Source organism: Arachis stenosperma, chromosome 10, assembly GCF_014773155.1.
Source record: "Arachis stenosperma cultivar V10309 chromosome 10, arast.V10309.gnm1.PFL2, whole genome shotgun sequence".
Classification (NCBI taxonomy): domain Eukaryota; kingdom Viridiplantae; phylum Streptophyta; class Magnoliopsida; order Fabales; family Fabaceae; genus Arachis; species Arachis stenosperma.
Window position 1 is genome coordinate 22,691,072 of NC_080386.1, and position 144,179 is coordinate 22,835,250.

Here is a 144,179-nt window from a genome sequence, read left to right on the forward strand (position 1 = left end):
AAATCAACAGAATTAGTAGAAAGGGAACCTGTTTCTTCCTTAAATGAAGTTTCAAATTCGTCCTCAGAAAGGATTAACCGACGCCGAGCCTACCTTATACGTGAGATAGTTCTTTCAATTTCAGGATCAAATACGGGTAGGCTCGGATCAGGTAGCGAACGCGTCATTCAATGAAAGAAACATACAGCTCATGGTAATAAAATAAAATAAAGTGCAAATAAAAAAAATCCAACCAATAAATTAGCACACTGTTGCAACTCCCCGGGAACGGCACCAAAAATTGACATGGCGGAAAATCACAGATTAAAAGTGTATAAAGAAAACAGCGTTGCAAGTATAGCTCTTAACCAATGAAGATTCCGCGTATCATTTTAAAAGAGTTGTCACAAAATTTAGAAATAAAAATACTGGGAGTATGAGTCCCAGGTCGTCTCCCAACGAGTTGCAGAGAGAATGCTAATTTATTAATCAAGGGTTTTCAAGAGAGTTGAGTTGAATAATGAGCAATTAAATAGTTGTAAATTAAAAACTAAGAATGATTATTAATATTCTAAGTAAAAGGCCTTGACTGAGGGAATGATCAATTGGAAGTTCTATCCTTGTTGGGATCTCTTAGGTGTAGTATCAAAAAGGTTGTTGTTTTCACTTAGTCAACCCTTACTAAATAAAGGAAAGTCAAGTGATTGAGCTAACTCTTATTCACAAATCATAGTCCTCTCCCTTGGGAAGGTCTAGCATTAGTAAATACAGAACTAGCCAACAACTTCCAGTTTAATCTTCACTTAAGCCTTCCAACTCAAGTGTCTCCTTTTAATCAACCCCCATGTCAAGTAGGGAATCTATTCCATGGTCATGAATATAATACTCAGAAAAATATAAGAAGAAGACATAATAAATTAAATAAAATAGAGACTGAAATTTAATTAAAAATAAAAGTAATCCTCTGTATCAACAATCCATGAAAATAATCCAATTACCACTTTAAACAATAATTAAGAATATGGAATAAATAAAAGAGCAAGTAAGGAAACAAACTAGAATAGTATCTTCAACGGAGATGATGACTCTTCAATCTCCAAAGCAAAAAGCAATAAACTATGAATGTAAAGAGAACCTAGAGGAAGAGTAGTTCCTCTCTAGATTCAGATCTAAAATCCTAAAACTATCCTAATGAGAATGTGTTGATGTTGTGTGTTGAGTCTCTGCATATTCTCTAGCTTTATTCTGTGTTTCTGGGCTGAAAATTGGGTTAAAACGCGGCCCAAAATCGCCCCCAGCATTTTTTGTTATTTCTGCAGATCACGCATGTCACGCGTACGCGTCGGTCACGCGTGCACGTCATTCGGCGATTTTCCTTGTCGCACGTCCGCGTCGTCCACGCGTGCACGTCATTCTTGCAGACTCCAATCCGCGCGTATGCGTCAGGCACGCGCAAGCGTTGCTGCAATTTTCTCCATTCCGCGCGCTCGCGTGAGCCATGCGCGCGCGTCGATGCTCGCTGTTCATCTCCTTAGTTTCTTGTGTTCCTTCCATTTTTTGCATGCTTCCTCTCCATTCTCTAAGTCATTCCTACCCTGTAAATCCTGAAACACTTAACACACGGATCACGGCATCGAATGGTATAAAGGAGAATTGAAATACACAAATTAAAGATCTCTAGGAAGCAAGTTTTCAACCATAAAACAAACTTAGGAAGGGATTGTAATATCATGCAGTTCATATGAATAAGTGGGTAAAGACTTGATAAAACCACTCAATTAAACACAAGATAAACCATAAAATAGTGGTTTATCACCGGTTCAACAGGAGGCACCCTCACAGACATAGGCGACCCAGGAGACCCAACAGCCTCCCGAGGAGCCAGTGACCCAGTCTGAGCCCCAGCCGCAGCCAGATGCAACAGTTGACCCCCATTCCGAGCCTGAGCACTAGCATCGAGGACGATGCTTGATTTTAAGTGTGGGAAGGTCACCGTCGTTACCGCCGGTGGATTTGGTGAACATTTTGGACACTATCACTAGGTATCTTATTTTGCTTTATTTTGCACTTTTTTGGGATTGTTGTATATATTTGTTATTTTGGATTCTTTCATACTTTTATCTTAGTTGTTGCACTCTTTTACTTTAGTTATCGCACTCTGCACCTTAGATTGGATACATTGCATCTTTGAGTCGGATTTTCTTTTGAGATTATGGTTGTGATTAGAAAAATGCTTTGAACTGTTGAAAACTTAGTTAAACCCTTTGTACATAAACGAATTTATTTTGATTGGGAAAAGGGACTCACTAAGAATTTTTAGAATTTCTTAATCATAATATTGCATTAATAAGTTTAGTCAAAATGATGAAATTTTCCCAAGGATTTATCTATAGGGCACCACCCCAATTGATTGGAAAATTTTTGTTGAACTTGCTTGAATTCATACTTTGTGAAGCATGTATTGAGCTAGGAACACAAGCTTGTGAGGTTTGAGCCTATTGATATGGTTACATCTTATAACCACTTATTTTTCTTCTTGTGTATTATTATTCTCGTCCTATGATTGTGACCCTTGGTTTGCATAAATTCTATATGTCTACTTATTCCTTGTATTAATGCATTTATATTATTGAGGCCATTGTTTCATTAGCTCACTTACCCAAATAGCCTACCTTTTATCAACCTTTGTTAACCAATTTTGAGCCTACGCTTAACCCAATTGTTCTTTATTTTAGCACATTACAAGCCTAAAGCGGAAAATAATAAATGTCCTTTATTTGGATCTTTAATTGACTTAGGCTAGTGAGTGTATTTATTATTCAAGTTTGGGGAGACTTGGGAACATTGGTTGGAATAAAAGGGTGTTTTGTATTTTTATATTTGGAAATTGGGTGCACACTCATGTATTGATTAAATGTATAGACCTTGTGTATTGATGTTCTTGTATGTAGCTTGAAAGAAAAAAAATGAGAAAAACAAAATAAAAAAGGGAAAAAAATAGATGTGAAAAAAGAAAAAAATATATAGAAAAAGAAAGAAAAGAAGAAAAAGAAAAGCAATAAAAGGGGACAAAATGCCCCAAAGTGAAGCTCAATAAAAGATTGATGCATAGGTGTTGTGAATTGAAAAGAAAATACATGAGTATGTGAAAAAGTGAAAAATGGGTAGTTAAGTTAGCTTTGAATTTGTATAGGTCATTATATAGGTTAGGTGGGAAAGTCTAGGTTAATCAAAGATTCAAATTCTAGTCCACTTAACCATATGTGATCCTACCTTGACCATAGCCCCGTTACAACCTTGAAAAAGACCTCATGATATTTGTATGGATGCATTGAGTGATTGTTGATTATTAGATGAGGGACAAATTTTGGAAAGCATGATTAGGGGAGAATTGAGCGGATCAACCCTTAAACACCGAGCAACTAGAGTGATACACATCCGGTGAGGGTTCGATTGCTCAATTACATGTATTCACCACTATCATCTACATTCTTGCAAGTTTGTAAACCTTTTTGATAGTCCAATGCAATTGTGGGTTGAATTTGATGCTTATTGCTCTAAGCCTTTGTGCTTGCATATATTCCCTTCAGAGTTGATTTATTTTGACCAAGCATTTGCATTCATATAAGATAGTTGCATTTAGATAATTTTGCATATAGTTTAGTTGCATTGAATAAATGCCATTCCCCTTGTTCCATTCTTGTTTTAGCATGAGGACATGCTAAGGTTTAAGTGTGGGGAGGTTGATAAACCGCATTTTTAGGGTTTATCTTGTGTTGAATTTATAGCATTTTAGTAACCTTCCCTCACATTTATTCAATGAATTAGCATAGTTTTGTGATTGTCTCCTTATTTGTTCTTAGATGTGAAAACATGCTTTTTAGACCTTTAACTTAATGATTTTAATCTCTCCTTGATTCTATTAAATGCCTTGATGTGTTTGCTAATGGTTTCATATTGAATAGGGCTAGGAATGAATCAAAGGAGTGAAGAAGAAAGCATGCAAAGAGGAGAAATCATGAAAAAAACCAAAGATTTGGAAAACGCCCTCGGCGCACATGCGCACCGTACGCTCCCGAGCAGATTGAGGAAATCCCCATGGAGGCGCACGCGCACTGTGCGCGTCCGTGCCGAAGGCCGTACGTGACTCCTTTAGTAGAACTCGTCCCTGGCAATTTTGGAGGGTTTCCAACCCCATTTAGAGCTAAGTTTTTGGCGGGAAAAGATAAGATGAATTAAGGATTGAAGGGGAAGGAATCATTCATTATCTTTCTATCAGTAATTACACGGAGATCTAGTTTTAGTTTTAGTTCTTAGAGAGAGAAGCTCTCACTTCTCTCTAAAAATTAGGATTAGGATTAGGTTTAATTCTTCCTTAGATCTAGGTTTAATTCTTACTTTGATTCACTTTTTCTCTATCAATTCTTGCTCCTCTACTCTTTCTATATCTAGTTTTGTGCTTTAATTCTTGTAATTCTTTTACTTTGTTGTGGATCTACTTTTGTTCTTTTGTTTCTCTTTTAATGCAATTTGAGGTAATTCATGATAATTGTGATTTCCTTGATTGTTATTGTTAATTCTTTACATTTGATTGTTGATAGATTCTATTCTTGTTGTGACTTTACTATGCTTTTCTGTTGTGCCCTCCAAGTGTTTGGTGAAATGCTTGGAAGGATTTTAGAGTAGAATTTTGTGTTCTTGGCTTAGGAAGGTAACTTAGGATTTCTTGAGTTACTAATGTTCAAGTGATTGATGATTGATAGCCATTAACCCTAGTTCTCACTAATTCAATTGGTGGAAAGCTAGGATTTATGGACTTGGATTGATATAGATCACTTGACTTTCCTTTACCATTAGTTAGAGGATGATTTAGTGGGATTGATCCTTTCAATTATCATATTGTGGTTAGTGATTAGGATAGAGATCCTTGACCACCAACCCTTGCCAAGACCTTTTTGTCATTTGATTTCCTTTACCATTTACTTTTCATGTTTCTCATCCAAAACCCCAAAAACATACCTCATAACCAATAACAAGACACTTTATTGTAATTCTTAGGGAGAATGACCCGAGGTTCCAGTACTTCGGTTTATAGATTTTAGGGGTTTGTTACTTGTGACAAACAAATTTTTGTATGAAAGGATTGTTGTTGGTTTGGAAGCTATACTTTACAACGAGATTTCATTAGTGAAATTCTAAACCGTCAAAAATCCATTCATCAGTATGCCGGGATCCCAAATCTTGTTTCTATACCAGCCTTTAAGTTGATCATCATTGTTCCAACTGGGTGGCAAGTAATCTGAATTCCGAATGAAGTACCAAACTCTTCTCTTAGATCTGACCAATTGATCACTAGTCCAACCCTTGCATCTAGCTCTTGGAGTCTCCACCTTGATGAGTCTTGATTTGCAACTCCAGTCACTAAATATCCTTCTCTTACGCTTCATTCCATAGAGCCTCCTAAGTTGACCATCCCTTTCAAGAATACCATACTCAAGTGGGAGAATAAAGCTAATAGAGATAAATTTTACTCACTCAAATGAAGGGGTAGATGGCAACCTAGGTAGAGAAGTCTCCAATATTCTTGACAAAGCATATTCAACTCCTGTCCATCCTTTTTGAAGGACTTCCACCTTTTGAAAAGATTCTTCACTTTCAAGCTCTTCCTCACCGGATTCATCCAAATCTTCTCCGTCACTCAAATCATAAATACGAGGTTGAGAGAAATCTACCTCAATGTTGCGTTCAATTTTATCAGAAGAAGGTTCTTCTGACTCAAGGATTTCACTTGTGGATGCCAATTCATCACTAGGAGGACTTGATTCATGATCATCATCACCAATAAAACTTGCTTCTTGATCTATTCCATCCAATCCTTCATAGGGAATATGATGTGGAGGTTGTGCACTAGCCTCCTCAACATCAATTTCAAGCTTCTTGGAGGAATACTCTACAACTCTAGATTCCCATGGAGGTTCAGCATCTTCTAAGTCTTCAACCACTTCTTCCTCTTCGATAATTATGGCTTCCTCCAATTGTTCTAGTACAAAATCACATTCCCCATTTCCCACCAGAGTTTCTAATCTCTCCTTCATGCTACGCTCCCCACTTGATTCTCCATATGTAGCCATGGGGTTCCTTGAGTGTTGAAGCGTAGAGAAGCTAAATTATCTACTACTTCAGTCAAGGTAGCTATGAACTCTAGTGTCGTACTTTACATCTCTCTTTGCTCTTGAAGAAGAACACCAAGAGTGTCATCCATTGGAGATTGGGGTTGATATGAGGGTTCATTACTTAGGAGGAAAGGTTCATGATAGGAGGGTAGTTCATAATGATACAAATGTAGCGGTTCAACACTCTCCATCTTTTCCATTTGTTGCACAACACACTCATCCGTGGAAATGCTTTGTTCATTGCATGAGTCCCATGGGTCAAACTTTTGATGGATAATTGCTTAAAGTTGATCCATTGCTTCCTTGAGATGATCCTCTGACTCTTGTTCTGCTTGGCTAACATAATTAGGATCATATTGCTCTTGGGTTGATGGATATGGACATTCCCCTATGGAGGGTTGTGGTGGAAAAGAAAATTCATCTTGTGGCTGAAAATTTCCATACATTGGAGGTGGTGTATATTGAGGTGTTGGTTCTTGGGGGTAGTTGGGTTGGAATTGTGGTGGTTCTATGTATGGCTCGTATGGCCCATAAGGCTTTTGGTATGGTAGGTAAGGATTAGGGTCATATGGGGGTGTTTGGTAACATGGGGCTTGTGAGTACGGTGGTTCAAAACTATGTTGAGGAGGGGTTTATAAGTATATTGTGGTGAGTGTTGATTGTCACGAAGAGGTCCACCATAACCATTGTCTTGATATGCATCATAGAATGGTTGTTGATAGTACATTGGAAGCGGTTGTTGCCAAGAGGGTTGATCAAATCCTTGTGGCTCCTCCCATCTTTGATTGTCCCATCCTTGATCCAAGCCTTCATTGTAATCTCCACTTCCTACAATGTAATTGTAACCAAACTCATAGTCAAAGGGGTGAGAATTCATGGTAATAAAAGAAAATAAAAACAAAAACTAATAAGAAATAATGAAAATAAACTCCTAGACTAGAAACAACTAACAAAGAAATAAAAAGACAAAAATATTCACAATATTCACAATAACAAATAATAAGACACACATTTGCAAGTCCCCGGTAACGGCGCCAAAAATTTGATGGAGAAAAAATGTCGGTAGAGATTTTCACAAAAATAAGTGCACTGTAAGTATAGTTCTAAACCGACAATTAAACCTCAATCAAAATTTAAATTGTTTGTCAGTTAAGCAAACCCAATAAAATTAATCGAAGTATTTAAACCTCGAGTCGTCTCTCAAGGAATTGCAGGGAAGTGTAGTTTATTATTGGTTATGAGATTGTATCTTTTGGGTTTTGAGTTTAATAAACAAGGAATATAAATAACAAGAAAATAAATTAGTAACTAAGAAAGCTCTTAGCAAGGATTGATAATTAGAAGTTCTATCCTCATTATTATTGTCAATTGTAATGGTAAATGCGAGTTGCCTTCACTTAGTTAACCTTTAACCAATGGAGGAAGGTCAAGTGCATACAATTAACTTGAGTTCACCAGTCCTAGTCAACTCAAAGTGAGAGACTAGCTTTGATGAAGTTCAAGCTAACCGGCAATCTTCAATTACCAATCAACAAATGAGTTTTGATAGCTCAAGAGTCTTTAATTGATTAATCCAAGTTAAGAACATAACAATATAATTTAAAACTCAACCAAGCATTTTATCAAACACTTGGAAGGCATAAAATAAAAGCATAGAAAACTAACAAGGAAAATAAATCTAAACAACCAATTGCAAGCATCAATGACTAACAATTAAAGAGAGCAACAATAAACATAGAAAACATAAATTGCATTAGAAGAAATCAAATATAACAATAGCTCATAAACATGAAAATGGGGAAAAAGGGAGGAAGATGAACTAAAGTGCTTGAACAAATTAAAGTAAGAGAAAACTAAATTAAAGTAAAATTGAACCTGAACCTAAGGAGAAATTGAAAGAGAAATCCTAAAACTTCTCTAGAAAACTACATCTAAAACCTAAAAATTATTTGAATGAATGTTGAATGAGAAGTGAATGAATGATTCCCCCATTCTGCAGCCTCTAATCTATGTTTACGGGCTTGGAACTGGGCCAAGACCAGCCCAGAAATCGCCCCCAACATTTTTTGATATCTGCAGCACGTGACGCTTTGTCACGCATACGCATTGTTGAATCAAAAACCTGGTCACGCGTACGCATCGCTTGTCTTCTGTGCCAGTCACGCATACACATCATATCACGCGTGTGCATCGTCTAACTGCAAGGCAACTATGGCAAATTGCATATCATTTTGAAGTCCCGGATGTTAGCTTTCCAACGCAACTAGAACTGCCTCATTCGAACCTCTGTAACTCAAGTTATGATCGATTTAGTACGAAGAGGTCAGGATTGACAACTTAGCAATTTCTTCAATTTCTTGTGTTCCTTCTACTTTTAAACACCCACCTGGGTAGTAGCCGCAGTAGTGGTTATTCCACTGGCTCTGGGTTAAGCGGGTAGTAGTAAGGGGGTTGTAGCTCAAACCCACTTCCTCTGCATGGGTGTTTCAGTCCATGGTTAGCTACCAGGACGTGTCGAGTTAGTTATATAACCAACAGATGATATCATCAGCCGTAAGACAGGCATGCATCATGTGCATATGTTTGATTTGCTTGTTTGTGCATTGTCTTGGCTTGCTAAATCGTTTATTCATGTTAATGGCTAACTGCCTACTTATTATATATGCTTGACTTCTCTGCTTGTTTGTCTGTGATTTCACCAGAGTAGGAGAATTGGAGGAAAGGCGGAGAATTGAGGGTTTTAGATAGTATTTGGTTAAGTTTAGGAATCCTTAGAAAACCACCGAATTTATGGTTGCTGTTTTAGTCCTTTAAGTTTTATAATCTGAGTGTCAACGTTCTAGGATTGCCTCTGGTATTCCCAGGACCTTATATCTTATGTGGGTGACACCTTTACCATGTTGAGAATCTTCAGTTCTCATCCCATACTATGTTATTATTTTTCAAATGCAGCTCGAGAGGCACCTCGGTAGGCGTCTAGAGCTTCTGCAGCGAAATGGATTCATTTTGGGGTTTTACTTTTAGTCTTTTGCTATATGTGTATAGACTCTCCTCATATATATACTTGTGTTATTTTGTACCTCTTAGAGATTTATGGAGAATTAGAGTTTTATAAATGTATTTTGGACTTTGGGTTATGTATGTATGTATGTATATATATATATATATATATATATATATATATATATATATATATATATATATATATATATATATATATATATATATTCTCTATAAATATTCTCTGGCCAGCCTTAGTTTCGCAGGCTGAGTTAAGGGCTTGTTATTTTGTATTCTTGACCCTCTATTCCTACTTTATGTTTAATCATACTTGTGAACTTTAGTTTTCTTTGCACGCAAGTAATCTTGTTTTCGGAACTAACGTTGTGCTTTTAATTTTGCGATTTTTCTTTACCCATTATTCAAGGCTCCTAGTATACTACATTCTTTCGACTATTATATAGATTTATATTTTAGTTTTAGAGGTCGTAATACCACACCACCTCTATTTTATGGCTTAAGCGTAAAGTTCTGTGTGGTAGGGTGTTACAGTTGCTGCATTTTTTCTTTTCCTCCTTTTAATTGAGGTTCATTTGGATCCATAAATGAATTGTATGTGTTTTTGTTGATGATTGAGTCTTTTTTATTACTTGTTCAAAATTCAAATAATCTCAATTTATTTGTGTGTTAATTGAGGTTTACCTGATGCTGTTGATAAGTATTTACTAAATTTTTTATTCTTTAAGTAATTTCGGTTCATTTCTTAGTTTAATTGAGGTTCATTTGGATCTAAGAATGAATTGGATGTATTTTTGTTGATGATTGAGTCTTTTTGACTACTTGTTCAAAACTGAACTAATTTCAGTTTATTTGTGAATTAATTGAGATGCACTTGATGCTGCTATTAAGTATTGACCAAGTTTTTTATCCATTAAGTAATTTCGGTTCATTTCTTAGTTTATTTGAGGTTCATTTAGATCTAGAAATGAATTCGATGTGTTTTTATTGATGATTGAGTCTTTTTAACTGCTTATTCAAAACTGAACTAATTGAATAAAATGGAGTGAAATATAATGCAATTGAATAAAGTGATAATAAATAATTTTATTTTTCTTTACTAAAAAACTTGGTCAATACTTATCAGTAACATCAAGTGAACCTCAATTAGCACACAAATGAATCAAAATTAGTTCAGATTTGAACAAACAATTAAAAAAGACTTAATCATTAACAAAAACGCATCGAATTCATTTTTGAATCCAAATAAATCGAAATTACTTAAAGAATAAAAAATTTGGTCAATATTTATTAGCAGCATCAAGTGAATCTCAATTAATACACAAATGAACCGAAATAAACTAAGAAATAAACCGAAATTATTTAATAATGGCATCAGAGAAAGTCAGAACTAATAAAAATGCTAGTAAAATGTTGGTGTTATTGGTGATGACGATAACAGAAAAAGAAAAGAAAAAGAAGAATACGCAATATTGGCGGAGAAAAAGAAGGGAAGAAGAAGAACATGCGTGTGCGAATTTGGAAGAAGAAGAAGAAGAAGAAGAAGAAGAAGAAGAAGAAGAAGAAGAAGAAGAAGAAGAAAATAGAGAAGAAGAAGGAAAAGGAAACGGATAATGAGAAGGAGACGTGTAATTTAAAAAGTTGTTATAACAACTTAGTTAGACTTAATTAAGTATTTTGTTTGGATATGAAGCTTTATTCTATTGAAATTTCATGGTAGTTTTCTAACTAAATTTGGGTAATCGGTCGATCACTAAAGCACAATTTTAAATTTTTTTGGCTTTTCATTACTTCCCACCAAAAATATAATAATATTCAATTAAAAACAAAGGCTCAGGATTCGGTGGTCTCAGAATCTTTGGACCACTTAATGGTCCTATTAGAAAAAATGTTTTTAGAGTTTTTTTAACAATTGCTACATAGTCCTTGAACTAATTTTAATTACAAATTAACCCCATATATTTTATTTAATTATAAAATCTGTTTTTTATTTTATAAATTATTATTTTATCAATTATCTATTATATTTATTAATAATCAAATACAAAAACAACAACGAATTATATCCTCTATTGATCCTAATAAAGCTTTTGGCCATTTCAATCGATTAAAATATTAAATTTGATCTCGTGACGTTCGTCCATGGCTTCCAAATCGTGTTTCCTTGAAATTCAATCGATTGGTTTATCAAAACAATCGATTGAATTGTAACTCAATTGATTGAATTACAATGTATCACAAAACAATCGATTGAAAGTTGTAAGGTAGAATGGTTTTCACTTAAACCAATCGATTGTTTATACTTTCCAATCGAATGAATGCCCAAAAACAATCGATTGTTTTTGTTACTCAATCGATTGAATTCACGAAAACAACATGAATTTGCCAAATACAATCGATTGGAAAGTGATGACATTGAAGTTTTAGCCAAATTCAATCGATTGGTAATGTAATCCAATCGATTGGAAGGTGATGAAGTTGAATTTTTTGCCAACTTCAATCGATTGGTAATGCTACCCAATCGATTGAAATGTGTCCTGCGCCTATTTCAATCTTGTTATCTTTTTAGAAATTATCTTATTATTCATCTATCTTATCTTTAAAATTCTATCTTCAATTTTTGCTGTTTTATTTTGATGTAGATAAACTAATCTTATCTTTTCCTTAATATTAACATTATAAATTGGTGAATAATCCATCACTAATTATTCAATCCCACCATTGAAATCGTGTATCATTTTCTTTGATTATAAAAAATTTAATTGTTTTTCTTTGGAACATCCATCTACTCAATATCCATTTTTTATTTTTTATCCGTCTATTTAATTTTCACTATTTCTTCATCGTTAATCACCGTTGCAGTAATCAGCAAAGGTCAATCAAGTTTTTTATTGTAGTGTTCAAAAAATAAACCATCGTTTTGATTACAAAATCGAGGCCAGTGAATAGAATCTCTAATTTTGCAATTATTCGTTTCGATACTTTATTCGTGAAATTGATTGTGTAAGGAAAAAATATTTTTTTATCTTTTATTAATTCACAAAAATTGAGAAATACTAAAAAGTAAATAGATGTTATTATTTTTTATTATTAATTAATTAACTAGTAATCAGGGATGGACCTAGAGGGGGCAAGTAGTGGCCTGGACACCCCCAAAATTTTAAGAAACTATACTTATCTATAACAATTTATATTAGGAATACGGAGGGTTTGGTGTCGAATATTTTTTTCCTATTTTACCCCTATGTTTATAATCTAAAACAACATACTCAATCACGTACTCACGTTCTGTAAATTTTGCATTAACCCATGACAGAATGATGTAACTGCTCGTTAAGATATTCTTATTGGATGTAAATTATTGTTACAAATATTTTTATTAAGATATGTTTTGAATGAATAAAAGTAGAATAGTTCAATAAGGATTAATTTTTTAAAAAAAATAAATTTACACTAATAAATTTTCTCTTCAAATTATTAACGTACTTTTCTAATATACTCTAAGTACCTACACAATATATAATATCAATTAGCGTTCAAATTTAAGTTCCAATATTGTTATTAACGAGAGAGGTTTATTAATTTTTAAAAAAAATTTACACACAATAAGTTTTGTATCAATATATCATGATTTATTTTAAAAATAATATTTATTCATATAAGTTATAGAGTGTCTTGAAAAATCATATTTAAATAATTTTTTATTTTTGAATTATTTTATATTTTTAGATTGAAAACTTTGTATTTTTTTATTCAAGCTTTATTTTTATATTTTATTTTAATTGTCTTATTCAAAACTATTAATATGAATTTTTATTTTGTAAGATAAATAAAAAGATGAGATTTTTTTAATAAATTAAATTATTGAAAAACTTACTTATTATAAAAGAAGTTAAGTATATTTCTTGATTATATGATGACATATAATTCACTTTTGAATGTAATCAAAATAAATATAAATTTATTCAATTTTTTAAAATTTACATTAATTATTAAAATTATAACATAATGAATGTACTCCTATACAAATTTATTCTTATTTTTATGATTTATTTTAATTTTGTTAAACAAAAAAGTTTAAATATTATTTACTTTTAATTGGGTAGTATTACCAATCGATTGAAGTTGGCAAAAAATTCAACTTCATCACCTTCCAATCGATTGGATTACACTACCAATCGATTGAATTTGGCTAAAACTTCAATGTCATCACTTTCCAATCGATTGTATTTGGCAAATTCATGTTGTTTTCGTGAATTCAATCGATTGAGTAACAAAAATAATCGATTGTTTTTGGGCATTCATTCGATTGGAAAGTATAAACAATCGATTGGTTTAAGTAAAAACCATTCTACCTTACAATTTTCAATCGATTGTTTTGTGATACACTGTAATTCAATCGATTGAGTTACAATTCAATCAATTGTTTTGATAAACCAATCGATTGAATTTCAAGAAAACACGATTTGGAAGCCATGGACGAACGTCACGAGATCAAATTTAATATTTTAATCGATTGGAATGGCCAAAAGCTTTATTAGGATCAATAGAGGATATAATTGGTTGTTGTTTTTGTATTTGATTATTAATAAATATAATAGATAATTGATAAAATAATAATTTATAAAATAAAAAACAATTTTTATAATTAAATAAAATATATGGGATTAATTTGTAATTAAAATTAGTTCAAGAACTATGTAGCAATTATTAAAAAAACTCTAAAAATATATTTTCTAATGGGACCATTAAGTGGTCCAAAGGTTCTGGAACCACCGAATCCTGAGCCAAAAACAAACTCTATAACAATGATGGACTTTTGTTAGAGCAGCTTGCGAAACTCTCATTCATCTTTTGCCGACTACATTAACCAATGGTTGGAATGTGAATCATACTCATGGGTTTCGGAAAGATAATAGTTGCACAAATGAATAGACAATGGCGGAGTTTAGTTGAGATAGGGGCATAGTCTTCTAAATTTTTGTTAAGAAAATTAGCAGTATTCTTTTAAAAAATAAAAAATAATTTAGTTTGTTCAAATACTTTACTATAACTTAAAATACCAAAGTTTAATTTTAGTTTTAAACATTCAAAACATGTTAGATTTAGACTGAATTGAGTATATTCGCATTTCACAGCTCTCTATTTAATAAGCAACACTCCCTCTACTTTCGAGTTCAAATACAAAAGATTAGGTATTTTTTATTTATGTAATTTAATATTATTTATATTTTACTGTTTATTTAATTTAATTTTTTATATAATAAAAAATATAAAAATATTCAATAAATATTGATATTATTGTATTTGTATAAATTGATAAAAAATCTAATAAATATTATAAATTTTAATATTTGTCTTTCTAATTTCTTTTTTACATATTTTACAGGATATAAATTCAAATTTTATATAAAATAATCGTGAAAAATCAAAGAATTGATGCATTTTTTAAGAGGAAGGCTAATATTTAAGAAGGAGAATATTTAACTTTTACAATATCAACATCTGTAGATAGTTCTTCTACTTTAATGAATCACAAAGAAAGTGAGATACAACCTTCAAAAGTTTAAAGAGTTGTATCTGATGAGTTTGACTTTAATTCTTTGAAAAACGGCTTCAAATTTGGTAATATCACCCGAATCAGAGAGATGGGGTTAGACGAACTTATCTTCAATAGAGTCCATATCGAAAACATCTTGACAATTATCTTCTATCTAGCCCCCAAAATTTTATTTCAGGTTTTGCTAGGAATAGATAAATTTAGACACCACTAGTTTTTTTTATTTAGTTATTTATGATTATTTTATAGGGTTATTTCACTTCTCTTTCCCTAAAGTAATTTATGTGTAATTTATTTCTTTGGATTTTTGCCATGTTTGCTAATAAAGAAAGAAAATTCATGCTTAAATTTAAAAGAGACCATTTTTATTTCTTATTTTACATGCAAAAAATTTTTGACAAGGAAAGTTTACCGTTAATGAAGTGTTAAATCAAGTGACAATATAGTTTATAGTGTTTAAAAATGTTTTGGAATTCAACTTACAAGGGGAGTCCCACAGAATCATGAAACACAACATAGATGAACAAATGAACTCTAAGACATCTATGGCTTTTTCTTTTAATTTTGCACTCTCTGCCTTTTTCCGCTCTATGGCTTTTTCATACAAACCTCACTCTTTGCCTTTTTCCATGAGACTCAAGACATGAAAAAATTAAACAGAAAAATTACAAAACAGAAAACATTGAAGGAGAAGAAAATCTGTAAGCTTAGGTAGCTATGAGACTTCTGTGCCTTGCACTCTCACTTTCTTTCCTTAAATCAAACCATGACTGTTCACCCCTTTTATAGAGAAGTGAAGCCTTCACAGTTGAAACACAAAACCGAGCTTAGCTTTTTTTCCTTCAAAACAAAACTGGTTCGGCCACGGAGAGAGAAGAGGAAACTCATGCAAAACCCAACATGCAAGTACCTCTAGTTCTTCCTTGGTCATCACTCTTCATCAATCCGAGGGCTCCATCCTTGGCTTGCTCTCCAAGATGGATTTCTGGCCCTTGATGCTTCATGATGATGATGTCTTCATCTGCTCTAATTTCTGCCTCTTCCATCACTTCGCCACTCTAGCTACTTCTTGTGGTGGTTGAGCAGAATCAGAGTCAAGCCATCCTCCAAAGATCTTCCTTGCTGGCCGAATCTTCATCACCCATTTTTGGTATGAAGAAGCCAAGATCTCATCACCATATCTTACCATTCATGGTTGATGATCTTAGCCACTACATTTTTATATTTTCTTGCCTTCAACATGATGGTCTTTAGACTTGCTTTCCCTTCCTTTTGGTAGCTTAATGTAGCTTCCATGGTTGCTGTGACATGACCGAAGGAAGAAGAAAGAAAGATTAGAGAGAGAAGAAAGAAGATATTCAATGGATTTGATCAAATAATTAATGTAGCAAAGAGAAGGAATAAAAGTGCACTCAAGTTTCCTACTTTCCTTTACTGAGAGGCGTGTAGAATCATTAAAGCCATCAAATCAATTTCTCTCTCTCACTTATGTTTCCAATGCTTAGCATATTAAATTTGAAATCCATCCCAAAGTGAGAAATGGAATCCGTTGGAAGCTTGTAACATGTTTAAAGGAATGGATTTTAGTTAAAGAAATGCATTGCGCCCATTTCCTTATGATTTCGGACCAAGCATGCAAGATGAATTGGGCTTATGATCATGTTTGAATTCTGGCCCAATAACATCACAACAATTCAGCCATACATCTTTGAATATTTTTGAATCAATGCTGAATTGAGAAATAAATTCACACTTGGGCTTGCAACATTTTATTTCATTTTCGGCCCATATTAAAAACCTGCATCACAAAATTATTAATTAACATATGTTAAATGAAAATTAAATTAATAATTTTGTAATTAATTATTTTAATAATGTTTGTTCATCATCAAAATTAAATTAGAGTTTTCCAAACTCATCAATCTCCCCCTTGATGACAAACATTATTAAAATTGAAATGGAAAGAAATTTAAAGATTGAGTAAAGAATACTCCCTTTGAATTTGAATTTCTCCCCCTTTCTAACTGTCACATGGCTCCCCCTTAATGTATGCTTATTTTACCAAGGGAAGCATTAACCTGTAACAATTTTGAAATCAAGCTTGAAGTAACAATGTTATTCAACATATTAATTTTGAAATGTTGAATGCTTGATTTATGAGCAGAGTTTGGTGATATACAAAACTCATTTGTTATCAATAAATTGATTATCTGCTAAAAGCTTTACACACATCAACTGAGCACAAAACAATGTTGTTCCAAAATTTCAATTATTTTCCAGTCAAAATATCAGAGCCATATTATTCAAGTAAGGAAAATATTTTTGAATCACACATGATCAAAACATGGCAGCTATTAGATATCACAGTTTAAAGGAACTGCCAAAAATAAGTTTTCAAACCAACATGTTTACCAAGATGAATAAGCATATTCCTATTTCAATAAAAGCATTTTCATCAAGATAAATGAACATCCAGGCATTTATATAATCAAAATAATATATTTGTCAAACAACATCATAAACTACTAAATGCCAAATGCATTTTCAGCAACAGTAACCATAGTGAAACAAATGCACTATCAACATGCATTCTTTAAACAAGGGTGATCATAAATTTTCAATTGAAAATTTCGTCCCCTGTTTCAGCAGATCCTTCCCTGTTTCATTAGTTTCAATTTCAATAGTTTCAATTTCAATTTTGGAAACTAATTTTCCTCCCCCTTTTGTCATCAAGGGGTACCTACACAAAATATGAAAAACACAACAAAATATCCATAATAAAATAACAAGAGTGTATCAAAGTATCATAGAGCAGTGAGTATCAAGTCATGCTCATACAAAAAACAGATTGAGCCTAATGGAGCCAATATCAAATAAAGGTAAAGAAACAGTCATTAGTCATCAGAAAGATTGAACTCTGAATCGGAATCATCTTCGCAATCCCCTGTTCCCATTTCATCATCAAAGCTCTTAATCATGAAGCCAACCCTTTCATGACATTTCTTCCAAGCCCTTTCCTGTTCATATTCCAATTTCCGGGCAGTCTTGTGGGATTTGAACATCAATTTGGACATGTTGCGTAACTCATTGAGAACCTCCCGGATTGATGCAGTGACATTTGAGGTTTCAGGACGGCTCTCCAGATCGCTGAGAGATGGTTCAGAGTGAGCAGACCGCTTTCCTTTCTTGCCCGAAACTCCTCCTCCTTTAATCATTGAAACCTTGTTCTCAACAGATTCATTAGACAAATCAACCTTAAAATACTCAAATATACATGTGAGGAACATGCCATATGGAAGATTAGTCTTTTTAGTACTTTTCACTGCTTCCCACATATGACGTATCATAATGTAAGCAAATAAAATTTGGGAAGAAGTAATGAGAGCAAATAAGATAATTGAATCAGAAACTGTTACTCTATGGTGAGAACTGCCTTGTAGAGTGAGAATGTGAGTGATGATACGGTGCAACAGAGAGTTCTCAGGGCCGAGTGCTCGATGAGTTGAGATTAGTCCATCCAAACCAAAGAGATTTGCACATATGTGTTGCAAGACTGTTTGCTGTGCAATGCCAACTTGATCATCCCACTTATGAATCATGTAAACTTTTGGCCCTTCATCTTCATACCCAAGGACAGCGCCTATGGTTTGAGGATTGAAGGTCATGTAAACACGCTTGACGTAAGAGTGGATTGAGCCATCAATCAAGCGCATGTTTGCATAGAACTCCCGGACCAGCCCCGGGTAAACAAATTTCTGAATGTGAATCAGTGGAGTCCACTTCAGAGCATCAAACATGGAAGAAAAGTTGATTCCTTTGGTGGCCAATTTTTCAAAATTTACCAAGTAAGAGAGGCAAAGAGGACGTTTCAGCAAAACATCCTTGTGAAATTCATAGAAAGCACATGAATAGAACCGAGAGGGATCAAAGTGGGAGTGATTTTTGTGAAATTTGTTTTTGAACTCTAGTGACTCCAAATTTGCAGGTTCTCTTGTATCATGCAATACAAAGCTTTTCTGCCTTTTCTGAGAGCTTTTTGTATGTGGAGTAGATCTTTTCGACGGTGATGAAGGTGGCGAGGTATGTGATTCCTCTTCATCTTCTTGAACACTGGATTGCTTGTTCTTTCCAGTCTTGCCTCTCCCTGAAGTTTTATGTGCAATAACCTTGCGGTGCATGGTTTCGGTCCTTTTAGAAGGAGGTGAATGAGTAGAAGAGGAGGTAGAATGAAGATGGATATGTGTATGAGTTTGAGGTGATGAAAAAGGTGGGTTTTTTGGAATAGGGGTTCGGCCACTTCTCTTAAGTGCCGCTTTCTTTTTCATGGTAGGATGAATGGAGAAGTTGAATATGAAGGGGTGAGAGTGCCGAAAGAGAGTGAGGAGGGAAGGAGGTTAGTGGTGCAATAAATGTGGATTGGAGAGAGATGATGGGGAAGTTAATGACCATAATGGTGCGGTTATTAACCAAAGGGTTTTGAAAAAGGTGGTTTCCTAGAATCAAGGGATTAGATGGAGAGAGGGATTTGATTTGACAATAACCACTTCCAATAAGATTTAAAATGACAAACAAAAAGATTTTGATCATCATAAAATGAGGGATCAATAAAAAAGTCAAGGTGGGGTCAAATAAGATTTTGTGGGGCCCATGAGAAGCAAAGTCTGCGCAGCCTCCCCCTTAATCATAGCTCCTCTAGCATGCCTTAATTTTATCTCGTCCATTCCTACGAGATAAAACTGGACAGAATCAGACATTCACAAATTTTCAACATGGCTTAAATCAAACATTCCCAAGCTTTTCCTTAACAAACAGAATCTATCTTCACAGAGGGGTTTTGTAAAAATATCAGCAAGTTGTTCTTCAGATTTTAGAAATTGAATATCAATAGTACCCTTTTGCACATGTTCTCTAATAAAATGATATTTGATTTCAATGTGCTTTGTTCTTGAGTGCAGAACAGGATTTTTTGAAATATTTATTGCACTCATGTTATCACAAAATAAGGGTATACTATTGATCTTTAATTTGTAATCTTCCAATTGAGTTTTTAACCAAATTAATTGTGAACAGCAAGCAGATGCAGATATATATTCAGCTTCAGCTGTGGATAGAGCCACTGTGGCTTGTTTCTTGCTTGACCACATGTTGAGTGAGCTTCCAAGGAAGCAACACATGCTGGAGGTGCTCCTTCTATCCACTCTATCTCCTGCATAATCTGCATCACAAAACCCTACTGCACAAAAATCATTAGATTTTGGATACCATAAACCATAATCACATGTTCCCTTAATGTATCTAATGATGCACTTAACAGCCAAAAGATGGGATTCTTTTGGGTGAGATTGAAATCTTGAACATACACCCACACTTTGAACAATATCCGGTCTAGAGGATGTAAGATACATTAGTGAACCAATCATTCCCCTATACCGTGTCTCATCCACTTCTAGGCCATCATCATCCTTTTCAAGTTTAGTGTTAGGATGCATTGGTGTTCCCATTGGTTTGGAATTTTCTAAGCCAAATTTCTTTATCAATTCTTTTGCATACTTGCCTTGGTGAATAAAGGTACCACTAGGAGTTTGTTTAATTTGGAGGCCAAGAAAGAAAGTTAGCTCTCCCATTAAACTCATTTCAAACTCACTAGTCATGAGTTTTCCAAACTCTTCACACAAGGACTCATTGGCCGATCCAAACACAATATCATCCACATAAATTTGAACAAGAAGGATGTCATCATTAGAAACTTTAATGAACAAAGTAGTGTCGGTGGTTCCCCTTTGAAAATGATTTTCTAATAGGAAGGCACTAAGCCTTTCATACCAAGCTCTTGGAGCTTGCCTAAGGCCATAAAGGGCCTTTGAGAGTTTAAAAACATGATTTGGAAAATCTTTATGTTCAAAACCGGGGGGTTGAGCCACATACACTTCTCTATCAATAAAGCCATTAAGGAAAGCACATTTGACATCCATTTGAAATATTTTGAAACCTTTATGGGCAGCATAGGCAAGAAGCAACCTAATTGCTTCCATTCTAGCTACTGGAGCAAAAGACTCATCAAAATCTATTCCCTCTTCTTGATCGTAAACTTGGGCCACTAATCTAGCCTTGTTACGAATAACTTGTCCATCTTCACCAAGTTTATTTTTGAATACCCACTTAGTACCCGTTACCTTCTTACCATCCGGATGAGGTACTAATGTCCAAACCTCATTCTTGTCAAATTGAACAAGCTCCTCTTGCATGGCCTTCACCCATGATGGATCTTCAAGAGCTTGTTTGACATTGTTGGGCTCCATTTGTGACAAGAGAGCAAAGTTGCTAGGTCCAGTTTGCCTTTTGGTGGAGGATCTTATTGTTACACCTTGAGAGGGATCACCAATGATGAAGTCATGAGGATAACCCCTCATAGACTTCCATTCTCTAGGCTTTCAGACAGAGGTAGAGCTTTGATGAACTTTTGGTGGTCTCACTGTTTTAGTTACTCGTGCCTGCTCAGGAGACAAAATGGAAATGTCTCCTCCAATCTGACGAGACAAAACTGGACTGGCAGATTCTTCATTTTGTACAGATTTGGCATTTTCTTTGCTTGTTCCAGCTTCTTCTCCATCTGAATCATTATCTATCACAGTACTAGGAATTAAGTTAGAATCACAAAAGGTGACATGTATGGATTCCTCTATGGTTCTATATTCTTTGAGATAAACTCTATAGGCCTTGCTTGTGGTGGAATATCCAACAAACATTCCTTCATAGGATTTTGGATCAAATTTTCCAAGGTTTTCCTTATTGTTAAGAACAAAGCATTTGCATCCAAAAACATGAAAGTACTTAAGATTTGGAGGGGTTCCTTTCCATAGCTCATAAGGGGTTTTCTTTAACCCTTTTCTAATGATTGTTCTATTCAAAATATAACATGCTGTGTTCACAGCTTCAGCCCATAAAAATTTAGGAATCTCATTCTCACATAGCATAGCCCTAGTCATTTCTTGAAGGCTTCGGTTCCTTCTTTCAACCACCCCATTTTGTTGGGGGGTTCTAGGGCATGAAAAATTATGAGAAATCCCTAAGTCATCACAGAATTTTTCAAAGTCTTGATTTTCAAATTCTCTTCCGTGATCACTTCTCAAATGGGCAATTTTCAAATCTTTTTCATTCTGAATTTTCTTGCAAAGGGTGGAGAAGGCATAAAATGCATCATTCTTATGAGCAAGGAAAAGTACCCAACCAAATCTAGAGTAATCATCTACCACCACAAGACCATAGTGTTTACCTCCTAAACTTTGAGTTCTAGTAGGACCAAAAAGATCAATATGTAACATCTCCAATGGCCTTTTGGTTGAGATTCCATCTTTTGATTTAAAAGAGGATTTTACTTGTTTGCCTAATTGGCAAGCATCACAAGTAAGATCCTTATCAAACTTGATGTTTGGAATTCCTCTAACCAAATTCTTTTTAACTAGCTTAGAAATTTGGTACATGCTAGCATGACCCAACTTCTATGCCAAAGCCATTTTTCAGATTCAAGAGATGTAAAGCATGTTACATTTTGTTCCTTTAAATCCTCAAGAGTTAATCCATACACATTGTTGCATATTTTAGCTTCAAATAGAACATCCCCAGTTTTCTTACAAACAACTAAGCAAACAAACTTCTTAAAAATAACTTCAAAACCCAAATCACATAATTGACTAATATTAAGTAAATTATGTTTCAAGCCATGTACAAGGAGAACATCATTTATACAAGATGAGAAATTTTTACCCACTTTCCCAACAGCCACTATTTTTCCTTTTACATCATCACCGAAAGTGACAAGTCCTCCATCATATTCATCAAACTTTATGAAGAAGGTTGTCTTTCCGGTCATATGCCTAGAGCATCCGCTATCCATGTACCACATATTTTCTTTCTTCTTGGATGCTAGACATTCCTACAAAATAAGCTCAAGTGACCTTAGGTATCCAAATCTTCTTGGATCCTTTCACGTTAAACCATCTCTTATGTCCCAAATCATTGTAATCAAAAACAACTTTGTAAATTTTATCACCAATCAATCTTTCACCAAGGAAACACTGAATGGGAAAATGACCACTTCGGTTACACAACCTACAAAACCTTGGAGTTGCTGTTTTGTTAAAATAGGTGGGATCTTGAAACCTTGTGTCATTGGATGAAGGAGGTTTATCTTTAAAAGAAGGTTTCTCATCAGATTTATAAAATCCCAATCCAGCTTTATCAAAAAGTGATTTTTGACTAGCCAAGATTTGATTTAGATTTTCAGAACTAAGAGTAAATTTGGCTAAGTCATTTTCAAGATTTTTAACCTTTTCCAGCAACTCTTCATTTTTCTTAAAACAGTTTACATGCAGCTACCGAGTGATCACTTTCACAGCTTCTAAGTTGAGCTTTCAACTGCTTATTTTCTTCCACAAGATCACAAGCAGTTTCGACCTCCCTTAGCTTTTCTTTGAGAAAATTATTTTCAACTTTAAGAATGAAAATTTGTTGTTCAAGATCTTGATTATCAGTCAGAAAACATCTTATTTTTTCAGAGAGGTGATCTATCATAAGATGAAGGTCTTCAGTGTCAGGGTTTTGAAAAAATACCTGATCTACATGATTTGCCATAAGACAAGGCTGTGACTTAGTCTCAGATTCTTCATCACTGTCCGAGTCATTTTCTAAGTCTTCCCATGATGCCATCAGACCTTTCTTCTTTCCTCCTTTTTTCTTCTCCTCCCTTTTTAACTTGGGACAATCAGATTTGTAATGCCCAATTTCCTTGCAGTTGAAACAAGTCACTTTGCTAAGGTCTTTCTTCATTTTTCTTGAGCTGCTGCCTTTGCCTTTGAACTTCATCATTTTCCTGAATTTTTTGGCAAACAACACAAATTCATTTTCAGATGAGTTATCACTGGATTCATCATCCAGAGGGTTAGTAACAGAAGAAAATGCAATTCTTTTCTTTTTTGACTCTTTTTTCAAATAAGTGTTTTCAAAAGCAAGAAGATTTCCTCTCAAATCATCAAGTGTCATGGAATCAAGATTACTGCTCTCAGAAATAATTAAAGCTTTTGTTTCCCACTCTTTAGTGAGACATCTCAGCACTCTTCTCACAAGCACAGAATCAGAATATGTTACTCCCATAGCATCCAAGCCAACAGTGATGGTATTGAACCGTTCGAACAGTTCATCGATAGATTCTCCTTCCTTCATTGTAAACATTTCATATTCCCTGTTTAACATGTCTATCCGAGTCTTCTTAACAATGGTGGTTCCTTCATGAGTGATTTGTAATTTATCCCAGATTTTCTTTGCTGTTGTGCATCGTGATACCCGTCGGTACTCCTCGAAGCTGATAGCACAGTTGAGTAGATTTATGGCCTTGGCATTTAGCTCCACTTTCTTCCTATCTTCCTCGGTCCAGCTTGCTTCTGGTTTAAGAGTGACTACTCCTTCATCACTTGTGTTAGTAGGAAACTGTGGTCCTTCTAGGATGATCTTCCAAAGCCTGTAGTCTACTGCTTGCACAAAGATCTTCATTCTCTCCTTCCAATAGGTATAGTTTTTCCCATTGAAAAGAGGCAGTCTGTTGCTCGACTGTCCTTCTGTGAGATTGTAGGACACCAGATTTGAGCCACTGCTTTCTGCCATGAGGATCTTTTCTCCAAGCTGCAAAGCTTGATCTCTTTGAGACCAAGCTCTGATACCAATTGATGGTTTCAGTGGCTAAGAGAAGGGAGGTTGAATCTTAGCCCCCTTTTTGCTTGCTAACACTTGCTGAACTTAGAGGAGACTTTTCTGTTTTTATCTCGTCCCTAGCCACGAGACTTTTTCATTTTGTCTTGTCACTTGGCACGAGACATTTTTTATTTTTAGCTCCTGTGCAGTAGAAACAGAAATGGAGTAGGAGAGAGAAAAGATTACACCCAGATATATCCTGGTTCGGCTGCTAAGTGCAGTGCAGCCTACATCTAGTCTCCATCACAAACATGATGGAATTTCACTATAATCTTCCAGATTACAAATTGTAAAGTGCTAACCCAACTTACAAGGGGATTCCCACAGAATCATGAAACACAACATAGATGAACAAAGGAACTCTAAGACATCTATGGCTTTTTCTTTTAATTTTGCACTCTCTGCCTTTTTCCGCTCTATGACTTTTTCATACAAGCCTCACTGTTTGCCTTTTTCCATGAGACACAAGACATGACAAAATTAAACAGAAAAATTACAAAACAGAAAACATTGAAGGAGAAGAAAATCTATAAGCTTAGGTAGCTATGAGACTTCTGTGCCTTGCACTCTCACTTTCTTTCCTTAAATCAAACCATGACTGTTCACCCCTTTTATAGAGAAGTGAAGCCTTCACAGTTGAAACACAAAACCGAGCTTAGCTTATTTTCCTTCAAAATAAAACCGGTTCGGCCACAGAGAGAGAAGAGGAAACTCATGCAAAACCCAACATGCAAGTACCTCTAGTTCTTCCTTGGTCATCACTCTTCATCAATCCGAGCGCTCCATCCTTGGCTTGCTTTCCAAGATGGATTTCTGGCCCTTGATGCTTCATGATGATGATGTCTTCATTTGCTCCAATTTCTGCCTCTTCCATCACTTCGCCACTCTAGCTACTTCTTGTGGTGGTTGAGCAGAATCAGAGTCAAGCCATCCTCCAAAGATCTTCCTTGCTGGCCGAATCTTTATCACCCATTTTTGGTATGAAGAAGTCAAGATCTCATCACCATATTTTACCATTCATGGTTGATGATCTTAGCCACTACATTTTTTATATTTTCTTGCCTTCAACATGATGGTCTTTAGACTTGATTTCCCTTCCTTTTGGTAGCTTAATGTAGCTTCCATGGTTGCTGTGACATGACCGAAGGAAGAAGAAAGAAAGATTAGAGAGAGAAAAAAGAAGATATTCAATGGATTTGATCAAATAATTAATGTAGCAAAGAAAAGGAATAAAAGTGCACTCAAGTTTCCTACTTCCCTTTACTGAGAGGCGTGTAGAATCATTAAAGCCATCAAATCAATTTCTCTCTCTCACTTATGTTTCCAATGCTTAACATATTAAATTTGAAATCCATCCTAAAGTGAGAAATGGAATCTATTGGAAGCTTGTAACATGTTTAAAGGAATGGGTTTTAGTTAAAGAAATGCATTGCGCCCATTTCCTTATGATTTCGGACCAAGCATGCAAGATGAATTGGGCTTATGATAATGTTTGAATTCTGGCCCAATAACATCACAACAATTCAGCCATACATCTTTGAATATTTTTGAATCAATGCTGAATTGAGAAATAAATTCACACTTGGGCTTGCAACATTTTATTTCATTTTCGGCCCATATTAAAAACCTGCATCACAAAATTATTAATTAACATATGTTAAATAAAAATCAAATTAATAATTTTGTAAGTAATTATTTTAATAATGTTTGTTCATCATCAAAATTAAATTAGAGTTTTCCAAACTCATCAATATATTTTTTAAAAGATCTACTATTTAGATCTAAAAAAGAGTTTTTCTAGGTAGATAATGATTTTTATAAACAATATGAATAATGAGTTCTAGAATTAACTCAATAAAATAAAAAAAATACTCTACCCCCAAATTACCTCTTAAACTTTAACATTATGATAACTATCTGCACACCTAGTGAATTGAACATCTAGCCATTATTAACTGTGCATGAGTAAATCGAATCAAAAGAAATAACCTTCCAATTAAAAATAATGAACATAATCATATGCATACCTATTGAATTGAACATCCGACATATCCATTGTTCATATTTTTTAGTATTCTCATTGTCTACCTATACTTTTTCTCTAAAAAATATCCACACATATAAATTTTATGTGTTTAACTTAGATTAATGACATCAAATATTTGCCAATATATTTAAATATTTCAAGTGAAGTTATGTCAATCATAAAACTAACAAAAAATAACATAATTTTATTCTATTTTAATAATATGAATTAGTTGTTATAATTTATCATTAATAACTAATTGTTTTACTTGTTACCTCGTTAGACCACTCAACAAATTGATTCTTAATAGTTTATGTTTGTTTTTTTTATTGTTGGTTTGTTGTTAGAATCAACTATGAAGAATTATTTAATTTTTTAATTAATAATAATATTTTTTAAATTTAATATTTTAAATTAATCTAATTTTGTTTTTTTTAAGTAAATAAATTTTAATTAAAAAATAAATTATTTTAATTATTTTATATAATTTAATAAATAAATATATTTATTATTTAAATATAATATTATATTAATAAATGATACAATTATTTATTATAAAATTTTAATTTATTTGATAAATATTTAAATACTAAAATTTAATTTAATTCTATAATTTTATTAATTTATTTTAAACACTAAAATTTAATTTAATTTTAACTATTTTTAATTTTATTCTATAGCATTAAAATTTTTTAAACAATCCTAACGTCTTCCTCCAAAATGTTGGATAAAGATAAACACAAACAGTTATTTAATAAAAGCTTGAGGTTGGTAAGCTTGCGGTGGCATCTTTTGGGACCACCATTAATTTCATAGCAGGTTTCAGAGTAAATTTAAGTCATCGGTCAATCACTAAAAGCAAGATTTTAAGAATTTTTTGGCTTTTCATTACTCTCCACCGAAAGTATAATAATATTCAAATAAAAACAGATTCTAGAACAGTATTGAACTTTCGGTTTGCAAAATTCTCATTTATCTTTTGGAATGTGAAGCATACTCGTGCTTCGGAGAGATAATAACTACGCGAATGAAATAATTAAATTTAGACACCTCCAGATTTTTTATTTAGTTATTTATAATATTATTTCATTTTTATTTTCTGTTAATATTAGAGATTTTATCATAAAGTAATTTATGTATAATTTATTTCTTTAAACTTTTGTTCCATTATTAATAAAAAATTTCACGTTTAAATTTAAAAGAAACTATTTTTATTTTTTATTTTACATACAAAAATTTTTGACAAAAAAATTAGAATCAACAATTTTTTCAATATCTGTATTTTTATTTTTATATTTTATATTTAAATTGTATAAAAAATAAATTTTTTTATCATTTTATATAATAATATAAAATAAAAATTCACATATAATTTTATGTAAAATTAATATTTAATAAATGCTGTATATGAGTTTTTGTCGTATTACGGTAATACAAATTATTTTCTGTACATTTTCAAGTTTCAACTACAAAAGGAGTTTTGTGTGGTTGATGACTAAACCATATTCTCTTTTTTACAAAATCTTCAAATATAAGTACTTCAGATACAATTCTTAACTCGAAGTCAATCCAGGAAATCGACCATCTTCAACTTGGCAAAGTCTTTTGGAGAGAAGGAAAATTTTGGAAAAAGGAATTAAGTGCAAAGTTTCAATTTAAGGATCTGTCAAAATCAGAGAAGATCCATGGCTTAGGAACCAACCACCCTTTCCCATTGCAGTGAATGCAGAGATGAATCACTTACCTGGGTTAGACAGCTATTCACAGGCGAGGAAGAATGGAATCACCAACTTCTTATGAAAGCCTTCCACTAGACACAGATTATCAAATTCAACAAATTCCTATCACAGAAGAGGAAGACTCAGAGAGTACGCGGTAAAATCTGAGTATAGTATAGCATACCAATTCTTTCATCCTCCAATGAATTCACTCCATCCCCGATACGCAGATTCAGAAATGTAGAAAACCTTATGAAAAATGAGAGTAACACCAAAGGTCAGATTACCACAAGTTAGCAGTCTTTGTTTCCGCTGTCAATCGACGCCAGAAATACTGATGCATGCCATTATTTTCTGTACAGAAGTTCTTTAAATTTGGAACAGCTCCCCAGTAGCAAGCACTATTCCCCGCGACCCTAACCTAAAGTTTGGGATTGGTGGAGTGAATTTATGGAAGCTGAGAAATTTAAATCCAATTTTAAAATCAGAAGTGCTCAGGTGGCTTACCTTTTATGACAGAATTGGTTGGCGCGGAATGCTTTAGTCTTTGAGAACCAATTCCAGAAACTTGAGGAAATTCTGTCTCAAGCATATTGTTGGAGAACTGGCGACATCATCTCCTCAAACCACCTTCTCTATGAACAGCAGTAACTAATGCTTTGAAACTTCTTTCTCTCTTAATTGTTTTCTTTTTCTTCTTTATTCATTAGATAATGTTTATTTAACATCTCGGTTGAAAAAATTTCTTTATCTTGACATAATGTACTCCAGAAAAATATAATGTACTCCAAATATATCTTTGAAAAAAACTACAAAAAGAGTTTTATGGGTGGCGTGTTAGTTTGGACCCCTTAGCCCAATCCTCCTCCATTCAATTTGAAACAAATTATAATTCAAATGATATAATTCTTTTATTCTATCCCTACAAATTTTGAGTTTAAATCTTACTCTTACCTTTAAAAAAAAAATTAACTACAAAATAAACTACAAAAAGAGAGAAGAAAAAAATAATTTATAAAAAAATTGGCAAACCATTTTGCAGGATAGCATCATCAGCAGCAATGAATGCAGCATCAAAATTCGAAAACAAAAGGCCAGGGTTGGTGTTGGATGATGATTATGATTCCTCGACTTCTCCGAGTCTATATAAACCGCCGAATCTTAATCACTATCCGAAACATCATTCGCTTCATTCTCACCACACTCCAAACCCTCTACCTCTTCGTCACCATGTCCAAACCTTCTTCCTCTGATCCTCTGGAACCACCACTCTTCGATCCCAAGCAACCTTCAGTACCAATTTCATACCCAATCAAAACCCTAGAGGATCTCAAAACTCGCTCCTACTTCAATTCCTTTCACTACCCTTTTAACATTGCTTTGCTTCCAATGTCACATCATGCCGCTTCATCATCATCATCATCATCATCATCATTGCCTAATAGGAGAAGATTGTTGGTGTGTCATGACATGGCAGGTGGGTACCTATGATCCACCCCAAAAAAGTTCATTTTTTTTATATATACTTGCATGAGTTTAATTTTGATGTCTGTCGTCAAATCACATCCGTTATTTTGGGTAAATGTAAAAATTAATTGTTTTTGCTTACGTGATGTTACATATTCGGTGTGTGTGTGTAAAATTGTTTTAAACTCAAAATTAAATTTATACTTGCATATGGGTATCTGCACCAAATAATGCTAGCTGAAAATTTCTTAACTTTGTGACCAAGTATATGTGTATCGTACTTAATACTTATATAGTTGTATGAAATACTTGGATTTTTGTATTGGTGTAATGTAGGCGGGTACTTAGATGACAAGTGGGTTCAAGGGGGGACCAACCCTGATGCTTATGCAATTTGGCATTGGCATTTGATCGATGTTTTTGTCTACTTTTCACACAGTTTGGTTACTATTCCTCCTCCTTGTTGGACTAACACTGCTCATCGTCACGGAGTTAAGGTACTTATACAATTTTGATTCAGTGTAGCTAGTTGAATAAAGCTCTAACATCATAGGTCAAGTTTATTTAGATTGTATATCATGTTCCACCTTCACTAGCCACTTATGGCTGATATTGTTCTTGGAATGTGGAGTGATGGTATTTGAGAATTTAAAAGTAGGTGTCATTTGGTCACCCCATACGATTCAAAGGTGAAAAGTAAAAGTGACTGTTGAAGTGGATGTTAGAATGGAGTCTAATAATATGGATGTTAAACAAAAATCTCTTCTTGCTTTTGTGCTTACTTTTGAATTTGGTGAAATGGGGTGATTTTATTTTATTTTATTTGGTTTAACTTTGCAAGATCTGTAATTGCTGAATTTGGTTGAAATAATTAATATTGTTAAAGGTGAGTTTTTGTTTTTCCCCTCCCTCACACACAGATGTTTACTGGCATTACTAATTGCTCATGCTTGAATCAGAAGAAAAATAGATTATTCCATTGCATAAGTTCTGAGATGACTTACTGCATCAATTTTATTTGAACTTTGTTGGTTCTACTTTTTCCTCTAATACTTTAGGTGCTGGGTACTTTCATCACCGAATGGGATGAGGGAAGAGCTGCCTGTGATGTGCTGCTTTCAACAAAGGAGTCTGCTCAAATGTATGCAGAACGTCTGGTGGAGCTTGCTGTTACTTTAGGCTTCGATGGCTGGCTAGTAAATTCTTATCTCCATCTGTGCTTTTAGAGTTTATATTCATGTCCATTTGAATTTTATTATCTAATGAATTTGATATATTAGTGAACTTTGTAAATAGAGATGGAAATAAATTTCAGATAAAATAATAGGAGATATTATCTTACTATAATGGATCCTTAACTTTGGTATTTTAATGGAAGTTTGTAAAACCTAGAATTCATGGAAGAGAAATGGATCGATGCTACTTTGGAATGGCTTCTTAGATGCAGATATCTAGTCTTTTGCATACATACACAGTGTCACACCCATGCTGATCAAATGCATAATTACTTTCCAATACTTCACAGAATTGCGTATTTTGTAGTCCAGTCAATGATTTGTCAATTGCAGATAAATATGGAGGTAAATCTGGACCGAGGACAAATTCCTAACTTAAAAGAGTTTGTAGATCATTTATCGTCATTGATGCATTCATCTGTTCCTGGATCGTTAGTGCTTTGGTAAGTAGAGGAAGATACATCAGCAACATTCTATTGTGGTGGATGGTGACGAGGTTTGACTTCGATGTGTTTTCTTGATATTGTAGGTATGACAGTGTTACAGTTGATGGTGATCTGAATTGGCAAGACCAACTAAACTATTACAATAAGCCTTTCTTTGACATATGTGATGGGATATTTGTTAACTATACATGGAAGGTATTGCTTTTCTTCTTGTCTCCTACTTCTGCAACTCCAGTGTTTGATCAGTCACCAGTTTGCCTCAATTAACTTTATGATGCACCATGTAGGAAAACTATCCAAGCCTCTCTGCTGCCGTTGCAGGTGATCGGAGGTTTGATGTGTACATGGGAATAGATGTATTTGGAAGGAACACATATGGTGGTGGACAGTGGAATGTAAGTGTTCTGTGGTATTCACCTATTTTTGTAATATAACAATATAATCTATGTTTGTTACCTCAATTTCAAACTTGTATTGAAATCAATTTTGACTGTCCCGAGTGGAACATAAGATAGGAGCTGAATTTTATAGCCTGTTTGACTTTACATAGGTGGTTATCCTGTCCCTTTTAGGGTCTTTTTTCAATATGTTTCATTTCTGACTAGATTGCACCCTAGGAATTAGGATGAAAATAAGGGGAAAAAAGGAAGTTGCATGAACAGTATACAGCGAATATAGTACTAATATTAATTTTAAGCAAACTAATTATCACTCATTTGGGTTGCTTGGCTATGAAATACATCTTGTATCTTCGCATTCAAGTTCATTTATAGGGTTAATTGTTGTGCATATTTATGGTTCATCAAGCATTCTACCCTTGTCAATGTTTTCACCATCATAATACCTTGATTTTGTCTTGGTGTAATGAAGACACTATTGTTGACATTTTTTTAATGTTATGACTGCCTTCAGATTAGTTGTTTAGTGCACTTCTTTGACAGTGAAGTGGTCAACTTCCCTGACTAAACATCCTTTACCAAAAATAAAATTATCAGCTACTCCTATTTCTTAATTCATGGTGCAATTATGAATAATACACCACACATGTTGAAGTTTTAGTCAGACACAAACATGTTAGTGTTGAGATGCAGAATAGTTTTTGACAAGTTTGGTTTATGGTTTGTAAAGTGTATGGGGCCCTCAGGGATGTCTCTCAGTGATTTTCTTGGTCTTATTTCCACTGCATTCATTAATCTTTGTTATGAATGTCTCAGGTAAATGTTGCTCTCGATGTACTAAGAAAGGATGACGTATCTGCTGCTATATTTGCTCCTGGATGGGTCTATGAAACAAAACAACCACCAGATTTTGAGACTGCTAATAACAGGTAACTACGTTGCATATGCGTGTTCCGATACCTTAATAATTATTGTAATTTTGGTGCTTACAAGTTTAATATAAATATCACAAGGTTGACCAAGTTGATTCATGATAATGCAATAATGCATAAGAGAAAAATCGAATGCCAGAATTGACCAACATTGTACATGTAAATGAACCTAAAATTGAAGATGGAATAGAGGGCTATAGGTGAGAAAAGAGAGTAACGAATATGTTTCATCTTTCATCTCTGCAATTCGAAGCATCTAAATCTGGTAATCTTTCTGAAGAAAGTATCATGGATATATAGTGTGCTTGCCCCAGAAATTTCTCTCACGGACTCCCTGTCTTTCACAATGATAGTCCCTTGAGTTTGAAGATTGTTAGTGTTTTATGTGTGGGATTCTTGTGAAGTTTGGTACTTTAGTACTTCTATTTTAATTGTGTATCGTGGCATTATGTCAGGTGATTCTATGGTCTCTGTTTATTTGATCAGAAAGTAGAATGGGAAGGAACTTCAATGGTTTATCCCAATTTCTTGGTGCATCTGCTCTTTTTCTGGGGTCTGCTGATTTCCTCCATTTAAAGTTGCAGAAATTTAATTTTACAATATCAGTGCAAGTGGAAAATTTTAGCTAAGTTACTATTTTTATCATGCATCTTTCTGTCCCAGAATTTTTTTCTGACTTCTACCTTTTTCAATTGTGTGTGGATAATGGTAGTGTTAAACAAGCAGGTTTTTTTTCTTAGCTATTATATTTTAATCGTGAAGGATCAAACCTTAAATGTCTTACTCACAAGCACTAGCATCATTACCATGCATTTTATGTTGCAGTTGGTGGGATCTTGTGGAAAAGTCATGGGGAGTATTGCGTAAGCATCCTGGAGTATTACCGTTCTACACAAATTTTGATCAGGTTAAGATAATTACAAATTTACCCCCTTTATTCCCTTTTTCACACATTTTTTCCCCACATTTTATTCAATGAGTTTCATTTTTTTAATTTGATAATGATACTAAGATAGTCTGTGAATGCTCTGAGACAGTTGATGGTGGGCAGAAAAAAATTATATCCTCAAAGAAATGGGAAACAGACACTTTAGAACTACACCTCCATCAAAAAAGAAATAAATACATAAGTAAAAATCTAATGCACGTAACTTCAAAGCATAAACAATGTGCTCCACAAGCTTGTACTAAAATTAGAAGAATCTCATTTTTTATTTCTTGTACATCTGAGCATTCTTTCTTACTTTCAGGGACGCGGTTATCATATTTCAATGGACGGAGACCTTGTGTCGGATGCTACTTGGTGCAACATTTCTTGCCAAGGCTTTCAGGCATGGCCCAAATAGCCCTTCTTTCTTATTGTTGGCTCGAACATGTACCGTATTGATAGTTGGATAAACCTAGAAAAGGGATATAACTGCCTTCTCTTTTGAGTTCTTAGTTTGTCAACTCTAATATTTAAAGTTCTAATTTTAGTAAAATCATAACAATTACACGAAAATGATATTTCATCAAATATTTTAAATTTGTGGTACCAGTTTAAGAATTCTATTATACATAATCTAACTCATATTTGTGCGCAGCCGCATCTCAATTTTGCTGACTCTACAAATCCTATTCAAGTTTTTACAGAGTAAGTGATAACGCATCTCTAATATTTTGTATGTTCCTTTAATGGTGAAGTGTAACGGATTGTACAAAATATGTAATTCTTATGTTCAAAGTAAATGTTCGATAAAAAAACCGAACAACTCATGAATTAGGTCATTAGGAGACTTGTCTTTAATAGAAATATGATATAGTTTATTATTAGTCTTACATCACTAATGTGGCCGTTCCTTTGAACATTTTTTCACTTAATGGATGATCTAACTGAAAACCTCAATATTGTTATGTATATTGAATTCCATAACATTAAAATGACAACTAATATAGAATGCCTCCTTGCCTATTCTTCCAGCTTAAGATGACATAGAATTGCTACTTTTCAAATCTACTTCTTACAGCATCTAAATTATTCACTGTTGTTCTTGAAAATTGCAGCCTGAAGGGATCATCTTATAGTGGAGGAGGGAACATTACATTCAAAGGATCTCTTGAAGAGCATGCTCACTTTGAGAAGAAAATCTTTGAAACGGAGTTTGTTTTGAGCGAGTTGCCTATCCACTTAACTTATTCTGTAAGCTATAACTTCTTTATCATAATTTCTGAGAACACAACACATCAATCTAACATCCTTGGGTTCAAAGAATGCCATCATACTCAGCCTCAAATAGCTGCCAATGCATATTTAATTCAATTCTTAGTAACCAGCACGAAAATTGGTAAACTTCGGAGGACCCTGGTCCCATTACCAAAAGTATCGTATATATCCCTGGAAAGAGTAAATGGTCAAATTAGTTCCTGAAAGATCACTCGTTTTTCCCAAAAGATTTATTTTAAACAAATTAGTCCTTCAAAGATTTTAAGTTAGTCATGTTAGTCTTTTTGTCACTTCCATTACTAATAGCGTTAGAATTTGCTGATGTGGAATGTTAAGTAATATCACAACACACACCTAGTAATCCTAATTAGCGAATATGGTGACTAGCATAAGAAGTTTATAAAATTAGATCAAATCAACCCTAAATTGAGAGATTCTAATGTCTCAAGAGTAATCTAATTTTATAAATTTATGTTAATAGTCAATTAAAATTCTTAGGTATATCTTGTGGTGTCACTTAACGTACAACATTAGTAAATTTTGACATAATCAACAAATGAAGTGACGGAAGAACTGACGTAATTAACTTAAAATCTTTGAAGGATGAATTTGATTTAAAAAATCTTGAAGACCAATTTGGAAAATGAGAGATCTTTCAGGAACAAAAATTCTTCTTGGGAGATCCGAGGTCCTAACTCTCATGCAACCATAGCTAGGTTAGGTTAGTCGGGTTTGTAGAAGTAAGATTCCCTTATGGCGGTATTGCTGGTTCAATGGAGACACCCCCTCCCTCCCTCCCAACCCACACACACACAAAAAAAAAAAGTACAAAATAATTTGTATACAACTTGGTATTAATACCTTAATCCTCATCTTTTACATCCAGTTCTTATGCGAAGTCCATGACTAATGCAGGTGAAATCTGATGGCAATTCTTCGCTGGGACTTAAGCTTGCATTCACTTCCACCACCAACAAAAGAGAGTATATACTTCTTGCATCGCAACCGTTGAACAATTTCTCTGGAAATTTCAGCAAAGCAATCATTACAGATGGAAATAAAGGACCTTCACCTGGATGGGTTATAAATCAAGGTACGATCGCAATGAACGGATACACACTAGCGGAAATCCATGCAGTGTGCTATAGATGCGATTCTCCGACGAATAAGTTGAGATGGCTATACAGTTCAGATAGCAGCGATAGTACTTCGGCTTCTACATCAGATTATTTCGCAATCCTTGGTCATATCTCAATCCAGACATTAGAATACAAGTCAGATTTTCCTGTGGCTTCTTCGTGGCAAGTCGACACCAAATACATGAAATGGACACCAGGTCCTCAGGGCTCAAAGATCCTTAGTCTTCAAATTTCTTGGGAACTGAAAGACGGAAAGAACCATCAATTCAGAAGCTACAATGTCTATTTGGTGAAATCGTCAAAACAAGAAGGTACAAGTTCAAGATTGGAACATGTGAAGGAGTACCTTGGAGTGGCACAAGCAAAATGTTACTATGTTTCTGAGCTTAAAGTTCCTTCTGGAACTTATAGCCTCAAATTTATAATACAAGTGTGTGGTGATGATGGAACATTGCAGGAATTGGACGAGTCTCCATATTATGAATTGGCGGTTGAAGGTCCTCAAATTAGTATTACAATGTAACATTATTCGTGCTATAAAAAGGAATGTATGTTGTATATTAGTATGATGCAGCAGCAAGCAATAAAACTTCCATTTATTACTTTCAGTTTCTTTTTTATTTTATGGTTTAATCTTAAAGCATCTAAGAATGTCCCTAATCTAAAATTATGGTATTGATTTAAGACTTAAAAGGTAATGTGACAAGTTACTTGTCAGAGTTTAATTCATACATGATATTTGATATTCAAATAAAATATGTAAGAGTATCTATTTACATGTACAATTAGATTTATTATGCCATAATAATAAAAAAGGTAATAATTTAATCTTTTTGAAGGGGAATTTTTATTTAAATACACGTATCTCATTTAATCACGCGCACTAGCTTTATCTTATTTTATCTCGTTTATATTATAAACGAGAAAAACGTATTTTCGTAATAATTTTTATAATTATTTATTTTAGTGAATAAAATATTTATTTAATTTATTTAAATAAAAAATCCTTCTAAAGGTACACAGGCCAAAATTTTTTACATTTTCTTTTATTGATATACATTTTTCATAGTGTGGAGGCCTCTTTAACTAATAGTAAGGAATTATTATCAGCACTGTTATAATCAAATTATTGAAAAAATTTTACCTGTTTTATTCACTTTATTGAAACAGCGGTGTGCCAGATACGAATGGATAGATAAATTTAAATTTTGTCTAATAGTATAGGCCCAATTCCTAAAATATCCCTAATTAGATAGTGAAATGACGGAGATGATAGTTAACATGACCAAGCTAAAATGCAGGCGCTTTCAGTTAAGGACGTAATAACCAATTTGAAGCTCATGGGCTGTTTCTTTAGCAGTCATGATAGACTATTAATAATGAGTGGTACTTGATCAGTAAATAGGATTTGGATTTAGTGTTTTTTTTTTGTAGTTGGTTACATGGTGAAATAGGTTGAATGAGTTCTAGCAGGTTGTATGCAGAAAAATAATTAAATAATGTTTATAATGCCAAAGGTGTCTGGATAATCAGGTAGGAAAAAAAAGGTATGGGTGCAATAAAAATAATTTCATAGACCAAAAAGGAATGAAATTAGCAAGACACTGAAACATGGTTGAATGCTTATTGGAGTGGAGAATGAAAATAATGAATATGAAATTTCAGCATTTATAATATCTGCAATTTGCGCTGTTGTGAAGAAGGATAGTTAAAGAGGACACTATTTACTATTTTTCGTCCTTGGACACTTGCATTCCTCTGTTTATGTGAAGGGGCATTGGACAATACATCGGGTTGTGGTAGGTGCGGTGGGGTAGACGTTGATGTTGCAATGGTGGGAAGGGAAGGCTAGGTTCTGTGGCTGGCGATTGAAGATTCACTGTAAATCTGTAATGAAGTTCCACCCACAACTAAGTCACACGGGATCGAGCCGCTTAGCCAACTTGTTCTTGGCCGTATATCAAGGACACACAGCAACACTTTGGAGTTACTTTTTTCGGATATGGACTAATTGGTCACTCCCTCATGCTTTACATATTCACATGATCAGGTCAAAATTAAACTTTAAATATGAACCTTCTTTATTTTTAAATCAATATCAAAATGCTTCGTAATTACTAAATACCGATGTACTAGTCGAGTACACTGGTACAAGTGAAAACTTTTCCAAATTATAATCTTACCCTATTATTGTGTTAGATTATAATACATATACATTGGCTCAATGGAAGTTGTTTAATTTGATATTGTTTGTTGGTCTACAAATTAAAGATGCATATAGTAAAAAAATACTGTGTAATGAAAAAATATCATTAATGAATTCTAGTCTCTTGATAAGAGTGTGCATAATACACACTATACACCGGCATTTTTTTCTCTCTCTTATGGTTTGGAATCATTAATTTCTTTTAAACTCGGTTTTAATTTTTCCACATCACATCCCAATCTCCCCAGTTAAACATGCAAATTCTCTCTAAACAAGTAGCATCTAAAAAATTTAGAACGATAAATTTAGAAAAACATTCAAAATTTTCTCAATATCTTTTTATCTTTTGAGTGGTTTGAGTATTTTTGCACTGTCCTTTTCTTGATCTTTTTCCCGTCCTTCATGGATCACTTCCCCGGCAGAAGCTGTTGAAGCTCTTCGTGAATACCACAGTCCGAACCCAGTTTAAACTCCGCACTAGACCCCACCGACCTAGCTTCGCTTGCTGCCCTTAACCCTGACGTTTATCATCCAGTAGTCGTATGACGGTGGTGTGACAGATAAGGCACCCGGATGAACCCCCGCCCCGTATGACGATCCAGATGTAGGAGATATCTGTGGCATCCATGCCGAGGTATACATAGAAACAGATGGATGCTGATACTGTCCGACACCCTGCTCCCTCCTAGTCCAGAATGACTGCTAGGCGCTGCATCGAGGCTGGGTCAGCGGTGTGAAACTGGAAGGCGTCGTCGAAGAATATCTCGTCAACCATTTGTTCCTTCTGATGGCTGGTGGATGACCCTGCATCATGCCAACCGGGTGGTGATGTGTCCCAAATGGCCTGATGTTGCGGCTCTCCGGAACCGGATGGAGTACGTGGTGCGTGGGTTGGAGGAGCAGGTGGATATGCAGGTGTATCCTTCTTGTCTGATGGGAGGTCTCCATGGTCCTCCTGTCGGTCGTACTCCACCTCCTCGTCAGACTCTACATCCAACTGCACTCGATGAGACCTGACCCTCTCCCTCCTAACCCCCTTGCCCAATCTATAATTTTTAGCACCCATGTCCCTCCGAGCAGGTCGCCGGGTATCCATCCTAACCTCAATTGCACGCCTAGCCCCGATTCGACATGCCCCGGGGAAGGTGGAGATCGTCCCTCGGCTGGCTGGCAGTGTGTTGTACATCGGCGGGTAACTCGACGAGTTTCGGATCCTCCAAAACTTCCTCGCCTGACCGGTGCCTAACATGGCAAGCCCCATGCCACCAATCGTAATACTCCTGGGTCGGCCTGGTGTCAAACGTGTGTACAATGGAGATCCTGTGGCTTGGATGGAAACGGCTACGCCATCTTTCGTACCAAGCATGATGTCTGTCAGGCCACCGCGCATCCTCACCCCGGCAAGTGGATGTCAGGAACCTGTCAGAAAAAATAAAAACAAGTAACTAGTCTGACGGGGTTGACTAGGGCACATATGTTGATTGTAATAATTTAACTCTAAACTCAGTAAAGCAAAGATAAATAAGACATCAGGGATACTTGTCAAGGTTGACTGGAGTGCCAGGCACCTGTTGCTCTCCATTGAACTGTCATTTCATCCGGTCAAGCTGGTGAAACTGCCCATCATTGAAGCAGACAAGGGGGAGGAATGACATCCATGTCCCCCACTCTTCCTCTTCAACAAACCGAGGAGGGCACAAATCTTGCAGAGCAGGGTCATCATACGACCTCCATACAAACTGAGAGAACCATGACATAACTAATAATTAGCACTTAATAAATGAATGCAACATAAAAGACTAAAATGAAATTGTGGTGGTGTTAAACACGGTACTAACCTCATCGAATCATAGCCTGTCGATTGATACTCTCCATCACAGGACCCTGTCCTCATGCTGATCTCTGCTCTAGCTGCAGTCCAACCAACTTGACACCAATCAAAAGAATAAAAGCAATTCATTATGTAGATGGTCGTAAGAAGTTATAAATTCATAACTAAATAAAGACATAAACAGTTGTTACCTCGTAGTCATAGGATACATGTAGATCGCTTACTCCAGTAGACACCACTGAGAAAATCTCTCGTATATCCAGAACATCAACAGCAGAGTGCAGCCGACGATGTCCGTGACGCCTCGGCGTACCGTTGAGCACAGTGACCGGTACGTACAGGCCATCATGGCCAACCCCAAATTGGGCTTAGTTGGGCTAACATGATCAGATCCTCCGTCGCCCTCTCTTATCTTGTTTACACTTTGAACGAGATAAACTTCCACGTATGTCGTTTACATGGTAAACGAGATATACACGTGCCACGTCTACGTGTCTTATTTCATTTACACTGTAAATGAGATACGTATAGGTCACAAATTTCGATAATAAATTTTAAAATTATTTAATTCGATATTATTACATTTATTTTATTTATTAAAATAAAAAATCAATTAAAAAGGTATACGTCAAAAGTATGCACGTTTGCATTTTTTATCGGTCTTGGTAGTAATAAATATTTTTTATCAATAATAACAAATCTCATTTTGTACATTTAGAAAAAGATTTAAATAATTTAAAGGAGAGCAATAGCCAACAACGGTCAATAGTGGCATAAATCTTCTATTTATTGATTATGTAGTTCTTAATTAATTCTACATTATTTTTATAAAGAAGAGTTATATAACCAAGTAAAATATCAAACTAAATCCAATCAAATTGTTATTAAAGGTTTGAAATTTATGTGCACCTCTTCTTCGCTCATGTTACTGCTGCATTTTTTTTCTCCCATATTGTTGTTGCTGCTTCTCCTTTTTTTCTTCCTTCTCCTCCATCTTCATCATCATCGTTATTATATATCATCATTGTTATTATTATCGTCATTATCATCATCGTTGTCATCTTCTTCTTCTTTTTTCCCATCTTTCTCTTTCATGATCGTCGTCATCACCACCATTTCCATCTCCTCTTCCTCTTTTTTTTCTTATTTAAATTTATTCGACCTCCTCCTTCCCTTTCCTCCTCCTTCTCTTCCATCACCATTATTATCATCATCGTCTGTCTTTTTCTTATATGTAGAACAGTTCAAATCCAGAATGTATCGAAATTCATTAATGGTAGCAACACACAAACAAACTTAGTTTAAAATAAGTTTAGATCCAAATTTAGAATGCACCAAAATTAAATCTAGAATACACCGAAATTACTTAATGATGACGTTACACTAATAAATTCGGTTCAAAATAAGCATAAACTAATTTCTTAGTATTAAAAAAAATTAAGAGGTAATTTGTTTGTTGGTTAATTATTCGTAACATAATTATAAGCAACAAGATTTTTGGAAGCTTCATATCTCACATATTTCTTGTAATTTTTCTTGTGATTATCTTATCTTTTGTGGTTAATTATTCGGAACATAATTTATAAGCAACAAATCTAAACTCAGGAATGTGGAAGTTTCATATCTCACACTTGGTATGACCTAAAATATTGAACAAGATTTTTGGCACTCATAATTTGATTAAGCTCTATTTATTACTTATTAAGTTTTTATGTCACTTATTTTTCTATTCTTTTCCTAATAATGGTAACATGATAATTCTTAACTGTTAAACATACTTTTAGATTCTATATAGACTCTAAAGCACAATAATTAAAACATTTTCGATCCTTTCTTTTTTTGGCTAATTTAACTTTTATATTTATTAGAATATGAATATTTTGCCAAGGCACCTTCTAAGAAAGTTGATCATACTGGTCGCTAATACGATACTTCTGGAGGAGAGAAAAGATGCCGTTCGTAATCCTATTTTTGTTTTAGCTTTTTTTATCTTTGTTATCGAAGAAAATCTCGTACCCTAAAACACCTTATATAATATGTATTCTTTATGTACTCTCATTAAAAAATAATTACAATAATAAGCTTATTATTGATAAAAAATAATTTAAATAACAAAAAATAATTACTGATAAAAAATTTGTCTGTTGTATTTTATTAAATTTTTAAAAGAATTATTTTCAATGTTATTATTATTTTCACTAAGTCATCAAATCTTTTTAATCTTTTTAATATAACTAATATTTATAAGCAATGAACCTAAAGCTTAGAAATGTAGACGTTTCATATCTCACACTTGATATGACCTAAAACATTGACAAGATCTTTGGCACTCATAATTTGATTAAGCTCTACTTATTACTTATTAAATTTTTATGTCACTTATTTTTCTAAACTTTCCCGTAATGTTGGTAACATGATGATTCTTAACTGTTAGACATATTTCTAGATTCTATATAGACTCTAAAGTACAACAATTAAAACCTTTTGGATTTTTTTCTTTTTGGCTAACTTAATTTTTATATTTATCCCATATGGATACTTTGCCAAAACACCTTCTAAGGGAGCTGATCACACGGGTCGCTGATACCATACTTCAGGAGGAGAAAAGAGGTGTAGTTCGTAATCCTATTTTTATTTTAGTTGAGCAGGTATTTTTTTATTTGTATTATTGAAAAAAATTTTATGCTCTAAACTGTTCAAGCTGTGATGTTAAGAGAGAACAAAATAAGTTCGTCTCATTGTTGAAGAAAATGAAAAATTTCCTTAAAAATTATTTGTTGAGTTATTACATATTATATACTATGTACTCTTTATATACTCTCACTAAAAAATAATTACAATGATAAACCTATTATTAATAAAAAACATAATCTAGATAACAAAAAATAATGAGGGATAACTGTATTTCAATAAATAAAAATGCTATATTTTATTAAATTTTAAAAAAATTATTTTTAATGTCATTATTATTTTCATTAACTCATCGAATCTTATTCATCTTTATAATATAACTAATATTTATATTTCATTCAAAATTATATATCTTAGTTAGTATTTATAGTGTAATAACTTACTTTGGTATTAAAGGATTAAGTTTTTACAATATTAAGGTATTAGGATATATAATTTATTTAAAAAAATTAAGAAATTAAACTAAAAAAATTTTAAGTAGTTTGTGTATTTTTAAAAATAAATTAAATATTGAAGGTGACTTCTTGACACTATTTAATTAAAATTTTTATAAATTTAGGTATAATAACTTTTAGAATTTTATAAATATGAGTTAAAAGTACATTTTAAAATGAGTTTAGTTAAGCTACCCAATCCAATATTTATGGTGTATTTATATTTGTACTTTTAGAAGTACATTATATAGATTAGTATTGTAGTGTAGTGTGTAACTTAAAAATATAAGTAGGAAGTGTTACTTTTTTTTTAATTATGGTTTATAATTTAATATACTAAATAAGCCTCAAGAATATTTATTATTTCAAGATTGTATAGTTTTATTTTTAATCTGTAAGTTAAAAACTTATAAATAATTTTTGTTAATTTCAAAATTTTATTATTATTTTGTAATTTCCTGAGTTATATAGCTTTTAAAAATTCTCAATAATTTCTTAGAGTTATATTATTTTTCTATCATATATTCTAAGTGTAAAATTTTGCAAAAAAATTAATAGAATTTATATGTTAAAAAAGTCAAATTCTAATCGAATAAAAATATCTAATATATAAATAAATAAAATTTAAGAGATTAAACTAAAATAAGTTTAATTGTTTAGGTGCTTTTAATAATAAAATTTTAAAAGGTGACATCTTGAAATTCTATTTCATTAAAATTTTATAATTTTAGGGTCAATAAATTTTGAAATTTGATATCTGTTTAAACAAATTATTTTCTTTGTGAATATAATTTTAACTAAGTCATCAAATTCAATTTTCATGGTGTAACTAATATTTGTAATTTCTTTAAAAGACACCATATAGATTACCATTATATATATTCTTGGTGTAAAAACTTAAAAAGATATAAGTATGAAGGTTAATTTTTTTACAACTATTAATTAAGGTATATAATTTAATATATATACTAATAAGCAAGTCTCAAGAACATTTACTAGCTATTAGACAATCATATGATTCCGGTTTAATTCTTTAGTTAAGAAACTATACATAATTTTTTTAATTTAAAATATTTATTATTACTATTTTATAAATTTTTTGAGTTATATAATTTTTAAAAAATATTAAATTATTTTTTAAACCAATTATTTCTTTTCCACTATCATTTTTACTAATTCACCAAATCCAATTTTCATAATATAACTAATATTTGTAAGTTTTATAAACATTAATATATTAGTGTCACATTCAAGGTATAGTTACTTAAAAAAATAAGTAGAAAGTGTTTTTTTTTTTTACAACTATTAGTAAATAAATTTAATATACTGAAAAGTCATCCTAAAAAATATTTATCATCATATAATTGTATAATTCCAGTTTAGTTTTTTATTAGTTAAAAATCCATAGATTATTTTTTGTTATTTTAGATAAGTTTTATTATTATTTATAAATTTCTTGAAATATATAGTTTTTAAAAAGTTATCTTCGTTAATACTTATGGTTTAGTGACTTAATATATCTTAATATATCACATACATTTGTTTTGTAATCTTTTTAAATCAATAAAAAAATTAGCTATAACAACTATATATTTTCTTTCATTTTTCACGGTTGTCATAGGCTCATAGTATCTATAAAATATAAGTTATGTTTCATAAAAAAAAATAATTAAAGAAGTTGTCTTGTCATTAACATTTATAGTGATTAGTTTAGTCATGCCAATTTTAGAATTCCCTAATTAAGTGGAGGATTTATATTAAACTAGATTTACTACATTTTTTATCAAGTAACAAATTCTTGCAATTAAAGAGAATACGTAATTCTCATATTTATTGATTCTGTATAGTTCTTAATTAATTCTATTTATTTCTAACAATAATATTAGTTAATAATTTTCGATTTTCCTCACAAAAATTTATTTCGTAATTTTTTAAATTAAAAAATACATTATTTATAATGACTATTTTCTTCTATTTTTTATGGTTGTCGTAACATCTGTGGAATGTAAACTGGGATTTTTTATTTTAATAAATAAAATAAATGTAATAAATATTGAATTAAATAATTTTAAAATTTATTACTGAAATCTGTTACCCACTCTTTTCTCGTTTACACTGTTAATGAGATAATTTTATACGTATCTCGTTTATAGTGTAAACGAGATAAGATATGTGGACGTGATACATGTATATCTTATTTACACTGTAAATGAGATACGTGTAAAATTATCTCGTTCACAGTGTAAACGAAATACGTGTAAATGTATCTCGTTTACAGTATAAACGAGAAATAGTGAGACAATTTTTTAGTAGCTATAAAATGATGTCTAATCCTTAGCATTCTCCACATTCATTTCATATCTTCTTCTATCCCCTTTTTTTCACAAAAAGAAGGCAACAATGGCTAGTAATAATGTATACAGAGATGTGTGTGTTTACCCCAATTGTCGTATGAGAAATGGCGACAATGGGGTGATATTTGAGTGTGAGAATCTGATTCTATTGCGCACTCAGCGTGTGAATTCGTTGTCCGAGTTGAATAGTTTGATATTGAGCAACCTTGGTAGCACAAAAACGAAGGAGGTCGGAAGGGTAAGATATAGGTTGCTGGCACCATTAGGTAATGGAGTTTTCCGATTTTGACTATTTCGACTTCTTGGGGACGAGCATGTGCGACTCATGTTCGACATCCATGGGAGAATCATGGCAGAGCAAGTGATGGAACTTTCTGTCGTGGTTGGAGATATTGGTGGTGGTGGTTCTGTACACTCGATCTATGTACAGGACGACCGACCTCTCGCACCACCACCCATTCATGTCGACATTCCAGTGGAGGACATGGAGATGGGTAAGGAAGACTCTGATGAAGAGTACGTTGCCGATAGTCGCGCTAGTGATTCTTCTAAGGGGGTGATGACGAGGAGTTCGTACCAGAGACATCTGTCGAGGCAGCTTTGTGCTATGCCTTGCCTCCTCCCCACCCAATTCCGACGCCATCAGATGTATCAAGTCACTATTATAGGTTGGATCTGGACGCCATGCATGAGAGAACTCTGTTTTTCAATATGGGAGAGGAGGATTAAAACCTAGACGGTGGGGTAGAGCTTTGGGTCGGCCATAGATTCAAATGCGGAGATGCAGTGATGCAGGGTGTGAAGAACTACAGTATTCGCTGAAGTGCTGAGTAACGGGTGATCGAATCGGACCGATTGAAGTACCATGTGCAATTTCGTCAAGCTGCAAATGACTGTCCATGGAGTCTCCATGTTGTCCTTCAACAAAACCTCAGATACTAGTGAGTTCAAGTTTAATTGAGGCATACTTACTCATTTATGGTTGCCATATATGAAGTACTTTTGAACCATGACGCCTATCCATGGTTGTTTTATTTCACCAGGGAGGTCTAGAGGGTTGGTGGAATGCACACTTATTTAGCACCCATCATATCCCAGGACAATCGACAGCTGGACAACAGTCTCATCTGCAAGGTCATCTTGCCATTGATACAGTCCAACCCCTCCGTCAGCATCTCTGTCCTGCAAGGTGCGGTCAGACAGAATTATCACTTCAAACCCTCATACAGAAAGGTGTGGATGGTAAAGCAGAAGGTAATTGCTTAGATATATGAGGATTGGGAGGATTCATACAACAAGGTGTCAAAAGTACTTCAGGCGTTGCAGAGTTGTTTCCCGAGAACTATTTGTGAGCTACGGGCAGTACCGTACTACGATGGACACCTTCTGGTTTGCGACTGTAGCATGTTCGATAAAGTATTTTAGGCTTTTCCATCCTGTGTTGAGGCTTTCAAGCATTGAAAGTCGTTTGTTTTCGTCGATGGCACTCATCTATATGGCAGATACGATGGGGTGTTGCTTATAGCAGTGGCACAAGACGGCAACAGCATTATCATGCCTATTGCTTTTGCCATTGTGGAGTCTGAGAGTATCGAGTCGTGGTCATTTTTCCTAACTAATTTAAGACGTCATGTCACCCCCACAAGAAGGTCTACTGGTTATCTTGGACAGATCACAGGCCATCAAGGCTGCACTCAGTGCCGATGATAGTGGTTGGCATCCTCCTAGGGCGTTCCACGCTTACTGCATCAAACACATGGCCGCTAACTTCATGTCTCGTTTTAAGTCAGTCGAGGGCAAGAAATACCTTATAAATGCTGCTTACAGTCCAAGCAAGGCGAGGTATGCGTGGTACATGGATGCCTTGAGAGGAGTGTTTCCGGGGATGGCGGATTGGTTTGGTCATTTCAACAAAGAGATATGGCTGCAACATTGCGACAGTGGTAGGCGGTTTGGTCACATAACTACAAATCTGTCGGAGTGCATTAATGCAGTTTTCAAGGGTACACGATACTTGCTGATTTATGCCATCGTGCGCATCACGTACGAACGGTTGCAGAAGTTGTTCGTCACAAAGTGCAGGGAGGCACAGTCACAGCTGGCTAGTGGAAACCACTTCTCCCAGTGGATGATGGCAGCCATTGAGAATAACAGAGAAGGCATCCCGAAGATGCGTGTTACTCATTGTGACAGGCGGGCTTCCATGTTTGTCATAGAGGAGTTAGAGCCGTTGGAGGGTTGGTCGCAAGGTTCCTTCCGTGTCCGGCTTTTAGAGGGTACGTATGACTGTGGCCTCTTTCAGTCTCTTCACTACCTGTGCCTCCATACCCTTGTCGGGTGTGCCGCCGCTAGCATCGAGTGGGCCCCTTATGTTTATCCAGTTTACAAATAGGAAGCAGTCTTCAAGGTATACGAGATGGAGTTTTCACTGATACCGGATGAGTCCCTGTGGCCGGAGTGGTATGGGACGATGCTCCGTCCTAATCCACTCATGTGCCGGAAGGCTACTAGGAGACTCGTGTCTACTAGATTTTGGAATGACATGGATGAAGTTGAGCGACAGGAGAAGCAGTATGGCCTCTGCAGGCAAGTCGGTCATACTAGAAGGGTTATCCTAATCAACCCACAGACAATGCTTAGTGTAGATAGTACTTTTATGATGGTTTCATCCTTTTATTGTAGTCGTTTATTCTTATTGTTGTTATTTCCTTTTATTGTACTTGTTATATTATATTCTGGTTGGCATCATATATTCTAGCTGTTTTCTATCATATTACAGTTGTGTACTCTTATAAGACGTATAATAGAAAATAATAGTATTATAAAATTTATGAGGCTATCAACAAAGCATAATAATAATAATAATAATAATAATAATAATAATAATAATAATAATAATAATAATAATAATAATAATAATAATAATAAACAAGAATGTAATAAAACAACAACGGTTTACAATACAACCTCCACTGAGTTTTTCTTTTTCAATTATGAAAACAACCGCGTTATAAAATTACTACATATAACCAAATGCAACATAACTATAATAAACTACTTGAAGGTAATAATAAACAACAACATTATACAATAACACATCAGCGGTGGTGGGGATCCTGAGAGTGGCACTGGTGCCCGGTAGCACATAGTGGAGGCTGCGTCTGGCGCTGAGGTTGGGTAGATTGAGGGTCTCCCATAGGCATGTGCTGCATAGCAGGATCCTGTGGAGGTGGTAGAGGAGGTAGAAGAGGTGGGATGTAGAACTTTTTGGAGTACGGAACTGGGGCATACTAATGTAACTGAGGCTGACGATGAGACGGTGGATTTGACGGAGGGGTAAATAGTGGTCGTGATGACATTAGCAACATACCGTAGTCGTATGACGGTGGTGTGGCAAACAGGGCACCCGGACGAACCCTGCCCCATATGACGATCCAGATGCAGGATATATTTGTGGCATCCATGCCGAGGTATACGCGAAATCAGATGGATGCTGATACTGTTCGGCATCCTGCTCCCTCCCAGTCTGGAATGACTGCTAGGCATTGCATCGAGGCCAGGTTAGTGGTGTGAAGCTGGAAGGCATTGTCGAAGAATATCTCATCAACTATTTGCTCCTTCTGATGGCTGGTGGATGACCATGCATCACGCCAGCGGGGTGGTGATGTGTCCCAGATGGCCCGATGCTGCGGCTCTCCTGAACCGGATGGAGTACGCGGTGTGTGGGCTGGAGGTGCAGGTTTATCCTCCCTGTCTGATGGGAGGTCTTCATGGTCCTCCTGTCGGTCGTACTCTACCTCCTCGTCAGACTATACATCCAGCTGCACTCGACGAGGCCTGACCTTTTTCCTCCTAACCCCCTCGCTCGGTCTGCAATTTTTAGCACCCATGTCCCTCCGAGCAGGTCTCCGAGTATCCATCCTAACCTCAATCGCATGCCTAGCCCCGATTCAGCATGCCCCGGGAAGGTGGAGATCGTTCCTCGGCTAGATGGCAGTGGGCTGTACGTCGGCGGGTAACTCGACGAGTTTCGGATCCTCCAAAACCTCCTCGCCTGAGAGGTGCCTAACATGGCAAGCCCCACGCCACCAATCGTAATACTCCTGGGTCGGCTTGGTGTCAAACGTATGTACAATGGAGATCCTATGGCCGGATGGAAATGGCTACGCCATCTCTCGTACCAATCGTGATGTTTGTCAGGCCATCACACATCCTCACCTTGGCCAGTGGATGTCAAGAACTTGTCAGAAAAAATAAAGACAAGTAACTAGTCTGACGGGGTTGACCGGGGCACATATGTTGATTGTAATAATTTAACTCTAAACTCAGTAAAGCAAAGATAAATAAGACATAAGCGATACTTGTCAAGGATGATTGGAGTGCTAGACACTTGTTGCTCTCCATTGAATTGCCGTTTCACTCGATCAACCTGGTGAAACTGTACAACATTGAAGCAGACAAGGGGAACGACTGACATCCATGTCCCCCACTTTTCCTCTTCGACGAACCAAGGAGGGAACAAAGCCTGCAGAGCAGGGTCATCATACGGCCTCCATACAAACTGAGAGAACCATGACATAACTAATAATTAGCACTTATAAATGAATGCAACATAAAGGACTAAAATGAAATTGTGGTGGTGTTAAACATTGTACTAACCTCATCGAATCGTAACCTGCCGATTGATACTCTCCATCACAGGACCTTGTCCTCATCCTGATCTCTGCTCTACTGTTGTAGTCCAACCAACTTGATTCCAATCAAAATAATAAAAGTAGTTCATTATGCAGACGGTCGTAAGAAGTTACAAATTCATAACTAAATAAAGACATAAACAGTTGTTACCTCGCAATCATAGGATACATGTAGATCGCTCACTCCGATAGACACCACTGAGAAAATCTGTTATATCCAGAACATCAACAGCGGATTGCAGCCGGCGATGTCCATGATGCCTCAATGTGCCGCCGAGCACAGTGACAGGTACGTCCAGGCCATCACGGTCGAGCCCCAAGTTGGTCTAACATGATCAGATATCCTCCGTTGCCCTCTTTTATCTCGTTTACACTGTGAACGAGATAAGCTTCTATGTATCTCGTTTACAATTTAAACGAGATATACACGTGTCACGTCCACGTGTCTTATCCCATTTATACTGTAAACGAGATACGTGTAAAATTATCTCGTTCACAGTATAAACGAGATAAAAAAGGTCACGAATTTCGATAATAAATTTTAAAATTATTTAATTTAATAATTATTATATTTATTTTATTTATTAAAATAAAATATCCATTAAAAAAGTATACGTCAAAAGTATGCACGTTTGCATCTTTTTTATCGGTCTTGGTAGTAATAAATATTTTTTATCCATAATAACATAATCTCATTTTGTACATTTAGAAAAAGATTTAAATAATTTAAGGGAGAGCAATAGTCAACAACGGTCAATAGTGGCATAAATCTTCTATTTATTGATTATGTAGTTCTTAATTAATTCTACATTACTTTTATAGAAAAGAGTTCTATAACCAAGTAAAATATCAAACTAAATCCAATCAAATTGTTATTAAAGGTTTTAAATTTATGCCACCTCTTATTCGCTCATGTTATTGCTGCATCTTTTTTTTCTCCCATATTGTTGTTGCTGCTTCTTCTCCTCCTTTTTTTCTTCTTTCTCCTCCATCTTCATCATCATTGTTATTATTATCATTATTATCATTATCATCGTCTTCTTCTTCTTTTTTCTCATCTTTCTCTTTCATTATCGTCGTCACCACCACCATGCCACCACCTCCATCTCCTCTTCCTCTTTCTTTTCTTATTTGAATTCATTCGACCTCCTCCTTCCTTTTCCTCCTCATTCTCTTCCATCACGATTATTATCATCATCGTCCTCTTCTTCTTATATGTATAACGGTTGAAATCCAAAATGCACCGAAATTCGTTAATGGTGGCAACACACAAACAAACTTAGTTTCAAACAAGTTTAGATCCAAATTCAGAATGCACCAAAATTAAATCCAGAATGCACCAAAATTACTTAATGATGATGATACACGAATAAATTCGGTTCAAAATAACCACAGACCAAGTACACCTTAGTTTAATCCAAAATGCATCGAAATTACTTAATGATGACGACACACAATAAACTCAATTTAAAACAAGCACAGACCAAAAGTGCACCTTATTTAAATCCAAAATGCACCAAATTACTTAATGATAACTCAAAATTCCTCCTCCTCCTCCTTCTTCTTCATTATCATCATCATCATCTTCTTTTCTTATTCATCGTTTTCTTTTTGCTTTACTTTCTCATAACTCTTCTTGTTTTACTCCTTTAATAAGAATAAAAAAAATTAAACAAAGAAAAAGAAGAAACACATAATGCTGTAAAATTACTAAGAAGAGAATAAACCTACATTCATTCAACTAAATAAGATTGCAATACATTACAAAAATGTTCATTCAGGTATAATATGAGAAGCAATGCTCCTAAAAAATGAAATAAGAGTAACAAAAAAAGAAAGAAAGAAAGAAGAGAAAAAAATGCAGCATTAAAGAAGATATTTTTGTATTTTTGTAGCAAAATTTTAGTATAAAAACTATGAAATTTATACATTATTCTTAAGAAATTTCGGTGTTATTTGTTCTGATAAATTTTGTATAATTCAAAAACTTTTCCTCCTCTTCTTCTTGATCTTCTGCTTCTTCTTCTTCTTCTTTTTGATCTTTTTCTTCTTCATTTTCTTTTTATCATTCTATTTTCTCATAATTCTTGTTATTTTACTCTCTTAGAGGAATAGAACCAAAAATAAGAGAAAAAAAATTAATGCTGCAAAATTATTAGGAAGAAAAGGAAGAAAAGAAAAAAAGCGCAATAACAATAGTAATAAAAGAACGATAGAAAAAAAAGCACGACAAAGAAGAAGAAAAATATAAACATTCACGTTCACGTTAATATGGCTGGAGAGTTAGAACGTGTATTCACAATCGTACTAATAAAACTAATTTTTGTTAGAGTTAGACCAACTTAATTGGATTTAGTTGTTAAAAAAACTTAAATGTATAACCACACTGTTTCTGATAATATTAGTTATTGATTTTTGGTTTTTTTCACATAAAATTTTATTGTAACCTTTTTAAATTAAAAAAAAGACATCAGTTAAGCCAATCGTTTTCTTCTATTTTCATGGTTGTCATAACATCTATGAAATGTAGGTTGTATATTATAGAAAAAGAATTAAAGAACTTATCCTATGGTTAGTGTTTACAGTAGTTAACTTAGTCAGGTCAATTTCAAAGTTTACTAATTGAGATAAAGTATTTATATTAAACTAGATTTACTACAAATTTTCTTGCTCAAGTAACAAATCTTTGCAAATACAAAAAATATGTAATTCTTCTATTTATTGATTACGTATTTCTTACTTAATTCTACAGTATTTCTAATAATATTATTTAATGGTTTTAATTTTCTCAAAATATATATATATATATTTCGCAACCTTTTTACATTTAAAAAATACATTGGCTATAACAATCGTTTTCTTCTCTTTTTCACGGTTATCATAACATCTATGAAATATAGGTTGTGTATCGTAGATAAAGAATTAAAGAAATTGCCTTGTAATTAGTGTTTAGTGGTTAATTTAGTTATGTAAATTTTAGAATTTACTAAGTATATGGCGATATTAAGGATTATAACAACAATAGAATTCTGTAATATAAAAAGCCTTTGATACTATTGAATAGTAGCATGTCGTCAATTCAATTATTGAGTAACTAAAACGTTAAGTTATGTATCCTACATTATAATCCTGAGGTATAACTCATTTTCCGACTGTGTAACCAAACTACTTCTTGTTTAAGAATTTTGTTTTTAAATAAGAAATTGCACCATAGCTGTAGTATACCAAGAAATCTTTGAGAATTTAACATGAAATAGTAAGTGTTATCCTTTAATTTTTTCCCCCCTTCAATTATAGTGAAAAATGTTGTCGAAAATAGAAATGTTCTTCTTTGCAGGTATAATACAAGAAAATAATAGTGCGTTTTAAAATTTATGGTTCTATTTTTAACTATAATGATTAGTCACATATGAAATATACTAATCTATATGTTGCATACACTTTTATTTACGTGTGAATGTTTCATCACATACAATTAGGGGCGGATCCAAAATATTTTAGTAGCGGGGTAAAAATAATACACAAAAATAATAAAAAATAATACAAATAAATTTAAATAAAACTAAATATATTAATTAAGCTTTTAATAATTTAATTAACTGATCAAAAAATATATTAATTTAAAAATATTATCTTCTTATTTTAATATTTAGCAATGTTGCAAATAGTTAAAAAAATTTATAGAGATTAATTTGAATGAATCAAAGTGTTCCGATGGTTACTTAAAACTGGGTTGTCTTTGGGCTTGTGAGTGAGTGAGGCCCAAATTCTCAATGGAGCGGATTCTGACTTATCCCGTGTCCAATGACCGTCGTCCGAGTTGTTTGTGAGAAAGTAGAGGTGGTATATGCAAAATATTCCGATGCCTAATTAAGCAGGGGTCTTAGCAGGCTTTAGTGTATTGGAACTTAAGTATACCTAAGGAAAGTCAGTATATTTATAGGCAACGTGCCAATAATTACCGTTGGAGTAGTTCCACTTTTGATGATGGATAACCGTCTCTTTATCTTAGGATTGTTGAGATCTCTCTTTCAGAAGTGGATGAGATATTAGGAGTTAGTTATAACTCCTCTAGAAAATAGTCATCAAGTAGCGTTCTTATCTGACCTCTCAAAAAGTCGGTCATACAGTAGGTGTCTTTTGAGCTTTAATAGATGTTTTTTGGACTTGACTTATATTTTTGGGCCTGATAAAAACACAAACTTTGATTCTCTATTATAAGGATGTAAGAGAAACAAAATATTTAAAATATTAAAATTAAAATCAAATAATCACAATGCTCTTATATATCGGTATAAATGTCTAATATGTTTCTATAATATTCTGTGAATCTGACTGTAAAAAAATATATTATATACTAATGGTTTCATCTATTTTTGAAAAGCTAAGTTTGATTTTAGATAATTAACTAAGTAGTTAATGTCAAATTATTATTATTATTATTATTTAATTCGTTTCTTTTAATCTCAATAAATTAAATTTATATGATTCAATACTTTTTTATCATGGTATTATTATCTCATAACATAATTTTTTCTAACACATAAATAATTTTTTTGAAGTATTAGACAAACACATTATTACAATGAAGACATTATATCAATACATACACATTTTTTTATTTTTTTTCCTAAAGTTCAATGGGGCAAATATCCCCGACCCCAACATGAATGACCCGTCCTTGCATATTATATATCATTATGTCATTCAATTTTATTTTGATTATTTCTACATTTTTTTCTATAACTAATTTAATATATAAAAAGGATTGCTTAAAAAATTTAGATGAACTATTTATAAAGTTAAATTTTAAATAATAATTTATCTCAATAAGTAATATAAATACATATCTTTATAAATAATGAGATATATTCATAATTCATATATCATGTTTATATACATAAATACTTTCATCCTAATTGTGAGCTTCATACAACATTCACAAGCCATGTGTGCATTAAGTGGATTCCCCGTATCATCCAAGGCAAAGGTGTTCCGATTTCAATATCGGTGACATGGTATGGAACAGATAAATGATCAAAGGCATTCCGACCTCACTCCAACTTTACCCGCTTAGAATTGACTTCTCTTAACCAGTCAATGCATTCCTCAGTAGTTCTAGAAGGATCGACAAGTTGCCATGCCATTGATTTTTCCTTCTGCAAGTGAAAATGATACATTAAAACCTCAAATTTAGTCAATGTGCAGTGTGCATGACTGTGGGAACAAAAATGCAGTAAACAAAATGACTTACCCACTCCTTAACGAGTGGTCCTTCTTTAAGCTGTAAGACATTCATAATATCTTCGCCACTGATCAATGGCTTCACTTCCCAAACTTTGTCGAGGCCTGTTATCCACCAAAATATGTTAACATTTTACCTACCGTGAGCTCCCAATCACTTCATCTTACTCAAGCCATCCATGCTCCTATTTTGGTTAACTTCTTTACATAACTTCACTTAAAGTGGTGAAAATTATAACTAAAACAAAGCCAAGCATAGATGGAACAAAGAAAAGAGATATAACTTCAAATGCTCCGCTAACAAGGATTATGAATATGATGTAGAACAGGTAGATGCTGCAGTAAATTTCCAGTAAAAGCTATACACATCTTAAACATTCATTCTTCAAAGGATGCAAGCAAGAGACACAAGCATCAATGCTACAAGTTAAACACGTATCAAAGACTAATATAGCTCACCTAGTTTTATTATAGAACTCTCCACTGTATTAAACAGATCTCTTCGTTTGTGCAATTGTGAGGATTCATCCTCAGTGTCGTTAATGCCAATGGGATGTAATAATATGGATACCAATAGTGCAACTCTCCATAAATCTTTAATCTCCCTCAAGAGAAAACCTAAATAAATCAAATATAAAATCTTGGTCATCTCAGATGCAATTCATAATGTAAAATAACTTAGCAGTCACACCCTAGAGAAACGGATGCAGAAGAGCTGGGTGGGCATCACATTACAAAAATACTTCCACTATCCCTTTCTTATGTTTCCTTTCATTTAATTGAGGTAATCAAGCTAAGTCGCTTCAAATAGACTTACTTAACAAGCAGAGTGTAGATTGTGGCTTGAGTGAAGTGCAAATACTATGTAGGAAAAAACAATTAAAAAGTGAAAATAAGGGGAGTGTCCATGGCTAAGTTCCACTAGAAAACTCAATAATTTAGATGAAAATCACAACATAGTAAAGCATAATAAAATTAGCATACAACACAACTTACAAAACTAGCAAAATGAATTGACTGAAGATTGAGGACAACATGAGCTAAGAAATAAAAAGGCATAATGCCAATACTAAGGTAGCAGACCAAGAACAATGTACCTGTTTGAACCCGGACTCTAGAAGCAATAGAGACATCATCAATCAATCCTCTCATCCAATCAACATCATCAGGTTGCAAATCCTCATTAGATGCAAGACAAGGAATCAACGACAAGAATTTGTGCGATGCTCGGTGTAAATCAAGCACCTGGATTTTGAAACACAAATACAATTATAAAAACATTAACCAATAGAAACATCAACCAGATTCTGAAAAACTGAAGTGATTTATATTACAAACATTAGAACTCTGTTATTCTGGTTGTACTAAGGGTAAATGGGAACTGACCATTTTTGCATCCTCGCCTTTTTGCTTGAGTGAGTCAACAATAATATAATTGACAACAGGAACCTATAATTCAAAATAACATGTTATCCTCATAAACCAGCATGTCATTTGGAATACAAGAAAACTGACTAAAGAAACTGCATTATATAACAATATTAAAATGTTCCTCATAAATAAGATTTCACGGATAAAATCAGCTTGAGTTTTCAATTGAGTATCAGATAAAACTTGAGCTCAATATAAACAATCCTTGAAATGAGACAAACAGTCCCTCTCAAGTTTGTCTAATAGTGTGGTTGTCATCTCTACTTGTGTCGCATGGCAGTCTAACTAAATATAGATTGTGGTTTCTACAGGTCTAATATGAAATACTCCAAAACACCAACTAAAGGGGGGGAAAAAGAACAAAGCAACACACTAGAGTTCTAATTTAGACACTTTGCTAGATGTATCAAGTCAAAGCACAAAAAGAACATTACAAATTCAAAAATAGTATCACATAGAATGGACGAGACACATACCATCTTCGCTTTCTTAACTTGGTAAGTGGTATTTTTAAGTGGGAGGAACAATGCAGCAAAAAGTAAAAATCTCCTTTCTTTGTCCTAAGTAACACAAAGGAATCACTTATCATGACCAAATATAATCAAGCAATCCAAAAATGATAATCGAATGACAACAACTTCCTATTGTGACAACAATAAATGTGAAAATGGATTATGGTAAAAATGAAAAACACATTACTCACTTTAAAGGTTGACTCTTTGAGTAAATGGATAAGGTTCCATGCAGTGTCCAAGTAAGCAACGCAAAGCCTGGATAAAGTGAAAGAATTAGCTGATCAACATTGCCAAGAAAAATAACCTTTGTATCTTGTGCAAGTAAATAATAATAAACAAAATAGAGAACCAAAAAGGAAAAAATAGGGTTTAGCCATTTAGGTAGTGAAGGCATAAAAGTGAGAAAAGTGACTCTTCATAATTTGCTCAACTACTACTGTAGTATTGCTAGTAAACCAAACAATTTCTTCTTATCCACAGGTTTCGTGGGTCTTCCCTTGGGCACTTCATGCCATCTGTCAAGTTCAACCAATGTCTGATCTTATATCAAAAGTTAATTGAATATTAGAGCCAAGAAGAGCCACAAGCATTTATGTAAAAAATTGATGCATCTCACATCCAACTTATGGTTTTCACCTCTATTCCTTTTCATAAGATTTGGTTTTGCAAACATCTCCATGTATTTCACAAGGCTTTCATAACATGTAATGTGATGAGGGGAAAAGAACCAAAAAAAAAAAAAAGAGAGAGAATGATTAGGATTGTGTTTGTGAGTACAATAACAACACATGTCTCAAAATATTATAATGATACTTCTTTCAAATTTGAAGTTCACAACAAATATCTAAGGTTGCTAGTGGTGCACTAACTACTATTGTTTTTCCTTTTTTTTTTCCGGGTAAAAGTGGCAATAATATTCAGCTAACTCTATCTCCGTGTGCAAGATGTGGTTAAAACTAATTAAAGGATTTGCGATCATTCTACACCTTTTAACCTATTAAAGAAAAAAAAAAGAAAAAAAACTGCAAACTTACCTTTCACATCCATCTGGAATAGCAGGTTTAAACACAGGAGGAAGACTGAACACATTCCAAAACAATGTCAGATCACAAATATGAGTCATTGCTTTGACAGCTTGATTTCCAGATATCATAAGATCAACCTACAAAATAAGACACAAGAGCCCATAGATGACTAAATTTTCAATTTTATACATAAGCTATTTCCTTTTAAATATCCAATAGCATTCCATAATTGAAAACCACTTCCTAAGTATCCATATTGAAGGTGGGAGGGTTAGCACATACCTCTTTTCCAATGCGCTCTTTGCTAACTTTAGCAGCTAGAGCATCTTTCACATCATCACATGCAGCAGCTACTTTCAGATCTTCATCTAGAGTGAATTCAAATCTAACACCTAAATATAATAAAACATCTCTCTTAAACAGAGCTGGAAACCTAATTTAATCTTCATATAAAAGCATACCGGGAGGGAAAAAAACGTTTACAGGGTATACAAAAATGCAAATATCTTCAAAATTAAAGTATACCAAATCTAATGGCTCGAAGAACTCGTAAAGGATCATCAAGAAAGGTGGCCTTTGGAGGTAAAGGAGTCACTATCCTTCCGGACTTAAGGTCTGAGATCCCTGCAAAATGCCAAAGAAATTGTTACATGTGGAGATATAAAAAAGAAATGTGTGGAGGGAAGGGGAAGAGGGAGGATCAAGTAATTCTTATACTTGTTTTGGCAATAGATCAATTCTAACCCCTTTTGGTATAATCTTCAACCGAGTCAGTGTGGATATTGTAGAATAAGCTGCCATGCACAACCAAACAGCTTTAGGAAACTATCATCTAATATGTCTAAATGGGGAATCAAACCAACATTCACAGAAAAAAAAAAATTAGGCCATAGCCTAGGTATAAAAACACAAAGGTACCTGTTAATTGTCAAATCCCTCCTACATGCATCCTCTTCAGGTGTGCCAAAGCTTTGCTGTTAGACATGAAGAAAAACTTTATTCGGTTGAACTTGACTTGGTCATGCGGAGAATACACACAAGCAGACATTGCAATGATAGATAATCAACATGTTCATGTTGCCATAAAATTAACTTAATAAACAAGGAGAGTGCAAAACACAGAGGAAATTCACCTTCATCGATAACAAGACAAGACATTCACGTGAGTCCAACTAGGAGGAAATTACATCTTATCTTACATGACAATAAATCAAAAGAAAAGAAGTGGAATATGCATATAGCAAGAATACCATTAAGTGTGTGCGGTAACATACCTTAGAAGGAATACGGCTATTCTCAATATACTCTTCACTCCTTAAGTTGACAAAATCAATCTGCATATCAAACCAACGCATCGTTGCTGTCTCCAAATGTTTAGACCGGTCAGGGTTGCTGCCAAAAAATAAAAATGTCATTTATGTTCTATTCTACATTGCTTCAAAGAATTTAATTTTCATGACTAAACAGAGTAAAACATGAGAAACATACAATAAAATTGTAAAAGAAAGCAATAAAGAAGAGAAATTGGGAGGAACATACGACTTAATCTTGCCATCACCCCGAACATCTTTACCTTCACCGATGGACACCAAGTACTCCTTCACCTTATGGGCAAACTCGGTGCCCATCATATTGTCAAGAGCGATATCGATGTCATAGCAATCCTTCGCCAGGAGCTGCAAAACCAACCAAAATCAAACCCCAAACAGAAAAATTAGGGCTAAAGAGCTATCTACAGTTAGAAAAGGGGGGAACCTTGTCACGGACCCAGCCGCCGGCGACGCGGACCTGAGTTTGGAGGTTGAAGTGGCGGAGACTGGCGAGAAGCCTATCGAAGATCCTGCGCTCGATGTCGGAAAGTTCGATTTTGTCCCTCACCTGAAGAACGTGCTGAGGGGCAACCGACATTGGTCGCAGGCGCAGCAGATTAGAAATGACGGTGTAGAGATAGTTGTTGTTATCTTGTTGGATGGGGAGAGTTTAAGAGAAAGCAAGGTTGCGAGAACCGGTCAATAAACTGGTGAAGTTATTGGTTCAATGGTTTATTGGTTTGACAGAAATTTAACTGAGGTTTAACCGATTTATTTAAACATAAAATAAAATTATTAAAAAATCTATATATAATTTTAAATATATAAATTCAATAATTTTTAACCAAATAAAATTCAAAATTTCACTTCACATAATAAATCATTCATAATTTAATATTAGAAGTTCACAAACAACTTCAAACGTCAAAGTTCGTAGCTAAAAATAACCAAAACACACATGGTGACAAACACATAATGTTTTACTTTCAAAAGAAATATTAACAAATAAGTTTTCAACTAATCAAAAGATACAACTCATCAGATTTTTCTTATCACAGTAAAATATTGCCAAGCTGGATTAGATTTTCCTAGGTTTTCTTCTAGAAGAACCAGTTTGAGATTTTTGGACAGCATTGAGAGCATTATCTTATGGCGGTTGATCACTTTGTGATGGTTTCATCTTTAACATACAACAAAAAAAATCATGAACAAAATTAATTCAGCAAACAAATTTGACGGAATGATGAACAAAATTAACTCAACCAAACAAAATTAACTCAGCAAACAAAATTCAAAATCCAGCTAACAAAAATCAGAAAGAAAATTAAGTAATTAACTAAATTAAATCATTCCTATTCACAGAAGATAAGATATTCAAAACCAAAAATCATGAACAAATAAAAAATTTCAGAACTAGTAATCACAAGAATGAACAGCGCAAAATTCAAGCTAGAATACACAAATAAATACTACAAAATGATTCCAAGTCACAGCAAACAAAATTCAAAATCCAGCTAACAAAAATCATGAACAAAATTAAGTAATTAACCAAAATAAATTATTCCTATTTCCTAGTCACAGAAGATAAGATATTCAGAACCAAAAATCATGAACAAATTAGAAATTTCAGAACCAGTAATCACAAGAATGAACAGCGCAAAACTCAGGCTAGAATACACAAATAAATAAATACTACAAAATGGAGAAAAGGAGAAGACCTACCTGAAGCACGAACAGAACGAACAGAGATGTCAGCGGCGAGGGAAGCACGAAGAAGTTCTTGACAGTGACGGTTACGGTGACAGTGACAGTGACGGAGGCACGGTGAACACAGAGAGACCGCTCACGAACATAGGAGACAACGTCAAGCTCCTGCGACGGCGCCGAGCTTCCACACACGATGCCTGTACATGCGACGGGGCTGGTGGGTTGAAGTGGCTGCGGTGGTTGACGTTGATGCGGGCTGCGGGCGGCGGGGCTGGATCAATCGGTGGCTAGGGCTGGAGTTGATTTTTTCTTTCAATTTTAGAGAGGAATGGGGCTGCGGTGCATTGGGGTAATGGGTAGTTTGATTTAGGGTTTTCAGTTTTTTTTTAATGTAAAATGCTGCCGTTTTGGAGTTTGTTGTCAAACTGAAAATTTTCTTAAAAAATCGGTCAGTTTAACCGGTTCATCGGTTAACTTCCACTGACCGGTTTTTTCAAACAGATTTATGTGATCAATCAAACTTAGGGGTGGAAACAGGTCAGGTCAGGTCAAATTTTGTTCTTAACAGGTCTGACCTGTCATACAGTTGATTGGTCTGAGTTGTAGCCTGTTATAAGCTTTTTATAAAGTACTAGGCATTGCCTGTTATTCAGCCTGGCCTAGCCTGAAATCTGTTAAAAGATCTGATAATTTTTTTTACAAAAATAAAAATATTATTTAAAAAATCATTTTTTAATAAAACTAGTTATATGTAATATGTCATATATTTAATATGAGTAAAGTATTGTTTTTGTCCCCAACGTTTGGGGTAAATCTCAAAATTGTCCCTAACGTTTCAATCGTCCTATTTACGTCCCTAACGTTTTTAAATTGACTCAATGTTGTCCTACCGTTAGGGATCCGTTAATAAAATTAACGGCGGGACAAAATTGAGACGATTTTTAAACGTTAGGGACGTAAATAGGACTAAAATGTTGAGGACAAAAACGATACATAGAAATAAATTTTATTTTTATTTTTCAATAATATCAATTTTTTACTGTGCATAGTATTAATTATTTTTAATCATATTTACACTTAATCACCTTATTTTCATTCTAAATAAATTAATTTTTTTTATAATTTTACGCTTAAAGTAATATAATTTTTTTTATAAATAAATAAATTTTATACTTTCATTCTAAATAAATAATGTAATTTTACTTTCATTACTTAATCACATTACTTATATTTTTTTTATAGTTTTACACTTTCATTCTAATCACATTACATTATTTATTTAGAATAAAAGTGTAAAATTTATTTATTTATAAAAAAATACATTACTTTAAGTGTAAAATTAAAAAAATAAATTTATTTAGAATAAAAATAAGGTGATTAAGTGTAAATATGATTAAAAATAATTGAATACTATGTACAGTAAAAATTGATATTATTGAAGAATAAAATTAAAATTTATTTCTGTGTATATCATTTTTGTCCCCAACGTTTTAGTCTTATTTACGTCCCTAACGTTTGAAAATCGTCTCAATTTTGTCCCGCCATTAATTTTATTAACGGATCCCTAACGGTAGGACAACATCGAGTCAATTTTAAAACGTTAGGGACGTAAATAGGACGATTGAAACGTTAGGGACAATTTTGAGATTTACCCCAAACGTTAGGGACAAAAACAATACTTTACTCTATTTAATATTTATAAAAAAATTTAAACTTTTAACATATTTAAAATATACAAAAATATTTATAATAAAATATAATAAATTTAAAATATCTCATAATTTTATTAATAATAAATAATTATTTATATATTTAATTATATTTTAACAGGTCCAGAGAGACCTGACAGGCCTATAAGGCTAATTAGTGAGCCTGACCTATTAATGTATTAAGGCTTTTAAAAGAGCCTGGGCCTGTACCTATTTTATAACAGGCCAGGCCAGGCCAGACCAAACACAGGCCAGGCTGCAGGTCCCTGACAAACCGCCTGACCTTTTTCCACCCCTAATCAAACTGACTTAATAAACTGATTTTCAGTTAATCTAATTGAACCGACCGATCTAGTTTGGTTTTTAGAACAATGAGTGAAAGAGAAATAGCCGTCACAGTTGGCGTGCGTAGGAGTGAGAATTTTTTTTGGTTATATCCCCATACCGTCATGTCGCCAACTAAGAGTGTCTTTTGGATTCATATTGGAGGAAAGAGAAGTCCATTTGAGTGTTTTAAACGTCTTATTTTTATCTTTGATAATTTTATGAAACTCTAAACTCAAATTATATTCACCTCTAAATGTACGTTTTTTCATGTGAAGCAAAAAATTTTAACTTCTACGTTTAAGTTGGAGAAAGTTGATTATAGTTAGGAATTAGATGAGAAATTTATTCTTTTTCTACCAACTCTACCTTTTATTTTCTTTTTTAAAAAAGATGCAAGTAACCGTATAACTTTTATACTAATTCTTTGTGTATGTTCTTCATTCCAAATTTTTTTTGGTCAAAATCTTTTAAATTTGTTTCAATCATGCTAAGGTAAATATTTTAATTTTTTTTATTATTTTTAGTACTCTCTTTCATATTTTGATTTTTATGTTTTTTATTTATATGATAAATATTTTTATATTATTTTTTAATGCTCTAATGTTATATTTTTATTGCATTTTTTTATTCATATGATAACTATTGTTGATATAAATGTTTATTTTTATTAATTTTTATGATATTTTTATTATTTTTTGTTTATATAAATTCTTTTTTTATCTTTTATTGTACTATATTTATGTTGTGTATAAATTTTTTATTTTTTTATTTGATTTTATTCATATAAATTTTATTTACTTCTTATTATAATTTTTTTGTTTATATTATAATATTTTTGTTCATATGATATATATTATTGGTTGTAATTATTATATACTATGTTTGTATGAATTTTTTTTTTGTTTTTATTATATTTCTCACAGTACTTTATTTTCATTTTTATTATATACCAATTATAAATAACAAAAGAGCCATAAATAATAAAAATTTATAATCCAAAATGATACTAAATTAAAGAATACTAACAATACTAAACAAATTATAAAATATGTTTTTTTGTTTGATATTATAAAATGTATAGTGCTCTTTTTTATGTTTATTTTATTTATATAATAAATATTTTTTATATTATTTTTTTTAGTGTTTTGCTTTTTCATATATATTATTATTTCTTATTTTTTTTAGTTCATCTGAATTTTTTTATTATATGAAATTTTTTATGATATTTCTTATTATTTTTATGTATTTTATTAGTATTTTATCTTTTAATTTAATATTTATTAATATTTTTATGTATTAAAATATATTTTGTCAACTTTTATATGTTATTTTAATTTAGTAAGTAAATATTAATTTTATTATAAAATAATGTTTCTTAATAAGATCTATTCAAATATAAAGTAAAATGATAGGATAATATAAAATATTATTTAAATTGATGTCTCTTTTAATAAATTTTCATCTAAAAGTAATTTTGAGTAGTATAATCCAAATAATATTTATTTTACTATAATCCATTTTGATATAAAGATTGCCAAACATAAATCACGTTAATATAAATTTACTTTTCATTAAAATCAAGTTTACAAAATCAATTTTATACAAATTTTCGTTTACAAACTGAAGAGTTTATCCTCAAAGTAATCCCTGAAATTGTACTCGAGTCTCAAAGTAATCCCTAAAGTTAATAATTTCTCAAATTCGTCCCTGAAATTGCACTCCGAGACTCATAATAGTCCTTGAAGAATTTTTCGTTTGTCGGAATCTTAAAACGGCGTCGTTTTGAGAAGTAAAAAAAAAAAGAAAGGAACATTGGAAATGACGTAGTTTTACATTTATTTAAAAATAAATAAATAAATAAAACACGCTAAACCCCACCGCTTTCCCTGAGTCTTCCCTTTCCCTTCTCCAACCCTTTCCTTTCTCCTTCCCCAATCTGCCCTTTTCCTTCCCCTTCTCTCCCTCGCAAGCAAGCTTTTCTCAACCCTCTCTGTCGTCGGCCTCCATTTCGGTGCCGCGCCAATCGTCCCTCCCCAACCTAGTGTTTCACGTTCCTAATCTGCTTCTTCGCACCACCACGAGATCGAGATGCTCTCCGACCTCGCCGTCCAGATTTTACACTTTTTCACTATTTTCAAGCACTCCGTCAACTGTCCCCAACCCTTCGTCGCTGCCGTCTTCGCTCTCAAGCCCGCTGCACTCGCCAGCAACTCCAAAGCCCACCAACAGCTCCACAACGAGGCAGGCGCTCCAGGCCACAAACAGAATATCTCTCACGCCAGCTTCAGGCGCTCTCCATTGTCCCGACTTACAGCTCCTCCCTATTTGTCGACGTCTGCTCTCTGTTCTCTCTGTCTCCCTCTGCATCCTTCTTCTCTTCTCTGCCACAAAGGTGAGTTTTTTTTATTTTTTTTAGTTATTGAATCATTATTGTTTAATATTTTGGATGATTATTGCTGCTGATAATTGTGTTTTAATGTAGCTGCCATGGTTGATTTTTTGTGTTCTTGATTCTATAATTGTTGCTATTTTTTATGATTATTGCTATTTAGGTTGATTGATGCTGGTTATTTAGGTTAATTGATCTTTTCTAATTGTTGTTGGTTCTTTTTTGTGATTTTTTATAATTGTTAGTTTTTTTTTAAATTTGTGATTTTTGTTGGTTCTGAAGATGTTGTTATTGTTGCTTCTATGAAATTGAAGAAGAAGAAGAACATCAGTGAAGAAGAAAATTGGTGAAGATAAGGATTAGTTTTTTTTTATAAATATAAAACGACGTCGTATTGGGGATTAGTTATTTTTTTTAAATAAATACAAAACGACATCGTTTCGGTCCAGCTCAGTTTTTCGGTAGTAAGGATGGACATAAATTATTTCAAGGACTACTATGAGTTTTGGAGTGTAATTTCAAGGACGAATTTGAGGAATTATTAATTTTAGAAATTACTCTGAAGTTCGAGTGTAATTTCAGAGACTACTTTGAGACTTATCTCACCACAAATCTAAATACACACTAATTTCTCGCGAATTATACATGAGTCTAAGTTTATTGCTACTGCTAACTAATAAAATTGCTAATATGTATATAAAATTGCTATATGTATATAGAGTAAAATTTAAACTTCTGATATTTATTTAAAAATAAAATCTCTCCTAACATTTATGAAAAGCATTTGGCGTCTCCTGACCATTAGAAAATAACAATGCGGTCCTTATTCATTTTCTTTGTGTGATCGAAAGGACCTTCTTATGGATTTTTGGGTAAAAAATAATCGAAAGAGTCTAATGGTCAGGGGTGTTGGAAGAATATTTCGATCATCTCCAGTATGGAACTCATTTCAGTCTCTATTTATGGCCCACTTGTCATAAAAAATAACTCCACATCAGCTTTTGCGTCATAAACAGTAGATAGAAACTTAAAGTATCTCTTTTTTCTCTATTAAGAGGAACTAACTTTAGTTTCTATTGTAATCCCACTTAATTAATTAATTAAAATTAATATAGTTACTATTTTTTGTAATAATATTATTAAAATTTATAAATTCAAAAATAAATTGAATATTTTATTTAAAGAAATTGATGGTACAGTACAAAATTTTCCTCTTCTAATTAAGGTAATTAATATAAATTATTAATTGAATAAATATATAATTATTTAATATAATTAATTATTATAATTATTAATAAATTAAATACAATTTAATTATTTAATTAATTATTATTTAAATAATTTTATTAGATAATTAATATAAATTAAATTAAATAAAAATAAATTTATTTAATATAATTAATTATAATTATTAATAAATTAATTATAATTTAATTATATAATATAATTATTTATTAATTATGAATTTATATAATTATTTATTTTTATAATAACTTATCACATATGACAAATTATTATTAGATAATAAAAATTTCTACTTAAAAGATTCTCTTCTCTTAAAAATCATGCAGGAACTTATTTTTTATTTTCTTTAATGGTGGGTCTCTACTTTTGTCAGAAACAATAGGAATTCATATTTTAGCCATTAAAAATACTCTCAAATCATACAAAGAGAATAAATAAAAACTACGTTATTATTTTCTAATAATTAAAAAACGTCAAAAGTCCTTTTTATAAATGGTTAGGAATGAAAAAGAGGTATTATTTTTTATTTAAATAGATAAAAAAAATTAATTATTCTACCAACCTAAATTATACGATAAGAGTGAGAATCTAATGACAAACGGCTGGTAGCGGTTGCAGTTTTCAAAGCGAATCACATGGATTCCTTATCCATAACAATATATAGAACGCAGAAGGGACATGGAAGTTTGGTCAAAATGCTTTCGACTTCCTACGTGAAATAAAGTAAAACATTAGCTTTTTTATATATATACTTTTCACTTTGTATCTTTTATTTGTTCCTATTTAAATTGAATTTAAACTTGGGTGTAGTCATTAGTCATTTAAATGAATGTGTTGTGTTGAAAGAATTTATGTATGTTTGAATAAAGAGATTCATTATTTTTTTATTTTACAAAATTTTTGTGTGCATATTTTGATTTTAGAATATATATGAAACATTTATACCAGTATTCAATCATAAAAGTGTTTAGTAATGGACATATATTAAGGTCATAAAATATTTTTTAGTCTCTATAATTAACATGAGATATACTAATATCTGAATTTAGTGAAACACATGAAAGTTACATTATTTTTAATATATAACACCATATATAATGAGTAGTATGCAATATCTCATAGATTCTTTATCTTTACATTTCTATCTCTAGATACACTACAAATTTTTTTATCAAGTACAAATAAATCCTTGCAAACATAGAGAATATATCTGTTAATTAAATCCAATTAAATTAGTTTAAATTCAACAAAAATTATTATTATTATAATTCAAATATAAATTATATATTTTTTAGACATATCTAAAATAAGTATAATAATTATGTATAGATTAGAGATAACATATTCATATAAACTATAAGATTTTATTAAGCAAAAATAAAAAATTAATATAAATAAAAGAGTAAAACGAACTATTAAACCAAATCTAACTCAATATTATACAATTCATTTAAACTTAAAAATGTTACATGAATTTTCTAAATGCACGTTTCTATATAAATTGAATGAGTGTTATTTGATTTGTCAATTTTCATAGTAAATCAAATCTGCCGAATTCAAATTACCAAAAAAATGCAAATCAAAATAGTCTGAGTTGATTTATGCATGTCATGTCCCTTAGTTTATACATGCATATAACACCCCTAATTATTCGAAACAAGCTATTTTAATTTATCCCTAGTTTTATTCCTATATAATTCGAATAGAGTTTATTCGAATTATACACAATGAACGCTCATGGTATTTCGATTTGAGCTGAGTCAATTTACTTGTTTTCTTATAAAAAGTCCGAGGTACTTAATTGCAACTAGAGTAGATATTATATTTGGAGTTGGTTTGCTTATCAGATTTATGGATGAGTCTTGTACCAACCATTTGCAAGTGGAAAAAAGATTCTGCTATATATTAGAGGTACTTTAAATGATGGTATTTTTTAATGAAAATACTAATAAAGTAAATCTTGTCGATTACACTGATAGTGATTGGGGTGGAGATATTGAAACAAGAAAAAGTACTTTAGAGTTTGCGTTTCATCTTGTTTATGGTGCAATTTCATAGTTTTCAAAGAAACAATCAATAGTAACACTCTCTACAGCAAAAACAAATATATAACAACAGCAAATTTGGCAACGCAAATAGTTTGGCTAAGAAGAATCCTTGAGAAATTAAATGAAAAATAAAATACCCTAACAACAATATTTTGTAATAACAAATCTGCTATTACACTTTTCAAAATATTTTAGTAGTAAAGGAGCAAAAATAATATATAAAAATAATAAAAAATAAGAAAATAAATTTAAATATCTAAAACCAAATATATTAATTAAGCTTTTAATAATTTAATTAACAGATAAAAAAATATTAATTTAAAAATATTTTCTTATTTTAATACTTTAGCAATGTTGCATAATAGTTAAAAAATGTATAGAGTATATAACTTGAATGAACCAACTTTGGTTCTCTATTATCCGGGTGTAATGGAGACAAAATATTGTGAAAAAATTAAAATTAAAATCAAACAATCACAATTTTCTCATATATATATATATATATATATATATATATATATGTCTGTGTGGCAAATCATTTAAATAAAACAAATGGACTAAATATTTATTTAAATACAACAATTGAAAATTAATTACTCACTTGTCCTGTTTTTTTTTTTAAGAAGTGAAAGGAGTTTCACGATTTATATAAAGTAAAATTAGGACAAATAAATAAATAATTTTTAATTATTGTATTTAAATAAATATTTGGTCCATTTATTATATATATATATATATATATATATATATATATATATAAAATAATTTTTGTGTATGAGATTTAAAAAAAATAAATACTAATAGTTTCATTTATATAATTCGAAAAGCTAAGTTTGATTTTGGGTAATTAACTGAGTAGCTAATGCAAATTATTATTATTATTATTATTATTATTATTATTAACTTTTTTAATCTCAATAGATTAAATTTATGTGATAATTTTTTTTAAAATTGATATAGGGTTGACAATGGGTAGGTTAGGATAGGGTTTAGACTCTACCCCTAACTCTATCTACCGGTTAAAAATTTTATTAAAATTCTACCTTATTTTACTTTACCTGCAGAAATATCAAAATTTTTTAAAGTAAATATAAAATTCAATCATTTCGAATCTTATACATATTAATAACATAAAAAAATAAAAAATTAATACTCTAAATTACTAAATTAACAAATTAATTTTAGTGGTTGTTCATTTATTGTAAATCATTACATAAGGGAGGTTGTGGGTTTAACTCTCACTTTCTTTACTATATACCTAATTTTTATAAAATATGTATTTATATGAAATGCGAGTAGAATCAGGTACGAATTTATCCTACCCGTAGACATATCCGAACCGTATTCTACCTTATCCTGCTCGCAATGAATTGGATAATTTATTCTATTCGAACGGATAAATATGTACTCTATCCTACTTCAACCGTACTCTACCTTATTCGCAGTAGATCGACTAATCTACTCTACTCGACTAAATTAAATACCTGCGAGTAGAATATGAATGGTCAATCCTAAGTCCTAAACTGAGACAACCACGTTATTATAATAAAGACATTGTATAAATACGTATATATTTATTATTTTCTTTCCTAAAGTTGAATGGGGCAAATGTCCCCGTCACCAACATGAATGGATCCATCCATCCTTGCATATAATAAAGACACTTAAAACAAATTTTTTAAAGATATTTTTAAATAATTAAAATTTAATATATATAATTTATTAAATTATGTTATTTTTATTAAAATTAAATCAGATAAATTAATTTAGTCAAAAAATCAATAAATTACATTTTGAATAAGTTTAAATTAATTTTTTTATAAAAAATAATTATAATATTCTATAATAAAAAATGACTAAAATATTTTTATTATATATATATATATTTTGAGAATCTTAAATTTTAACCTTTTTTTTTATGCCATTATAGAGTTAGAATTTAGGATTTTTAAAATTAAAAAATATATATAATAAGAATATTTTAGTCATTTTTTATAATAAGATTATTGTAGTTATTTTCTATAAAAAGAATATTAATTTAGATCAGTTTAAGGTTTGATTTACCAATTTTTTGACTAAATTAATTTGACTGATCTAATTTTAATTTTGACAAAAATAATATAATTTAATTGATTATATGTATTAAATTTTAATTAAAAAAAAACATCTTTAAAAAAAGACGTTTTAAACATATTTATCGGAATAACCTCCTTATGTCATGCAATTTTATTTTGATTATTTCTACATTTTTTTCTATAACTAATTTGATGTATAAAAAAGAATTGCTTAGAAAATATGAACTACTTACAAAGTTAAATTTTAAATAATTTATTTATTTTAATAATTAATATAAATACATATCTTTATAAATAATTTTAGATATATTCATATATCATGTTTATATACATAAATAATTTTATCCTAATTGAGAGCTTCATACAACATTCACAAGCCATGTGTGCATGAAGTGATTTCTCGTATCATCCAAGGTAAAGGTGTTCCGTATTTCTATCTCGGTGACATGGTATGGAAACAGACAAATGATCAAAGGCACTCCGACCTCGCTCCAACTTTACCCGCTTAGAATTGGTTTCTCTTAACCAATCAATGTATTCCTCAGTAGTTCTAGAAGGATTGGCAAGTTGCCATGCCATTGATTTTTCTTTTTGCAAGTGAAAATGATAAATTAAAATCTTAAATTTAGTCAACGTGCAATGTGCGTGACTGTGGGAACAAAATTGCAGTGTCTTCGCCACTGATCAATGGCTTCACCTCCCAAACTTTTTCGAGGCCTGTTATCCACCAAAATATGTTAATATTTTACATAACGTGAGCTCCCTATCACTTCATCTTACTCAAGCCATCCATGCTCCTATTTTGGTTAACTTCTTTACATAACTTCACTTGAAGTGGTGAAAATTATAACTAAAACAAAGCCAAGCAGAGATGGAACAAAGAAAAGAGATACAACTTCAAATGCTCAGCTAACTAGGATCATGAATACGAAGTAGAACAGGTAGATGCTGCAGTAAATTTCTAGTATAAGCTATACACATCTTACACATTCATTCTTCAAAGGATGCAAGCAAGAGACACGAGCATCAATGCTACAAGTTAAACACGTATCAAAGACTAATATAGTTCACCTAGTTTTTATTATAGAACTCTCCACTGTATTAAACAGATCTCTTCGTTTGTGCAATTGTGAGGATTCATCCTCAGTGTCGTTAATGGCAATGGGATGTATTAATATGGATACCAATAGTGCAACTCTCCATAAATCTTTAATCTCCCTCAAGAGAAAACCTACATAAATCAAATATAAAATCTTGGTCATCACAGATGTAATTCATAATGTAAAATAACTTAGCAGTCACACCCTAGAGAAACGGATGCAGAAGAGCTGGGTGGGCATCACATTGCAAAAATACTTCCACTATCCATTTCTTATGTTTTCTTTCATTTAATTGAGGTAATCGAGCTAAGTCGCTTAAAATAAACTTACTTAACAAGCAAAGTGTAGATTGTGGCTTGAGTGAAGTGCAAATACTATGTAGGAAACATTGATTATAAAGTGAATTGAGGGTAGCATCCATGGCTAAGTTCCACTGAAAAACTCAATAATTTAGATAAAAATCACAACATAGTAAAGTATAATAAAATTAGCATACAACACAGTACAACTTACAAAACTAGCAAAAATGAATTAACTGAAGACTGAGGACAATATGAGCTAGGAAATAAAAAGGGATACTGCCAATACTAAGGTAGCAGATCAAGAACAATGTACCTGTTAGAACCCGGACTCTAGAGGCAATAGAGATATCATCAGTTAATCCTCTCATCCAATCAACATCATCAGGTTGCAAATGATCATTAGATGCAAGACAAGGAATCAATGACAAGAATTTCTGTGATGCTCGGTGTAAATCAAGCACCAGGATTTTAAAAGACATATACAATTACAAACACATCAACCAAGAGAAACATAAACCAGATTCTGAAAAACTAAAATGATATATAATACAAACGTTAGAACTCTGTTATTCCGGGTTGTACTAAGGGTAAATGGGAACTAACCTATAATTCAAAATAACATGTTATCCTCTTAAACCAACATGTTATTTGGAATACAAGAAGACTGACTAAAGGAACTGCATTATATAACAACAATATTAAAATGTTCCTCATAAATAAGATTTCACGGATAAAATCAGTTTGAGTTTTCATCTGAGTATCGGATAAAACTTGAGCTCAATATAAATAATCCTTAAAATGAGACAAACAGTCCCTCCCAAGATTGTCTAATAGTGTGGTTGTCATCTCTACGTGTGTCGCATGACAGTCTAACTATATATAGATTGTGGTTTCTACAGGTCTAATATGAAATATTCCAAAACACCAACTAAAGGAAAAAAAAAAAGAACAAAGCAAGACACTAGATTTCTAATTTAGACATTTTGCAAGATGTATCAGTTCAAAGCTCAAAAAGAACAATACAAATTCAAAAATAGTATCACATAAAATGGACGAGACACATACCATCTTCGCTTTCTTAACTTGGAAAGTGATATTTTTAAGTGAGAGGAACAATGCAGTAAAAAGTGACAATCTCCTTTCTTTGTCCTAAGTAACACAAAGGAATCACTTATCATGACCAAATATAATCAAGCAATCCAAAAATGATAATCGAATGACACCGATTTTCTATTGTGACAACAATATATGTGAAGATGGATTATGGTAAAAATGAAAAGCACATTACTCACTTTAAAGGTTGAATATTTGAGTAAATGGATAAGGTTCCATGCAGTATCCAAGTAAGCCCGTTTTGTCTTGTGCAAGTGAATAATAAAAAACAAAATAGAGAACCAAAAGCAAAAATAGGTTTAGCCATTTAGGCAGTGAAAGAATAAAAGTGAGAAAAGTGGTTCTTCATAATTTGGTCAACTACTCCAGTAGTATTGCTAATAAACTATTGATTATGCTACATATTTGTGGAATTCTCTAAAATTCTTATCATTTTGTTTCATAAAAATAAATATTTAAATATTTTGATAGAAAAAATCTAAAAATTAAGTAAATAAATGAAACACTAGAAATATCTAAATTTAAAATAGGTTAATATATAAAAATATCCGAGCCTTAAAATTATCTAAAATCAAGCTTATAAATAGGCCATCATGGAGTTTATTGTAATCAACTAACAAACACAAGTTCCATTAATTTTTGTACTCTCTCATTAACCCATTAATAATATAATTATCAATTTTCTCAAACCATTCATTCAAACTATTTATTCAATCAAAACTATCCTTGCTACAATATTCAAGTCCACAATACACTAAGGTCTAGTTTAAATAAATAGCTTAATTAAGTTTCTTTTGAAAAAATAGCTTAAACAATAAATGCTTATATTAAAAGTAGCTTATTTAAATAAGTTATTTTGTGTTTGGTTTTTTAGTTCTAAAAGTGCTTGATAAACCACTATTTTATGGTTTATATTGTGTTTAATTGTGTGATTTTATCATGATCCTTACCCACTTATTCATTAATTTAGCATGCATTTATATTTCCTTCCTGAAATTATTACATGATTGAAAACTGCTTCTTAGAGACTTTTAATTATGCATTTTAATTCTCCTTTATTCCATTTGATGCCGTAATCTGTGTGTTAAGTGTTTCAGGCTTTATAGGGCATGAATGAGTTGGAGATTGGAAAGGAAGCTAGCAAAAATGGAAGGAACACGAGAAATTGAGGAGATAACCAGCGAGAAGTGACGCGGCCGCATGTCTCACGCGTTCGCGCGAAAGAGGAGAAATCGCAGTGACGCGGCCGCATGGCTCACGCGACCGCGCGGATGGAAAAAGCACAAGTGACGCGGAAGCGTGGACGACGCGAACGCGTGGCAGGGAAAACGCGAATGACGCGTCCGCATGGATGACGCGATCGCGTGACGTGCGCGATCTGCATAATCTGCAGAATTCGCTGGGGGCCATTTTGGACCCTATTTTGACCCAGTTTTCGGCCCAGAACAGCAGACTAGAGCCAGAGAACACGCAGAAACCAGAACAATAATTCATTCTACACAATTTTAGTTTTAGATCTAGTTTTTACTCCTCCTCTAGGTTTTTCTCTCTACACATTCATAGTTCTTAGGATTTTATTTTTCTATCACTTTTTGCATTGGGATACTGAGAAGAGTTATTACCTCATCAAGACTTCGTCATTCTAGTTCGTTTTCTTTACTTGGCTTTACTCTTCCATGTCCTTTGCTTTGTTAATTTTACCATTGGAATATTTTTAGGATTATTTAATACAAGAATTACTTTTATTTTTAATTGATTATTTTGATTTTTATTTAAAATGTCTTTCTTTAATTCCTTTTTTCATATGTTATGAATTTTACATTCACAATGAGCGAGTAGTTTCCTAACTTGATGGGGAGTTGATTGAAAGGAACCCTTGAGTTGGAAAGCTTAAAAGAAAGATTGTAATTGTGTTTATTGTTGGATTGCCCTCTAGTCACTAATACCAATCCCTTTTAATTAAGTGGGTTGCAACTTGTGAACGGACGTAGCATTCCAACTTGTTTGATTTTTCCTTACCTAGTAAGAGATAACTAAACAGGATAACCTTTAATTATCAATTAATCTAGAGAGTAATTCAACAATAATGGGGCTTTCAACTAATCAATTCCCAGTCAAGGCTTTTATTTACATTATTCAAATTCTCCAATTTTATTTCCTGTTTACTCAACTCAAACCTTTTTGAAAACATCTGATTAATAAAATAGCACACTTTTCTGCAACTCGTTGGGAGACGACCTGGGATTCATACTCCCAGTATTTTAATTTTAAATTTCTGTGACACCTTTCTAAATTGAAGATTTCTGGTGAGTTAAGAACTATACTTGCAACGTATATATTTTAATAATTTTTAATTCACCAATTTCTGCCCGCATCAATTTTTGGCGTCGTTGCCGGGGACTTGCAATAGAGTGCTAAAGTTATTAATTAGAATTTATTTATTTGCATTTTATTTTATTTTTGTTACTATGAGCTGTACGTTTCTTTCGTTAAATGACGTGTTCACTTCCTGATCCAAGCTTGCCAGTATTTGACCCTGAAATTGAAAGAACTCTTTCACGTATAAGGCAAGCTAGGCGTCGGCGACTCCTCTTTGAGGACGAACCTGAACCGTCATCTAAGGAAGAAACAAGCTCCCTCTGTACTGATCCAGTTCATTTACGTGCATGTGACATGGCAGCGCCTAGAAGAGTCACTATCCAGGAGGAAGGAGCCCCTGATTTTACGCTCCAACTATTCCAGGCACACCACCCAGTAGTAGCTGTAGATTTTGAAATAAAGTCTTCACTACTCAACTTGATGCCCAAGTTTCATGGCTTACCTGCTCAAGAGCCTATCAAGCATCTTAGGGATTTTCAGACTGCTTGTTCTACTGTTAAGCGTGATGGCACTGATGAAATCTCCATTCTATTGAAAGCCTTTCCGTTTTCTCTTGAGGGAAAGGCAAGAGAGTGGTACTACACTCAACCCGGAGCAACTGTTTCCAACTGGGATACACTTAGGAGAGAGTTTCTGGATAAATTCTTTCCAGCTGAAGTTACCGATAAGCTGAGGAAGGACATGTCTATGATCGTTCAGGATGAATCTGAGACCCTCTATGAATACTTGGAATGCTTTAATAATCTTCGAGATGCATGCTCCCATCATATGATTGACAAGATAGTGTTGCTCAGTTACTTTACACAGGGTTTGAAATCTTAAGATATGACCACACTGGAAGGTGCTAGCAATGGTTCTATGAAAAAGTACAAGACTACGGAAGAAGCATGGCAATTGATCAGCGACTTAGCTGACTCTACTAGGAATCATAGGCAGAGACAAAGTCGGTCAAGAGCTGTTGCAGAGGTATCCACTAGTAAAGAGACTGCTGCTATAGCTCAGAGCTTATATGAAATGACTAACTTGCTGAAGCAGATGTAACTGAATCAACAACAACCTCAGCAAGTTCAGCCTTCTCCACCACAGCACAGCCAGCAGTTGGTTCCACAAAGAGTATGTGGAATTTGTGCAGATTACAATCAATATACCGATGAGTGTCCGCAACTCCAACCAGAAGACAACACTGTAGCAGCCACTCATAACTTTCATGACCGCCCCAATCAAGGGTACAATCAAGGTGGCAACTATAACCAAGGATGGCAGGATAACTCTAACCAAGGTTGGAGAGACAATTCTAACCAGGGTTGGAGGGACAATTATAACAGAGGAGGTAGAGATAATAATAGAAATCAGAGGTGGAATAACAATAACAACTTCAGGCAGCAGAATCAGAATCAGTGCTACAGAGCACCTCATTTAAGATAGCCTCAAGCATCTCAGCAGACTTCTCAGATCACTTACCCCTCTTCCTATCCTAATGATGAATTACTACATGCCATTGATCGGAGACAACAGGCCATGAAAAACAACCTTACTTCTACTCTGAATGGTTTGAATTCTACTTTGCAAGCCCTTGTCTCACAGATTGGATCAATGAACAACTCCAACAACCAGTCATCAAGCTCTGGTGGACTCCCCTCTCAACCATTACCCAACCCAAAGGGTGGCATTAATGCCATCACCCTAAGGTCTGGAACCACACTGCAGGAGAGGAATCAGGAGGAGCTAAGCCCACCAGAACACGCCTCAGCTGAAGAGGTAGTAGAAATAGAAGATGTTGAAGAGGAAGAGGACATACAGGACATAGCTGAAGAAGAAGAAGCTCAACCACAGGAGGAAGCACCAAAAGGCGCAGACACTGCAGAAAACACCACTCCCATTCTATTTCCACAACTTGCAAGGAAGCCCAGGAAGCAGTTGGAACCCAATCCCAAAATGGTAGAAATCTTCAAAAAGGTTGAGGTAACAGTTCCCCTTTTTGATGTCATTCAACAGGTACCTAAATATGCAAAGTTTCTAAAAGATTTGTGCATACATAAAGACAAAATTAATGAATTAGAAACTATTCCTTTAGGAAGTTCTATATCTGCTTTAATGGGAAATTTACCTGAAAAGTGTAGTGACCCAGGTCCTTGTATAGTTAGTTGTACTATTGGTGGTGTAGTAATTTATGATTGCATGTGTGACTTAGGAGCATGTGTTAGTATAATGCCTTTATCTGTATATGATGTTTTGAGGATCCCTCCCTTAAAAAGGTCGGCAGCTCATTTTGTGTTAGCAGATAAAAGCATTATTACAGTGGCTGGAGTTGCTGAAGATGTTTTAGTGAACATTAAAGGGCTCACATTCCCCACTGATTTTTATATCTTGGAGATGCCCCATAATGACTCAGATAAGCCATTATCAATCCTACTTGGGAGACCATTCCTGAAGACATCAAAATTCAAATTGGATGCTTTTTCAGAAACATACTCTTTTGAAATAGATGGTCGAATGGTAATCTTCAATCTAAATAGAGTCACAAACAACCCTCCAGAAGATCGTTCTATCTTTCAGTGTGACATCATAGATGAAACCATAGCTGAAATTCACCAGGAAGAGTTTGAGGATAAGTACATAGGACAAAGTCCAAGTGTGGGGAATTCCGAGGACAATGTAGGTACTCTACCACTGTCACTAGTTCCAGATAATCCAGAGCCAGACCATGACCAGAAGTTGGAATTGAAACCCCTCCCTCCACACCTCAAATATGCTTACCTTAAGGACCAGCGAAAGTTTCCAGTTATCATTGCACAGGACCTCACTCCTGAACAGGAAGAGCAATTACTTAGTGTGCTGAGGAAGCACAAGAAAGCGATTGGGTGGAGTTTAGCAGACCTAGTAGACATCAATCCTCAAGTTTGTGAGCACAAGATATTTTTAGAAGAAGGAGCATGACCTGTTTGCCAACCCCAAAGAAGACTGAACTCCACTATTTTAGAGGTTGTCAAGAAGGAAGTGACCAGACTATTAGAGGCAGGTATTATCTACCCCATCTCAGACAGTGAATGGGTGAGCCCAATACAAGTGGTGCCCAAGAAGTCTGGAGTAACTACAGTGAAGAATGAGCATGGAGAGCTCATAGCAACCAGAGTACAGAATGCCTGGAGGGTCTGCATTGATTACAGGCGTCTCAACTAAGCTACTCGTAAGGATCACTACCCTCTTCCATTCATTGATCAAATGCTAGATCGCCTGTCAGGTAAATCACATTATTGCTTTTTAGATGGTTACACATGCTATTTCCAGATTCATATAGCTCCTGAGGATCAGGAAAAGACTACCTTTACATGTCCTTTTGGGACTTATGCTTACAAGAGAATGCCCTTTGGCCTGTGCAATGCACCAGCCACTTTCCAAAGGTGCATGATGAGTCTTTTCTCTGATCTGATTGAGGACTGTATGGAGGTTTTTATGGATGATTTTAGCATTTATGGTGATTCTTTTAACCTTTGCTTGGATAGTTTATCTAGAGTATTAGATAGATGTATCAGTACAAACCTTGTATTGAATTTTGAAAAATGTCATTTTATGGTTAAACAAGGAATCGTACTGGGACATGTTGTATCCAATACTGGCATTTCTGTAGATCTAGCAAAGGTGGATGTTATTTCTAGTTTGCCTTACCCCTCTTCTGTGAGAGAAGTCCGTTCGTTCCTTGGCCATGCAGGTTTTTACAGGAGATTTATTAAGGACTTTAATAAGGTAGCACTTCCCTTATCCAGATTACTGCAGAAGGATATTGAGTTCGAGTTCAGTGAGAATTGCAAACAAGCGTTTGATAAGCTGAAGACCGACCTGACTCAAGCTGCAATTGTGAGAGGACCAGACTAGAGCCAGCCATTTGAAATCATGTGCGATGCTTCCAACCATGCAGTAGGAGCAGCGCTGGCTCAGCGTGAAGGTAAGGATCCTTTTGTTATTGCTTATGCGTCTAAGACTTTAGACACTGCCCAGTCCAATTATACTACTACTGAGAAAGAGCTTCTTGCTATTGTTTTTGCTCTGGATAAATTCTGAGCTTATTTACTTGGTACTAGAGTAGTAGTGTATTCAGACCATGCAGCTTTAAAGTATCTATTAGCTAAAAAGGAGTCCAAACCAAGGCTCATACGTTGGATACTGCTATTACAAGAATTTGATTTATAAATAAAAGATAGGAGTGGTAACCAGAATCTAGTGGCAGACCACTTGAGTCGCCTTGAGCACATTAAGGATGACTCTACTCCTATAAATGATAATTTTCTGTTTGATAACCTGCAAGCAGTATCTGAGGTAGTCCCTTGGTACGCACCTGTAGCTAATTATCTAGTTAGTCGCACATTTCCTCCACACTTTTCTAAGCATCAAAGAGACAAGCTGAAAAGCGAGTCTAAATATTATATATGGGATGACCCATATTTATGGAGATGTGGCGTTGATCAAGTAATTAGACGTTGTGTGCCTCAATCAGAATTCCAGTCCATTTTAGAGGCCTGTCACTCATCTGAAAGTGGAGGACATTTTGGCCCTCAAAGAACGCTAGAAAGATCTTAGACTGTGGATTCTAGTGGCCTACTCTTTTTAAAGACGCTGCTGAGTTTTGTAAATCTTGTCTCCCATGCCAAAAATTTGGTAATATATCCAGGAGGGATGAGATGCCTCAACAAATTATGCTTTTCTGTGAAATTTTTGATGTTTGGGGTATTGACTTCATGGGTCCATTTCCAAATTCTAATGGCTATTTTTATATATTGTTAGCTGTGGATTACGTTTCCAAATGGGTGGAAGCAATTCCTACCCGCACTGATGATGCTAACACTGTTGTTTCCTTTGTGAGAAACCATATTATTTGCCGCTTTGGATCACCACGAGCAATCGTGAGCGATCAAGGCACCCATTTTTGTAATAGGAGACTAACATGATTAATGAAGAAGCATGGGATAATTCATAAGGTTGCAACAGCATACCATCCTCAGACCAATGGGCAAGCCAAGGTGTCAAACAAAGAGATAAAGTGTATCTTGCAGAAGATAGTCAAACCTCATAGAAAAGACTGGAGCACCAGGCTACAAGATGCACTATGGGCATATAGGACAGCATATAAAACACACATTGGGATGAGTCCTTTCCGCTTAGTTTATGGAAAAGCTTGTCATCTCCCAGTTGAAGTAGAGCACAGAGCCTTTTGGTCAGTCAAGGAGTGCAACATGGGATTTGAAGAAGCCGGAGCTGAAAGGAAGTTGCAACTGCAAGAACTGGAGAGCCTTCGCCTAGAAGCTTATGAGAACTCAAGAATATACAAGGAGAAGATGAAGGCTGTACATGATCAGCACATCAAGAGAAAAGAGTTCCAACCTGGGGATTTAGTCCTCCTTTATAAATCTCGACTGAGGCTCATGCCAGACAAGTTGAGATCAAGATGGGAAGGTCCATACAGAGTAGAGAAGGCCGAACCATACGGAGTTTATCACCTAAGCCATCCTTCAAGCTCTGAACTTATCAAAGTTAATGGACAACGTCTGAAGTTGTACCATGGCGAGAAGATGCAGAAAAATAAAGAGCTTGAGATCTTCCTCTTAGAAGATCCCCACATGGCAGAAGATTGAGCTAGTGGAGCGTCCAACTTACGGATGTTAAAGCAAAGTGCTAGGTGGGAGACAACCCACCATGGTATGATCGTTCTTTTCTTTATTTTTCATTTTTCTACTTAATAACTCTTCTCTTTATCAGCATATTTCGTGCATCTGCATTTGCATAATTTTTCAAAAAAAAATGCCACGCGACGCGACTGCATCAGTGTCGCGTCCGCGTCGCAAGGAGATGGGAGAAAATAAAAACGAACAGAGAGTCACGCTGGTGCGTGGCTGGAGGCGTGCCAGTGGCACAAATCATCCCACGCGACCGCGTCGATGACGCATCCGCGTCACATGGGAATAATGGCCTCCCACGCGACCGCGTGCCCCACGCGGCCGCGTGCCCTGATTTTCGACGTAAAAAAGGGTGCACAACGAATTATTGTGCGAGAGTGGTGCTGGACGCACAATCCCTATCACGCGACCGCGTCGTCGACGCGTCCGCGTCATTCCTTTCTGAAGCCCACTCATGCGATCGCATGCCCCACGTGATCGCGTCCCCCCAAATTTGGCAAATATATATTCGAACGGAGAGTTGTGCAGGCGCGAGGCTGCACTCGCGCCAGAAGCACAATATGGTCATGCGACCGCCTGACTGACGCGACCGCGTCAATTGAACTAAAGCGCAATCACGCGAACGCGTGCCCCACGCGGCCGCGTCGCTTGCGCCGCACAGCTCAACCTGAATTGCCAACATATCTTATCTTTCTCTTCTCCAAATCCTAATTTTTCTTTTCCCTCCTTATGTCTTCCTTCTCCCTTCTTCCTTCTATCTCACCTTTCACTCTCTCTCTCTCACCTCCATTAACAAGGTTTTATTTTCTTCTTCCCTCCTTCCTTTTCTAGCATTCTTCTTATTTTATATGTTCTTTTCTTTTCTTTTCTTTTTCTTTTCATTATCCATATTTTCTTTCTTCTTCTTTCCTTTTTACATGGTGTTAGAAATTTATTTGAGTCATTATTCCTCATTATATGCTTGTGGATTGTTGCAAATTATTTGGCAATTATATATTATTTTCTTTAAAGGGTTGCTTGCATGTTTGCTTTAATACTTTCTATACCTTATTTACCATGCATGCTATGTGTTTGTGAAAAAGTCCGTATGGCATTATGCACTTCTCTATTATAGTTTCTACTATTCAAAGCATGTTTTTCACAAATTTCCTTTACTATTTTATTAACTGAATTTAATTGCCAATACAAACATGATAGTTTGTTACGAAGTGATGCTTGATCTATGCTACTCATGCCCTTGCCAGCATGCCAATAAACATCTTGCATCTACTTCCTTATCGTGCACTTATTCTATTCCCTTTCTTGATCTTTTCACATGTTGTCATGACCATGTGTTTATTTCATTCATCTTTACCGTGCACTGATTATCACTCACTCAATCCCCTTCCTTGCTTTATCTCTTTGGATTTAACTTAATTTCTCTTCCTTTTTTTCAGAATGGCCACCAAGAAAGGCAAAGAGAAAGCTACTCCTAAACCCACAACAAGGAAAGGAACGAAGAGAGCATTAGTGGCAGGACCTTCTTCAACTGCAGTCAAGCCCTCAACAAAAAGAATTAAAAGGATTATCAAGGTTGATGAAAAGGAGAGAGTCTTCCCAGTCAAGGACACTGCACGATTCCTAAATCGCTACTGTGAGCAGATGTTTCCTATTCTGGCAGCTCGAAATTACAAAAATGAACACCTTCTTATCCTTCCGCCTCGTATCGCTGAATTTGTTGAGCCACAAATTGCACAAAGACATTGGGGATTCTTATAGAGACAGCCACGACAGGTTAATCTTTCTTGGGTTGTTGAGTTCTACTCCAACTTCCACCTGCCGACTCTGCAATCCATCTATTTATGCCAGAAGCAAGTCCCCATTACAGAAGAGGCCATACAACAAGCCTTACATCTCCCACCTGCTCCAGAAGGATTGGACGCCTTTCAGAAAGCCGCAATCAAGCGCCAGGCATACACCTTTGACTGGGACACTATTCTCAGAGTTATCGCTCGACCTGGCAGCAAATAGATCTTCGGATACCATCGTTCCCATCCTAAGGAAATCTCGGCTTCTGCACTCACCTTAGAGGCTCACGTATGGGCACAGATTATGTCCCATTACGTCTTCCCGAGTACTCATGAGTCCTCCTTCACAGTAGACATGGCCGTTCTACTATGGTGCATCCTCACAGACCAGCCTCTTAATTTACCAAGACATATCCGGAATGCTATAGAACATGTGCAGATTGCGGGCAACCTACCTTTCCCCGCATTGGTCTCTGATCTTATCTCAGTAGCCGGAGTATCCTACAGAGCTGGAAATACCAAAGCCATTCTTCCACGGGATGATCAGTATGTCCCTAACGGGAGATATCTCAGGCCACAACTTGCCGCTACCAGCCAGCCACAGAGGATGCTGCAGCTCCTCCCCCATCTACTAGTCAGCTGCTGCATCAAATACTGAAGCGGTTGGAAGCACACGAAAAGAAAGCAAAGCTCCGAGAGCACCGCAACCAACGCCGTTTCAACTACCTCAAGGAGCTCCTCACAGGCAATCACATATCTGTTGACGATCCAGGCACTCCGGACTCTACTTTCTTCACCAGCACAGGGAGCCACGACGATCCCGACTGTGGAGACACTGCCACCAGCCCACCACTGTTCTTGACAGATGGCACCGAGGACGGTGCAAAGCCTTAAGTGTGGGGAGGTCGGTCAGTACCTGACTTCCGGAGGTAATTTCTCTTCCCTAGCACCAATAAATTAGGATATTTTAGTTAGATTTTCTTTCTTTTATAGAATAGGATAAATTGCATAGTAATAGGTTAGTTGCATGCATGTTCTACTTGATTGAAAAGACAATAAGTTTCTTCTAAGACTCTATCTTTGGAACAAAATTTCACTAATTTTAATTAAAAATATTTTTTATGATAAATCTGCTCGAAGTTGTATTTGGAACATGATGTTTGAGCTAAAGAACACACAACCTGTGAAGATTTGAGCCTTTATGCATGGTTACATTATTTACCATAATTATTTTATTCTTGTGTGTTTACTTCTCTATGATTGTAATCTATATTTTGTTTCATCCTATATGTCCAATATTTATTATGTTTGTATGCTTGCATATGATTGAGGCCATTATTTGTTTAAACTCACTTATCCAAATTAAGCCTACCCTTTTCAATTACCTTTGTTAACCACTTTGAGCCTTTAAATCCTATTTGTTTTATATTTTACCACATTACTAGCCTTAAGCGGAAAAACAATTGTATATCCCAAATTGAATCTTTGGTTAGCTTAAGATAGAATTGTGTATGTGGTGGATGAAATTGTGATCCATGTTCTTTGTATTTGTATGAAATCATTATTATGGCACCGGAATGAATTCACAACTCCGTTCAACTAACCAGCAAGTGTACTGGGTCGTCCAAGTAATAAACCTTACGTGAGTAAGGGTCGATCCCACAGAGATTGTTGGTATGAAGCAAGCTATGGTCACCTTGTAAATCTCAGTTAGGCAGATTAAATTGGTTTATAGATTTTCGAATATTAATAATAAAAAGAAAATAAAAGGGATAGAAATACTTATGTAAATTAATAGTGGAAATTTCAGATAAGTGTATGGAGATGCTGTGCTCCTCTTGAATCTCTACTTTCTCATTGCTTTCATCCAATCCTTCTTACTCCTTTCCATGGCAAGTTGTATGTAGGGCATCACCGTTGTCAATGGCTACATCCCATCCTCTCAGTGAAAAAGGTCCTATGCTCTGTCACGGCACGGCTAATCATCTGTCGGTTCTCAATCAGGTTGGAATAGAATCCCTTGATTCTTTTGCGTTTGTCATCACGCCCAGCCTTCAGGAGTTTGAAGCTCGTCACAGTCACTCAATCCCAGAATCCTACTCGGAATACCATAGACAAGGTTTAGACTTTCCGGATCCTCATGAATGCCGCCATCTATCTAACTTATACCACGAAGATTCTGTTGGGGAATCTAAGAGATATGCGCCCGGCCTAAAGTAGAACGGAAGTGGTTGTCAATCACGCGCGTTCATAAGTGAGAATGATGATGAGTGTCACGGATCATCATATTCATCAAAGTTAAGTGTAACGTATATCTTGGAATAAGAATAAAAGAGAATTGAATAGAAAGTAATAGTAATTGTATTAAAACTTGAGGTATAGCAGAGCTCCACACCCTTAATCTATGGTGTGCAGAAACTCCACCGTTGAAAATACATAAGTAAAAGGTTCAGGCATGGCCGAATGGCCAGCCCCCATGTGGTCACAAGACCGAATGATCAAAGACCTCTAATACAATAGTTAAATATTCTATTTATAATAAACTAGCTCCTAGGGTTTACATGAGTAAGTAATTGATGATAAATCCACTTCCGGGGCCCACTTGGTGTATGCTTGGGCTGAGCTTGATCAATCCACGAGCTGAGGCTTCTCTTGGAGTTGAACTCCGAGTTATGACGTGTTTTGGGCGTTCAACTCCGGATCATGACGTTTTTCTGGCGTTTGACTCCAGACAGCAGCATGAACTTGGCGTTCAACGCCAAGTTACGTCGTCAATTTCCGAATAAAGTATGGACTATTATATATTGCTGGAAAGCCCTGGATGTCTACTTTCCAACGCCGTTGAGAGCGCGCCAATTGGAGTTCTGTAGCTCCAGAAAATCCATTTCGAGTGCAGGGAGGTCAGATTCCAACAGCATCAGCAGTCCTTTTGTCAGCCTTTTTCAGAGTTTTGCTCAATTCCCTCAATTTCAGCCAGAATTTACCTGAAATCATAGAAAAACATACAAACTCATAGTAAAGTCCAGAAATATGAATTTAACATAAAAACTAATGAAAACATCCCTAAAAGTAGCTTGAACTTACTAAAAACTACCTAAAAACAATGCCAAAAAGCGTATAAATTATCCGCTCATCACAACACCAAACTTAAATTGTTGCTTGTCCCCAAGCAACTGAAAATCAATTAGGATAAAAAGAAGAGAATATACTATAAATTCCAGAATATCAATGAATATTAATTCTAATTAGATGAGCGGGACTTGTAGCTTTTTGCTTCTGAACAGTTTTGGCATCTCACTTTTTCCTTTGAAGTTTAGAATGATTGGCTTCTCTAGGAACTTAGAATTTCGGATGGTGTTATTGATTCTCCTAGTTAAGTATGTTGATTCTTGAACACAGCTTCTTATGAGTCTTGGCCGTGGCCCTAAGCACTTTGTTTTCCAGTATTACCACCGGATACATAAATGCCACAGACACATAACTGGGTGAACCCTTTCAGATTGTGACTCAGCTTTGCTAGAGTCCTCGGTTAGAGGTGTCCAGAGCTCTTAAGCACACTCTTTTGCTTTGGATCACGACTTTAACCACTCAGTCTCAAGCTTTTTCACTTGGACCTTCATGACACAAGCACATGGTTAGGGACAGCTTGATTTAGCCGCTTAGGCCTGGATTTTATTTCCTTGGGCCCTCCTATCCATTGATGCTCAAAGCCTTGGATCCTTTTTACCCTTGCCTTTTGGTTTTAAGGGCTATTGGCTTTTTCTGCTTGCTTTTTCTTTTTCTTTCTATTTTTTTTCGCCATTCACTGCTTTTTCTTGCTTCAAGAATCAATTTCATGATTTTTCAGATCATCAATAACATTTCTCTTTGTTCATCATTCTTTCAAGAGCCAACAGTTTTAACATTCATAAACAACAAGATCAAAAATATGCACTGTTCAAGCATTCATTCAGGAGACAAAAAGTATTGTCACCACATCAATATAATTAAATTAAATTCAAGGATAAATTTGAAATTCATGTACTTCTTGTTCTTTTGAATTAAAACATTTTTCATTTAAGAGAGGTGAAGGATTAATGGATTTTATTCATAGCTTTAAGGCATGGTTACATACTAATGATCATGAAATAAAGACACAAAACATAGATAAGCACAATATTAAAAACCGAAAAACAGAAAAAATAAGAACAAGGAATGAATCCACCTGAGTGAGGGTGGCGCCTTCTTGAAGGTCCAATGGTGCTCTTTGAGCTCCTCTATGTCTCTTCCTTGCTTCTGTTGAATGATTCCTAGTAATTTTTGGTGTTCCTACCCTTAGTTGCTTCCAATATTTGTGTGGAGGACAACTTATCCCCTGAGGTATCTCAGGAATCTCTTGATTTGCAGCCACATGTTCTACCACTGAGCTATGACGGCTTATATGAGTCTTTCCATCTCCCATGACTCAGAGGTGGAAGCTTTTGTCTTCCCTTTGAGGTGTCTCTGGCCTTAGGTGCCATTAATGGTAATGGAAAAGCAAAAAGCTATGCTTTTACCACACCAAACTTAAAATATTGCTCGCCCTCGAGCAAGAGAAGAAAGAAGAAAGGAAGAAGAAGAAGAAGAAAATGGAGGTGAGTGAGGGGAGATGGATTCGGCTATATGGGTGGGATTGGGTGGGAAAGAGAAGTTGAATTGTAAAGGTAGGTGGGGTGTATGGGAAAGAGTGGATAAATGTGGGTGGTGAATGAAAAACAGAAGGGATGACCATGAATGGAGAGAGAGAGGGCGAGGTAGGTGGGGATCCTGTGAGGTTCACAGATCCTGAGGTGATCCTGTGGGGTCCACAGATCCTGAGGTGTCAAGGAATTCCATCCCTGCACCAAATAGGCATGTAAAATGCCTTCGTGCATCATTCTGGCGTTTAAACGCCCATTGGTGCACATTCTGGGCGTTTAACGCCCATGTAAAGCATGTTTCTGGCGTTGAACGCCAGTTTCATGCTTGTTACTGGCGTTCAGCGCCACGTTTTCCTCTCTGGGCACATTCCTGGCGTTCAGCGCCAGAATGTTGCTTGTTTCTGGCGTTCAGCGCCAGAATGGTGCTCTGTTCTGGCATTGAACGCCAGCCAGATGCATCTTGCTGGCGTTGAACGCCAGCCTGTGCTTCCTCCAGGGTGCGAATTTTTTCTTCTACTATTTTTTATTCTATTTTTAATTTTTTTTGATTTTTTTGTGACTCCTCATGATCATGTACCTAATAAAACACAAAATAACAATAATATAGAATAAAATAAAAATTAGATAAATAAAATTGGGTTGCCTCCCAACAAGCGCTTCTTTAATGTCAATAGCTTGACAGTGGCTCTCATGGAGCCACAAGGTGATCAGGTCAATGTTGTATAGTTGTCCACACCAAACTTAGAGTTTGGATATGGGATCTTAACACCAATCTTAGAGTTTGGTTGTGGCCTCACAACACCAAACTTAGAGTTTGACTGTGTGGGTTCTTCTTGACTCTGAACTGAGAGAAGCTCTTCATGCTTACTCTCTTTTGTCATAGAGGGATGGCCATGTGCCTTAAACACAAGGTAGTCCCCATTCAATTGAAGGACTAATTCCCCTCTGTTGACATCTATCACAGCTTCTGCTGTGGCTAGGAAAGGTCTTCCAAGGATGATACATTCATCATCTTCCTTCCTAGTGTCTAGGATTATGAAATCAGCAGGGATGTAAAGGCCTTCAACTTTTACTAGAACGTCCTCTACTAACCCATAAGCTTGTCTCAATGACTTGTCTGCCAGTTGTAATGAGAACAATGCAGGTTGTACCTCAATGATCCCCAGCTTCTCCATTACAGAGAGTGGCATAAGATTTATCCCTGACCCCAGATCACATAGAGCTTTTTCAAAGGTCATGGTGCCTATGGTACAAGTTATTAAGAATTTGCCAAGATCTTGTTTCTTTTGAGGTATAGTTTTCTGAATCCAAGAATCCAGTTCATTAATGAGCAGGGGAGGTTCACTTTCCCAAGTCTCATTACCAAACAACTTGGCATTCAGCTTCATGATAGCTCCTAAGTATTGAGCAACTTGCTCTCCAGTTACATCTTCATCCTCTTCAGAGGATGAATAGTCTTCAGAGCTCATGAATGGCAGAAGGAGATTCAATGGAATCTCTATGGTCTCTGTATGAGCCTCAGATTCCTTTGGATCCTTAATAGGAAACTCCTTCTTGCTTGAGGGACGTCCCAGGAGGTCTTCCTCACTAGGATTTTCGTCCTCCTCCTCCCTTGTACATTCGGCCATGTTGATCAAATCAATGGCCTTGCACTCTTCTTTTGGATTCTCTTCTGTATTGCTTGGGAGAGTACTGGGAGGAGTTTCAATGACTTTCTTACTCAGCTGGCCCACTTGTGCCTCCAGATTTCTGATGGAGGATCTTGTTTCACTCATGAAACTGAAAGTGGCTTTTGACAGATCAGAGACTACATTGGCTAAATTAGAAGTGTTTTGTTCAGAATTCTCTGTCTGTTGCTGAGAAGATGATGGATATGGCTTGCTATTGCCCAGCCTATTACGTCCACCATTGTTAAAGCCTTGTTGAGGCTTTTGTTGATCCTTCCATGAGAAATTTGGATGATTTCTCCATGATGAGTTATAGGTGTTTTCATAAGATTCACCCATGTAATTAACCTCTGCCATGGCAGGGTTCTCAGGATCATAAGCTTCTTCAGAAGCTGCCTCTCTAGTACTGTTGGATGCATGTTGCAATCCATTCAGATTTTGAGAGATCATGTTGACCTGTTGAGTCAACACTTTATTCTGAGCCAATATGGCATTCAGAGTATCAATTTCAAGAACTCCTTTCTTTTGAGGTATCCCATTGTTCACGGAATTCCTCTCAGAAGTGTACATGAATTGGTTATTTGCAACCATGTCAATGAGTTCTTGAGCCTCTTCAGGCGTTTTCTTCAGATGAATAGATCCACCTGCAGAATGGTCCAATGACATTTTCAAAAATTCAGAGAGACCATAATAGAATATATCTAATATGGTCCATTCTGAAAACATGTCAGATGGACATCTTTTGGTCAGCTGCTTGTATCTTTCCCAAGCTTCATAGAGGGATTCACCATCTTTTTGTTTGAAGGTTTGAACATCTACTCTCAGCTTGCTCAGCTTTTGAGGAGGAAAGAATTTGTCCAAGAAGGCAGTGACCAGCTTATCCCATGAGTCCAGGCTATCCTTGGGTTGTGAATCCAACCATATTCTAGCTTTGTCTCTTACAGCAAAAGGGAAAAGCATGAGTCTGTAGACTTCAGGATCAACTCCATTCGTCTTTACAGTCTCACAGATCTGCAAGAACTCAGTTAAAAACTGATAAGGATCTTCAAATGGAAGTCCATAAAACTTGCAGTTTTGTTGCATTAATGCAACTAGTTGAGGCTTAAGCTCAAAGTTGTTGGCTCCAATGGCAGGAATGGAGATGCTTCTTCCATCAAACTTGGACGTTGGCTTTGTGAAGTCACCAAGCATTCTCCTTGCATTATTATTATTATTTTCGGCTGCCATCTCCTTCTCTTGTTCGAAAATTTCTGAAAGGTTGTTTCTGGATTGTTGTAATTTAGCTTCTCTTAACTTTCTCTTCAGAGTCCTTTCAGGTTCTGGATCAATTTCAACAAGAGTGCCTTTATCCTTGTTCCTGCTCATATGAAAGAGAAGAAAACAAGAAAAGAAGAGGAATCCTCTATGTCACAGTATAGAGATTCCTTTATGTTAGTAGAAAAAGAAGGGGTAGAAGAATGAAGAGGGAGATTCAGATTTTGGATGAAGAGAGGTGAAGAGAAGTGTTAGTAATTAAATAATTAAATAGAAGAAGAAAAGAGAAGAGAAATTTCAAAAATAATTTTGAAAAGGGGTTAGTGATTTTCGAAAATTAGAGATAAGTTGTAATTAAAATTAAAACATGAAACAATTAGTTAATTTAAAAATAATTTTTGAAAAAGAGAGAGATATTTTCGAAAATAGAAGAGGGAGAATTAGTTAGGTGGTTTTGAAAAAGATAAGAAACAAACAAGAAGTTAGTTAGTTGATTGAAAAAGATTTGAAAATCAAATTTGAAAAGATAAGAGGATAAGAAGTTAGATAAGATATTTTAAAATCAAATTTTGAAAAAGATAAAATTTTTGAAAAAGATAAAATAAAGGATAAAAAGATTTAATTCAAAAAATTTTAAAATTATTTACTTCACTAACAAGAAACTACAAGATAAGATTCTAGAACTTAAAGATTGAACCTTTCTTAACAAGAAAGTAACAACTTCAAATTTTTGAACCAATCACATTAATTATTAGTGAATTTTCGAAAATTAGATGTAAAGATAAGAAAAAGATTTTAAAAATAATTAGGGGTAGAACATTTGACTGCAAATCAAGAGATTCCTGAGATACCTCAGGGGATAAATTGTCCTCCACACAATTATTGGGAGCAACTAAGGATAGGAGCACCAAAATTACTAGGGATCATGCAACAGAAGCAAGGAAGAGACATAGAGGAGCTCAAAGAGCACCATTGGTTCTTCAAGAAGGCGCCACCCTCACTAAGGTGGACTCATTCCTTGTTCTTATTTCTCTGTTTTTCGATTTTTATGCTTCATGTTTATTTATGTTTTGTGTCTCTACTTCATGATCATTAGTATTTAGTAACTATGTCTTAAGGCTATGAATAATTCCATAAATCCTTCACCTCTCTTAAATGAAAAATGTTTTTAATTCAAAAGAACAAGAAGTACATGAATTTCGAAATTATCCTTGAATTTAGTTTAATTATATTGATGTGGTGACAATACTTTTTGTTTTCTGAATTAATGCTTGAACAGTGCATATTTTTGATCTTGTTGTTTATGAATGTTAAAATTGTTGGCTCTTGAAAGAATGATGAACAAAGAGAAATGCTATTGATAATCTGAAAATCATGAAATTGATTCTTGAAGCAAGAAAAAGCAGTGAAAAAGCAAAAGCTTGCGAAAAAAAAGAAGAAAAAAATGGCGAAAAAAGAAAGAAAGAAAAAGAAAAAGCAAGCAGAAAAAGTCAATAGCCCTTAAAACCAAAAGGCAAGGGTAAAAAGGATCCAAGGCTTTGAGCATCAATGGATAGGAGGGCCTAAGGAAATAAAATCCAGGCCTAAGCGGCTAAATCAAGCTGTCCCTAACCATGTGCTTGTGTCATGAAGGTCCAAGTGAAAAGCTTGAGACTGAGTGGTTAAAGTCGTGATCCAAAGCAAAAAGAGTGTGCTTAAGGGCTCTGGACACCTCTAACTGGGGACTCTAGCAAAGCTGAGTCACAATTTGAAAAGGTTCACCCAGTCATGTGTCTGTGGCATTTATGTATCCGGTGGTAATACTTGAAAACAAAATGCTTAGGGCAACGGCAAGACTTATAAAAGTAGATGTGTTCAAGAATCAACATACTTAACTAGGAGAATCAATAACACTATCCAAAATTCTAAGTTCCTAGAGAAGCCAATCATTCTAAACTTCAAAGAAAAAAGTGAGATGCCAAAACTGTTCAGAAGCAAAAAGCTACAAGTCCCGCTCATCTAATTAGAATTAATATTCATTGATATTTTGGAATTTATAGTATATTCTCTTCTTTTTATCCTATTTGATTTTCAGTTGCTTGGGGACAAGCAACAGTTTAAGTTTGGTGTTGTGATGAGCGGATAATTTATACGCTTTTTGGCATTGTTTTTAGGTAGTTTTTAGTATGATCTAGTTACTTTTAGGGATGTTTTCATTAGTTTTTATGCTAAATTCACATTTCTGGACTTTACTATGAGTTTGTGTGTTTTTCTATGATTTCAGGTATTTTCTGGCTGAAATTAAGGGACCTGAGCAAAACTCTGAGAAGGAAGCTGACAAAGGACTGCTGATGCTGTTGGAATCTGACCTCCCTGCACTCGAAATGGATTTTCTGGAGCTACAGAACTCCAAATCAGAACTCCATGTTGCTGTCTGGAGTCAAACGCCAAAAACACATCACGAACCAGAGTTGAACGCCCAAAACACGTTACAACTTGGCGTTCAACTCCAAGATAAGCCTCAGCTCGTGGATAAATCAAGCTCAACCCAAACATACACCAAGTGGGCCCCGGAAGTGGAATTATGCATCAATTACTTACTCCTATAAACCCTAGTAGCTAGTTTAGTATAAATAGAACTTTTTACTAGTGTATTAGACATCTTTGGTCTCAGCTTTATTTTATTATTCATCTTTGGAGACTATTGATCACTTTTTGGGGGCTGGCCATTCGGCCATGCCTGAACCTTTCACTTATGTATTTTCAATGGTGGAGTTTCTACACACCATAGATTAAGGGTGTGGAGCTCTGCTGTACCTCAAGTTTCAATGCAATTACTACTAGTTTCTATTCAATTCAATTTATTCCTGTTCTAAGATATTCGTTGCACTTCAACTTGATGAATGTGATGATCCATGACACTCATCATCATTCTCACCTATGAATGCGCGTGACTGACAACCACTTCCGTTCTACCTTAGACCGGGCGCATATCTCTTGGATTCCTTAATTAGAATCTTCGTGGTATAAGCTAGAATTGATGGCGGCATTCATGGGAATCCGGAAAGTCTAACCTTGTCTGTGGTATTCCGAGTAGGATTCCAGGATTGAATGACTGTGACGAGCTTCAAACTCCTGAAGGCTAGGCGTTAGTGACAGACGCAAAAGAATTACGGGATTCTATTCCAACCTGATTGAGAACCGACAGATGATTAGCCATGCTGTGACAGAGTGTTTGGACCATTTTCACTGAGAGGATGGGATGTAGCCATTGACAACGGTGATGCCCTACATACACCTTGCCATGGAAAGGAGTAAGAAGGGTTAGATGAAAGCAGTAGGAAAGCAGAGATTCAACAGGGACAAGCATCTCCATACGCTTATCTGAAATTCCCACCATTAATTTACATAAGTATTTCTATCCTATTTTATTTATCTTTTAATTATCTAATCCAATCACATTTGAATCAGCCTGACTGAGATCTACAAGATGACCATAGATTGCTTCATACCAACAATCTCCGTGGGATCGACCCTTACTCACGTAAGGTATTACTTGGGCGACCCAGTGCACTTGCTGGTTAGTTGTGCGGAGTTGTGACTAAGTGTAATTCACGTGTGAGAGCTACCAAATTATTGGAGCCATTGTTGATGATCACAATTTCATCCACCAGAAAGCTTAAAAGAAAGATTGTAATTGGGTTTATTGTTGGATTGCCCTCTAGTCACTAATACCAATCCCTTTTAATTAAGTGGGTTGCAACTTGTGAACGGACGTAGCATTCCAACTTGTTTGACTTTCCCTTACCTAGTAAGAGATAACTAAACAGGATAACCTTTAATTATCAATTAATCTAGAGAGTAATTCAACAATAATGTGGCTTTCAACTAATCAACTCCCAGTCAAGGCTTTTATTTACATTATTCAAATTCTCCAATTTTATTTCCTGTTTACTCAACTCAAACCTTTTTGAAAACATCTGATTAATAAAATAGCACACTTTTTTGCAACTCGTTGGGAGATGACCTGGGATTCATACTCCCAGTATTTTAATTTTAAATTTCTGTGACACCTTTCTAAATTGATAAGTGGATTTCTGGTGAGTTAAGAACTATACTTGCAACGTATATATTTTAATAATTTTTAATTCACCAATTTTTGCCCGCATCAGTGCTTATTTTAAAAGAAATGTGATAAGAAGCTTTTTATCATGAGAAAAGTCATTTTTTAACTTTTTCATAAGTACTTAAATAGCTTCTTGGAAAGTTACAATTTAGTTTTGAAAATTGCACTAAACATTAATACTATATCTTTTGAGAAGTTAAAAGTTAAAAAAAGTTACTTATGAACCTAATCAAACAGGCCCTAAAACCAACATCAAACTATTTCATAAAACTAACAGTGGCATCAGAGCTATGCTCGATCATCTATTGAGAGTAGAATCTTTCTTTCTAACCTATCAACTGTACATATTCACCACGTTATAACTCACTCAAACAAATTTTTTCATAACCATGACTATCTCAACCATAAATATATGAAAACCTTTCTACAAGCACAAGACTTATGGGATGTCCACGAATGATTCATCGTGTCAGAGAATCAAGTAACACTTTCCGCTATAGAAAAGAAGAAATTAAAGGAAGAGCAACAAAGAAATTATATTGCTTTATGGGCTTGTTTGGGTGAGTTTCTAAAAAAAGATTTTTTTTTGAGTTATCTTTTTTTAAATGATCTCATGAAAAAGTAAAAGTAATTTTATGTTTGGATATCTCATGCAAAAATATCTTTTTATCTATCAATTATGTTTGAATTTAACAACATAAACGTACCTTTTTATTTATTTATTACATGAAAACATCTTTTTTTTAAAGAAAAAATCTTTTAAAAAAAGATGTAAATTACAACTTCTTAAAAAAGATGTTTTTTTTTTATTTTTCTAATACTTTTACTTTTACTTTTACTACTAGAAATTCACCAAACACATTAAAAAATAAAAAAAGATATTTTTTTATTGAAAAAAAAGATATTTTTTTATCAAAATAATGGCACCCAAACAAGCACTATACTTCCTCTAACAAGGTATAACGAAGACAATCTTCTCAAGGATAAGAGAGGAATATCGTCAGCTAAGGGAGTATAGAAAAATTTGGAGTAAGAGTTTAGAGGCAACACAAAGGTGTACACATTCCTCCTCCAATCTCTAAAGAAGCCATATGCAAATATGAAAATGAAAGATTCTGAGAAAATAAAAAGTTACTATACAAGATTAATGAGCATAGTAACTAAAATGAAAGCTTATGGAGAGGACTTGCCTGATAAAAAGATAATAGAAAAAATACTCATTAGTTTGCCTTCCAAATTCGATCCTAAAGTGTCTAAAATTAAGGAAATTAAGGATTTATCAACACTAACACTAACAGAGTTAATAAGCTCACTACACACTTTTGAACAGACTAGCAAGTCAAGATGATGAAGATTCAATAGAAAATGCATTTTAGTCTAAACTCAATATAAAATCTCTGAATCTGAATAAAAGAGGAGGAAAGAGACATGAAAATTCTGGAAGGTCAAACACTTCTAGAAAAATAGAAAATAAAACTGAATATAGAAAAATATTCACCATATGGCATATAGAAGAAGACCAACCACCTTGAAAAGGATTATTGGCATCGTGAAAAACTACAGTGCCGCAATTGTAAAAGATTTGGGCATATAGAAAAAGACTGTAGGATGAAGATCAATCATCGCGCAAACTTCTCTGAAGGAAAGGAGGGATTCTATGCATCATTAGAAGAAGAGTGCAAGAAGAAAGATGACACATGGTATCTCAATAGTAGTTACAGTAATCACATAACAGGTGATCAAAGCCTATTTAGTGACATCAATAAATCTGTTTAATCTAGTATTAAACTTGGAGACAGAACGATCATGCAAGTAAATGGCAAAGATACAATTACCATCCACACCAAAATAGGAACTAAGAGTATCTATAATGTTTTGTTAGTTCCAAAATTGACTCAAAATCTACTTAGTATTGGCCAAATGATGGAGAAAGTTATGTATTACACTTTCAAGAAGACTCATGCATCATAACTGAAAGAAAAACTAGAAGGCTTCTAGCAATAATAAAGATGAAAAACAAAAGCTTTCCACTCAAATGGAATTATATCATAGAAACTACATTAAAGGAACAAGATACTACATGGCTGTGGCATCGAAGATTTGGCCATTTTCAATTTCATGGATTAAAGCTGCTACATCAAAAGAAACTAATGAGAGATCTACCAAGCATCACAGAGATTAATCAACCCTGCGAAGGATGTTTACTTGGCAAGCAACATTGTCAACCATTTCCTTCTAGAAGGGCTTGACGAGGCAAGGAGATGCTTAAATTAGTTCACACTGACGTTTGTCGTCCAATGAAGACCCCATCACTCAATAACAATAGAAACTTCATTCTTTTTATTGATGATTATACTAGATTGACGTGGGTATATTTCCTACATGAAAGATCAGAGGTTTTTGGCATCTTCAAGAAGTTCAAGCAACACGTAGCAAAGCAAAGTGGTTGTAACATCAAAGTACTTTGTAGTGATAGAGGAATTGAATACACTTGCAAAGAATTTAATAAATTCTGTGAAGAAGAGAGTGTCGAGCATCAACTCATAGTAGGATATGCTCCTAAGCAAAATGGAGTATTTAAGAGGAGAAATAGAACTGTGATGGAAATGATGCGCTCAATCCTTAAGAAGAAAAATTTGTCAAACATCTGGGCAGAAGTTGTATACACAGCAGTATACCTACTAAATTGCTGTCCCACTAAGGCAGTAGAAAATAAAACTCCAATCGAAGCATGGAGTGGACGAAAACCTTCTACAAAGTATCTACGAGTCTTTGGATGCATATGCTATGTCCATATTCCCACACAAAAAAAGCAAGCTTGATGAAAAGATAGAGAAAGAAATATTCCTTGGGTATAATACACAATCAAAAGGATACCGTGTGTATAACTTACAAACAAAGAAACACATCATCAACAGAGACGTGGAGTTTGACAAAAATATTTCATGAAACTAGGAAGATGAAAGAGTCGAGAAAAGAAGCATTGAAGTATCACAACCACCACCTAGACTAGAAGAACAAGAACGTGAAGAAGCAAGCACAACTACTCCAACAGTAGAAACAACAACTTATTCTCCTCCAAGAAAAACTAAACCTCTACAAAATGTATATAAAACATGCAATTTTGCCGATATCGAACTTACTAACTTTGAAGAAACAGAAAAGTAAGAAGAATGGAGAAATGCCATGGAAGAAGAAATCAAGATGATTGAGAAGAACAACACATCGGAGCTTGTGGATCGTCCTTCAAATAAAGATGTCATTAGAGTCAAATGGGTATACAAGACTAAGCTCAATCCCAATGGATCTATTCAGAAGCATAAGGCAAGGCTCGTAGCTAAAGGATATACGCAAATTCTTAGGATAGATTACACAGAGATATTTGCACCTGTAGCTCGCCTAGATACAATAAAGGCCTCATTGCACTAGCCGCACAAAAGCAATGAAAGATCTATCAATTGGACGTAAAATCTGCCTTTCTAAATGGAGAACTAGTGGAATAAGTATATATTGATCAACCACAAGGGTTCGTTGTAGAAGGACATAAAGACAAGGTTAGACTAAAGAAAGTGCTTGATAAACCCCATTTGTAGGGTTTATCTTGTGCTTAATTTAGGGGATTTTATAACCTTTTACCCACATTTATCCATTGAAATAGCATGGTTTTATAACTTCTCCTTTAATTGTGCTTAAGAGTGAAAACATGCTTTTTTGGTCTTAAAATAGCTTAATCTAATTCTCTTTGATTCCATTAGATGCCTTGATATGTTTGTTAAGTGATTTAAGGTTTAGGAGGCAAAGATTGGATCAAGGGAATGAAGAAAGAAGCATGAAAAGTTGGAGAACTCATGAAGAAATGAAAGAACCGGAAAGCTGTCAAGCCGACCTCTTCGCACTTAAACGACCATAACTTGAGCTACAGAGGTCCAAATGATGCGGTTTCAGTTGGGTTAGAAAGCTAACATCCGGGGCTTCGAAACAATATAAGATTTGTCATAGTTGCTACACGTATGGTTGCGCGCACGCGCATAGTACACACACGCGCCGTTGCTGCCACTTGGTTTACTTAAAGCAAAACGTGGCCAGCGAATTCTAAAGCCTTGTGGGCCAAATCCAACTCATTTCTGATGCTATTTAACCCAAGGAGTGAAGAGGGAAACATATGTTAGTTATCATTAGTCATAGTTTAGTTTTAGAAGTAGTTTTTAGAGAGAGAAGCTCTCACTTCTCTCTAGAATTAGGATTAGGAATTAGGGTTAGATTAGGATCTTAAAGTTCTAGGTTTAATTCAAGTCTTCTTCTACTTCTACCTTTCAATTCTTTGTTGTTACATTCATCTTCCTCTATTCTTTTGTTGTAATTTCCTTTATGTTGTTCTTATACTTTGTTGTAGATCTACTTTTGTTCCTCCTATTCTCTTTCAATTCAATTAGAGGTAATTCATAATAATTGTGTTCATTTGATTTGTTGTTGTTTAATTCCTTGCAATTGAGTAGTGTAGATTTACTTTTCTTGCAATTTTACTATGCTTTCCTTTTATGCCTTCCAAGTGTTTGATGAAATGCTTGGTTGGATTTTAGAGTAGAATTTTATACTCTTGGCTTGGAAAGGTAACTTAGGAACTCTTGAGTTACTAATGTCCAAGTAATTGATGATTGGGAGCCATTTACTCTAGTTCTCACTAATTGAATTAGTGGAGAGTTAGGACTTATAGACTAGGATTGATATAGCTCATTTGACTTTCCTTTACTACTAGTTAGAGGATGATTTGATGAGATTAATCCTTGCCAATTCTCATATTGTGGTTAGTAATTAGGATAGAAATCCTTGACCACCAACCCTTGCCAAGACTTTTTTAGGCCTTAGTTTACTTTCTTGCCATTTATCTTTCATGCTTCTTATCAAAACCCCAAAAATGACTCACAACCAATAACAAGACACTTTATTGTAAATCCTAGGGAGAACGACCCGAGGTTTAAATACTTCGGTTTATAGATTTTAGGGGTTTGTACTTGTGACAAACAAATTTTTGCATGAAAGGATTATTGTTGGTTTAGAGACTATACTTCAACGAGATTTCATTTGTGAAATTCTAAACCGTCAAAAATCCAATCATCTAAATGGCGCCGTTGCCAGGGATTGCAATGGTGTTGTTTTATTGGTTATTGTATATATGTGAATATTGTGAATATGTTTGCTTTTTGCTTCTTTGTTAGTTTTTAGTTTGTTCTCTTTAATTGTTCTTATTTTTTTGTTTTTGCCCTCTCTTACTACCATGAATTCTCACTTTGGCTATGAGTGTAGTTACAATTATGTTGTAGGTGATGAGGACTATAATGAAGATGTGTATCAAGGATGGGATAACCAAAGGTGGGAGGAGCCATATGCTTATGATCATTCCTCATGGCAACAACCCCCACCAATGCACTATGAAGAAGAGCCATTCTATGATGCATATCAATCCAATGGCTATGGTGAATCACCTTGTGACTTTCAAGAACCACCACCATATGCCTATGAACCATATCCTCAACATAACTCTCAACTATACTCACAAGCCCCTTCTTACCAACCACCTTCATATGATCCTAACCCATATCCATCCTACCAACAACCATATGAGCCATATGAAAGAGCCACCACCATTCCAACATCAATATTTTCAAGAGCCACCTCCTCCACATTATTACCAAGATGAACCACCCCAAATATATGAAAATTTTCAACCACAAGATGAACACTACTTTCCACCACAACCTTTCATGGAAGAATACTCATATCCATTAATCCAAGAGCCACATGATCCTAATCATATTATCCAAGAGGAACAAGAGTCAAGGGATCGTCTCAAGGAAGCATTGGATCAATTTCAAGCAACCATAGAGTGTGTTGTGTAACAAGTGGAGAGAGTGGAAAACATTGAACCACCACAACTCTACCAAGAAGAACCACCTTCCTATTATGAACCCTTTCCCCAAAATGAGGAACCCTTCCACCCACCCCAATCTCTAATGGATGAGACTCTTGGTGTTCTTATTCAAGGGCAAGAAGAGATGAAAAGGGATGTGCAAAATTTCATGGCCGCCTTGGATGCGGTAACAAATCAATTAGCCTCCCAATGCTTGAACACTCAAGGAACTCCCATGGCCACATGTGGAGAATCGAATGAAGAACATAGCATGAAGGAGAGATTGGAAACTCCGGTGGGAAATGAGGGAAGTTGCTTTGTATTGGAACAATTGGAGGAAGCTTTAATTGTTGAAGACAAGGAAGAAGTGGTAGAAGACTTAGGAGATGCGGAGCTTCCATGGGAACATAGAGTTGAAGAAAACCCCTCCAAGATGATTGAAATTGATGCTAGGGAGGAAAGTGCACACCTTCCAAGGCATATTCTATATGAAGACTTGGATGGGATAGAGCAAGAATTAAGTTCCCATGGCAATGAAGAGCAAGCATCAAGTCCTAGTAGTGGAGAATCCTTTGAACTTGAAGAACTTTCTCCTAGTGCATTTGAAAATGTTGTGGAGGTAAACTTCTTTCACCCTCCCAATTATAGTTTGATTAAGGGAAAAGGCTTAGATAGTATTAATGAACAAAGGATTGAATTAGAGAAATCTTGTGAAGAGGTGGAAGTCCCTAGAGGTAGAAGAACGATGGTTGGTTATGCTTTGTCAAGATCTTTGGAAGCATCTTTGCCTAGGTTGCCATCTACTCCTTCACTTGAGTGGGTAAAATTCATTTCTATTAGCTTTATTGTCCCGCTTGAGTATGGCTTGCTTGAAACGGATGGTCAACTTAGGATGCTTTGTGGGATGAAGCGTAAGCGAAAGATATTTCGTGGTTGGCGTTGCAAATCAAGGCTCATTTTGGTTGATACTTCAAGAGTTGAATACAAAGGTTGGAGTAGTACTCAAATAGATGGGTCTAGAAGGATTGTTGGGCACTTCATAGAGAATTCATCTTGTTCACCACGTGGATGGACCAATAATGATGATCAACTTCAAGACGGGTGTGAAAATAAAGTGTGGGATCCCGGATCACAAGAAGAGGATCAACTTTGGGAGCCCCAAGCTTGTGAAGAACTCCATCAAGACTTGGCTCAATCCATGAAGAATCTTGGGGCACAATGGAGAACCAAGCATTGGTGGGAGTTCCAAGATGAATTCAAGCACAAGCCACCTTGAGAGGAGCTCCCCATAAGTCCAACTTAAGGACAATAAATAAAAGTGCTAGGTGGGAGACACCCCACCATGGTAAATTCTTTTCATTTTCTCTTTTGTAAATATGGTAGAATTAGTTTAATTTCATGTTTTGTTTAGATAGTTGAGTTTAATTGGTAGTCTAGTATGTTAAATAAGGTTTTATGGTGTTTTAGTTGCTGTTTAGAGGTTTAAAATGCTTGGATTGGTGCAAAAATATAGAAAATTTTTGAAAAACAGAGCACCATCCACGCGTACGCGCACTGCACGCGTACGCGTGCATCAAGCATTTTCGCCTACCCACGCGGTCGCGCACATGACGCGTACGCGTGGATTGAGAAGTTCCACCCTTCATGCATTTTTCCAGAGAGTTATGCCTGCGCCGCGCCAACGTTGTGCCTTTGGCACAAAACCTATTTGCGCGCTCGCGCACATGACGCGTACGCGCCACTCTCGGAATAAGCCATAGACGCGGACGCACTCTGTACGTGTACGCGTCGCGTCCATTACACCACCATCCGCGCTCGCGCGCCATGCGCGCGTACGCGTGGATGCCCTTTCTTCCATCCATTTCTTTTCTTCCCCTCTTTCCATTTCTTTTCCTTCTTCTTTCTTCCTTCCCTTCTCCTATCCCTCATCCAACACTTCCAAACACCATCGATAACCATTTATTTTAGTTAGTTATTAGTTAGTTAGTTAGTTAATTAGTTAGTTAGTTAGTTGATTAGTTAGTTTTAGTTTAGTTTTCATTTTATTTTCTCTCTTTTCATCATAAGTGTTGGATTATTGAATTTGTTTACTATACATTGCTGCCCTTATTGCCTAAATGCTATTTTAGCATGAATGTTTTTAGATAATCTTTGTTGAATTTTATGATTGAGGTTATATTTTGCTACTTGGTTTTGAGTTTTTCATGCTTACCTTTTGAAAAATACCAAGTGATGAGAATTGCCTTCAAGCTTATAACTCTTTTGAATTGCATGTTGTAGCTAGCCACCATGTGATTTGAGCCTTATTCTGTGATTAGGCAACCTCTTGATAGATGATGTTGTGCATTTACCTTAATGCATTGTGTTTCATGATCATATGCATCCATAAGCTTTAACTTGAATGCTTTCATGCTTCTTTAATGCTTGTTTTACCTTACAAGTTTACTTAAAGCATCTCAAGCACACTAGAATAAGTGAAGTGCATGCTTCTTTTGTGACATAACTTTTAGGCTAATGTGTGTTCTAAACCGCGCAATTTAGAATTCACACACTTATTCGTCATTCATGTCACACTAATTCACTCACTCATTTCTAGTGATTTACCTCATTCCAACAAAGTATGCTTCCTTGCTTTTATATCTTCTCATCTTATGGTGTTATATTTTTGTTTTTCATAAATGATGCACCACAAGCAATAACGGAAGCAAGACTAAGAACACGTAGCAATCCGGAGAGTCGCCGTACCCCCTCGCTCATCTTTGAGTGCACCGAGGACGGTGCAAACTTTTAAGTGTGGGGAGGTCGTCCGACCGGTCGGCGATTTTGGGTAACAAATTTCTAATCCCAACACTTTTGCATTTCATTTTAGGTTTTTAGGATTTTTGTTGCATTTTCTTATTTTTGCATATATATACACAATAAGCTTAGTCAAAATAATGAAATCTATCTATAGGGCATCTCAATTGATTTGAGTGAAAACTTTTCATAAAACTTGCTTGAATTATATATATTGTGGATCATGTTTTTGAGCTAAGAACACAAGCAAGTGAGATTTGAGCCTAATGGTGTGGTTACATCTTATAACCACTTATTTTCCTTCTTGTGTGCATTATTCTCTTTCTATGATTGTAATCTTTGATTTGTTTGATTCTTTATGTCTATTATTTTGTGTATTCATGCATTTATATGATTGAGGCCATCATTTTATTAGCTCACTACCCAAATAGCCTTACCTTTTATCTTCCTTTGTTAGCAAAATTTGAGCCCACAATTAACCCACTTGTTCTTAATTTTAGCACATTACAAGCCTTAAAGCGGAAAACAATAAAAGTCCTTATTTGGATCTTTGATTAGCTTAGGCTAGTGTGTGTGAGTATCATTCAAGTGTGGGAACCTTGGGACATTGGGTGAATAAAAGGGGTAGTTTTGTATTGTTATTGAAAAATATTGGGAATTGGGTACATACTCATGTATTGATCAAATGTAAAACCTTATGCATTGATGTTCTTGTACATAGAAAGAAAAAAAAGAAAAATGAGAAAAACAAAAGAATAAGAAAAGAAAAAAAGAAAAACAATATGGAAAAGAAAAAAATATAGAAAAAGAAAGAAAGAAAGAAAAAGAAAGAAATAAAAAGGGGACAAAATGCCTAAAGTAAAGCTCAATAAAGATCAATGCATAAGTGTTGTGAAATGAAAAGAAAATGCATGAATATGTGAAAAAGTGAGGAATGGGTAGTTAGGATAGAACTTAATTGTATAGGTTGTCATAGGTTAGGTGGGAAGTCTAAACTTATCAAAGATTCAAACTTCAAGCTCACTTGACCAAATATGCATCCTACCTTGACCCTAGCCCCATTACAACCTAAAGAAAAGACCTCATGATGATTGTATGCGTGCATGGAATAAATGTTGATTGTTAGAAGAAAAATAAATCTTAGAAAGCATGAAATAGAGGAGAATTGAGTGAATCAACCCTAAACACTTGAACGAATAGAGTGCAAACACTACCGGTGAGGGTTCGATTGCTCAATTACATGTTTCTACCTATAAGTGTCACTTTTCATGCGAGTTTGTAAAAATATTTAATAACTCAATTCTTTTGTTGTAATTTCCTTTATGTTGTTCTTATACTTTGTTGTAGATCTACTTTTGTTCCTCCTATTCTCTTTCAATTCAATTAGAGGTAATTCATAATAATTGTGTTCATTTGATTTGTTGTTGTTTAATTCCTTGCAATTGAGTAGTGTAGATTTACTTTTCTTGTAATTTTACTATGCTTTCCTTTTATGCCTTCCAAGTGTTTGATGAAATGCTTGGTTGGATTTTAGAGTAGAATTTTATACTCTTAGCTTGGAAAGGTAACTTAGGAACTCTTGAGTTACTAATGTCCAAGTAATTGATGATTGGGAGCCATTTACTTTAGTTCTCACTAATTGAATTAGTGGAGAGTTAGAACTTATAGACTAGGATTGATATAGCTCATTTGACTTTCCTTTACTACTAGTTAGAGGATGATTTGATGAGATTAATCCTTGCCAATTCTCATATTGTGGTTAGTAATTAGGATAGAGATCCTTGACCACCAACCCTTGCCAAGACTTTTTTAGGCCTTAGTTTACTTTCTTGCCATTTATCTTTCATGCTTCTTATCAAAACCCCAAAAATGACTCACAACCAATAACAAGACACTTTATTGTAAATCCTAGGGAGAACGACCCGAGGTTTAAATACTTCGGTTTATAGATTTTAGGGGTTTGTACTTGTGACAAACAAATTTTTGCATGAAAGGATTATTGTTGGTTTAGAGACTATACTTCAACGAGATTTCATTTGTGAAATTCTAAACCATCAAAAATCCAATCATCAGTGCTCTATGGACTCAAGCAAGCTCTGCGAGCATGGTACAGTGGAATTGACAAATATTTCACTGATCATGAATTCAGGAGGTGTAAAAGTGAACCTACACTCTACATCAATGCACAAGGTAATTCAAACACTCTCGAAATTTTCTTGTACGTGGGCGATTTTATCTACATAGAAAACAATGAGACCATGATCAAAGAACTCAGAAGAAATGATGTAGACATTCGAGATGACTAACTTAAGATTGATGCACTATTTTCTTAACATTATGATAAACTAAAATGAAGACGGAATTTTCATCTCGCAAAAGAAAAATATTCAAAATTTGCTACAAAAGTTCAAGATGAATAATTGCAAAACAGTATCTACTCCTCTAGTCTATAATAAAAAATTATAAAAAAATGGATCTGGAGAAGCAGATGCTTCACAATACAGAAGTCTCATTGGAAGTCTCTTTTCTCTAACTACCATAAGATCTAACATCATGTATGTAATAAATTTACTATCAAGATTCATGCGAAAGCCAAGTCAGAAGCACTATGGGATTGCAAGAAAAATCTTAAGATATCTAAAAGGCACAAAAGATTATGGCATTCACTATAAATCTATTGAAGATCCAAAACTACTTGGATATACAGATAGTGATTGGACAGGATCAATTGATGACATGAAAAGCACTTTTGGATATGCATTTCCACTAGAATCAGAAGTATTATCTTGGGCATAAAAAAAACAAGAAACTATGGCTCAATCATCTGCTAAAGCTAGTATGTTACAGCTGCAAATGCTACTAGTCAAGCAATATGGCTAAGAAAAATATTCGAAGACATATGAAACAACAAGAACCAATAACTATGTTGTGCGACATCAAGTCAATAATAGCAATAGCAAACAATCCAGTCCATTATAGTAGAACCAAACATATAGCTATCAAGTATCATTTTGTACGAGAAGCTATATTGGAGAAAAAGATAAAAATCAAATATTGCAACACAGATGAGCAACTGGCTGACATCTTCACCAAAGCACTACCAAAATCAAAGTTCAAACTATTTCGAGAGATGTTCGGAGTTATACAAATGTGTATCAAGGAGGAGTATTGATTATGCTACACATTTGTGGAATTTTCTAGAATTCTCATCATCTTGTTTCATACAAATAAATATCTAGATATTATGATGGAGAAGTTTAGAAGTTAAGTAAATAAATCAAGTACTAGAAATATCTAAACCTTAGAATTATCTAGAATCAACTTAAGAAGCCTATAAATAGACCATCATGGAGTTTATTGTAATCAATTAACAAACACAAATTTCATTAGCCTTTGTACTCTCTCCTTAACCCATCAATAATATAACTATCAATTTTCTTAAACCATTCATCCAAACTACTTGTTCAATAAAAATTATTATTGCTACAATATTCAAGTCCATAATACACTAAACCAACATCAAATTACTTCATAAAACTAACAATATCTTCTTATCCACAGACCACAGACCAATTTCTTCATAATTTGGCACTTTGGTGGACGAAATTGTGATCCTTAAATGATGATTCTTTGGCATGTGCCAAAAAGAAATCTAACTCAGCACTTTCTTTTCACAACTCCGTTCAACTAGCCAGCAAGTGCACTGGATCGTTCAAGTAATACCTTACGTGAGTAAGGGTCGATCCCACGGAGATTATTGGTTTGAAGCAAGCTATGTTTATTTTATTGATCTTAGTCAGGAGGCCAATAAGATTATTTGGATTTAATTGTAAGAAGTCAAAGTGTTTAAAATTATTAGAAAAATAAAAGAGAATCAAATTGTTACTTGTTGTGCAGTAATGAGAAATATGTTGGAGTTTTGGAGATGCTTTGTCCTCTGAACTTCAACTCTTCCTTGAAATCCTTCAACACACGCAAGGTCCTTCCATGGCAAGCTCTATGTAGGGTGTCACCGTTGTCAATGGCTACCTCCCATCCTCTCAGTGAAAACGTTCCTATGCTCTGTCACAGCACGGCTAATCATCTGTCGGTTCTCAATCAGGTTGGAATAGAATCCATTGATTCTTTTGCGTCTGTCACTAACGCCCAGCCTTCAGGAGTTTGAAGCTCGTCACAATCATTCAATCCCAGAATCCTACTCGGAATACAACAGACAAGGTTTAGACTTTCCGGATTCTCATGAATGCTGCCATCAATCCGGCTTATACCACGAAGATTCTGATTAAGGAATCTAAGAGATACTCATTCAATTTGATGTAGAACGGAGGTGGTTGTCAGGCACACGTTCATGGATTGAGGAAGGTGATGAGTGTCACGGATCATCACCTTCTCCATAATTAAGCGCGAATGAACATCTTAGATAAGAACAAGCGTGTTTGAATGGAAAACAAAGGAATTGTATTAAATCATCGAGACGCTGCAGAGCTCCTCACCCCCAGCAATGGAGTTTAGAGACTCATGCCGTCAAAAAGTATGTAATTCAGATCTGAAAATGTCATGAGGTACAGAATAATTCTCTAAAAGTTGTTTAAATAGTAAACTAGTATCCTAGGTTTACAGAATATGAGTAAACTAAGATAATTGGTGCAGAAATCCACTTCTGGGGCCCACTTGGTGTGTGTTGGGGCTGAGACTAAAGCTATCCACGAGTAGAGGCTTTTCTTGGAGTTAAACTCCAAGTTATGACGTGTTTTGGGCGTTCAACTCCGGATCATGACGTTTTTCTGGCGTTTAACTCCAGACAGCAGCATGTACTTGGCATTCAACGCCAAGTTACGTCGTCTATCTTTACGCAAAGTATGGACTATTATATATAGCTGGAAAGCCCTGGATGTCTACTTTCCAACGCCGTTGAGAGCGTGCCAATTGGACTCCTGTAGCTCCAGAAAATCCATTTCGAGTGCAGGGAGGTCAGGATCCAACAACATCAGCAGTCCTTTTTCAGCCTAAGTCAGATTTTTGCTCAGCTCCCTCAATTTCAGCCAGAAAATACCTGAAATCACAGAAAAATACACACACTCATAGTAAAGTCCAGAAATATGATTTTTGCCTAAAAACTAATAATATTTAACTAAAAACTAATTAAAACATGCTAAAATCTACATGAAATTACCCCCAAAAAGCGTATAAAATATCCGCTCATCACAACACCAAACTTAAACTGTTGCTTGTCCTCAAGCAACTAGATAAATAAAATAGGATGAAAAGAAATTAAGAAACAATAATATCTCAGAGTTTCAAGTGAAGCTCAGATTCTAATTAGATGAGCGGGACTAGTAGCTTTTTGCTTCTGAACAGTTTTGACATCTCACTTTATCCTTTGAAATTCAGAATGATTGGCATCCATAGGAACTCAGAATTTAGATAGTATTATTGATTTTCCTAGTTTAGTATGTTGATTCTTGAACACAGCTACTTTATGAGTCTTGACCGTGGCCCTAAGCACTTTGTTTTCCAGTATTACCACCGGATACATAAATGCCACAGACACATAATTGGGTGAACCTTTTCAGATTGTGACTTAGCTTTGCTAGAGTCCCCAATTAGAGGTGTCCAGAGTTCTTAAGCACACTCTTTTGCTTTGGATCACGACTTTAACCACTCAGTCTCAAGCTTTTCACTTGGACCTGCATGCCACAAGCACATGGTTAGGGACAGCTTGATTTAGCCGCTTAGGCCTGGATTTATTTCCTTGGGCCCTCCTATCCATTAATGCTCAAAGCCTTGGATCCTTTTTACCCTTGCCGTTTGGTTTTAAGGGCTATTGGCTTTTTCTACTGCTCCTTCTTTCTCTCTTTTTTTTATGATATTGAATTTTTTGTTTGACTGCTTTTTCTTGCTTCAAGAATCAATTTCATGATTTTTCAGATCATCAATAATATTTTTCGTGTTCCTCATTCTTTCAGGAGCCAACAATTTTAACATTCATAAAATTCAATATCAAAAATATGCACTGTTCAAGCATTCATTCAGAAGACAAAAAGTGTTGCCACCACATATAAATAATTAGAATTTTCCTTATTAAGAACTCGAAAAAATTAAATTGCCTCTTTATTCTACAAATCTACTATTTTATTCATGTTTGATGATGATGAGAAAAATAAGTTATAACTTAATTGGAAATAAAGCCAAAATAGATATGCTAATTACTACTACTCCTATATAACTTCTAAGGTAAAATCCTATAATAATACTATCATAGAGTTAAAGCTAGAATTAGAACTTAACAACCTGTATTTTGGGAAGTGGATGTTCCTCTAGTTTGTGGGGTGCCTTCAAGAATTAATTTCTGACGCTTCAGCTCCTTAAGTTCACATCCTTGCTCTTCCTGTTCTCTTAGGTGCCATGATCTTAATGAGTTTTAGCTCAGTGATCATGGCAAATCACACCAAACTTAGAGGTTTGCTTGTCCTCAAGCGAAAGAAAGGAAAGGAGAGGAGTAGAAGGAGAGGCAGTTTCGAAAAAAAAGATAAGATGAGTTGAAAAAGATATGAGAAGAAATTAAAAATATTTGAAAAAGAATTGGATTGGAAAAAGATTTGTGTTTATGAATTAAGATACATTTGATATTTTTGAAAAAGGGATTTTAGAAATTAGGGTTTTTAGAAAACTAATTTGATTTTGAGGGATGACATTTTGAAGCATGTTTATGCAAGAAATCATGAATTAAAACATAAAAATTTAGAAAAATTGTAAAGAAAACGAATTTTACCTCCTCCCCACCATCCTGGCGTTAAACGCCCAAACGCTGCATGTTTTGGGCGTTTAACGCCCAAATGTTGCTTCTCCTGGGCGTTCAACGCCCAGCTGATGCTTCTTTCTGGCGTTGAACGCCAGGAAGTCCTTTGTCACTGGGCGTTTTTCTGAACGCCCAGGACGCTGTCAATCTGGCGTTAAACGCCCAGAAGGTGCTTCTTTCTGGCGTTCAACGCCCAGAAGATGCTCCTTTCTGGCGTTTAACGCCCAGATGGCTACCCTTACTGGCGTTGAACGCCCAGTGGGTGCTTCTTTTGGGTGTTCAACGCCCAAAATGTTTCTTACTGGCTTTTTCACGCCAGTGAGCTTCCAAATTTCCCTGTAACTCTGTGAATTCAATCAATTGCTATTTTTACCCTTTGAAGATACTTGGACATATACCTGTAAAAAAAGGAAATTTATTTAATTAGTAAATAAACTTTGTAAATGGCTGGGTTGCCTCCCAGCAAGCGCTTCTTTATTGTCTTTAGCTGGACTACCACTGAGCTCTAATCAAGTCTCAGTTTTGAGCATTCTTGCTCGAAGTTACTTTCAAGATAATGTTTAATTCTCTGTCCATTAACAATGAACTTTTTGTTAGAGTCATTATCCTGAAGCTCTACGTATCCATATGGTGATACACTTGTAATTACATATGGACCTCTCCACCGGGATTTTAATTTCCCAGGGAATAATTTGAGCCTAGAATTAAATAGCAGAACCTTCTGCCCCGGCTCAAAGACTCTGGATGACAATTTCTTATCATGCTATCTTTTCGCTTTCTCTTTGTATATTTTTGCATTCTCGAAAGCATTGAGTCTAAATTTCTCTAGCTCATTTAACTGGAGCAATCGTTTTTCTCCAGCTAACTTGGCATCAAGGTTCAGGAATCTGGTTGCCCAGTAGGCCTTGTGTTCCAGTTCCACTGGCAAGTGACATGCCTTTCCATATACAAGCTGGTATGGAGAGGTCCCTATAGGGGTCTTGAATGCTGTTCTGTATGCCCACAGAGCATCATCCAAGCTCCTTGCCCAATCCCTTCTACGGTTAATTATAGTCCATTCCAGGATTCTTTTGAGTTCTCTATTTGAGACTTCAGCTTGCCCATTAGTCTGTGGGTGATATGGAGTAGCTACCCTGTGGCTAACTCCATAACGAACCAAAGCAGAGTAAAGCTGTTTATTGTAGAAATGAGTGCCCCCATCACTGATTAATACTCTAGGGGTACCAAATCTACTGAAGATGTGTTTCTGGAGGAATTTTAACACTATTTTAGTGTCATTGGTGGGTGTTGCAATAGCTTCCACCCATTTGGATACATAATCCACTACCACCAGAATATAAGTGTTTGAGTATGATGGTGGGAAGGGTCCCATAAAGTCAATACCCCATACATCAAACAACTCAATCTCCAAGATCCCTTGCTGAGGCATGGCATAACTGTGAGGCAGATTGCCAGATCTTTGGCAACTGTCACAATTAAGTACAAATGCTCGGGAATCTTTATAGAGAGTAGGCCAGTAGAAGCCACATTGGAGGACTCTTGTGGCTGTTCGCTCACCTCCAAAATGTCCTCCATACTGTGATCCATGGCAGTGCCATAGAATCTTCTGTGCTTCTTCCTTAGGCACACATCTACGGATTACTCCGTCTGCGCATCTCTTGAAGAGATATGGTTCATCCCAAAGATAGTACTTTGCATCTGTGATTAATTTCTTTGATTGCAGCCTACTGTACTCTTTGGGTATGAATCTTACTGCCTTGTAGTTTGCGATATCTGCAAACCATGGCACTTCCTGGATGGCAAAGAGTTGTTCATCCGGAAAGGTTTCAGAGATCTCAGTGAGAGGGAGGGAAGCCCCTTCTACTGGTTCTATTCGGGACAAGTGATCTGCTACTTGATTCTCTGTCCCTTTTCTGTCTCTTATTTCTATATCAAACTCTTGCAGAAGCAACACCCATCTTATAAGTCTGGGTTTTGAATCCTGCTTTGTGAGTAGATATTTAAGAGCAGCATGATCAGTATACACAATCACTTTTGATCCTACTAAATAGGATCTGAATTTGTCAATGGCGTAAACCACTGCAAGTAGCTCTTTTTCTGTGGTTGTGTAATTCTTCTGTGCGTCATTTAAAACACGGCTGGCATAGTAAATGACGTGCAGAAGCTTGTCATGCCTTTGTCCCAACACTGCACCAATGGCATGGTCACTGGCATCACATATCAGTTCAAATGGCAATGCCCAGTTTGGTGCAGAGATGATTGGTGCTGAGACCAATTTAGCTTTCAGGGTCTCAAATGCCTGCAGACACTCTTTATCAAAGATAAATGGCGTGTCAGCAGCTAGCAGGTTGCTTAGAGGTTTGGCGATTTTTGAAAAATCCTTTATAAACCTCCTATAGAATCCTGCATACCCCAGAAAGCTTCTGATTGCCTTAACATTGGCGGGTGGTGGTAATTTTTCAATTACTTCAACTTTAGCTTGATCCACCTCTATCCCCTTGTTCGAGATTTTGTGCCCAAGGACAATTCCTTCAGTCACCATAAAGTGACACTTCTCCCAGTTTAAAACCAGGTTAGTCTCTTGGCATCTCTTTAGAACAAGTGCTAAATGGTTAAGGCAGGAGCTGAATGAGTCTCCAAACACTGAAAAGTCATCCATGAAGACTTCCAGAAATTTTTCCACCATATAAGAGAAAATTGAGAGCATGCACCTCTGAAAGGTTGCAGGTGCATTGCACAGGCCAAATGGCATCCTTCTGTATGCAAATACTCCAGATGGGCAGGTGAATGCCGTTTTCTCCTGATCCTGGGGATCTACTGCAATTTGATTATAACCTGAATATCCATCCAGAAAGCAGTAGTATTCATGACCTGCTAGTCTTTCTAGCATTTGGTCTATGAATGGTAAAGGAAAATGATCCTTTCTGGTGGCTGTATTGAGCCTTCTATAATCAATACACATACGGCACCCTGTAACTGTTCTTGTTGGAACCAGTTCATTTTTTTCATTGTGAACCACTGTCATGCCTCCCTTTTTAGGGACGACTTGGACAGGGCTTACCCAGGGGCTGTCAGAAATAGGATAAATAATCCCAGCCTCTAGTAATTTAGTGACCTCCTTTTGCACCACTTCCTTCATGGCTGGGTTCAGCCGTCTTTGTGGTTGGACCACAGGCTTGGCGTCACCCTCCAATAGGATCTTGTGCATGCATCTTGCTGGGCTGATGCCCTTAAGATCACTAATGGACCACCCAAGAGCTGTCTTGTGTGTCCTTAGCACTTGAATTAGTGCTTCCTCTTCCTGTGGCTCTAAGGTAGAGCTTATAATTACAGGAAAGGTGTCACCTTCTCCCAGAAATGAATATTTCAGGGATGGTGGTAATGGTTTGAGCTCGGGTTTTGGAGGTTTCTCCTCTTCATGAGGGATTTTCAGAGGTTCTACTATTCTCTCTGATTCCTCCAGGTCAGGCTGAACATCTTTAAATATGTCCTCTAGCTCTGATTCGAGACTCTCAGCCATATTGACCTCTCTTACCAGAGAGTCAATAATATCAACACTCATGCAGTCATTTGGGGTGTCTGGATGTTGCATGGCTTTGACAACATTCAACTTGAACTCCTCCTCATTGACTCTCAAAGTTACTTCCCCTTTTTGGACATCAATGAGGGTGCGGCCAGTTGCTAGGAAAGGTCTTCCTAGAATGAGAGTTGCACTCTTGTGCTCCTCCATTTCTAGCACCACAAAGTCAGTAGGAAAGGCGAATGGCCCAACCTTGACAATCATGTCTTCAATCACGCCTGATGGGTACTTAATGGAGCCATCAGCAAGTTGAAGACATATCCTGGTTGGTTTGATTTCTTCAGTTAAACCAAGCTTTCTGATAGTAGATGCAGGTATTAGGTTGATACTTGCCCCAAGATCACATAAAGCTTGCTTGGTACAAGTACCCTCTAATGTGCAAGGTATCATAAAGCTCCCAGGATCTTTAAGCTTCTCAGGTAGGCTTTTCAGAATGACTGCACTGCATTCTTCAGTGAGGTAAACTTTTTCAGTTTCCCTCCAATCCTTCTTATGACTTAAGATCTCTTTCATGAACTTAGCATAAGAGGGTATTTGCTCAAGTGCTTCTGCAAACGGAATCTTTATTTCAAGAGTCCTGAGATAGTCTGCAAAGCGGGCAAATTGCTTATCCTGTTCCGCTTGGCGGAGTTTTTGAGGATAAGGCATTTTGGCTTTGTATTCCTCAACCTTAGTTGCTGCAGGTTTATTACCTACAGAAGTGGGTTGGGAAGCCTTTTTAGAAGGGTTGTTATCAGCACTTGTATGTGACTGATCCCCCACTGGCATTTGAATGCCAGGGGTGGAAGCTGGAGTGGCGTTAGACGCCACCTCCTTCTTTGTTACTGGCGTTTGAACGCCAGAACCATGCTCCCTTTGGGCGTTCAACGCCGGATTCATGCTTGTTTCTGGCGTTGAACGCCAGGAATGAGCATGGTCTGGGCGTTCAGCGCCAGCTTTATTCCTCTCTGGGCCCTGACTGTCCTCAGAGGGATTTTGATTCGCCATTTGTTCATTTCTTGGTTTCCTGTAATATTTCCTTGAATTCGGCTAGCTGCTGAGTTAGAAAGTCTAATTGCTGATTGAATTCATTAGCCTGATCCACCGGACTGAGTTCAGCAGTTACAGTTTTAGCTTCTTCTTTCATGGAAGATTCACTGCTTAGGTACAGATGTTGATTTCTGGCAACTGTATCAATAAGCTCTTGAGCTTCTTCAATTGTTTTTCTCATATGTATAGATCCACCAGCTGAGTGGTCTAGAGAAATCTGAGCTTTTTCTGTAAGCCCATAGTAGAAGATGTCTAATTGCACCCATTCTAAAAACATTTCAGAGGGACATTTTCTTAGCATCTCTCTGTATCTCTCCCAGGCATCATAAAGAGATTCATTATCTCCTTGTTTGAAGCCTTGGATGCTTAGCCTTAGCTGTGTCATCCGTTTTGGAGGGAAATAGTGATTCAGGAATTTTTCTGACAGCTGCTTCCATGTTTTTATGCTGTTCTTAGGCTGGTTATTTAACCACCTCTTAGCTTGATCTTTTACAGCAAATGGAAACAGTAATAATCTGTAGACATCCTGATCCACTTCCTTATCATGTACTGTGTCAGCAATTTGTAAAAATTGTGCCAGAAACTCTGTAGGTTCTTCCTGTGGAAGACCGGAATACTGGCAGTTTTGCTGCACCATGATAATGAGCTGAGGATTCAACTCAAAGCTACTAACTCCAATGGAGGGTATACAGATACTACTCCCATATGAAGCAGTAGTGGGGCTAGCATATGACCCCAAAGTCCTCTTGGACTGTGCATTTCCACTTAGTTCCATGATGGAGCAAGGGAGATGGTATGTATGTTGATATTGTCTATTTTATTATAAAGATAATTTTCGAAATAATAGAATAAAATAAAACCGAATTAAAAATAAAATAAATAAAGAAAGAAAATTAAAAATTAAAATTTATAAAAAAAAGTTTGAAAGATTTTCGAAAAATTGAGGAGAGAGAAGGTGGTTAGGATATTTTTGAAAAAGATATTAATTTTTTTTTTTACTTAAAAAGATAAGAATTGAAAAATTTTAAAATTGAAATCTGAATTTTTATTTTTATAAAAAAAATTCGAAAAAAATAGTTCAAAATTAGTTAGAAAAGATATTTTTTTTTGAATTTTGAATTTTATGATGAAAGAGAAAAACACACAGAAGACACAAGACTTAAAATTTTTAGATCTAATGCTCCTTATTTTCGAAAATTTTGGAGGGAAAACACCAAGGAACACCAAACTTAAAAATTTTAAGATCAAGACACAAGAAAAACTCAAGAACACCTTGAAGATTCACAAAAACACCAAGAACAAAAGGAAGAACACCAAACTTAAAATTTTTAGAAAACTTTAATAAAATTTTCGAAAATTATGAAAAGATTAACAAGAAAACACCAAACTTAAAGTTTGGCACAAGATTCAATCAAAGAAAATTTATTTTTGAAAAAGGTTCCAAAGCGTATACCCAATTATCAAGAATATAAGCCAATACTCTAGCCAATTGGGAGTAAATATAACACTTGTTCTGAATATTCCAATTAATGCTTTTAAAAAGAACACAAGTGAAACAAGAAAAGACACAAAGCAAGAAAAACTCAAGATCAACAAGAAAGATAAACAAGAACAACTTGAAGATCAATGAAGAACAAAGAACACAAGTCGAGAATTTTAAAGAAAAATATAAGACATGTAATTGACACCAAACTTAGAACAAAACACTAGACTCACGAAAATTAGCAATTAATTAAGAAAAATAATAAATTTTGAAAAAATTTTTTTGAAAAGAAACTATCCTATCAAGATTTAATGACTCTATAATAATAAAAATAAAAATAAAAATAAATTATTCCTAATCTAAGAAATAAAATAAACTTTTAGTTGTTCAAACTCGAATAATCCCCGGCAACGGCGCCAAAAACTTGGTGGACGAAATTGTGATCCTTAAATGATGATTCTTTGGCATGTGCCAAAAAGAAATCTAACTCAGCACTTTCTTTTCACAACTCCGTTCAACTAGCCAGCAAGTGCACTGGGTCGTCCAAGTAATACCTTACGTGAGTAAGGGTCGATCCCACGGAGATTATTGGTTTGAAGCAAGCTCTGTTTATTTTATTGATCTTAGTCAGGAGGCCAATAAGATTATTTGGATTTAATTGTAAGAAGTCAAAGTGTTTAAAATTATTAGAAAAATAAAAGAGAATCAAATTGTTACTTGTTGTGCAGTAATGAGAAATATGTTGGAGTTTTGGAGATGCTTTGTCCTCTGAACTTCAACTCTTCCTTGAAATCCTTCAACACACGCAAGGTCCTTCCATGGCAAGCTCTATGTAGGGTGTCACCGTTGTCAATGGCTACCTCCCATCCTCTCAGTGAAAACGTTCCTATGCTCTGTCACAGCACGGCTAATCATCTGTCGGTTCTCAATCAGGTTGGAATAGAATCCATTGATTCTTTTGCGTCTGTCACTAACGCCCAGCCTTCAGGAGTTTGAAGCTCGTCACAGTCATTCAATCCCAGAATCCTACTCGGAATACCACAGACAAGGTTTAGACTTTCCGGATTCTCATGAATGCTGCCATCAATCCGGCTTATACCACGAAGATTCTGATTAAGGAATCTAAGAGATACTCATTCAATCTGATGTAGAACGGAGGTGGTTGTCAGGCACACGTTCATGGATTGAGGAAGGTGATGAGTGTCACGGATCATCATCTTCTCCATAATTAAGCGCGAATGAACATCTTAGATAAGAACAAGCGTGTTTGAATGAAAAACAAAGGAATTGTATTAAATCATCGAGATGCTGCAGAGCTCCTCACCCCCAGCAATGGAGTTTAGAGACTCATGGCGTCAAAAAGTATGTAATTCAGATCTGAAAATGTCATGAGGTACAGAATAATTCTCTAAAAGTTGTTTAAATAGTAAACTAGTATCCTAGGTTTACAGAATATGAGTAAACTAAGATAATTGGTGCAGAAATCCACTTCTAGGGCCCACTTGGTGTGTGCTGGGGCTGAGACTAAAGCTATCCACGAGTAGAGGCTTTTCTTGGAGTTAAACTCCAAGTTATGACGTGTTTTAGGCGTTCAACTCCGGATCATGACGTTTTTCTGGCGTTTAAATCCAGACAGCAGCATGTACTTGGCGTTCAACGCCAAGTTACGTCGTCTATCTTTACGCAAAGTATGGACTATTATATATTGCTGGAAAGCCCTAGATGTCTACTTTCCAACGCCGTTGAGAGCGCGCCAATTGGACTTCTGTAGCTCCAGAAAATCCATTTCGAGTGCAGGGAGGTCAGGATCCAATAACATCAGCAGTCCTTTTTCAGCCTAAGTCAGATTTTTGCTCAGCTCCCTCAATTTCAGCCAGAAAATACCTGAAATCACAGAAAAATACACACACTCATAGTAAAGTCCAGAAATATGATTTTTGCCTAAAAACTAATAATATTTAACTAAAAACTAATTAAAACATGCTAAAATCTACATGAAATTACCCCCAAAAAGCGTATAAAATATCCGCTCATCACACTTCATGTCATCTGTCAAGTTCAACCAATGTCTGATCTTATATCAAAAGCTAATTGAATACTAGAGCCAAAAAGAGCCATATGCGTTTATGCAAAAAATTGATGCATCTCACATCCAAATTATGATTTTCACCTCTATTCCTTTTCATAAGATTTGGTTTTGCAAACATCTCCATATATTTCACAAGGCTTTTATAACATGTAATGTGATGAGGGAAAAAAAGAACTAAACTTGAAAAAAGAAAAAATGATTAGGATTGTATTTGTGAATATAATAATAACACGTCTCAAGATATTATAATGAAACTTCTTTTAAATTTGAAGTTCACAACAAATATCTAAGGTTGCTAGTGGTGCACTAACTACTATTGTTTTTTCTTCTTTTTTCTTTGTAGGTAAAAGTCACAATAATATTCAGCTAACTCTTTCTCCGTGTGCAAGATGTGATTGGAACTAATAAAAGGATTCGCAATTATTCTACATCTTTTAACTTATTTAAAAAAAAAAGAAAAAAAGCTGCAAACTTACCTTTCACATCCATCTGGCATAGCAGGTTCAAACTCAGGAGGAAAATTGAACACATTCCAAAATAATGCCAGATAAAAAATATGAGTAAATGCTTTGACAAGTTGATTTCCAGATATCATAAGATCAACCTACAAAATAAGACACAAGAGCCCATAGATGACTAAATTTTCAATTTTAGTATAAGTTATTTCCTTTAAAATATCCAATAGAATTCCATAAATGAAAACCACTTTCTAAGTATTCATACTGAAGGGAATGGGAGGGTTTGCACAGACCTCTGTTCCAATGCGATGTTTGCTAATTTTAGCAGCAAGAGCATCTTTCACATTACCACATGCAGCAGCTACTTTCAGATCTTCATCTAGAATGAACTCAAATCTAACACCTAAATATAATAAACATCTCTCTTAAACAGAGCTAGAAACCTAGTTTAATCTTCATATAAAAGCATAAAAAAAAAACATTAACCAAGTATACAAAAATACAAATATCTTCGAAATTAAAATATACCAACTTAATGTCTCGAAGAACTCATAAAGGGTCATCAAGAAAAGTAGCCTTTGGAGGTAAAGGAGTCATTATCCTTCCAGACTTAAGGTCTGAGATCTCTGCAAAGTGCCAATGAGATTGTTACATGTGTAGATATAAAAAAGAAATGTGTGGAGGGAAGAAGGGGAGGGAGGGTCAAGTAATTCTTATACTTGTTTAGGCAATAGATCAATTTTAATCTCTCTTCATAAAATCTTCAACTGAGTCAGTGTGGATATTGTAGAATAAGCTGTCATGCACAACCAAACATTCACAGGAAAAAAATGATAGGCCATAGCCCAGGTATAAAAACACAAAGATACCTGTTAATTGTCAAATCTCTCCTATATACATCCACTTCAGGTGTGCCAAACTTTGCTATTAGACATGAAGAAAAACTTTATTCAGTTGAACTTGACTTGGTCATGCGGAGAATACATACACGCACACATTGCAATGGTAGATAATCAACATGTTCATGTTGCCATAAAATTAGCTTAATAAACAAGGAGGGTGTAAAACATAGAGGAAATTCACCTTCATCGATAACAAGAAAAGACATTCACGTGATTCGAACTAGGAAGAAATTAGTAGAATATCTTATCTTATTCTTATAGGATAATAAATCAAAAGAAAAGAAGATGAAATATGCATATAGCAAGAACACCATTCAGTGTGTGCGATAACATACCTTAGAAGGAATGCGGCTATTTTCAGTATATTCTTCACTCCTTAAGTTAACAAAATCAATCTGCATATCAAACAAAACCATCCTTGCTGTCTCTAAATGTTTAGACCGGTTAGGGTTGCTGCCAAAAAATAAAAATGTCATTTATGTTCTACATTGCTCTAAAGAATTCAATTTTCATGACTAAACAGAGTAACACATGAGAAACATAGAATAAAATTGTAAAGAAGAAAACAATAAAGAAGAGAATTTGGGAGATACATACGGCTTAATGACGCCATCACGGTGAACATATTTACCTTCACCGATGGACAACATGTACTTTGTCACCTTATGGGCAAACTCAGTGCCCAACATATTGTCAAGAGCGATATCGATGTCATAGCAATCCTTCCCCAGGAGCTGTGAAACCAACCAAATTCAAATCCCAAATAGAAAAATTAGGGCTAAAGAGCTATCTACAGAGAGAAAAAGAGGGGGAGACCTTGTCACGGACCGAGCCGCTGGTGATGCAGAGCTGAGTTTGGAGGTTGAAGTGGCAGAGAGTGGCGAGAAGCCTATCGAAGATCCTGCACTCAATGTCAGAAAGTTTGGTTTTGTCCCTCACCTGAAGAACGTTCTGAGTGGCAATCGACATTGGTGCACAGCGCAGCAGATTAGAAATGACAGCGTAGAGATAGTTGTTATTGTTCTTGTTGGAATGGGAGAATTGAGAAGAGGAAGATGGAAGAGTCGTAACGGTTAGCGTGCGTAAGAGTGAGAATCTAGTGATGAAGAAACGATGGCTAAAATATTTGAGGAACTCTACAAAATAAAAACATACGTTAATGTACAAACTATAAAGCTTGTTTTCTTTTTCGTAGTATCCATAGGGATTAGATGCGCTTTTCTCCTTCGTAGTGAAGCCAACACGTGTGCGCGCGCTCTCTCAACTTTTCTATTCAATTGTTTCTATTAAAATAAAAAATTTCTAAATGTTAACCGTCAAAATGAATTTTTGTAGATAGTTTTTGTCTTTCTCAAACAATATTTCAATTTTTATTCCATTTTCATCTCACAAAAAAATGGAGTCTCCATCATTCTCTTATTTTTTTAATTTTCATTTATTCACTATCATTTCACACCCTTTCTCTCATTCTGACATTCTCTATTGATTCATCGTCTCTTGAAGAGTCTCCAAGTCACTCCCTATGTAACAGCTCAAACCACTTGCTAGCACGATATTGTCCGCTTTGGCACACAAGGCCTCACAGTTTTGCCTTTGACGATAGGGATGCTAGCTTAAGCCCCCCACACTCACTCGTCAAAACGCGTCATGCTAGGGAGAGGTATCCACACCCATATAAGGCATGCTTCGTTCTCCTCCCCAACTGATGTGGGCCTTACAATCCACCCCCCTAAGGGAGCCCAGCGCCTTCGCTGGCACATCGATCTGGGTTTTGGCTCTGATACCATCTGTAACAGCCCAGACCACCCGCTAGCACGATATTGTCCGCTTTGACACACAAGGCCTCACAGTTTTGCCTTTGACGATGGGGATGCTAGCCGAAACCCCCCACTCACTTGTCAAAACGCGTCATGCTAGGGAGAGGTATTGATGAGAGGATATTTTATACGCTTTTTGGGGGTAATTTCATGTAGATTTTAGTATGTTTTAAATGGTTTTTAGTAGAATATTATTACTTTTTTGGCAAAAATCATATTTCTGGACTTTACTATGAGTTTGTGTGTTTTTCTGTGATTTCAGGTATTTTCTGGCTGAAATTGAGGGAGTTGAGCAAAAATCTGAGTTAGGCTGAAAAAGGACTGCTGATGCTGTTGGATCCTGAACTTCCTGCACTCGAAATGGATTTTCTGGAGCTATAGAAGTCCAATTGGCGCGCTCTTAACGGCGTTGGAAAGTAGACATCCAGGGCTTTCCAGCAATATATAATAGTTCATACTTTGCGCGAAGATAGACGACGTAAACTGGCGTTCAACGCCAGTATCATGCTGCTGTCTGGCGTCCAGCGCCAGAAACAGGTTACAAGTTGGAGTTCAACGCCAGAAACAGGTTACAACCTGGCGTTGAATGCCCAAAACAGCGCTAGGCACGTGGGAAGCTTAAGCCTCAGCCCCAGCACACACCAAGTGGGCCCCAGAAGTGGATTTCTGCATCAGCTATCATAGTTTACTTATTTTCTGTAAACCTAGGTTACTAGTTTACTATTTAAACAACTTTTAGAGACTTATTTTGTACCTCATGACATTTTTAGATCTGAATTTTATACACTTTGATGGCATGAGTCTCTAAACTCCATTGTTGGGGGTGAGGAGCTTTGCAGCGTCTCGATGAATTAATGCAATTGTTTCTGTTTCTCCTTTCAAACATGCGTGTTCCTATCTAAGATATTCATTTGCGCTTAAGTATGGAGAAGGTGATGATCCGTGACACTCATCACCTTCCTCAATCCATGAACGTGTGCCTGACAAACACCTCCGTTCTACATCAGATTGAATGAGTATCTCTTAGCTTCCTTAATCAGAATCTTCGTCGTATAAGCTAGAACTGATGGCGGCCACTCTTGAGGATCCGGAAAGTCTAAACCTTGTCTGTGGTATTCTGAGTAGGATTCAAGGATTGAATGGCTGTGACGAGCTTCAAACTCGCGATTGCTGGGCGTGATGACAAACGCAATAGGATCAATGGATCCTATTCCAACATGATCGAGAACCAACAGCTGATTACCCGTGCTGTGACAGAGCATCTGGACCGTTTTCACTGAGAGGATGGGAGGTAGCCACTGACAATGGTGATTCCCTACATACAGCTTGCCATGGAAGGAGCCTTGCATTTATGAAAGTGAGTAAGCATTATGTTGCAGGGATTCAGAGGACAAAGCATCTCCAAAAACCCCAACATATTCTCCATTACTGCACAACAAGTAACTATTTCACACTCTCTTATTTTTCTAATAATTCCAACTGATAATTTTAATTAATATCCTGACTAAGACTAATAAAATAAACATAGCTTGCTTCAAACCAATAATCTCCGTGGGATCGACCCTTACTCACGTAAGGTATTACTTGGACGACCCAGTGCACTTGCTGGTTAGTGGTACGAAGCTGTGTTAAATAGTCCATTAATATTGGCATACACAATTTCATGCACCAAGTTTTTGGCGCCGTTGCCGGGGATTATTCGAGTTTGAACAACTAAAGGTTTATTTTGTTGTTTAGATTAGGAAGAATTTGTCCTCTTTTCACTAGAATTGCATCTTTTATTATCCCTTTTTAAAAAAAATTTCAAAAATATTATTTTTCTTTATCAATTTTTAATTTTTTTTCGTGAGTTTAGTGTGTTGTTCTAAGTTTGGTGTCAATTATATATTTGATATTTTTCTTTAAAAATTTTCGAACTTGTATTCTTTGTTCTTCATTGATCTTCAAGTTGTTCTTGTTTATTTTTCTTGTTTGATCTTAAGTTTTTCTTGTTTTGTGTCTTTCCTTGTTTTTCTTGTGCTTTTTCAAAACATTAACTTTCAAAAATTATTCTTTTATCCATAAAAATAATACATCTTTAAAATACGTTACATTTTTAGCTCAGTTGGTTATAGCGTGGGTTTATGTTCTTAGCAATTGGGCACCTACTTTTTAAAATCCTTTTTCAAAACTAATTTTTCTTGATTTAATCTTGTGCCAAACTCTAAGTTTGGTGTTCTCTTGTTAATTTTAATATAATTTTCGAAAATTTATCTTGATTTTCTAAAAATTTTAAGTTTGGTGTTCTTTCTTTTGTTCTTGGTGTTCTTGTGAATCTTCAAGGTGTTCTTGAGTTCTTCTTGTGTCTTGATCTTAAAATTCTTAAGTTTGGTGTTCCTTGGTGTTTTTCCTCAAAAAAATTTTCGAAAATAAGGAGCATTAGATCTAAAAATTTTAAGTCTTGTGTCTTTTATGTGATTTTCTCTTTCATCATAAAATTCAAATTCAAATTCAAATATATATATATATATATATATATATATATCTTTTCTAACTAATTTTAAACAATAATTTCGAAATTTTTATATAAAAATTTCAGATTTCAATTTCAAAATTTTTCGAAAAATCTTCACAAAATATTTTCAAATTTTTTTTATATTCCGTTTTTATTTATTCCACTTCTATAAAATAAATAATATCAACATACATATCATCTCCCTTGTTCCATCATGGAATTAAGTGGAAATGAACAGTCCATGAGGACTCTGGGGTCATATGCTAACCCCACTACTGCTTCATATGGGAGTAGTATCTGTATACCCTCCATTGGAATTAGTAGCTTTGAGTTGAATCCTCAGCTCATTATCATGGTGCAACAAAACTGCCAGTATTTCGGTCTTCCACATGAAGAAACTACAGAGTTTCTGGCACAATTTTTACAAATTGCTGACACAGTACATGATAAGGAAGTAGATCAGGATGTCTACAGATTATTACTGTTTTCATTTGCTGTAAAAGATCAAGCTAAGAGGTGGTTAAATAACCAACCTAAGAACAGCATAAAAACATGGAAACAGCTGTCAGAAAAATTTCTGAATCACTATTTCCCTCCAAAACAGATGACACAGCTAAGGCTAAGCATCCAAGGCTTCAAACAAGGAGATAATGAATCCCTTTATGATGCCTGGGAGAGATACATAGAGATGCTAAGAAAATGCCCCTCTAAGATGTTTTCAGAATGGGTGTAATTAGACATCTTCTACTATGGGCTAACAGAAAAAGCTCAGATTTCTCTAGATCACTCAGCTGGTGGATCTATACATATGAGAAAAACAATTGAAGAAGCTCAAGAGCTTATTGATACAGTTGCCAGAAATCAGCACCTGTACCTAAGTAGTGAATCTTCCATGAAAGAAGAAGCTAAAACAGTAACTGTTGAACTCAGTCCTGTAGATCAGGCTGCTGAATTCAATCAGCAATTAGACTTTCTAACTCAGCAGCTAGCCGAATTCAAGGAAATACTACAGGAAATAAGAATGGCTAACAGGAATATGGAAGTACAGTTAAGGCAAACAGAAAAGCAATTGTCAAAACAAATAGTAGAAGAATGCCAAGCAGTTCAATTAAGAAGTGGGAAAACATTAAATACCTCACTTCAAAGCAGTAGGAAGCCAAGAAATGAACAAATGGCTACTCAAAATCCCTCTGAGGACAATCAGAGCCCAGAGAGGAATAAGGCTGGCACTGAACGCCCAGACCATGCTCATTCCTGGCGTTCAACGCCAGAAACAAGCATGAATCCGGCGTTGAACGCCCAAAGGGAGCACAGTTCTGGCGTTCAGACGCCAGTAACAGATAAGGAGTTGGCGTTTAACGCCACTCCAGCTTCCACCCCTGGCATTCAAATGCCAGTGGGGGATCAGTCACATACAAGTGCTGATAACAACCCTTCTAAAAAGGCTTCCTAACCCACTTCTGTAGGTAATAAACCTGCAGCAACTAAGGTTGAGGAATATAAAGCCAAAATGCCTTATCCTCAAAAACTCTGCCAAGTGAAACAGGATAAGCAATTTGACCGCTTTGCAGACTATCTCAGGACTCTTGAAATAAAGATTCCGTTTGCAGAAGCACTTGAGCAAATACCCTCTTATGCTAAGTTCATGAAAGAGATCTTAAGTCATAAGAAGGATTGGAGAGAAACTGAAAAAGTTTACCTCACTGAAGAATGTAGTGCAGTCATTCTGAAAAGCTTACCTGAGAAGCTTAAAGACCCCGGGAGCTTTATGATACCATGCACATTAGAGGGTAATTGTACCAAGCAAGCTCTATGCGATCTTGGGGCAAGTATCAACCTAATACCTGCATCTATTATCACAAAGCTCGGTTTGACTGAAGAAGTCAAACCAACCCGGATATGTCTTCAACTTGCTGATGGCTCCATCAAATACCCATCAGGCGTGATTGGAGACATGATCGTCAAGGTTGGGCCATTTGCCTTCCCTACCGTCTTTGTGGTGCTGGAAATGGAGAAGCACAAGAGTGCAACTCTCATTCTAGGAAGACCTTTCTTAGCAACTGGCCGAACCCTCATTGACGTCCAAAAAGGGGAAGTAACCTTGAGAGTCAATGAGGAGGAATTCAAGTTGAATGTTGTCAAAGCCATGCAACATCCAGACACCCCAAATGACTGCATGAGTGTTGATATTATTGACTCTCTGGTAAGAGAGGTCAATATGGCTGAGAGTCTCGAATCAGAGCTAGAGGACATCTTTAAAGATGTTCAGCCTGATCTGGAGGAATCAGAGAGAATAGTAGAACCTCTGAAAATCCCTCAGGAAGAGGAAAAACCTCCAAAACCCGAGCTCAAACCATTACCACCATCCCTGAAATATGTATTTCTGGGAGAAGGTGATACCTTTCCTATAATCATAAGCTCTACCTTAGAGCCACAGGAAGAGGAAGCACTAATTCAAGTGCTAAGGACACACAAGACAGCTCTTGGGTGGTCCATCAGTGATCTTAAGGGCATTAGCCCAGCCAGATGCATCCACAAGATCCTATTGGAGGGTGACGCCAAGCCAGTGGTCCAACCACAAAGGCGGCTGAATCCAGCCATGAAGGAAGTGGTGCAGAAGGAAGTCACTAAATTACTAGAGGCTGGGATTATTTATCCTATTTCTGACAGCCCCCGGGTAAGCCCTGTCCAAGTCGTCCCTAAGAAAGGAGGCATGACAGTGGTTCATAATGAAAAAAATGAACTGGTTCCTACAAGAACAGTTACAGGGTGGCGTATGTGTATTGATTATAGAAGGCTCAATACAGCCACCAGAAAGGATCATTTTCCTTTACCATTCATAGACCAGATGCTAGAAAGACTAGCAGGTCATGAATACTACTACTTCCTGGATGGATATTCAGGTTATAATCAAATTGCAGTAGATCCTCAGGATCAAGAGAAAACGGCATTCACATGTCCATCTGGAGTATTTGCATACAGAAGGATGCCATTTGGCCTGTGCAATGCACCTGCAACCTTTCAGAGGTGCATGCTCTCAATTTTCTCTGATATGGTGGAAAAATTTCTGGAAGTCTTCATGGATGACTTTTCAGTGTTTGGAGACTCATTTAGCTCCTGCCTTAACCATCTAGCACTTGTTCTAAAGAGATGCCAAGAGACTAACCTGGTTTTAAACTGGGAGAAGTGTCACTTTATGGTGACTGAAGGAATTGTCCTTGGGCACAAAATCTCGAACAAGGGAATAGAGGTGGATCAAGCTAAGGTAGAGGTAATTGAAAAATTACCACCACCAGCCAATGTTAAGGCAATCAGAAGCTTTCTGGGGCATGCAGGATTTTATAGGAGGTTTATAAAAGATTTTTCAAAAATCGCCAAACCTCTAAGTAATCTGCTAGCTGCTGACACACCATTTATCTTTGATAAGGAGTGTCTGTAGGCGTTTGAGACTCTGAAAGCTAAGCTGGTCACAGCACCAGTCATCTCTGCACCAAACTGGACATTACCATTTAAATTGATGTGTGACGCCAGTGATCATGCCATTGGTGCAGTGTTGGGACAGAGGCATGACAAGCTTATGCACGTCATTTACTATGCTAGCCGTGTTTTAAATGACACACAGAAGAACTACACAACCACAGAAAAAGAATTACTTGCAGTGGTTTATGCTATTGACAAGTTCAGATCCTATTTAGTAGGATCAAAAGTGATTGTGTACACTGATCATGCTGCTCTTAAATATCTACTCACAAAGCAGGATTCAAAACCCAGACTTATAAGATGGGTGTTGCTTCTGCAAGAGTTTGATATAGAAATAAGAGACAGAAAAGGGACAGAGAATCAGGTAGCAGATCACTTGTCCCGAATAGAACTAGTAGAAGGGGCGTCCCTCCCTCTTACTGAGATCTCTGAAAACTTTCCGGATGAGCAACTATTTGCCATCCAGGAAGTGCCATGGTTTGCAGACATTGCAAACTACAAGGCAGTGAGGTTCATACCCAAAGAGTACAGTAGGCATCAATCAAAGAAATTGATCACAGATGCAAAATACTATCTTTGGGATGAACCATATCTCTTCAAGAGATGCGCAGACAGAGTAATCCGTAGATGTGTGCCTAAGGAAGAAGCGCAGAAGATCCTATGGCACTGCCATGGATCACAGTATGGAGGACATTTTGGAAGTGAGCGAACAGCCACAAGAGTCCTCCAATGTGGCTTCTACTGGCCTACTCTCTATAAAGATTCCCGAGTGTTTGTACTTAATTGTGACAGTTGCCAAAGATCTGGCAATCTGCCTCACAGTTATGCCATGCCTCAACAAGGGATCTTGGAGATTGAATTGTTTGATGTATGGGGTATTGACTTCATGGGACCTTTCCCACCATCATACTCAAACACTTATATTCTGGTGGCAGTGGATTATGTATCCAAATGGGTGGAGGCTATTGCAACACCCACTAATGACACTAAAATAGTGTTAAAATTCCTCCAAAAACACATCTTCAGCAGATTTGGTACCCCTAGAGTATTAATCAGTGATGGGGGACTCATTTCTGTAATAAACAACTTTACTCTGCTTTGGTTCGTTATGGAGTTAGCCACAGGGTAGCTACTCCATATCACCCACAGACTAATGGGCAAGCTGAAGTCTCAAATAGAGAACTCAAAAGAATCCTGGAACGGACTGTAATTAACCGTAGAAGGGATTGGGCAAGAAGCTTGGATGATGCTCTGTGGGCATACAGAACAGCATTCAAGACCCATATAGGGACCTCTCCATACCAGCTTGTGTATGGAAAGGCATGTCACTTGCCAGTGGAACTGGAACACAAGGCCTACTGGGCAACCAGATTCCTAAACCTTGATGCTAAGTTAGCTGGAGAAAAAAGATTGCTCCAGTTAAATGAGCTAGAGGAATTTAGACTCAATACTTTCGAGAATGCAAAAATTTACAAAGAGAAAGCGAAAAGATGGCATGATAAGAAATTGTCATCCAGAGTCTTTGAGCCGGGGCAGAAAGTTCTGCTATTTAATTCTAGGCTCAAATTATTCCCCGGGAAATTAAAATCCCGGTGGAGAGGTCCTTATGTGATTACAAGTGTATCACCATATGGATACGTAGAGCTTCAGGATAATGAATCTAACAAAAAGTTCATTGTTAATGGACAGAGAGTTAAACATTATCTTGAAAGCAATTTTGAGCAAGAATGCTCAAAACTGAGACTTGATTAAAAGCTCAGTAATAGTCCAGCTAAAGACACTAAAGAAGCACTTGCTGGGAGGCAACCCAGCCATTCACAAAATTTAATTTGATTTGTTTTTGCTAATTAATTGATTTTTACAGATATATGTCAGAGTATCTTCAAAAGGTAAAATAGCAATTGATTGAATTCACAGAGTTACAGGGAAATTTGGAAGCTCGCTGGCATGAAAAAGCTAGTAAGAAAGGTTTTGGGCATTGAACGCCCAAAAGAAGCACCCACTGGGCGTTCAACGCCAGTAAGGGTAGCCATCTGGGCGTTAAACGCCAGAAAGGAGCATCTTTTGGGCGTTGAACGCCAGAAAGAAGCACCTTCTGGGCGTTTAACGCCAGATTGATAGCGTCCTGGGCGTTCAGAAAAACGCCCAGTGACAAAGGACTTCCTGGCGTTCAACGCCAGAAAGAAGCAACAGCTGGGCGTTGAACGCCCAGAAGAAGCAACAATTGGGCGTTAAACGCCCAAAACATGCAGCATTTTGGCGTTTAACGCCAAAATGGTGGGGAGGAGGTAAAATTCGTTTTTCTTCATAAATTTTCTAATTTTTATGTTTCAATTCATGATTTCTTGCATAAACATGTTTCAAAATATCATCCTTCAATTCCAAAATTTTTAATCCTAGTTTTTAAAAACCCTAATTTCTAAAATCCCTTTTCAAAAATATCAAATGTAGCTTCATACATAAACATAAACTTTTTTTCAATCCAATCAAACTCTTTTTCCAATTTCTTTTCAAACTTAATTATCTTTTAAAATCTTTTTCAAATTATAAAATTCAAATTTATTTTTAAATATCATTCATATCTTTTTAAATTATATCCTTTTCTTGTCATATTTATCTTTTATAAATCATATCTTTTATCTTATATCTCTTTCTTATTTTTGAAAACCCACCCCCTCCCATTATATTCACTTTCGGTGCCCCTCTCCTCATCCACCATTCCACACTTGCTCTCCTCCTATCCCTCTTCTCTCTCTTCTTTTGCTTGAAGACAAGCAAACCTCTAAGTTTGGTGTGCTCATCCGTGATCACAAAAACATAATCACTTTGATCATGGCCCCTAAAGGAAAACAACCCAACCCAAGAGGTAAGAAAGAGAATACTCCAAAGCCACTTTGGAATCAAAGGAAGTTCTTAACTAAAGAACATTCAGACCATTACTACAAAATAATGAGTCTAAGATCAGTGATCCCGGAAGTCAAGTTCGATCTGAAAGAAGATGAATATCCGGAGATCCAAGAACAAATTCGAAACAGGAACTGGGAAATCCTAGCTAATCCTGAAACGAAAGTGGGAAGGAACATGGTTCAGGAGTTCTATGCTAATCTATGGCAGACAGACAGGCAAAGAATAATTGGAGCTGCCCTCTATGACCATCGGACCTTAGTCAGAGGAAAGATTGTTCGTACCCATCCTAACAAAATCAGGGAGATCTTTAAGCTTCCTTAACTGAAAGATGACCCAGACTCCTTTAATAGAAGAATGATGAGGGTAAATAAAGGCTTGGACAAGATTCTAGAGGATATATGCATCCCTGAAGCCAGGTGGACCACCAGCACGACTGGCATCCCAAATCAACTCAAAAGAGAAGATCTCAAACTAGTAGCCAGAGGCTGGCTGAATTTTATTGGGCGTTCTATATTGCCCACCAGCAACCGTTCTGAAGTTACTATTAAAAGAGCAGTGATGATTCACTGCATCATGTTGGGAAAAGAAGTAGAAGTCCATCAATTGATCTCGTGTGAATTATACAAAATAGCAAATAGGAATTCCAAGGATGCCAGATTGGCCTATCCAAGCTTAATTTCTATGCTCTGCAAAGATGCCGGAGTGAAGATGGGAATAACAGAGTATATCTCAGTTGAGAGGCCAATCACTAGAATATCAATGGACAGACAACAGCTGCAGGATGATCCAATCAAGAGGAGAGCACAGGAAGTCCTCCAAGAACTCCCTCAATTCGAATATTGGGAACATCTTGAGGCATCTATTTCCAAATTGCAAGAAGCTATGGACCAAATAAAGGAAGAACAGAACAATCAAAGTAGCATGCTTTGCAAACTGCTTAAGGAACAAGAAGAGCAAGGGCGTGATTTAAGGGAGCTGAAGCGCCATAAATTAATCCTTGAAGGACCAAGTACCCCATAGATCAAAGGAACATCTATTTCTCAGAACACAGGTTGTTGAGTTCTAAATTTAGCTTTAACTCTGTGATAAAGTTATTATAGAAATTTACCTTAGGAGATATATATAGTAGTAGTAGTAGTAATTAGTATATCTATTCTGGTTTTATTCCCAATTAAGTTATAATTTATTTTTCTCATCATCATCAGACATTAATAAAATAGTAGATAATTAGAATAAAGAAGTAATTTATTTTTTCGAGTTCTTAATAATAAAAATTATAATTAACTATATATGGTGGCAATACTTTTTGTTCTCTGAATGAATGCTTGAACAGTGCATAATTTTTATCTTGAATTTTATGAATATTGGCTCCTGAAAGAATGAGGAACACGAAAAATACTATTGATGATCTGAAAAATCATGAATTTGATTCTTGAAGCAAGAAAAAGCAGTGGAAAAAAATTACAAGAAATCACTGGATTAAGAAGAGGATCCAAGGCTTTGAGCATCAGTGGATAGGAGGGCCCAAGGAAGTAGTTCCAGGCCTAAGCGGCTAAAATCAAGCTGTCCCTAACCATGTGCTTGTGGCATGCAGGTTCAAGTGAAAAGCTTGAGACTGAGTGGTTAAAGTCGTGATCCAAAGCAAAAGAGTGTGCTTAAGAGCTCTGGACACCTCTAACTGGGGACTCTAGCAAAGCTGAGTCACAATTTGAAAAGGTTCACCCAGTCATGTGTCTGTGGCATTTATGTATCCGGTGGTAATACTGGAAAACAAAGTGCTTAGGGCCACGGCCAAGACTCATAAAGTAACTGTGTTCAAGAATCAACACACTACACTAGGAGAATCAATAATACTATCTGAATTCTGAGTTCCTATGGATGCCAATCATTCTGAATTTCAAAGGATAAAGGGAGATGCCAAAACTGTTCAGAAACAAAAAGCTACAAGCCCCGCTCATCTAATAAGAATCTGAGCTCTATTTAAAACTCTTAGATATTATTACTTCTTAATGTCTTTTCATCCTATTTTATTTATCTAGTTGCTTGAGGATAAGCAACAGTTTAAGTTTGGTGTTGTGATGAGCGGATATTTTATACGCTTTTTGGGGGTAATTTCATGTAGATTTTAGTATGTTTTAATTTAATTGGTGTTTAGTAGAATATTATTAGTTTTTAGGCAAAAATCATATTTCTGGACTTTACTATGAGTTTGTGTGTTTTTCTGTGATTTCAGGTATTTTCTGGCTGAAATTGAGGGAGCTGAGCAAAAATCTGAGTTAGGCTGAAAAAGGACTGCTGATGCTGTTGGATCCTGACCTCCCTGTACTCGAAATGGATTTTCTGGAGCTACAGAAGTCCAATTGGCGCGCTCTTAACGGCGTTGGAAAGTAGACATCCAGGGCTTTCCAGCAATATATAATAGTTTATACTTTGCGCGAAGATAGATGACGTAAACTGGCGTTCAATGCCAGTATCATGCTGCTGTCTGGCGTCCAGCGCCAGAAACAGGTTACAAGTTGGAGTTCAACTCCAGAAACAGGTTACAACCTTGCGTTGAACGCCGAAAACAGCCCCAGGCACGTGGGAAGCTTAAGCCTCAGCCCCAGCACACACCAAGTGGGCCCCAGAAGTGGATTTCTGCATCAGCTATCATAGTTTACTCATTTTCTGTAAACCTAGGTTACTAGTTTACTATTTAAACAACTTTTAGAGACTTATTTTGTACCTCATGACATTTTCAGAACTGAATTTTATATACTTTGACGGCATGAGTCTCTAAACTCCATTGTTGGGGGTGAGGAGCTCTGCAGCGTCTCGATGAATTAATGCAATTGTTTCTGTTTCTCCTTTCAAACATGCGTGTTCCTATCTAAGATATTCATTTGCGCTTAATTATGTAGAAGGTGATGATCCGTGACACTCATCACCTTCCTCAATCCATGAACGTGTGCCTGACAAACACCTCCGTTCTACATCAGATTGAATGAGTATCTCTTAGCTTCCTTAATCAGAATCTTCGTCGTATAAGCTAGAACTGATGGCGGCCACTCTTGAGGATCCGGAAAGTCTAAACCTTGTCTGTGGTATTCCGAGTAGGATTCAAGGATTGAATGGCTGTGACGAGCTTCAAACTCACGATTGCTGGGCGTGATGACAAACGCAAAAGGATCAATGGATCTTATTCCAACATGATCGAGAACCAACAGCTGATTAGCCGTGCTGTGACAGAGCATCTGGACCGTTTTCACTGAGAGGATGGGAGGTAGCCACTGACAATAGTGATTCCCTACATACAGCTTGCCATGGAAGGAGCCTTGCATTTATGAAAGTGAGTAAGCATCTCCAAAAACCCCAACATATTCTCCATTACTGCACAACAAGTAACTATTTCACACTCTCTTATTTTTCTAATAACTCCAACTGGTAATTTTAATTAATATCCTGACTAAGACTAATAAAATAAACATAGCTTGCTTCAAACCAATAATCTCCGTGGGATCGACCCTTACTCACGTAAGGTATTACTTGGACGACCCAGTGCACTTGCTGGTTAGTGGTACGAAGCTGTGTTAAATAGTCCATTAATATTGGCATACACAATTTCGTGCACCAGGTATCCACACCCTTATAAGGCATGCTTCGTTCTCCTCCCCAACCGATGTGGGCCTTACACCCTATTCACCGGCAATTGGATGAAGGAAAAGAATTTGCCGACAAGATTTATGAGGCTTTTTACAGGCCATGCACAACTTTTTTATGGGTTGTGCAAGCTCATCCATGGACAAGGTTCCTGTAATCATAGGCCGTATTGTTTTCATCATTCCTAAGATTTCCTCTTGTTGTTGTAAGAGCTGAGCTGTGTGGCTTTTTTCGTTGTTTGTCTGAAATCTACAATAACAAGTATTGCTCAATATCGTTGTCAATTGTGGCAAGTCTACCACTTCACTTCTCCTTTTCATCGATGTCGTCCCCTTTTTTGGGTTCTTTTGGACTTAGATTTTACTTTGATCTATTGAAACTTCAACTTTAATGCTGATTTTTTTCTTGTTCTAAAGAATCTGAAACGATTAATGAAAGGACTGAAAGTTGTATTAAATTGTTGTGTTGCTTTTTTTATTGATATTGTTGAAATTAATTTTATATTTATGTAATTTGTTTTAGTGAATTTACTGCTGTGTGTTATTATTATAATTTGAAATTAAGTTTCTATTTGTTCAATTTATTGCTGTTATCGTGATCTGTGAATTGAACTTATTGTGGGCGAGTTAATTTATTTGAGACTTGTTTACATGTAATCTACAATCTATATATAGCTAGCTCTATTTGTTCGTCAAAGTTCTAATATAAATATATTAGCTTAATTGCAGTTCTACATACATAATACTGAACGCAGATCACATATATGAAATATAGAAATAGACTTTATAGACTATCATGTTCACATTAACTTTATCATTTATAGAAATCGAATTACAGTATATTACTAGTTTCATATTGTCTTTAAAAAAATATGAAATATGAGTTAACGAATCATTCTTTTTTGTTTGCATGTGTCATTCCTCTATCTCTAGTAATTTGAATGTGACAATGCATTAAAAATGTAAAGTTGTCTTGATTTTTTTTCTAGATTAAGAATGTGCAATTGATACATTAAGGCTAAGATTCATGAAAGGGTATAGTCCTAGTGTCTGTTCAGAACATCTTTATGCATGTTCCATTATTTCATTGTATATTGTCTTAGCGTTTAACAGATACATAGCTTCAACAAGGACTTCTCTGTAATTTCTATAATTTTTTGTACAATCTAATTATATAATACAATTTTATTCTATAATGATGAGCTACTGTGTTTAGTAAATGCTAACATGATGAAACTCTAAATAGATAGTTTTATTGATGCACACAAGGTGTTTATCCTAACGGCTGATTAGTTGTTGTCACTAGAGATATGATTATCTTACTGAAACATTGATGATTCTTGATAATTTTGTAACTACTGTTCTCTTATCTAGTTAGAAATTGTTTGCCATAAATTGGTGTTGATTCAGAGTATTTTATTCAATATTTGATAACGTCGGCATGATGAGTTATCTTTAATCAAATTATTTTAAGGAAATGAACATAAAGGTTGTTGGCTTATAATGTTTTCTAGTCAGTGTGCTTGACAAAGATCTTCTCGTAAAGTAGATTATTGTAGTAATTATTTTTCCATGTTATGCTTTCATCGTGATTTTAATCATATTTTTTGATTGATGACAAAATAAGGTTGTTGATATTGCAGATTATGTAGAGGTTAGCATAGGAAGCGCATCGCAATTTCAAGAAGACAATTGTGTAGCAAGGAGGATGCAAAGGCCAGGTGGAATAGGAAGTAGGTTTGGGCTTTGGGTTTTAGAGTGTTGGACATGCTAACTAAAATTTGTAGGTTTAACTTAGTTACTGGTTTATTATTTATTTGTGTTCTTGAAAATTTTGAATAATTGGTATTACGTTGGTGTAAAAGGGAATTTTCGATTGAGTTCAAATATTTTGGTGTATGTTGGCCTATTTTTGCTCAATTCTGTATATGTTATAAGTATCCATTATTTTTCATGACCTTTGAAAACTTTGTTATGGGTGATAGATGACATCGATTGGTCATAAAACAACAAGCTTTCACCATCCTGCCCATGAATTTTAACTTCATAAAAAATTCAAAAATTTATCACATAAGACAAATTGCCTCAATAGTTATGTCAAAGTAGCGGTATGAAAACTAAAATGTAAACAAATTGTTTCCAGTTCTACGATATACCTCCCAACCTATTTGATTTCAATCTAAATTCACAAAGTGAAGGCCTCTTGTGCCTCATCGTGAACCATAGCCATGAGATAGCAGCAGAGAGCACAAGGTGAGACCACTTCACTTGTTCCTCCTAGTAGGGTTTTTCCTTCATCGAAGACACCGCACCCGTTGAGCTGGGTTTCAACCTCTGTCTGCTGTTACTTTGTCTCGGCTTGTTCTTTACTCCACCATCAATCTCCGACTGCTTGACATGCACTTTAACAGGAACTTCAATAAATATTCCTTTCAAATAAGCCACATTAAAGTACTCCTCCACATGGCCACAGAAAACATCCTGGTTAGTGTTCAATCCACTCAGAGTACATGATAGGAGGAGATCTTTCCAGAAACTCAGAACTTCTTCCAGAAAATCTGAGAGATGAAAAATTTACAAAAATACAACGTTATAGCTGAGCCCAATGTTTGGCGTAAAAATTCAACATCGATAGTACTTCTGATAATAATATAGCTCAACGAAATGACGGTATCCTCACTTGGTTGTAAGCCAGCAGTAAGGCTTTAGGCAACCACTGTTGAAGATACTATACACGAAAATTTTGCAGTCATCACTATACGAATACACCAAGGTTGGCATCATCTATGGCTAGTCTTTATGCCACCAAAAGCTAGTAACATTATACTAACTACCTAAACAAAACCATGTTCGACGAAAAGTTACTCTCACCTATTATGTTGCCTAGGTACAAGGGAATAAATGGTGCAAAATCCAGAATTGGTAGGAACGTGGTTAGGGTCTAGCAAAGAGAGGATCTGTTCCAGTGTCCTCGACTGCACACAATCAATCACCAGTGTAACACAAATAGAAGTTAACTTAACAAATACGCAAGTTGACAAAGTTCAAATATCATACTCACCACCAAGGAGTCTAGTTGTCCCCTTTCAAAAGTCTGGCATCTTCGATGGATGGAGTCAAGCACGTAGACTATTCTACTTCTGTTATCAAATGCATAAGCCCACCAGTGCTCGTTCCATAAAAAGGGTCCCATAATCTACAAACAAAATACACATTACATAGTTCATACAAAAGAAGTGTTCATAATGCATAAAACGATGGGAATTATGGCGCTTTTACCAAATTTCTTAAATATCTTGTGAACTCAAAATCCATATTTGGCTAATAATATCCTGGGGTTTTGTGATCATTTGGTGTTATCCATTATGAGTCACAATGGATCTAGTGTGGTTGAATTTTTGGATCCCTATAACGGATTCAATGTTTCTGTAACTAGACAGAAGAGGTCTTCATAACCGCGGCTACACTTATGTAACCACAGCCAACCTCCAGGACTCCATGCCAGGTAATTAATTTTTATTTTTCCACGTAGTTGGGCATGGCAGTTGGTATTAGTTAATTGTCATTTTATCATTGAAAATAATTATCGGACAAGTTATATGAATAAATAGTCATCGATAGTCACAGTTACAGTAAATGTTAAAGCCCGAGTATGGACCACATTTTTTCAAGGTTTAGGGCTCCATCTGTAATGGCCTCTCAAAGTTCAACGTATTCATGGAGCCACTCCAATGCACCAAGGAAATCTCTTCTATGCGGCCACAGGGAACGACCCGTGTTGCATATATCAGGCACGAAGGAAAACCCTGGTCGGCAATTTTGGGGATGTGCCTCCTATCAAGTTTGCGATGTCACTGTGTTTGAAAATATGCTACCTCCACTAATGTCTTCTTTTCCTCTATCTTATTGATCGTATTTGGCATTTACAAGTTCAATAAAAGTGTCAATTCTTTTGATGGACAAAACCAGAGTTAGAAGAAGAGGATCCACATGTTGGAAAGTTGAGGAGGAAGGTTTCGACCCTGAAATTGAAATTGAGGGAAGCACAATAAAAGCTAAAGTTTGCTGGGGTAGTGGCTTTAGTTGGCTGGGTTGGTCTGTTATATTTTTAGATGTAGCACCGTGCAAAGTTGAATCTATCATATGGACTATCTTATTAGGTGGTTTATTTGGAGGATGTATCAAGTTTTGTATATCGGATCAACGAACTTGATAAAGTTTTTTGGGTGTAATCTCTTTATGACTTCATGTTTAATGGAAATAGTCTATCTATTTAATGGTCATTATTTGGAGTTTTATAAGTAAGAGCATCATTAATTGAATCCATGATTTCAACAAATATCTTGTAGGTATGGACTTATAGTTGACCAACAACACAATACAGACAAGGGAAACACATTGTAGTATCCTCAAAAAGAGGGTGCGAAGAGTAATCGATTTACCATTCAAGGAACTTTTTCACACCATTCAACTTGGTACAATAATTTATACTGTGTAACATTTTAATTGCTCCGAACCCGAAGCCACATCAGCAATTCAATGGGGATATAAATTAACAACCTTTTTCTGAATATATGTAAATTAAAGCCGCACGGGTCGTGGAAAACCCTAAGCCTTAATCAGGGTGAATCGTAGGGATTGATATCAACCCAGTTCTAGCTGTGCATTCACAAGGGTATCAAAATCAATGGCAAGGTTGGTTAGGTTAAGAAAAAATAAGGCAAACTCCAAAAAATGGGTAAGACAACACGACACATCTCCTCCTTTTAACCATCATTTCCTAAGGTTATTAGACAGGGAGATCATCTCTACCAAGTGGTTTGAGAAAAACCTCCTTCATGAACTGAGGTTGGATTCCAAGTTTGAAGAATACAAAAACAAGAGTGGGTGGGACAATTTTTTCGACATCAAAAAACCAATATATTACGAGCTCATTGGAGTTTATGGCCTCGTTTAAATACTCTATTGCAAGGAGCCTGTCTAGGGCGAGACATGAGTGGATTAAGTTTACTGTAATTGGAATCTTAATTAATATGTTATTGACCCCAGTTTGTGAAGTATTTGGGTTCGACCCAAATGGCATCGGAAGAAATTCGAGTGCAGGATACACTCAAAATCTAGCCTAGAATATACTCACTACTGGTGAGACTGAATACATTGCTGCAACCTCAAAGGCCTCCAGAATTGTGAAACCCTCCCTTCGAATTTTACATAGATTTATGGAAAACACTTTGTTCTCTAGGGGAAACAGCCAAGGTGTTGTTTGTGCGGATGAACCACTCATTCTATATAACATGGACCAGGGGCTACGACTGAATCTAGCATACTTCTTGGTGCATTATCTTTCTCATGTAATCCAAAGGGGTCATGACCCTTTTGCGATAGAGGGCATTGTGACAACTATTGTGAAGGTAGTTTTACCAGGAATTGACATTGCATGGTGCACCAAGGTTGGAGAGAATTCAGAAATAGACATTGCAGCACTGATGCAGAAGATAGCTGTTACGCGCTCGGATGACAAGCTGTTGTTGCTACCAATTGATAGATCCCCATGGGAACCTGAACAGCTTGTCCAGTCAACGTGCGACACTCCTGTGGGACAAGACACATATGCGACGCCAATGGCACAAACTAATGGAGATGACGAACTGAATCATGGCATAGGTATTGATGCAACAGATACATAGAACAACGAGCATCATGGAGTTAAGGGCCGACAAGCTTGTTGCCGAAGTCGCAAGTCCCTTACGAAATATGGACAATGTTGCGAGTGAAAGAAGCCATGGATCTCACCCAGAAGATCAGTCAAGGCGACAATCATTGCCTTCTGAATATGTTAGCACAATTGCACTCCTCATGCTTGGTATAACAGTCACAAGCAACAAGTTAATGTCCGCGAGACAGGAACAACTTGACTACAATGAGGGCATGTTTCAACACCTGGGTAACATCGAGTGGCAACAGCAAGAATTGCTTGCGTCTATCACCAAACTAGAGGAGAATATTAGTGACTTGAGGAAAGACCTCACCTATTTTCATTCATGGGTTGTTCCTAGGAGATGAAGCTGATATTAGTACCATTAACTTGTTGTGTAGTTAGCTATTGGAAATCAATCATCCCTTTTCAGTTAAGACCACATGATGATGTAATTTGACTTTTTACATGTTAATAACTATACAACATGTTTGGGTTTTGCAATTATAGCTCAATGATGACATGTCATCTTAAGTGATTCTTAATATTCTTTTTCATTCAGTTTCTTAGATTTTAATAAAATTTTCTTTTGTTTTCTAATGAAAATTTCATAAATAATCAAATATTTGGAGTTGGGAATATGTTTTTGTGTTTTCAGAAGTTTTTAGGCTCAAAATAAGTAGAAATCAAAGCTTTTTACAAGAAAAACATAAGTGCGGTTTAAGGACAGCAAAAGCATGCCCAAAATGGAAGAAAAACATGCACGCCCGGCAGCCATGACCATATGACCACATGCCCGGCGTGCATGATTACAAGTCTGGCATACAAGTTCTCAGCCCTGACATCTTCACACTCCAACAGTCATAACTTGAGTTAAAGAGGTCCAAATGAGGCATTTTCAGTTGTGTTAGAAAGTTAACATCCAGAGCTTCAAAACGATGTGCATATATTTATAGTGAATATTTAGTTTCAATTGTGCCCCACCATCATCTTTGGGACACAAAAAATCAGCGCCCAAGGCATCCAAAGACCCACGCCCGACAAACAAGATGCACGCCCATCGGCCTCCCTCTCAGCTCCTGCACGCCTGGCAGATGAAGCACACGCTCAACGGACCTCCCTCCTAGACACCTACATGCCTGACGGCCTTTCCATCATCTCCTCACACCCCCGGCGTATACCCCTTCTTGGAAGGTGGAATTTTGGGTTTCGCCCAATTTCCTCTAAATCAAGCCCAGCTTAAACACAATTATCACTCCCAGGAAGTAACAATTAAGGCCCAAGCTTAATTATCCACATCGTTAGAAGCCTTAATCACATCTAAAAACATTGAAGATCTTAGAAGATTAGTTATTAATTCCTTCTAGAAACATAAAAGATTTGGTCGCTTAGGATCTTATTTGAATTGCTGTTTTGAATTTGAAATTGAAGTTAGTAATTAGTTATCTTATCTTTCCTTTCAAAGGATAAGATTAGGATTAGTTTTGAATTTGAATTCTAGAACTTAGGATATAAATAAGTGAACTTTGTTCATAAGAGAAACAAATCTAGAGGAGGATCTTCGGATCCAAATCCACACATCTCGGTTCCTTAATATATCTTCTTCTTGTTTCTCTTTCATTTTTCCATTGGTATCTAATCCTCTGTCAAAGGGTTAAGAGCTTTGTTTATATTTTTTATAGGTTATTAATCTACGTTTATTTTATTTTAAAGTCTTGTATTGATCTATTCCATGATTGAGTTATTCGTTCTTCATTCGGATTAGTGGTATCAAAAGGTATGCTAATTCTTTTTGAATTCTTTTATTATAATCGAAAAATTTGATATTTGAATTAAAACTTGAAAACTCTTTCACATGACTCTTTGAATTCGGCTAGGAATAGTGGTTCAACTAGTATGCAATACATACATGATTTTCAATCACTCTAATTTTGAATAAGTGACATATAATTCAAATTAGAATAACTTTTAAAAATTGTGTTTTTCTTCTGAAGATTTATTTGGATAGGACTAGCTTGAATATGTGACATGTAATTCAACCTAAGGACTAATTTTAAATCTTATTAGAAAACTAAATCAGTCTTGTGCTTAATCTTTTGATTAATTAATTGACGACTAATTAATGCTTGAGAAACTAAGGAACCAAGGAATTGGAAATCAGTTACTAAAGATTTGTCGTGAAAGATCTATGCAAAATTCAAGATAAGTAAACAAGGTTTGATTTCTCTAAAAATATAGACATCTCCGAAGCCCTTGACTCTCACCATAATTATCTTTTCTTAAATCAATATTCAAGTTTTCTATCTGTAAGCATTCAAGCACTCAAGGTTCTCAAACTCTCAGTAAGACACAATCTTGCCTCTTAAATCCAGGTTCTTTTAATCTAACTAGGTATTTAATTTGATATTTGCTTGCTCAATCCTTTAATCCTCATGGGAATAATATCTACTCACCATGGTATTACTTGAGTGATCTGGTGCACTTACTGGTATTTGTGAGCTTCAATTTCGCTCATCACTCATGAGATAATAGATGTATGGATTCTATTTTTGAGAATTTGTTAGGTTACTTACGCAGGTGGATTGAAACGTAGTAATTGGGTTGAATGAGAGCATCGCCAGTATTCTACGTAACACATCATAATGTCAAGGAAAATATATGAGCCCATCTATAATAGATGCATAAATGCTAACTGGAAGTTTAAACATGAATTACCAAAACGAACTGACGAACGAATCATGATGCATGATTCCTGCAACCGATATAAAATGGAAACTCCTACACATGAAATTAAGACATATAAATGATGTAGAACTCACTTCATAAGGGTAAATAAGAACTAAAGGTCAGTCATTGTTGGGGAGGTCACCATCGGTTTCATATGCACGGTCCAACAGGATTGCGTCCCTTCTTTTTTGTTGTACTCTTCTTTAAGCATAACATCTCTCAAGACATTGAGGTCTCCTGTGGCCTTGAAAAGGTTAAGCCTGATCATCATCTGATTATTCTCGTGCCTTATGACATTCATTGTTAATGCGTGAGCATCATTGGTATCTTTTTTAGGTGATTTATATAATTTTTCTATTGATTTGTTAATGGATTTTATAAGATTAGCTCCCGTCGGATAGTACTTTGAGTTGTGTGGCATTTTATTGATTTCAGATGATTTTTAGGTGAATAATTGGTGAAAGAGGGCATGAAAAAGCAAAAGAATACTAATTTCATTCAGGGTGCCTGACGCTAAACGCACAATCTTTGGCATTCAGCGCCCAAAGCTATGCAACTTACTATGAGCCTCAGGAGCGTTTAGCGCCCAAGCTTATTTAGCATGCACAAGGGTCACTGCCTGGGTGGCACCAAACACCTAGAACCTGGCGTTTGGCACCGAATACGAGGATCTAAGAGTAGGGACCATGTTTGTAACTAATCAACAAGGCCTTTGAAAGACTTGATTTTGTAAATTGCAAGACCATTAGAAAAGATCCTTTATGGTTTTATTTAAGTTTTAAATATATTTTAATTAGGACTATAAATAGGATTTAGACAAGCTCACGTGAGAACCTCTCTTCTCCTAATTTTAATTCTACACTTTCATACTTTTATCCAAACAATCGATATCAAGGTGACGAGTCTCAATATCTCAAGTTCAGTCCTTCAATCATCCCAAAATGTGCTCACAAACAAGCATGCTATGCATATCAAACAGATATCCTAAATAGTACAAAAGAAAAATCAAAATAATCCAGAGTGTGCAACGAAGCACAATTGGTCTATCCCTCAGGCTCATGAGGACGAAC

The 144,179-nt window shown here is 35.3% G+C and overlaps 2 protein-coding genes, 1 non-coding gene and 1 pseudogene across 8 annotated transcripts; 2 read left to right on the top strand and 2 right to left on the bottom strand.

Moving 5' to 3' along the window:
- Positions 1-27,997: 27,997 nt before the first annotated feature.
- LOC130955602 (cytosolic endo-beta-N-acetylglucosaminidase 1-like) lies at positions 27,998-36,629 on the top strand. Of its 2 annotated transcripts, none has more exons than XM_057882495.1 (14): positions 27,998-28,375; positions 28,738-28,865; positions 29,261-29,695; positions 30,022-30,182; positions 30,744-30,881; positions 31,254-31,363; positions 31,450-31,561; positions 31,654-31,761; positions 32,581-32,693; positions 33,522-33,603; positions 33,947-34,027; positions 34,280-34,329; positions 34,740-34,875; positions 35,815-36,629. In XM_057882495.1, exons 3-14 carry the CDS (start codon positions 29,284-29,286, stop codon positions 36,559-36,561), a joined length of 2,250 nt encoding a protein of 749 aa, XP_057738478.1. In that variant the 5' UTR covers positions 27,998-28,375; positions 28,738-28,865; positions 29,261-29,283; the 3' UTR covers positions 36,562-36,629. The 2 variants fall into 2 exon arrangements, with proteins under 2 accessions (XP_057738478.1, XP_057738479.1); XM_057882496.1 differs by having other exon boundaries at positions 27,998-28,368.
- An 18,435-nt stretch (positions 36,630-55,064) lies between these two features.
- LOC130955774 (tRNA nucleotidyltransferase cca2-like) lies at positions 55,065-61,850 on the bottom strand. 5 transcript variants are annotated; one of them, XM_057882730.1, is made up of 16 exons: positions 61,496-61,849; positions 60,219-60,424; positions 60,003-60,139; positions 59,738-59,855; positions 59,382-59,437; positions 59,208-59,257; positions 58,989-59,087; positions 58,746-58,855; positions 58,473-58,600; positions 57,627-57,693; positions 57,400-57,483; positions 56,879-56,941; positions 56,590-56,737; positions 55,952-56,110; positions 55,503-55,597; positions 55,067-55,407 (listed from the first exon to the last, which is right to left on the bottom strand). In XM_057882730.1, the coding sequence occupies exons 2-16, from the start codon at positions 60,369-60,371 to the stop codon at positions 55,303-55,305; spliced, it is 1,572 nt and encodes a 523-aa protein (XP_057738713.1). In that variant the 5' UTR covers positions 60,372-60,424; positions 61,496-61,849; the 3' UTR covers positions 55,067-55,302. The 5 variants fall into 5 exon arrangements, with proteins under 5 accessions (XP_057738715.1, XP_057738713.1, XP_057738714.1 ...); XM_057882733.1 differs by having other exon boundaries at positions 55,069-55,407; positions 60,219-60,353; positions 61,496-61,848; XM_057882732.1 differs by lacking the exon at positions 57,400-57,483 and having other exon boundaries at positions 55,065-55,407; positions 61,496-61,850.
- A 9,828-nt stretch (positions 61,851-71,678) lies between these two features.
- Positions 71,679-121,507, bottom strand: LOC130956870 (tRNA nucleotidyltransferase cca2-like; annotated as a pseudogene).
- Positions 90,673-90,776, top strand: LOC130959237 (small nucleolar RNA R71). Its single transcript, XR_009078330.1, has one exon. It is a non-coding gene; the product is annotated as a small nucleolar RNA R71 (small nucleolar RNA).
- Positions 121,508-144,179: the final 22,672 nt, after the last annotated feature.

What these genes read in the sequence shown, in the direction of transcription:
- LOC130955774 (XM_057882730.1), bottom strand. Translation starts at nt 60,371, where the DNA reads ATGTCGGTTGCCCCTCAGCACGTTCTTCAGGTGAGGGACAAAATCGAA. An exon ending in TGAAGATTATACCAAAAGGG is followed by an intron (nt 59,088 to 59,207) that starts GTTAGAATTGAT and finishes GGCATTTTGCAG; the next exon opens with GGATCTCAGACCTTAAGTCC. An exon ending in AAGGCGAGGATGCAAAAATG is followed by an intron (nt 56,738 to 56,878) that starts GTCAGTTCCCAT and finishes TTCAAAATCCAG; the next exon opens with GTGCTTGATTTACACCGAGC.
- LOC130955602 (XM_057882495.1), top strand. Translation starts at nt 29,284, where the DNA reads ATGCAGCATCAAAATTCGAAAACAAAAGGCCAGGGTTGGTGTTGGATG. An exon ending in TTTCTTGCCAAGGCTTTCAG is followed by an intron (nt 34,028 to 34,279) that starts GCATGGCCCAAA and finishes ATTTGTGCGCAG; the next exon opens with CCGCATCTCAATTTTGCTGA. An exon ending in CTATCCACTTAACTTATTCT is followed by an intron (nt 34,876 to 35,814) that starts GTAAGCTATAAC and finishes TGACTAATGCAG; the next exon opens with GTGAAATCTGATGGCAATTC.